General features: G+C 45.9%; 1 protein-coding gene across 1 annotated transcript; it reads left to right on the top strand.

The window, feature by feature from the left end:
- The first annotated feature begins 26,950 nt into the window (after positions 1 to 26,950).
- Positions 26,951 to 137,261, top strand: ACVR1B (activin A receptor type 1B). Its single transcript, XM_030196858.1, has 9 exons — positions 26,951 to 27,117; positions 86,115 to 86,354; positions 88,287 to 88,535; positions 94,807 to 95,037; positions 95,766 to 95,933; positions 96,388 to 96,544; positions 96,889 to 97,013; positions 115,870 to 116,000; positions 134,682 to 137,261. The coding sequence occupies exons 1-9, from the start codon at positions 27,033 to 27,035 to the stop codon at positions 134,805 to 134,807; spliced, it is 1,512 nt and encodes a 503-aa protein (XP_030052718.1). The 5' UTR covers positions 26,951 to 27,032; the 3' UTR covers positions 134,808 to 137,261.
- Positions 137,262 to 144,179: the final 6,918 nt, after the last annotated feature.

Below are 144,179 nucleotides of genomic sequence, written 5' to 3'. Positions count from 1 at the left end.
AAGGGGTCAAGGGCCAGTCTTACTTAATGGCATACAGCTATAGTTTGTTATTACTTTCAGGACCATTCCTACATTTACCTATAATTAATCAAGACTTTTTCTTGACCCTTTTCACCTATCAGCTCCATACATTAAACCAGCCAGGACTGCAGAAAACTCAAACCATATGCTGACCTTTTCACTGCAGCCCTACTCAGAACGTAAGGCAAAGAGTTGAACAAACATTAGATTTAAAAAGGTATTCTACATATTAACTACACAGAATAAACATATTCTAAAATACACAGAATCAGTATTCCTTATAACAAAATCTACATATCAAGAACTTCTAAAATTATTTAACCAGCTTTAAACTACAGTATGTCTGGCTCATGCCTTGTTCATTCATAATAGTATACAGATGTGCCAGCATTTAGCAATCCATCACTCACAAGGGGTGAAAGAAGTTTCTGTCTCTGACCTTTCTAACCTTTAGCCTGGCAAACGTAAAATTTCTAAATAATCTAAACCAGATGACATTCCTCCATCACTTGCAGAACTGAACCAAACTTTTAAACACCAGATTTTTAAACAGAATTAACAATTAATATGATTTCTTATATATGTATAATTATGCCCATGCTGTCTCATTCCCCCCTTTGAGACTAAAATCAGCTTATGCAAAGATAAGTCTCACAACTCAAACTCTGGAGATTATAGTGATCCTAACTAAGAATAGACTTGTGAATCACCATTACCCTACTTGTTAAGGTCCGACGGCATACTGCCGAAGCACATGAGGCCAGGAAACAAAACAACAACCCTGCTAAAACTAAGACTATTAGGGAAATAAACAAAGAACGTATCCAGGAGGTCAATGACCACCACCAGGAGGTAAGGTCTAATCCTCCTCGGTAATCCTCCACATTAAGGCTGGCCAACTGTAGGACTTTATCCATAGCATGCCTAACTACATGCGTCCTATTTATGACAATAGTACAGCATTCTGAAGAATTTAGCACTGTGCAGAGGCCACCCTGGGCTGCAAAAAGGTAGTCAAGACCCATACAGTTATACCGAGAAACTATACTTAATTCATTAATTTGATCCTGCAATGCATTGACTACCACGTTCAGCTCATGAACTAAAACATGGAGTAGAGACTGAAGTCTCCGGGTAGCCATGCCTAGTTCAGTAATACCCGCTACCGGGCCCCCAATTGGAATCCAGGCCGTGGCAGAAAGGGCTACAAGTCTCTTTTTAGTCAGAGGATAAGTAGAATTAATATACTGGAGGGCTAATTCAATCGCCTCATCCTCTGTGGCAACGGAGGAAGGTAAGGACAAGGCCTCTCGCTTAGAGCGGTGCAGGGATGGTGGCTTGAGGAGAGGAATAACTTTAGGAAAATAATTCAAGGTTACCAATACACAAAAATCATATGTGGGGGGAAGAATCATGTGGAGGACATTATCACAGAGCCAGTAATGACCAAGGAGAGGGCGAGGAAAGTTCCCAATAAATGTTGGCACAGGATGGACATTAGGATGCCCATAATGCGAGCCCCTATCCCAGGGGGAACTAAGAAGAAATGGAGACTTTGTACACCATAGGTGCCAATCCCCAATTGTGACAGACTGCTCATATGTTGCAACCCTTTCATACCCCGGGGACTTATGAAAGTAGAAAATAGGCCGGGACACTATAGTCTTCTCAGTAGTAAGGTTAGGAGCCAGATAATCACCCTGGTCATAATCGGCAGGTATGGTAGTAGGGCACATAGGAGTACCTGGAGAGACTACCCACACAGATTCCCCTTTTTCTGGGAGAACATTAGTATAGTTACAGGGAATGGGAAGAACAGTTGAGATGCTTCTTGTTAAACAAAACACTCCAGAAGCTGGATAGGGAGACGTAAAGACTGGCCTTAGAGAAGATTCAGAGGGGGAAGTAGCATTATAAAAGGACCACCAAGTATAATCCTGGCTCCAAGGGCCTGAACTCGAAAAGTAGGGAGGTATAAGAGCTGGGAGCTGCACAGGGACAGGAACAGCTGGGACATCTGTAGTATAAGGAGAAAATCGGGAACACACAATACAAGGGGAAGTAATCTTTGCCTGGCTAATTAGTTCCTGGACAGAGTGTAACCAAAGATTGGAGCGAGTTGGGGTACTAGGAAAAAGGAGGCAAGGAGTAGAAAACAACAAAAGCATCCAAACTACTAACATTTTCTTTCTTCCTGATCTAAAACAAATACAGCAAACTAATTAAGCAATAATATTTCAACAGTCTGTGCTAATCACAGATTACTCTAATATAATGTTCTCAGTCTTTGAGTTCTTATACCAGTTGAGATAGACCCTCAACTGACAAGGATCAAGCTCTCAAATTCCAAGAAAGCCAGAATCTGGACAGAAAGAGTCTCAGTGTGAAGCCGAAGTTCAGCAGCTCCTGCAGTATGCAGTTGACCCTTCTTTTCAGCTAGTAGATTCTTTGGTTCGGGTCAAGCGCAACTTCAATGGCTCCGCTGGATCACTTTCTGCTCTCCACTGTCTAGGCTTCGTCTGATCCGTGCTGGGCTCAGTCTGGTCAGCAGACTTGATTCGAGACCAATGGACCCATGGAGTTATCCCTGCGACCTTCACAGCTGTAGGGGTAGAAAGCAAAACAGTAAAAGGTCCTTTCCACCGGGGCCCCAAAGGCTGGAGCCTCCAGTCTTTCACCCAAACTCTATCCCCTGGCAGGAAGGAATGTACCTGAGCCTGGAAGGGGACAGGGTTTATTTCTCTCACATAAGACTGAAGCTCAGAAATTATCCTGCCCAAGAGGGCTACCTGCTCCTGCACCTGAGCAGACCCTAAAATCCCTATGTCTCCCTTAATTCCCTGCAAAATGGCTGGGGGCTTCTCATACACAATTTCAAAGGGAGAGAGGGCTGTTCCTTTAGTTGGGGTGCATCGGAGGCGGAAGAGGGCTAATGGCAGTGCCTGTGGCCATTTCAGTTGGGTTTCCTGACAAATCTTTGCTAGGCTATTTTTCAAGGTTCTGTTTGCCCGCTCAACCTGCCCTGAACTCTGGGGACGATAGGCACAATGCAATTTCCAGGTAATGTGCAATGCGTGGGACAGGGCCTGAAGTGTGGCTTCAACAAAGGCGGGACCATTATCTGAACCTATGGCAAGGGGCAGTCCATACCTGGGGATGACATCCCTAAGGAGGGCTCGAGCTACTTCTGTGGCTTTCTCAGTGACTGTAGGATATGCTTCCACCCACCCAGAAAAGGTGCAAACCATGACCAAGAGGTATCGGAGCCTACCGCTCCTGGGCATTTCTGTGAAATCTATAACTAGGGACTCAAAGGGTGTTAGTCCCCTGGACTGAACTCCTGGTGGAATACGGGGTCCCTGACGAGCATTATTCTGGGCACAGAGAGTACATCGGGCAGAGGCAGTGGCAACCAGACTATCCAATCCTTCCAGCACCACTACTCGACTGAGTAGGCGGGCTAGTGCTGTTTTCCCTAAGTGTGACAGATCATGAGCTTGAGACACTACAGGCCAAGCTAGGTGGCGTGGCACCAGAACTCTGGTATCAGGGAGATGTAACCAGCCATCAGGTCTCCTTACTGCACCTTCCTCTTGAGCCCATTTCTCTTCCATTTGGGTGTACATAGGCGTCCATTCTTGCAGTCGAATTTGGAACAGGGGAGTCACAGTACTTGCTGGGGGTCCTCGAGCAGCTTCCTTGGCCACCCGATCAGCATGGCGATTCCCTCGGGCCACTGGAGTATCTATCCTTTGGTGTCCCCTACAGTGAATGACAGCTACCTTCTTAGGGGCCCAAACAGCCTCTAGCAGCTGAAGTATTTCGGGTCCATACTTAACAGGTTGGCCTGCGGCATTTATGAGTCCCTTTTCCTTATACAAAGCTCCATGAGCATGTAGAGTTGTGAAGGCATACTTGGAATCAGTATAAATGTTGGTCACCAGTCCTGCTGCTAGCTCCAGAGCTCGTATGAGGGCCACAAGTTCTGCTTTCTGGGCTGAAGTTCCTTGGGGCAGGGCTCTTGCTTCTATCACCTTGTCCTCTGTCACCACAGCATAGCCTGCCAATCGCTTGGAGTTCTCCACGTAACTGCTTCCATCTGTGAAATAAATTACATCTGGGTCCCTCCAAGGAACATCTTTAAGATCTGGTCGACTGGAGTACACTTCATCCATGGTTTGGATACAGTCATGATCCGGTGGTCCCTCAGATGCTGGCAAAAGAGTGGCAGGATTGAATGTAGCTACTGTTTCCAGGTGTATCCGTGGATTCTCACACAAACTAGCTTGGTACTTAACCATGCGGTTATTTGTAAACCAATGATTGCCCTTATACTCCATGAGGGTGAGAACTGCGTGGGGGACTTTGACAACCAGTTCTTGCCCCAAGGTCAGCTTATCAGCTTCCTGGACCAGTAAGGCTGTTGCTGCAATGGCCCTCATGCAGGCTGGCCATCCTTTAGCCACTCCATCCAGCTGTTTAGACAGGTATGCAACAGGCCTCTGCCAGGATCCCATCATCTGGGTTAGCACACCCAGAGCAACCCCCTGTCGCTCGTGGGCATACAATGAGAAAGGTTTCTCCACATCAGGAAGGCCTAACGCAGGGGCTTGGAGTAGGGCTTTCTTTATGGCAATAAAGGATTGTTGAGCTATAGGTCCCCATCCAAATGGTTCCTTTTCACCCCCCTTTGTGGCCTGGTAAAGGGGTTTCGCCATCAATGCAAAATTTGGAATCCAAATTCTGCAGAATCCGGCTGCTCCCAGAAATTCCCTAACTTCCCTTCTGGACTTGGGTTGGGGAATTGCAGCAACCGCTTGCTTCCTACTGACATCCAGTCTCCGACTTCCCTGGGAAATGCAGAAGCCCAGATACTTCACTTCTGACTGACAAAGTTGGGCCTTTGAGCGTGAGACCTTATAGCCTGCATCCAAGAGTAGCTCCAGCAATTCTCTGGTAGCCTCAAAACACTCTTCCTGAGTCACTGCTGCAATCAGGAGGTCATCTACATACTGGAGTAAAACTCGCCTGGAAGGCTCAGATTTAAAAGTCTTAAGGTCTTGCCCTAGGGCTGTCCAAAAATGGTGGGGGAGTTCTTGAACCCCTGTGGCAGGCGGGTCCATGTATACTGAAGCTTCCTTCCTGTTACTGGGTTTTCCCATTGAAAGGCGAAAAGCAGTTGACTGGCGGGGGCCACCCGAATACAAAAGAAGGCATCTTTTAGGTCTAGTGTCGTGAAATGGGTAGCTCCAGAAGGTATCAATCCTAGCAGGACATATGGATTAGGCACTACAGGGTGTAATGAGATAGTGGATTTGTTGACCACTCGTAAGTCTTGGACTGGCCGGTAGTCCTCAGTCCCTGGCTTCTGAACTGGCAACAGTGGCGTATTCCATGGAGACTGACAAGGTCGAATAGTTCCATGGGATAACAAACGATTCAGATGTGCTTGAATCCCTTCCAGAGCCTTTCGGGGAATTGGGTATTGGCGAAGATGGATTGGCCGGGCACTTGGAAGTAAATCTACATGGACAGGAGGAATATTTCGGGCCAACCCTGGGGGATTATCTTCTGCCCATACCCCACTGACCTGAAAGCTGTCTGCCAGGGGTAGGTCAATTTGGCCATGCGACTGATGCAGCCACCATTCTTCTTCAAGGGGGCAGCAGAAACTCAATATACCCTTAGGGCTAGATATCGGGGGCCGAAAGAAGACTGAAGTCTGGCCATCAGAGTCAAAGGAAATTTGGGCCCTAAGCTTGGACAGCAGGTCTCGACCTAACAAAGGGATTGGACAGTCTGGCATATACAAGAATTCATGAGTGACTGTGTGTGAGCCTAATTGGCATCTACGGGTCGTCAGGAAGGGCCTCCGGTTCTGCACCCCCGTGGCTCCCACCACTTGGACAGTTTTTCCAGACACAGGCGCTAATCGCTCCGTCACAACAGAATGTTCAGCTCCTGTATCAATCATGAATGGAATTGAGCGGCTCCCTATAGTTAACTTGACCATAGGTTCCTGGGAGCCCAGTTTGTAGGAACCCGGTCTGTCCTATTCGTCCCATTCTGCCATCTCGGCTATCCCAATGATGTCAGATTCAGGAGGCTCATACCTTCCCTATCGAACTCGGCCTTGGCTTCCTCGATCTCCTGGTCCCCTTCTCAGTCCCTGGCGCCTCTGGGGGCATTCATCTTTCCAGTGCCCTCTTTCCTTGCAATAGGCACACTGGTCCCTCTCCAATCTTGGTCTGGGATTCTCCCCCCTTGGCCGGGATTGATTGAAAGAATCTCGGGGCCTGGCTGGCGGTCCAGGGTCCCACTTTGGCTTCCCATTAGCTAGAGGTCGACCTCGGTTAAGGGTGGAATTAGTAATGGCTGCTGCTAAAAGGTCGGCCTTCTTCTGCATCTTCCGGTCGGCCTCTCGGCGCACCTCCTGATCCCTATTAATGAAAACCTTGGTTGCGATCTCAATTAGCTGGGTGGTATTCATCCCTGCGAATCCCTCCTGACGCTGCAACTTCTTCCGGATATCTGGCATACTCTGGGCCATCAATGCGCTATTCACCATTCTCTGGTTTTCTAGTGCCTCAGGGTCAAATGGGGTGTATGTTCTGTAGGCTTCAATTAGTCGCTCTAAAAAGGCCCCAAGGGATTCAGTTGCCCCTTGGAGAATTTCAGAGACCTTTGCCAGATTAATGGGCCTCTTTATGCCTTTCCTCATACCTTCCAGCAAGTCCCGGCAATAGCCAGACAACAGTTCATAGTGCTGCTCATTATTTGGATCCCAAGCTGGAGCTGCACGAGGGAACCGAGCTCTAACCCATTCCTCTAGGTCCGGTGTCCTCTCGGGGGCACGCGCTCGCGTGATGGCCTCAGCATTTTGTAAAATCTTCCGCCTCTCCTCAGTTGTGAAGAGGGTCAGGAGAAGTTGTTGACAATCAGTTCAGGTTGGGTTATGGGTGGCCATAATGCTAGCCACTAGGTCCACCACTGCCTGAGGCTTTTCAGTATAAGAGGGGTAATGCGTCTTCCAATTCAGGAGATCGGTGGTTGTGAAGGGTACATACTGGTAGGCCTGTGCCTGTATAACCTGACCCTCATTATTAGGATCCGGTCGAGTGATGATTACCTGACGCAGGGGCAGAACTCTCGAGGAGGTAGGAATGGAACCTGAGGTAGAGCTAGGAGCTACCCTCCTATCATGCTCAAAGGTGATTGCAACAGGTCTAACCCATTCAGTGGAGGTGTGTTGAACTCCTGAGGGATGGGGAGGGGTACTCATAGACTGAGAGGTGGTCACAGGTGATTCAGTCCATTGAAAGGGATGCCGGGCCCCTGATGAGTGGGTAGGGGTACTAGAGGAAAGGCTGGGCTGTCGGGAGTTGAGGAGTCAGGGGGTGCAGCCCAAAGCGGGTCTTGGGAGGTTAACAGGGGAGAATGTGGCAAAGAAGGGTAGAGGCTGGCTGAAAGGTCCACCCTAGGATGTGACGGGGTTTGCACAGAAGAGGAGCTATCCGGAGAAGCCTGTGCTGGAGAAGCTTGGGCTGGGCGGCGTGGATCTCTGGGGGTGGCACGGAACCCCAACAATGGGCCATAAGGTGGTGGCTCAAGATCTGAGGGGTCATCAGAGAGTATGGGTTTCTCGGGCAGGGTAGGGGCGGAAGCCACCGATTGGGTGGTAGGCTTCCTAGGGCTCTTTCCCTCTTCCAATTTAGATTTTCTAATCTTTCTTTGAACGCGGCCTAACATGAATTTTACTGGGGATCCCATATAAGTTTTCAACCAAGAGGGAGGGTCAGTCACAAGGCTGTCCCAGGAATCTATATAGGGGAGTTGTTCAGAATATTCTGGTTCTCCTACAATTATGCTGTAGACCTTCCGGATTACTTCAATATCTAAGCTGCCACTAGAGGGCCACCCCACTCCCATAGATGGCCACTCAACTTCACACAAGGTTCTTAGAGTACTTGAGCTTAAAGTCTGTCCATAATCATTAATTAAAAATCCTTTCTTGAAATTCTTAAGCATACAATCTAGGGGAGTATCAATTTGTCTAGACGATTTCCCTCCCATAATGCTTACAGTTACAACACACAAAAGGGAGGGAGTTTTTGAGAGTGCAGTAAGGGGTCCACACTCTCGAGACACTAGGTAGACAGACAACAATCGCTTCCTTCTGTCGCTGGCCAATTGAACTCGCGTTAATTGGAAACGCAGCTATAAGAAGTCCGCACTCATTAACATTCAAGCATCACACATTCCATACAGAAAATCCCACCCAACAATTTCAGATTTCTCAGATACAGATAAGCTCAAGCGGTTTCGCTTCTAATCTCCACTAGACTAAAAGCTACTAAGGCCTTCGCTGAGAGTTGATCAGACTCCCCTTCCCTCAATTTGTGAGGGGCTGGTTTACAGTTTCCTAGCTAGGATTACAATACAGAATACAGAATACATACCCGGCGAATGTTCCTCAGTCAGTTGGGTGCCGGTTCAGGATCCCACTTCTGACACCAAGAATTGTTGCAGGAATGGATGCATGAATTACCCCTATTGTTAGCAGAATCTGTGGTACTTCAGGAGTCAAGCAGCACACACCAGAATGAGGGAGAAATCTTCTTTATTTGCCAGCAAACATAGTAGGACATCAGCATTAAGTCTCTTCTTCTCTTTCTCAGCTCTCTGTGTCTTTGTGGCTTCTGTCTCAGCTCCTTCTCTTCTGCTGTCTCTCCCTCTTCTGTCTGTTCCTTCTGACGTAAGCTGCTTCTACTCCCACTTAAATACCGTCCTATCTCCCTCCTAGCCCCCCTTTCTCTCCAGATGGTAAAGAATAGATTAATTACCTTGTCTCAACCAATTATCTCCATACATATATTCAAATATCAGTTACATAGGTTCCAGACATATCCTAAACTGACCTATGACCTGGGGCCTCTCACGCTAGACAATTTGGCACTAGTCTCTTACATTTTCATTATGATTAATTTCTCATATTCCTAGTCAACTTCATACTAACTACTAACTGAACTCTGGCATTCATTAAGGGGTCAAGGGCCAGTCTTACTTAATGGCATACAGCTATAGTTTGTTATTACTTTCAGGACCATTCCTACATTTACCTATAATTAATCAAGACTTTTTCTTGACCCTTTTCACCTATCAGCTCCATACATTAAACCAGCCAGGACTGCAGAAAACTCAAACCATATGCTGACCTTTTCACTGCAGCCCTACTCAGAACGTAAGGCAAAGAGTTGAACAAACATTAGATTTAAAAAGGTATTCTACATATTAACTACACAGAATAAACATATTCTAAAATAAGACATATTCTAAAATACACAGAATCAGTATTCCTTATAACAAAATCTACATATCAAGAACTTCTAAAATTATTTAACCAGTTTTAAACTACAGTATGTCTGGCTCATGCCTTGTTCATTCATAATAGTATACAGATGTGCCAGCATTTAGCAATCCATCACTCACAAGGGGTGAAAGAAGTTTCTGTCTCTGACCTTTCTCACCTTTAGCCTGGCAAACGTAAAATTTCTAAATAATCTAAACCAGATGACATTCCTCCATCACTTGCAGAACTGAACCAAACTTTTAAACACCAGATTTTTAAACAGAATTAACAATTAATATGATTTCTTATATATGTATAATTATGCCCATGCTGTCTCAATACAACATCTTTTTTTTATGTTGCCTTTCCTGTCAGTGCCTGAGCCAAAGCTGTTGAGAAGGTGAAAAATTTCTCATGGTGACTATGTATTAGAATCCCATTTTTTTCTGTGCATTGCAATGGAATGCTTAATGGCCTCATTAGCATCCATCTGAATACACTGTGTGTGTCTTCTGCTCGAGATAACACCTGTGCTCAACCCCTCTGCATTTCTTAGTCAGTAAAGTCCTGCTTTAACATACAGATTAATCAGAAGCCCCATGCTGTTCCAAACAATGCTGTAAAAATAGCGCTGGAACAGCGCAGGGCTATATCGCCCCTATGATCAGAGCTAATAGCATGCAAATATAGGCACACTATTAGCTCTGATCATAGGGGAAAAGTGCAAGAGGAGCATGCGCTCAGCACTATCCTCCCACACTAGTTTGACAGGTCCAGGCTGTCAAAATCCCAGACCTGACAAACGAGGAGATGGAGGTCTGTGGGACCCCCAGACCTCCGCTATCTGCTACCCCAAGCCCCCCCCAGACAGCAATATGGGGGCAGGAGGTCCAGCAGACCTCCAGCCCAGTGGCGTAGCCACAGGTGGGCTTGGGTTGGCCGGGGCCCACCCACTTAGGGCTCAGGCCCATCCAACAGTAGCACATGGTAATGAAAATGCTGCTCTCCACAATACTGGCACCTTCGCATGCTCAGTTTTCAGCGCATGCCTGCTGCAGACTACCAAGGTGGAGACTGGAGAGAAGCATTTTCCCACCATCTGAGATATTGTTTTGGTGTGGGGGTGGGGGAGAGAACATTTGGTGCCCACCCACTTCTTGCCTAGGTCCACCCAAAATCTGCTGTCTGGCTACGCCTCTGCTCCAGCCCCTCCAACACCACCCCTGACATGAGTGCTCACTCCCCTAATCCCCCCAACACCCAAAAAAGAAGCCCTGGTGGCCCAACTGGGCTGCTATTCCAACTCCCATCTTCCCTGGAGTGGCGTGGAGAAGTAGCCTAGTGGTTAGTGCAGTGGACTTTGATCCTGGGGAACTGGGTTCAATTCCCACTGCAGCTCCTTGTCACTCTGGGCAAGTCACTTAACCCTCCATTGCCCCAGGTACAAATAAGTACCTGTATATAATTGTAAGCCGCATTGAACCTGCTATGAGTGGGAAAGCGCGAGGTACAAATGTAACAAAATAAAATAATAATAGCACTGTACTAGCACCCACATATGCTCTTGTCCAATGATCAGAGCTGGTGAGCACATGTAACAATACGCTCACCAGCTCTGAACACAATGAGCATGGAAATGCATTAACTATTCCTTCCCAATGCTCAGCAGGCAGCGAGCCAAATATTAGCGCTGCTCCAGAACCAAACCCTACGCCAGTTCAGAGCTGGTGTTAGGGTTTGCGGAGCATTGGGGAGGAATAGAGACCCCTTTCCAGCATCCATTTGCATGCTTGTAGGCCCCCCCAACCCTCTCCCCAAAAGCAATTAAGGCCCTTGTAGCTAGCACCTCTTCCAAGCCCCATCACCCCTCCGGGACAGTGACACGGGGAGAGGGGGCTGGAGATCCGTTGCACCTCTTTCCCCCTGACCTGTGGGCCTGGAGGGGGGGGGCTGGACATCCAGCAGATCTCCAGCCCCTCTAACTCCCTAAAACCCCAAAAAGAAGCCCTGGTGGCCCAAGTGGGCTGCCACCCTAACCTCCATCTTTCCTGGTGGTCTAGGGGATTCCTCCCCCCTCCTTCCTGTACATCTCTGAAGGAGGAGAGAGTAGCACACTCCCTCCTCATCAGCGCCGCCTTCAAAATGGCGGCGCCATGCCCTGGGCTTCTTTCTTATTTGTGAGGCAGTAAGGGCTTCGGCATTACTCCCATGCTAATCGGGTAGTGGCGTGATAATGTGCAGGCACTCCTACTGTCCACCCATAGGCATGCCTCCTGCGCCGAAAAATAAAAAATATTTTCCAGCGTGGGATTAGCGCACGCAGAGTGGGAAACTACTGTGGGACAACTCAGAGAAACCCTCGGTAGTGCCCTTTTACCAAGCGGTAGGCCTGCGTCAGGTCTAACATGCCTTAGTAAAAGGTCCCCTTTATGCGGTCACTTAGGGGCCCTTTTACTAAGAAGTAGAAGGGCTATCATGCAGGTAGTGCATGCCAAACCAGCACTACTGTTAGGCTAGCGTGTGCGCCTGGTGATAATTCTGAGCTTGGCGTGCACCAAATTCCGCAGTAGAAAATAATTTCCTATTTTCTACCATGGGAGACATTCCCAGTAGTAATCAACAGTTGGTGTGTGCTGCATGGTTACCGTGCGGGTAGTGCATTAGCTCTTATTGTGAGGTTAATGGGTGGCAGTAAGGTCTCAGGCCGTAAATAGGCAGGCACTAGTTTTAATTTCAGTGCACACCCATTAAAAAAAAGCCTTTTTTTCCCAGCCGCGGTAAAAAATGGCCCAGCATACACTCAAAGGCCACTTTTTACCGTGGCTTAAAGGACTTCTTAGATGAGTAGCAGACTGAAAAATTGCTGCTATTTATTTATTGAGATTTTGCTCACACCTTTTTCAGTAGTAGCTCAAGGTGAGTTACATTCAGGTACTCTGGATATTTCTCTGTCCCAGGAGGGCTCACAATCTTGGTTTGTACCTGAGGCAATGGAGGGTTAAGTGACTTGCCCAAGATCACAAGGAGCAGCAGTGGGATTTGAACTGGCCACCTCTGGATTGCACAACTGGTGCTCTTACCACTAGGCCACTCCTCCACTCAGCAACATTCCATGTAGAATCAGCAATAATAGCAACATTCCACGTAGAATCTCAAATAGTAGCAACATTCAATGATCCACTGCACTAACCACTAGGCTACTCCTCCACTAGCAACATTCCATGTAGAAGCCTGCCCTTGCAGATCAGCAATGCGGCCGCGTAGGCTTCTGTTTCTGTGAGTCTGACATCCTGCGTGTACATGGGATGCTGCTAGTGGAATAGCAACATTCCATGTAGAATCTCAAATAGTAGCAACACAATCTCAAATAATTTATTTGAATTTTGCTCACACCTTTTTCAGTAGTAGCTCAAGGTGAGTTACATTCAGGTACACTGGGTATTTCTCTGTCCCAGGAAGGCTCACAATCTAAGTTTGTACCTGAGGCAATAGAGGCAGGGCTGGTCTTAGCAAGTACGGGGCCCTGTGCAGACCAATTTGGTGAGGCCCCATCCTAGCCCCACCTACCCTGGCTCCACCCCCACCCTAGCTCCACCCCATTGATAAGATTATTCCATTTTAGAAAATTTTTTTATTTATGAAATTTCAAATAAAGACAAATGAAGCTAAACTTGTACAAAAAAACATTGAAATAATAAGCACAATGCTATTGTGAAACCTCCCTTCCCCAGAAATTAGTCAGTTCAAGTCCACTACAATTAGTAGTTCCAATTCTCATAACAAAGGAGAATAAAGGAAAAATATTAAGAAAAGATCCAGTACTTTCAAATTCCCCTATTACTCTGTAACCCATCAAACCATTAAGTGACTAACAATAGGGGAAACACTGGGGAGGCAGGATGAGTGAGAGCAGAAGGATGAATGAAGTTAGGGGAGCATTGCAGCAAGGATGACTAAGGCTGTATACAGGCTACTGGGGAGATGAGAGGCTTCGACATAAATATTGGGAAAGGATAACAGGATCTGGAGTGGGAGAGCACTAAGGGAGGAAGATGGATGGGGATGTGAGGCAGCACTAGTGAGAGAATTAATGATACTGGGAGGGTGTAGGGTGACTTGAGGTGCAGTGGCGTACAGGTGAGACTTGGGGTGAACCCTGGGGAAGGATGAGGCATATGGGACCACTTAGGGGAGGATGAGTAAGGCTCAGAAGGATGAATTAATAAAATGAAGGTGCATTGAAGAAGGGAGGTAAAAGATTAAAAGAATATCTATGGGTAAAGATGGGCAGGGACTGAAAGGGGAAGAAGGGGACTACTGTGGCTCATTGGAAGCAAGGGTCCCAAAACCTTTGACAAAAATGGACATACAGCTGAACATTTCAAACTACAGAGACAGTTAGGCAACATGACGAATCATCAGGTTCCATTTGCAAATCAAGACCACTTTAATTTAAAAAGGTTCCTATAAGAAAAAAAAAGCTATCATACCTTAATGGCACAAACTGTAGCCCTGTCTGTTGCTTTGCTCGCTCCACTGCACATACTCGCTCGCACCACAGCGATGGCTCACCTCAGACCAGGCTCCAGCTTTTCCCACTCAGTGACTCCCACCCTCGCGGAAACATGAAATACCTCATCAGAAGGTGGGAATTGAGCGGGAAGTGAAAAGCTGGAGGTGAGCCATCACTGCAACTGTCTGTCGGGGCTGTCGCTGGCTCGTTGCAAGTTACTGTTGGGGTCTGGGGACTCAGGAGGTGTGAGCTGACGGCAGGCTCAGCAGGCCCAAGGTGGGAGTGGGCGCCGGTGGCGGGAGCAGAGCAGCCGAGCGGGATCATGATGCGGTCGTCCGAGGTGAGCAGAGGTTGGAGGCAGAGTTGAGGCGCGCCACGCAGGGCTCCCTTAGGTGCGGGGCCCTATGCGGCCGCCTTGGTCACCTCTGCCTAAGACCAGCCCTGAATAGAGGGTTAAGTGACTTGCCCAAGATCACAAGGAACAGTGGGGGGATTTGAACCTGCCACCTCTGGTTTGCAAGACTGGTGCTCTAACCACTAGGCCACTCCTCCACGATGTTTCCGTTCTGCCCTAACTCCACTCCCGGGCTGCCCAGAAATTAGCCAGTTTCGGCATAGGCAGTTAGTAGGGATATTCAGCCGCACTATTCAGTTACGTGCTGCTGAATATCCCTGGATAGCCCTGCACAAGCGATTTTAAACGGCCAGGAGCCTCTCTTGGTCATTTAAATCACTTTGAATATTGACCCCCATTATGTTTTGTATGAAGTAAAAAAAAATAATCCAGATTTGGTCCTTGTACAGGAAAACCATTTGGACCGGGGCTTTTTTTGAGGGGGTACTTGGGGGTACTGAGTTCCGACACCTTTTCCATTGTCTGCTAAAATTAACCCATGGTCCCCAAGTTTTAATGAAAGAGCTCAGGCTCTACACTGCCTTGTCACTGACTGGTTGCAGGGGGCCTGGCTAATGTGGGCTGGGTCCCTCAGTGATCACCCCACCCCTGAAGGGTGGCCTGGCATTAGAGTACCGGCACCTTTTTTGCTAGAAAAAAATGCACTGATTTGGACTAACGGGAATCGTTGCAATTAGAGAGTGGTGATTAAAGAGGTTGATGATGTGGCAATTCCAATTTCTAAAAGTAAAATGAATGGTGTGGCTACTTTGAGAAGCAAGTCACAAAACTGAAATAAAATCTAAGAAGGATCTGAGTTAAAGGAGACCCCTTGAGAGTAACAAACTTATACAGTCTAATGTAGATTTCTCTGAAAATGTTTTCTGTATTTAGCAAATGATTGTAATCAACCATATAATCCTATTCTAGACAGGGACTCAAAACTCAAGGGAAAAGTCATTCACCAACGGAATCATTGACTAATGGTAATGGGCACTGGCCTGTGCATAGGCATAATTTGCCTTCTTTGATTTTTTTTGGGGGGGAGGCAGTGTAGACAATTTGGTGTTCCTAGGTTGGCTGCCACTTAGGGCAGATAGCTGCTGCTGCACCCCCCCGGCGAATAATCCCCTTGCGAATCATGACCCTCCCCTGGCGCATCACCTCCACCCCCCCCCCCCCCCCCCAAGCTCATTGCTCATACCTCCTCGGAGTGCAGGAAGCAGTTGTGCGGCTGTCGGCTCCACCAGTTCCCTTCCCTGGAAGAGGAAGTAACGTCAGAGAGAGCAAGGAACCGGTGGAGCCAACAGCCGTGTGGCTGCTCCCTGCACCCCTTTGCAGCATGCACTTGGAGTGGACCTCCCCCACTGCCCCGCCCTTGGTACGCCAATTGGTAGACAGCTCTGATTGGTGGTTGTAAGGGGGACTTTCTCTTGTCCCCTTAAATGGACTTGGGGGAAATCCACTATTTCTGGGATAAGCAGTATAAAATGTTTTGTACATTTTTGGGATCTTGCCGGGTATTTGTGACCTGGATTGGCCACTATTGGAAACAGGATGCTGGGCTCGATGGACCTTTGGTCTTTCCCAGTATGGCATGTACTTATGCTATTAATTTGCTTCCCCCATTCCCTGGTCACACTCACATTCACGCACACCCATATTACTGCTACTAATCATTTCTATAGTGCTACTAGATGTATACAATGATGTACACACTCTCTCCCCAATTCTATAAAAGTCGCCAAAAATTATGCACATAATTTAATTGAATAACGAGCCAATTGTTACCAGTCATCAATGTTTTAACAAGCAAATATTGGCGCTAATTAGATTTAATTAGAACTTATGCACATAAATTTAGTCTTGAAACGTGATAAACTGGATGAGAAACATTTTGCAAATTCTGTGTATGAATTGAAATCAGTGGCAAATCAAGCACCAACTTCAACCAGCATCTCAAGGTGAGTTTTGTAGGCTACTGATGCACCAATTATCCGCTTTGTTTGTGTCTCATTTTCATATAATTTTCATTTATATGACACTGGTTTGGCAGGTTAAATTGTGGTCGCAGCACATATTTCACCGACTGCTGCAATTTGTTAAAATGCTGTCGTGATTTATAAGATCTGACCTCTGCGAGCCCTTATGTGGGTCTTTCCTGCACATTGAGGCCATTTTTACCGCAGTGGTAAAATAGCCAAAAATCTCTATTAATGGCCAAATGCTAATTTTCCCATTAGCGCATGGCCATTAGTGCGTCAGCCCTTAACTACACCTATTTTGGTGGCGGTAAGGGCTTATTCACAACTGTGATAATCGGTATGCACATGGCTGTGTATCTGCACTAACCGATTAATGTAGAACATGCCTCCACCCCCAGCACTAAAAAAAGTATTTTTTAGCATGTGGGTAGCATAAGCACAAGGCAAAATTACCAAGGAATGCCTCAGCGTGCCCCATAGTATGCCATTTTAAGTGGGGTTTAGTTTAATGTTTGTCTAAATATTTCTATTTTTTGGTTTCTGATTACTTATTGTTGCCCTGTGCTGCCTCACTTTAGCCTATTTCAATGTAGCTCCACCAACCTTAACCTCTTCAAAATGCTGTCACTTGACCACCTGTAGCTCAGAACAGCTGGTTGTAGAGGGGTAGGGGAAGGGTGAAACTGTAGGTGTGGTGAGGGATTTGGGGTGGGCCTGGCATGGAGTGGGCCAGGTGTCAAGTTTTTGTTAAAAAGTTGGCAACCCTAATCCTCTTTTGGAAAGAATTTATTACCTTCTGTCGTTTAAGGAGATGGTGGTAGATGATGGAACAGGTTAGTTTGAACAGTTTGAAGTGTCTCGGGATGGTGTGGAGTTGATGGCTCTTTTGCATAGCTAACATAGCTAAACTTACAAATTCAATCATTGCTTTTGTTCCAGACTCTGATTGCCACAGAGTGTTGCTTCCCTTTTTTAGACACAGGGATGTATTGTGTTTAAATATGTAAATATACTGTATGTATTTTCTTGATATCTCTAACACAAGGGCCTAGGCAGTAAAGTTTTATAGGGGGTGCATCACCGCCTTCACCCCGTCCCCTGCCCCTCCCCCATACCTTAAAATCCTGTCTGCAGTGCTGCAGTCTTCACCTATGCAGCAGCACTCATAGGCTGCCCAGATGAAGACTGCAGCATTGCAGATAGGATTTTAAGGTTGAGACAGGGACCAGGTCTGACAGGTGTTATATTCTAGTCTTTTTACCACCAGTCCAAAATTATTATGTACCAGACACTAACAATTTGGAGTGATAAAAGACTAAGGTCACGTATGAGAAAAGCAAATTTTTATTACTTACCAAAGTACAGATACAATCAATAGTTTCTCATGGGAGGACAGCACTGCTACACATAGGTGTTATCTGTAACCATCTCTCCCAAGATATGCTCTAGTTCAGCTGCTTATATACCTTTATTTTAAACAGTGCTTCACATAGGTTTAACAAGTTATCTTCCTCAGAGATCATTCTGTTTTCTTTCAACACCATCTGTTTCCCCTCAGTTGCTAAACCACATTTTTTTGTCTATTGATAATTGCTCCTTTCTCATGCCTGCTTGCACGCAGGAATGTCTTATCAGATCATGAGTTTCGCCCTGTTCCATGGTGCATGACCTGTGCTCATTATTTACACAGGGGGCACTGACACACCGTGTTTAAATACGCCACTATTCTATGAAAACACAGATGACAGTGGTACAATTTAATATTTTTTTTTCTACACTTTTTTTTGGGGAGAGGATAGTTGTGTTAAGGGCTAATATGCAAAGCCAATCTCCAGTGGTAAAAGCGCCTGATTTGCTCACACATTATTGTGTACAGAATGCCCAAAGGGCTTGAGTGCTGGTGTTAAGATGTGCGCTAAACATTGCCGCACATTGTATTGAAATGCATTTAAATGGATCCAAATTAGGTCAGTTAGTATTCCTTCCCAAGGCTCAGACATTAGCGCTGCAATGCACAGAAGCAAATGATGGCCTTTAATGCTGAAACCTTACCGCCAGCTCAAGGGTAGTGTCGAAGATTTTCAGAAGACTTCTTGGCAAGTTGTCACATTAAACTGTGGATTTTGGCTTCTTTAGTGAGTGGAAGGAAGCCCATGCAGGTTTTAAGTGAGAACATAAGAACAGCTATACTGAGCCTAAGTGGCAGCGGGTCGCCAAGGACATGGGCCACTTAAAGCGACAACATTCAGCAAAAGCTCTGCCTGAGGCATCAACTACGTGACAGCACCAGCAGCTTGACCCTTGGGGCTCTGGATTCTATTTTATCCCCTCATAGAGCAGATTTTGCTCTGGAGGCCTGTCTTGCTTTGGTACCTATACTCTGATGCTTTGTTATGGGTTCTGTGGTTGGTGTTGATATGGATAAGTTGTTCATGTTTATGTAAGAGGACTCATCATCAGAAGAGACAAACCTTACTTACATAATTTAAAACTAAAAGGGCCCTGTTTACTAAGCCACACTATAGGCACTCTAGCGTTTTTAGCACACGCTAACGCTAGAGATGCCCATAGGAATATATGGGTGTCTTTAACATTTAGCGTGCGTTAAAAACGCTAGCGCACCTTAGTAAACAGGGCAGAAAGTGCCACGGTGTCCTATTACCTCAGGTTTCACTTTCTGAAATGGGTCTTTACAATATTAAAAAGAAAACCTCTTCCTTCTTCCTCAAAGAAAGGAGGAATTGGATTATTAATAGTTAAAATAGAATTAAAAGATGTACGCAGAGAAAAGATGTTACATTCTGTATTTATTAATAATTAATTCTTTATTAAATACCATATGCTATTAGGTAAGTATGTTGAATTTTAGTTACATTTTAACTTTCCTTGTAATTTGTATAAATTCAGCTGAATTTTGACATAAACTGTTTTCAAATTATTTCATAAAACTTTTCATTTAAAGATAAATTTCTCAACACAACTTTAAATCTTCATTAGTTAAAAAGATTTCCACAAACAAGGATTTCATCCAAAAATCAGAGGTGTTACAATTTGTTACTGAGAGCTTTACTTCTCACTATAAATAAATACTGATTTGAAGGAGTTCTGTTCTTGTTCTCTTTAATGTTTCAAATGAATAAAGAATTAAGCTTTAATTCTGTAACTAAGGGCCCCTTTTACAAGGCAGCAGTAAGCCCATCGCGGGCTTACCGCTTGCTAAAAAGGAAGTACCATCAGGCTACCGCAGCAGCCCGGTGGTAGTTCCCACCCCCAGTGTTCCGTCATATCCAGCTCTACAAAAATATATTTATTTTTGTAATGCTGGTGTGTACCTGGCGGTAATCAGGCAGTGCTGTGCGCTGCCCGGGTACTGCAGGGCTCCCCCTCGAAATGGCCACACGGCAAGTACTTCATTTGCCACACGAAAGACCTACCTTTTACCTGCTACGGTAAAAGGAGGCCTCGGCACATATCAAAAATACGTACCAACTCCAGTGCAGGTCTTCTTTTGCTGCAGCTTGGTAAAAGGGGCCCTAATACAGGTAAGCATCTGAAATATTTCTTTTCCTCAGGTAAGTATTTATTTTGTTTGGACTCCGAGTCTTTTTCACAAATAAATCACCCCTTTAAAAGTATTTTGCTCAGTCTTGTAATGTGCTGTGTATGTGTGCACTGCTGAATCAAACTTATTTGTCTTCCAACTTCTTATTTTCTCTTTTGGGGCCCACCCTTTTTCTTCTTCCTTCTTTTTCAGGTGATAATCTTCTTTACCTGGGACTATCTTTACAGAAAATAAAAGGAAGAAAACTATCTTCTTATCTATGTGTGTGCACACTAACGCTGTATTCCTGTCAGAAAAACTGGAATCCTACACTGTGGAAAATCTAACTTCCCAAAATAAAATAATTGTATGAATCCCTTAACTATGTTAGTTGTTCTATTCTTTACTTATAGTCCCTATTCTAATCTATTCATCTTCTGTTGAAACTGGGTTCTTCAGAGAATTGTTCTCCACAGTCAGCTTTCACCCTCACCACAATCGGTCCTTATTAATGTTTAACCAGTAAGTTCCAAAAAATTCAAAACTGGTTAATATTTTCCTTTAATTATTGTAAATGAAAAATAATTAACAGTATATCCAGAAAAGAATATTTTATTTACTCAAATCTTTAACCTAGGTTCAGTCAGAAACTGTAACTCTCTGACTCATTAAAATGCTCATTTTCAAAGCACTTAGCCTCCCAAAGTTCCATAGAAACCTATGGAACTTAGCCTCCCAAAGTGCTTTGAAAATATGCCTCTAAGTGTTCTCATATCAGATTATGATTCTCCTTTTGAATAAATGACTTCAAAGGATTTTCCAAGAACTATATTCACTTTCTATGCAATGAATTCCTGTTTTAAAAATCAGAATCCTGAAATGCTTTCAATGTTTAAGGGCCCTGTTTATTAAGGTGCACTAGCGTTTTTAGCGCTTGCTAAAAATTAGCATGCGCTAATGCTAGAGACATCCATAAGAATATATGGGTGTCTCTAAGGTTAGAGCATGCTAATTTTTAGCACATGATAAAAATGCTAGCGTGCCTATAGCATGGCTTAGCAAATAGGGCCCTAAGGGGGTCTTTTACTAAGGCTCACTCACATTTTTGGTGCGTGCTAAACTTTAGAGACGCCAATGTGTTCCTATTTTTAGAGTGTGCTAAAAACATGCGTGAGCCTTAGAAAAAGACCCCCTAAGTGAGGTAATGTCTGTTCAGTTTTTACTCACTATGAGTAGAGGAGTATGGTAGCCGTGTTAGTCCACTCTGAAGGTTATCAATAGAAATCAAACAAAATAAAACATGGAAAAGAAAATAAGATGATACCTTTTTTTATTGGAATTAACTTAATACATTTCTTAATTAGCTTTCGAAGGTTGCCCTTCTTCATCAGATCGGAAATAAGCAAATGTGCTAGCTGACAGTGTATATAAGTGAAAACATTCAAGCATTACTATGACAGTCTGACAGGGTGGGAGGATGGGGGTGGGTAGGAGGTATGCATGGGGACATCAAAGCATATCATTGATATTCTAACAGGATAGGTGTGGATAGGTGAGGGGAGGGTGATCAACAGAGAAATACAGCTTTATGGTTTATAATGGGCTAGGAACCCCAGATCCTTGTTAAGTCCTTTCTGTTGGGTGTTAAAATATTCAATCATTCTGACTTCAAAGGTCTTACGTTCTTGTATGGTTTTAAAGTTACCTTTCAGGATTCTCACTGTGAAATCACTGGTACAGTGTCCTGGTCCTGTAAAATGCTGACCAACAGGGGTGGAAGCCCTACTGGCACCAGTATTGTTCATGTGATGTCTATGTAAATTGAATCTTGTCTTAAGCATCTGGCCTATTTCTCCAATATAGCATCCTTCGTTACATTTTTTACACTGAATGATATATATCACATTGGAAGATGCTCTCTCTCATAGACACACTCACACCCAGACTCACTCTCTCTCTGTCACACACACACACTCGCACATTCACTCTCTCTCTCTCACACAGTCACTCTCACACACACACACACTCTCTCAAACATACACACTCCGAGGAAAACCTTGCTAGCGCCCGTTTGTGTCAGAAACGGGCCTTATTTACTAGTCTTTTTATAAAGCTCAAAAGAAAGGTGTTTACTTGATTTAGGGCTCTGGTATTGTATCATCCTAAAAAAAATAGGGAGAAATGGCTGTGCCTGATTTTTGCCTCTATTACCAGGCAGCTCACTTCCGTATTTTGACAGTGGCTTTCCCGTTCTTCTAAAGTGTGGGTTCGAATGGAGTAGGTTCCACTCTGCTGTAGGTAATTCCTTGGCTTTCATTTCCAGACATATTGACCTGTATGAAAAGGGTGCCAGTTAGTGTGGCAGGCCCTCTCAGGAGCTGGTATAACATTAGGATGAAATTCTTTCTAGACCATGTTCAGTATTTTGTTTTATTTTTGCAATAAAGTTTTCAAACTGAAAAAAAAAAATAACAGCTATACTGTGACAGATCAGTTCCATGTAGCCCAGGATCCTGCTTCCAACAGTGGCCAATCCAGGTCACAAGTACCTGGCAGAAACCTAATTAGTAACAACATTCCATGCTACCAATCCCAGGGCAAGTATTGGTTTCCCCATGTCTATCCCAATAACAGACTATGGACTTTTTCTCTAGGAACTTGTCCAAAGATTTTTTTAAATCCAGATATGCTAACTGCTGTAATCACATCTTCTGTCAATGACTTCCAGAGCCTAACTATTCGCTGAGTGAAAAAAATATTTCCCTCTATTCATTTTAAAGGTATGCGAGTCCGAGCAAAACCAGAAGTGAACGCACACATTGGTGCCTGTTGTTCTGCGTTTAAATACGAGTCTTTCAAAATGTTAAATGCAAACAGGTTTTGAAAGGCTCATATTTAAAGGCGCAGAAGAACAGTGCTGAAATGTGCTTGACTTCTGGTTTTGTCTGGTCATGGGCACAAGGGCTGAGCTTACTGCAAATCTTTTGTGCATATGGGCCAGGTATGTTCCTCCCCTTGCTTTTGATTTAATAGCACAAATTAAGCATGCATATCATTTGCATACTGATTCCTTTGAGCATTTGTATCCCACATTTTCCCACCGTATGGCAGGTTCAATGTGGCTTACATATTGCTAAAAAGGCGGTTACAAAATTTAGATTTGTAGAAGTCTAGTACATAATACAGAAGTACAATAAATGCTTAGGTTGATATATTAGCATATTGTGAGAGAGGTTAATATTATTGTTTTCCATTTCTGAACTTTTTGTGATGTATGTTTGGTGGTGTGGGATTAGGCAGATCCAGGTGGGAAAGACTTCTTGAAAAGATGTGTTTTCAGTTTTTTTCTGAATTGTAGGTAGTTTTCTGTGAGTTTCAGGTCTTTGGGTAGTGAGTTCCAAAGTTGTGTGCCTATAAAGGAGAGGCTGGTGGCATGTGAAGATTTGTATTTTATATCTTTGCAAGTGGGGTAGTGAAGGGTTAGGTAGGTTCTTGCTGTTCTCGTCACATTTCTTACTGGTAGATCGATAAGTTCCGTCATGTAATCTGGTGCGAGTCCGTAGATGATTCTGTGGACTACTGTGCATATTTTGAATGTTATGCGAGCGTGAATAGGAAGCCAATGTAAGCTTCTTATGAGGGGTTTCGCGCTTTCGAAGCGTGTTTTTCCGAAGATGAGTCTGGCAGCCGTGTTTTGTGCTGTCTGTAGTTTTCTTATGATTTGATCTTTGCAGCCTACGTAATACTATTGCAGTAGCCTACACGGGTTAGCACCATGGTTTGGATCATGTAGCGGAATGAATCCTATATAGAAATCAAGGGTAAATGTCATCTGCCATTTTGATGCCCAGTCTCGTAAAGTTCTCTTGCACTTTTTCTAAACCCTATTGTGATTTTAACAACATTGAATAACTTTGTGTTGTCAGCAAATTATTTCTGTTCTCAGGGCATTATAAATATGTTAAAAAGCAGCAGTCCCAGCACAGATTGGGGAAGCTTCACTATTTACCCTTCTTCATTGAAAATATTAACTATTTAACCCTATTCTCTGTTTTCTATCTTTTAACCACTTCTTAATTCACAAACAGTCTGAAACTCTGCCCTACACATCCTGGCACATACAGTCTTATAATAATTGTTTTAGACAACAAAGGGGATCCTTTACTAAAAATTAGCACATATCTGCAGCAGGACCACAGGTCCTCTGGCAAATAACATGAGCTAAACAATGAGGCTGCAATGGTTTCCAGTGCAGGTGAGGCTTACAACGTGTCTTTTCAAGAGGCAGGCAGTTTGCCAGCAGCCATTTTGCTGCATGGTCTGGGACTGCGCTGCTTGCGTTGTCTGAACCTGACCCTTCTGCGGACGTTCTGTCTTTATGGTTGACGACTTTGAGGGTTTCTGTTGGGGGGGGGGGGGGGGGGGGGAGATGGCTGAGCCTTTCTCCCTGGAGTTCAACTTCTGTTACGGAAAAGAAAGTTGGGCACAGTGCCAGCAGTTAATCCTGGCATATGCAGGGTAGTGAGTGCTGCTGTGTGGTGGTATGCTTGCTTGATGATTATTGCAGAGGTTGATGGGACATGGGCGTGCTTTACAAAAGGACCTGTTGCTTTGGCAGAGGCATACTGGAGATTTCCACTGAGCACCAGCAGGATATACCAGTGGGTTGACTGGGAAGATCCAGGTTTTTTTTCTCTACCTCCATCTGCTGGTAGGAGGGGATAACACCCACTTGTTCAGAGGGTGCAGCTGACTAAAGCACAATAAATTATTTGGACTTTTGCCTAAGGAGAATGAGAATAGTTAGGCTTCAAAATTTGTAATAGCTGTAAAGCTTTAGAATTTTCTTTGGATAATCTAGGGAAAGAAGTGCTATTCTAAAAAGATCTTAAATCTCCTGATTTGAAACCTCATGCTTCTCAAATAACATAATAAAGTACTTTTTGAAATTTAGCAACCAGGAAATGTTTGTTTCCCTTCCACTGATGATTAAAGGCAGCTTTTTAGGCGTACGAGCCAAAAGGTGTGAAAGTGTCATCTAATAAAACAGCAGTGAGCTGAGAACATGGGAAGCTGGGGTTCAAATCCACTAACACTCCTTGGGATCTTTGGTAAGTCATTTAACCCTCCACTGCCTCAAGTACAGACTTAGCTTTCTGCATTGGTCCCAATCACAGGCCTAACTGTGTGGTTACTGCAGGTAACAGAATTCAAACACGCGTGGGATAAACATAAAGGAATCCTGTTCAGAAGGAATGAATCCTAAGGAGCTTAGCCGAGATTGGGTGGCAGAGCCGGTGGCGGGAGGCGGGGATAGTGCTGGGCAGACTTATATGGTCTGTGCCAGAGCCGGTGGTGGGAGGCGGGGCTGGTGGTTGGAAGGCGGGGATAGTGCTGGGCAGACTTATACGGTCTGTGCCCTGAAGAGGACAGGTACAAATCAAAGTAGGGTATACACAAAAAGTAGCACATACGAGTTTATCTTGTTGGGCAGACTGGATGGACCATGCAGGTCTTTTTCTGCCGTCATTTACTATGTTGCTATGTTACTATTATATATGTTAATCTTAGATATGGCAAGTCACACACATTCAGCATGACACACGCAATTGGTCCCCTTCTCCAGTTCACTTGCTTAAGGGGCCCAATCTCACGCATTGGTTTCCTTCCTAGTCCCTGGTGGTCTAAACGAGTCTGGAATTGCCTCACCTCTCTAACCCCTCCCCCATTACCTCCAGCAGGTCCAATATTTCCCCCCTCCCCCCCACGACATGTGGGCTCTACAAACTTGCTTGTTTGCCACCATTCTTACATTAGGCCTTCTTTGGCCAGCCCCGGGGTCCTTCCCTCTGTTGCAACTTCCCGTTGCTGCATATGCAGGACACGGCAGAGGAAAAGAAGCCGCAGAGCATCCAGAGAAAGCGTGACACAGTGCCAACAAACTTGCAAGTTTGTAGGACCCGGGGGGGGGGGGGGGGGGGGGGCAGGTAGCGGGAAGGAAAAATGCCAGACCTGCAGGAAGAAAGGGGTAGGAATGCTGCACTTGAATGTTAGGGGTAGGAGTGGGGGGGGGGGGGGGGGGGGGTGAATGCTGCACTCAAACAGAAGGGTGGGAAAGAGAGGGAATCCTGCACTTGAATGGAAGAAGTGGGAAAGCTGCATTTGGATAGAAGGGGGGAAATGCTGCGCATGGTGGATAGGATGGGAAAATGCTGCACGTGGATGAAAGAAAAGAGAGAGGAAAGAGAGCAGCGCACTTGCTGGACACTTGGGTGGGAGGGGATATAGAAGGAAGATAAAGAGAGAGATGGCTTGGAAGGGGGAAGACAAGAGGGAAGGAAGAAAGAGGGAGAGAGCTAGCACATGTGGGGGGAGGGCATGGGGCACAGAAGAGTCATGTTGGATAGGGCAAGAATAGGGTCACACACAGATACTCAATATGGCGGAAAAATAGGGGCAAGGACACAGGGATGATGCCAGGTAGGATAGACAAATACGCAACGAATAGAACTGCCAAACGGATACGGTGGAGGCTCTAGCAAGATAGTTAAGAAAAGACAGAGGAAAGCAGAAACCTGGCCTGGGAATAATACCATTTGAAAATTAATGACCACGACAATTTCCAACATAGCGATTGTAAATCTCCAGATTTGAGATAGGGTCACCTTTGGCGTCTCTGTAATCTTAGACCCCCAAAATTAGCACTACAAATTCATACATGCAGAACAAAACCCAGACCACAGCCCCTCCGCCTATACGCTGAACCACACCGCACCCACGAGAACGCCCTACTACTACGTCTGCCAAAAATGCCGAAAAGCAATAGCGTTCCAAGCCTCGCTCCAAACAAACCCCGCCTTCTCAGACTAGTAAACATGGAAACTCATTGGTTGCGCCGAGAAGACGGACAGCGCTCTCCCCCCTAACATAGTCTTTTCCATTGGCTAATCAGTACAACGTGATCGTCCAGACCAACCTCCTTGGTCCAGACCGTCTGGATCCCCTTATGGGCGGGCCGGAGACGGATGCGCGCTCTTGTGTTCGGCATGGATGGTTACTGCCCTGCTTGCGCTCTTCCACGCTCCGGCTCCGCCAGTGGGCAGGGAGAGGCCTGAGGGACGTGCTCCCTCTCGCGTCGGTAGCGGAACGGGAGGGGTGAGGGACGTGCTCGCTCCCGCGGTGCGTGTGTCTGGCACTGGCAGGCTTAGGCTGGCTGGCTGGCTGTTGCTATGGCGGAGATTTGGGCCTCCGTCTCCGGTCTCCTCTTTCTGTTTCTGCTGATGTTCCCGAGTACCGGGCAGCAGCCTAGCCGAGGTAAGTAAGCGGGGATGAAGAGTGGGGTGGAGGGGAGTCAGGAGAGGCTGGGGCGGTAAACCCAGCGCGGTCCCATCTGGTTGCCTCCAATATGGCGAGTGCCGAAGTTGGGGAGAAGGGGAGAGGGTAACCGAACGCAAAAGTGGCGGCCGGTTGGAGCTCCGGGGGGCGCCTTAGTGCGACTAGTTGTCTGGCAGGTGTTTCACAGTTCTGATCTCTCTTACGGACACGGGGTGAACTGTGCTGGGGGCTGCCCTGCTTACACGCCCCTGCCCTCTTGTTTACATCATTCAACAACTAGACGCGGAATTTTCACATTAGCAATTTACATTCCTGCAACTTGGATGAGGCAGTGCTTTAATTTTGTATTCTACTGCTGTTATTATTACGTTGTGGGGTTGGGATTTACAAATTGAAAGATTTTTGTATATGGATATGTGACTGTGCACGTGTGTGTGTCTTTCGGTCTCTGTGGCCCTGAGTCCACTTTTTGGATGTTGAGAAAGGGCTATAGTCTATGTTTTTCGTTTGATGTTTTAAAGAGGATCGGAGTAGAAGTAGTACCCAGTGGGTAAAGAGAGGTTTCACAGACCACAGAAACTCGGAATAAAACAGGGATACAGGATGGAGATCTTGATGACTGACTTTTGACTGCCGATTATAAAGCATCCTTTGCTAAAGGTGTGCAAAATTAGTTAAGTATTGTAGAGGTATTTTCCCCATGGCATCCAATTAAAGCTGTAAAAGGGTAAGATTTCTGAAGTGGCATGATGAAGCAGGTGGGTAGCCTGGGCTGTGCCTTAATTGCGAAAACGTATATTATGTTGTTAAATGTAAAGTGCTGGGGTGAACACTCTAGGCTTATGGAGAGTACTGGAAGCAGTCTTGGTTCTGGAGAAAACATGCTTGTTTTTAGATTGTGATCTATTTTGTTAGTCCATTGTGAGACTCATGTAATCTGTGGTGCATGACCTTTATTGCATGGATCTAACTTAATTCAGATGCTGAAATCATTTTGCCCTTCAAGTGATTTGAGTTGCATTTCATATCATATACCAGACACCAAAAATTATAGCTCATATGAATATTATTAGTGCTGTGTGGCTTTTTACACATAGTTGAGTGGCATGTATTTTATGCACTAGTGTCAAATTTATCTGCTTATTATTTATTTTTTGTTTGTTAGTTTCCTTCTGCTGCTTTTAAGCTTCCAACTCATTTGAAATCAGCCTTCTTTGAGAGTGGTATCATGGACTTTAATTTGTAGCTTTTCCATATCATTGTGCCCCCCCACCCCAAGAAAAAAAAATTGCAGCAATGGTTCTTGGGCAGGGGCCACAGAACAAAATACAAGAACATGGACCTTTTGTTTGGCCACTAGATTCTGCTGTGGACTGGCTGGGGCTTCTCTTCCAGTGCATACTGTGAATGACACCTCTACAGCATCAATCAACTAGGGAGCAGAGGCCTAGTCCAGAATTTGATCTTAGGTCCTGCTGCATAACAGGACCTAACACTGGGTCGTATTGCTGGCCACCAAAGGATGTTTTTGTATGTTTTAGTTGTTGGCCAAAACAAATGAAATCAGTAGGAACTGTGATGTCTTAAAATTTGAGAAAATAGCATGTAAATATTTTCAGAGTTGGTTCATCTTAGTTGCTGGCCTAGACATTAAGGGAGAATTCATCAAGCAGCGTTAGGGCCTTAATGCCCGCTAAAGGCTTTAAGAGGTCTATAGGTATAAAATGTACTTCTTAGCATTTAGTGCATATTAATTCCCTAGTGCTGCTAAGCAGTGGAGCCCAGAAATGGCAGGTCTGTTGTAGAGTCCAGTTATTATTTCTAGCCTGTGCCAGCCATGTTGGGAAGTAGGTATTAGAAGAACCACTGTATCAGAATTGCCAATAAGTCAATTAGTAAAGGTCCCTATGTGGTACACAAGCAGCCATCTCCAGTTGATAACCATTATGTAATAAAGTCTGCAAGCATGCATCACACAGTCAAATATCCATTCAGATGTAATGACTACTTTATGATTCTGTTATGTTGATACGATGCTCAAATGCAGAAGGGTAAGCATATAATTCCATGCCTCTTTAACAGCCTGCCTAGGAATTTCTTCCCTTGTAGTTTGGAATAATAGGCAGGGGGTTGGTGTGCGTTTTTTCCCACTAAGTGACGTAGAGGCGTATTTTCAAAGCACTTCTTAGACTTACAAAGTTCCATAGTAACCTATGGAACTTTGTAAGCCTTAGTGCTTTGAAAATGAGCCCCTTAATCACATTCCAATAAAAGGAAGAGGTGGTGGAATGAGAGTGTTGCCTTTGTGCTAGCTTTAGATCCTTCCCCTTAATAGAGAAGTCATCTAAGAACATAACCCTAGCCAGCTCTTGCTGAAAAGTTGGAAGTTATTTCATTTTGTTTTCTGCAAGCCCAGGTTGTTGATGTTCGTTAAAGGCCACAGTGGCCTGCTGTGTAGAAGAAAGACTGCAGACTGAAGAGATGTCAAGCACAGGAGTTCAGCTGCAATGATGATTCTCATCAGCATAAATACAAACCCAATTTACAGAACAAAGCTTTCCTTCTCTGCTTGGAGCCCTGGCATCTGCCAGGGAACATGTTGAAGCAGCTCCCCTACAGTCTGGTTTCTGTTAGAGCATCCTTGTAGGCAGCCCTCACCTCCTCTTTTCAGCCTTGTTTTTGTTCACTGGTTTTTGTTCAGTTTGCTCATTTTGGGTGCGCAACAGATTTATGGAAAAAATGTTATTCTGTTCCTTACTGCATACGGGACAATGTTTTTACCAAATCTTAATAATGTGTAACATGTTAAGGTTTCATTGTTTTAAGAGTTTGTTTATATCAGCTATGTTACAGAATCATGACAGTCCAAAAGCATTCAAAACTCTGAGTCTTCCTTTATTTTTTCAGTGGAAAATTCAGTTCTGCAGAATGTGGCTTTCTTCATATTAAATATATACAAAAAATCTAAACGTGGCACTCATGTTTATTGGTTTATATTATAGGAGTCTGGGCAAACCTTGTTGTGACAACAGGGTGTCCTTCACCTTGAAACTGTGGTAGGGTGTGGATCTGTTTGTGTCCCAGAGGTCTGAAAGGTCCGAACTCAGCCTGTGTTCAAATATTACTGTCCCTGCTGACAAAACACATATATGGAGCCATTTACTAATGGTTAGCATGCATTAATAGTGCTAGCATGTGCTATCTGCTACTGGGCCCATGGGAATAGAATGGGCCCTGCAGCATGTAATGCAAACTAAGTGACCTCATAGTACAGTGGATTTATTGTTCTATATATTGACATTGCAAGCCTTCGTCAGCAAGCAAGAATCCAGCATCTAACATTCATGTTGTTCCTTGTCCCTTTGGTAAGCTAGGGGAATTGAAACTCCAGAACAAAAGCCATTAGAAGATAGACCACTACATGCATAGGAATGCATCTTCAAAAATGAATTTGTATGGGTATCATTATGTCCGTAAAGATATGTTGGTGGTTATGGTGCCTCAAAATCACACCCTTGCAAGGAGACTAGGCATAGTGGTAAAGGAGAAAAATTTTAGAGCAGCATTGGTAAAAGAGGTACATAAGTACCGCCATACTGGGAAAAGACCAAGGGTCTATCAAGCCCAGCATCCTGTCTGTGACAGCGGCCAATCCAGGCTTCAAGAACCCAGGAAACCCCACCTCCCCCCCCCAAAAAAAATAATAATGTTCAATAGACTTTTCCCTCAGGAATCTGTCCAAACCCCCTTTAAATTCCATAAGGCCAGCTGCTGTCACTACATTCTCCGGCAACGAGTTCCAGGTGCTTTGCCAAATGATTACTCTGTACATTTAGGCAAGAAAAGATTCTTAAGCAGTAAGGCATGCAGTCAGAGACCAACTCAGTGGGGCAGAAAGATTTACTTATTTTATTTTACATTTGCATCCCACATTTTCCCACCTATTTGCAGGCTCATTGTGGCTAACATAGTACCAGAGAGGCGTTTGTAGACTCCAGTGTGAACAAAGTGAAGTTCATGTAGCACAGCCACATTAGGGAATCGTGCAACGGAAGAGTTGAGTTATGTCCATTACGTACTTTAGTTTAGTTGTGTTGCAGAGATCAGTTACTTAGTTGGATCGGTAGGGTATGCCTTTTTAAACAGATTAGTTTTTAGTGATTTCCGGAAGTTTAGGTGGTCGTACGTCATTTTCAAGGCTTTTGGTAGTGCATTCCATAGTTGCGTGCTTATGTAGGAGAAACTGGATGCGTAAGTTGATTTGTATTTAAGTCCTTTGCTGCTTGGGTAGTGCAGATTTAGAAATGTACGTGTTGATTTGGATGTGTTTCTAGTTGGTAATTTGATCAAGTCTGTCATGTATCCCGGGGCTTCCCTGTAGATGATTTTGAGGCATATTTTCAAAGCATTTAGCCTCCCAAAGTTCCATAGAAACCTGTGGAACTTTGGAAGGCTAAGTGCTTTGAAAATATACCTCTTTGTGAACCAGGATGCAGATTTTGAAAGCAATGCGTTCTTTGATTGGGAGCCAGGGTAGCTTTTCGCGGAGGGGTTTTGTGCTTTTAAATCGCGTTTTTCCAAATGTAAGCCTAGCTGCCGTGTTTTGTGCGGTCTGAAGTTTCTTTAAGGTCTGTTCTTTGCATCCCGCATAAATTCCATTGCAGTAGTCTACGTGGCTTAGTACCATTGATTGTATCAGGTTGCAAAGTGTTCCCCTCGGGAACAATTGTTTCACGCGTTTGAGTTTCCACATTGAGTGGAACATTTTCTTTGTTGTGGATGCCACTTGGCTCTCTAGCGTTAGATTACGGTCCATCGTAATGCCGAGGATTTTCAGGCTGTCTGAGATAGGAAGGGTGTAGTCTGGGGTGTTGATACTTGTGGGGTTATCCGCGCTGTGTTGGGATGAGAGGATGAGACAATGTGTTTTTTCTTTATTGAAATGCATTTGCCCATGATTCCATGATGTTAAAGCTGAGATTGATATCGTTCATGATTTCTGTCAGTTTGGTTTTGTAAGGAATGTATATTATGACATCGTTTGCTTATATGAAAGGGTTAAGGTCTTGGTTGGATAAGGTCTTGGTTAATGGGGTCATCATTAGGTTGAAGAGGGTCGGTGATGGCGGTGATCCTTGTGGTACTTCACAGTATGCTTTCCATGGTGATGATATGCTGGAGTTTGATTTTTACTTGGTATGTTTTTGTGGTTAGGAAGTCCTTGATCCAGCTAAGTATGTTTCCACCAATCCCAAACTTATCTAGTAGTCTTATTAGTATATTATGGTTTACCATCTCGAATTCACTAGACATGTCGAATTGGAGGAGGAGGATGTTTTTGCCTATTGCTATTTCCCATTTGAATTTGGCTAGGAGGGTGAGTAGTACTGTTTCGGTGCTGTGGAGGGGGGGCGGAAACCTGACTGTGATTTGTGTAATATTGAGAATTTGTTTATATAATATGTAAGTTGTTTGGTTACCATGCTTTCCATCAGTTTGACTGATGCAGAATTCCACTTGTATTGGGTGCCACATGCCTGATTAAAAGCAATTTTAAGCACATTCTTGATAAGTTGCCTGTTTTTATTACATACTATGAACTCCAGAAAGAGACTTTTTGCACAATGCAAGTATAGTATTACAGTCAATGTTAGCAGTAATTTGAGAAATTGAAATCATACGTTTTCGCTTGTTCCCCCAGTGGGTGAACCACAATGGTTCCCATTTTAATTACACTATCACCTTGTAATTGTTAACACCGCAGTTCTTAATCATCTTTCTGTAACCATGTAAACCACATTGAGCCTACAAATATTTGGGAAAATGTGGGGATACAAATGTAACAAATAAATAAATACTTCACATACCCTAGCTTAGGAGTGGGACTCATTCTGTCATGATATATGCAAAACCTATTTGGACATATTGTCCCCTAAGAGAACAAGTAATTAAGAATTAGGAACCAAAAGGTTGATTGCAGAAGTCTTCACAGCCCTTGACTCAGTATTTGGTGGAAGCTGTTTTTGTTGCAAAACAGAGCCAGAATTTAAGTAACATAGTAAATGACGGCAGATAAAACGGTCCATCCAGTCTGCCCAACAAGATAAACTCATTTTACATGGTATGTGATACTTTATATATATATACCCGAGTTTGATTTGTCCTTGTCTTTCTCAGGGCACAGACCATAGAAGTCTGCCCAGTACTGTTCTTGTACTAAGTTCTGAAGCTAACATCGAAGCCCCTTAAAATTTACACTCCAGCCCATCCCTATCTATTCAGTCAAGGTCAGGGCATAGACCGTAGAAGTCTGCCCAGTTCCCATTTTGTTTCCAGTTACCGGCGTCGCCATCCAATCTCAGCTAAGATTCCACGGAACCATTCCTTCTAAACAGGATTCTTTTGTATTTGTCCTACGCGTGTTTGAATTTCATTACCATTTTCATCTCCACCACCCTCTCCGTGAAAAAATACTACCTGAAATTAATCCTGAGTCTGCCCCCCTTCAAACTCAATTCATGTCCTCTAGTTCTACCGCCTTTCCTTCTCTGGAAAAGGTTCGTTTTAAGATTAATACCTTTCAAATATTTGAACGTCTGTATCATATCACCCCTGTTTCTCCTTTCCTCCAAGGTATACATGTTCAGGGCAGCAAGTCTCGCCTCGTACGGTTTGCAACGCAAATCCCATACCATTTTCGTAACTTTTCTTTGCACCGCTTCTAGTCTTTTTACATCTTTAGCAAGATACGGCCTCCAAAACAGAACATAATACTCCAAGTGGGGGCCTCACCAACGACTTGTAGAGGGGCATCAACACCTCCTTTCTTCTGCTGGTTATGCCCCTCCCTACGCAGCCTAGCATCCTTCTGGCCACGACCGTTGCCTTGTCGCATTGTTTCTTCACCTTCAGATCCTCCGACACCAACACCCCAAGGTCTCTCTCCTGAGTCGAGCTTACTAATCTCTCCCCTCCTATCCGGTATCTCTCTTTTGGGTTTCCGCACCCCAAGTGCATCACTGTACACTTCTTGGCATTAAATTTTAACTATTAAATCACTCAAAGTACTCCAGGACAACTCTGATTGTAATCTATTACCCCTATTAGGTGAGTGTGTATTAAATTTTAACTGCCAGACCCTCGACCATTCTTCTAACATTCAGAGATCCCTTCTCATTGTTTCTACTCCCTCCAGGGTATCCACTCTATTGGCTATTTCCTTGTCATCAAGCAGATGAAGCCATTACGTATGGGTTGTGTCCATCAACCAGCAGGGGGAGATAGAGAGCACGCAACTTTTCACAGTGCCTCTTGGCCAGCCAGCTCCACTGCCTCTTCAGTATTCTCTGTCTCCCCAAGCAGGGGGGCTGCAGCTTCTTCGAGCTCCATCAAAAATCTGCCTGGGGGTGGCTCCTGGCTTGCCAGTTGTTAGCCGGGGTGTTAGAGGCTATAGCAGCTTCACTTTGAAGGCACATAGGTTAGCCCTTTCCCTGCCTTACCCATGCCCCCGTGGATGTGGACATATTAGCTTGCTTTTCCCTTTCCTTTCCTACTCAGTGGATGCAGGCACATTGGTTCGCCTTTCCCTGCCTTTCCCACTCATCTGAGCCTCCGGAGTTCTTATTACCTCTGCTTTCCTCATAGTGTTAAAAAATTGTTAAAGGCCTGGGAGAGCCTAAACCCCAGTGCTTGCCTGAAGATAGGCCGAGGCCTTCCTCCAAGGTCCAGGCGGTCCACTCCTCTTATAGACCTTGCTTCCGTGAGGCTAGAAGGTACCGCCTGGGGCGTTCTGCTGGGTTCACTTCTCATGCCCGTTTTTCAGCAGAGAAACTCCTTTCGCTCGGACAAGCGTTCCGCAGCCACCGGCTCTAGGCCTGGAGTTCAGGGGCGACCCTCTCAATGATGGTTCGCCGGCCCCCTCTTCGCTTCCTGTCATCGGAGGATGTCTTTCCCTCTTTGCTGAGGAGTGGGCCAATATTTCCTCAGATCAGTGGGTTCTGGACCTGATCAGAGATGGCTACAGAATAGAATTCAACGCCCCAGTAAGAGACGTGTTTGTGGAGTCCTGATGCGGTTCTGCCGCCAAACGGGCTGTGGTAGAGGAGACTTTGCAAGGTCTGATTCAGTTAGGGGCCGTGTCCCCGGTACTTCCCGCCGAACACGGCTACGGCTGATACTCCATCTACTTTGTGGTGCCGCGAAAAGGTGGGTCTTTTCGCCCTATTCTGGACTTAAAAGAATTAAACAAGTCCCTGAGAGTGCGGCATTTCCACATGGAAACCCTGCGCTCCGTCATTGCTGCGGTACAGCCAGGAGAGTTTCTCACGTCTCTAGACCGGAAAGAAGCTTACTTGCACATACCAATTTGGCCCCCACACCAGAAGTTTCTGAGGTTGTGGTGTTGGGAAAACATTTCCAGTTCCGGGCCTTGCCTTTTGGCCTCGCCACAGCTCCCCTAACCTTTTCGAAGGTAATGGTGGTAGTAACTGCTTTGCTCAGGCGAGAAGGTATCAGGGTTCACCCGTACCTAGACGACTGGCTCATCAGAGCAGACTCTGTAACAGAGAGCTATTAAGCTACAGCCAGAGTGGTCTCAGTACTTCAATCTCTAGGCTGGGTCGTCAATATGGCCAAAAGTCACCTGACCCCCTCACAATCTCTAGAATATTTGGGGGCCAGGTTCGACACGGACTCGGGCTATGTATACCTACCCGAGCTAAGGCGGTGCAAGCTTCAGAATCAGGTCCGTCTGCTCCTGAGGATGCCCCGCCCGCGAGCTTGGGACATTGTCCAGCTGCTAGGATCGATGACAGCCACATTGGAAGTGGTGCCCTGGGCGAGAGCGCACCTGAGACCTCTACAGTATTCCCTACTTCAAAGATGGTCTCCAGTTTCTCAGGATTATCAATGCAGACTTTCTTGGCTCCCTGCGGCCCGACTCAGCATGGAGTGGTGGCTCTCAGACAGCATGCTGCGGCGAGGAATGCCGCTGGCGCTCCCCGATTGGTAGTAGTGACAGATGCCAGCCTGAAGGGCTGCGGCGCACATTGCAAGGGGAAGCATGCCCAGGGTCTATGGACACCCGAGGAGTCGGAGTGGTCCATCAACCACCTGGAGTTGAAAGTGGTGTTTCAGGCGCTTCTGGCCTTTCAAGTGACCCTGGAAGGATTGGCTGTCAGAGTGATGTCGGACAACACGACAGCAGTGGCCTACATAAATCGACAAGGCGGCACTCAGTGCACAGCACTGGCCGCGCAGGCCGAACAGATTTGCTACTGGGCCGAGCTGCATCTTCAGTTTCTGTCGGCAGCTCACATTGCAGGTCAGAGCAACGTGCAAGCCGATTATCTAAGCAGGCATCAGATCGATCCAGCAGAATGGGAACTAGCAGACGAAGTATTCCTGCAGATATGGGGCAAGCCCGTGATGGATCTTAGGCGACAAGTTCAAATGCCAAAGTCCCGTGCTTCTTCAGCAGACGGAGAGATCCTCGCTCGGCAGGGTTGGATGCCTTGACTCAGCCCTGGCCTCAGGGCCTACTATATGTGTTCCCTCCGTGTGGCCCTTGATAGGGCGCGTGCTTCTGCGGATTCGGCTGCACCCAGGAGAAGTGGTCCTCATCGCCCCGGATTGGCCCAGGAGGCCTTGGTATGCGGACCTCCGACAGATGCTAGTGGAGGCTACCCTTCCTTTACCTCTGGTACCGAACCTGTTGTCACAGGGCCAGATAGCAATGGAGGACGCCTGCCGCTTTGGTCTTATGGCATGGCGATTGAGAGGGCGCAATTGAGGGACAAAGGCTATTCAAACGCAGTCATTTCCACTCTCCTGCAGGCCCGCAAGCGTTCCACTTCTGTGGCTTATGCCAGGATTTGGCGTCAGTTTGAGTCTTGGTGTGCTTCAAAAGCAGTCACACCCATGCGGGCTCCTGTCTCGCCGATTCTGGACTTTTTGCAGGATGGTGTACAAATAGGCTTGGCCTATAATTCCCTGCGGGTGCAAGTGGCAGCGTTGGCCTCCCTACGTGGTAAGGTTGAAGGAGTGTCTTTAGCTGCTCATCCAGATGTGGCACGGTTTCTTAGTGGGGTGCTTCGGCTCCAGCCTTCCGTGCGAGCACCCTGTCCAGCTTGGAACCTGGGGCTAGTTTTGAAGGCCCTGCAGGCTTCTCCTTTTGAGCCGCTTTGGCGAGCATCGGAGAAAGATTTGACACTAATGGCCATTTTTCTTGTGGCCATTCCTTCGGCGAGATGGGTGTCAGAGCTCCAGGCGCTGTCCTGTAGAGACCCATTTCTGCAATTCTCAGAGTCCGGGGTCACGGTTCGGACCATGCCTTCCTTCATGCCTAAGGTGGTTTCAGCATTTCACCTAAACCAGCCTATTTTCTTGCCCTCCTTTGATAAGGAGGAGTTTTCAGAATCTTTTGGGCAGTTGCACCTGTTGGATGTGCGCAGGACTCTGCTGCAGTATCTGCGAGCTACTATCTCTTTCAGGATCTATGATCATCTGTTTGTTTTGCTATCAGGTCCTCGCAGAGGGTCTCCAGCGTCTAAAGCCACTATTGCCCGCTGGCTCAAAGAAACTATCTTTTCAGCTTATCTGCTTGCCGGCCGGTCTCCGCCTGTAGCCTTTAAGGCGCATTCTACCAGAGCGATTTCTTCCTCTTGGGCTGAAACTGGAGCACTCTGTCATCAAGAGATATGCAGTGCAGCAACATGGGCTTCTAAGCTCTCTTTTGCCCGACATTACAGGCTGGATGTGGCTGCTAGGAGGGATGCGCATTTTGGAGCACAAGTGCTAGCGCGTGGTGTGACCTGTTCCCACCCTATATAGGGATTGCTTTGTTACATCCCATACGTAATGGCTTCATCTGCTTGATGACAAGGAAGGGAAAATTAGGTTCTTACCTTGGTAATTTTCTTTCCTTTAGTCATAGCAGATGAAGCCATGAGCCCTCCCTGTATGATTGTCTGTATGCTGTGAATCTGTTTTAGGTTCTGTTCTTGTTTCCTGAAGTTCCTTCCTTGGGAGAAAGTTGGAAAACAGTCTTCAGGATTCATGTTCACTTATAGGAGGATGAGTTCATTCCCTACAGTTTATGTTTTGGAGGATGAGTTTATTCCCTCCAGGAGGTTGCGTGTATCTCCTCCAGTTATACAATAAGGAGGATGAGTTTATTCCCTCCAGGAGGATGTGTTCATTCCCTCCTTTTGAGTTCATGCCCTTGTTAAGGGGCCATCGTTCGCTGTGAGGAAAGTTCATGTTATTCCCATTGCGGTTTGCCATACTGCTTTGGAAGCTTCAAATACTGAAGAGGCAGTGGAGCTGGCTGGCCATGAGGCACTGTGAAAGGTTGAGTGCTATCTCCCCCTGTTGGTTGATGGACACAACCCATACGTAATGGCTTCATCTGCTATGACTAAAGGAAAGAAAATTACCAAGGTAAGAACCTAATTTTCCCTTTCGTGTCATCCGCAAAAAGGCACACCTTTCCTTCCAACCCTTCAGCAATATCTCCCACAAATATATTAAACAGAATAGGCCCCAGCACCGACCCCTGAGGAACTCCACTGCTCACCTTCCTTTCCTCCGAGCGGATTCCATTTACCACCACCCTCTGCCACCTGTCGGTCAACCAGTTTCTTATCCAGTTCACCACTTTCGGTCCTAAGTTCAGCCCTTTCAGCTTATTCACGAGTCTTCTGTGGGGGACCGTATCAAAGGCTTTGCTGAAATCCAAGTAGATTACATCTAGCGCACGTCCCTCATCCAGTTCTTTGGTCACCCAGTCAAAAAAGTCAATAAGATTCGTTTGGCAGGATTTTCCTTTGGTAAAGCCATGTTGCCTCGGGTCCTGTAACCCGTCGGTTTCTAGAAAGTTAACTATCCTTTCTTTCAGCAGCGACTCCATTATTTTTCCTACCACTGACGTGAGACTTACCGGTCTGTAGTTTCCCACTTCTTAACTTTTGTGAAGAGGGACCACATCCGCTTGTCTCCAATCTCGCGGAACCTCTCCCATCTCTAAAGATCTAATATATCTTTAGGAGGTCCCGCCAGGACCTCTCTGAGCTCCTTCAGTATCCTGAAGCTGCGATGGGCATTTTCTTACTTGGTTTGATTGGTAACTGAGGTTACCTGTGTCCTGCTCTTAATATCTTCCTGATAAACTACTCCTTTATTCTGTTTCACCCCATTTTTATTCTATCCTATTAACACACACAAAAAAACTGTCCTTTCACTTGCAGAGGGTCTGACCTCTATAAGTTCCTTATCTGTCTCTACTATTGCCTATATTGCACTGTGATTTCATCTTTTTATGCTGGTATTGTCTTAAAGGGATTCTAGAGAATTTTGTTTTGAATATCTGTGCTAGTGATTTCATCTTTTTATGCTGGAATTGTCGTAAAGGTGTTTTCATTGGAACTGTGTTTTAAATCTGTGATATAATCTGGTGATATTGAATCTGGTGTCTGTTTTCATTAGAATTGTGAGCTGAATCTACACTGCCAGAGACTTAATTCTATCAATTTTGGTTACATAGCATCTGGTGACTCATAGCTCTGGAGGAGGGGCAATTTTGTTTTGAGCTGGGTAGTAGAACCTAAGTTTACCTTGTGAGCTGGGAGCTGCGCTGGGCATTTTCAGGCTTGGTTTGATTGGTAATACCCAAAGTATTTCTTTGCATATGCTACGCGGCATATGTGGCTTTTCTTAAAACAGTGGCATCCTTCTTGCAGCTCCTTCCCCATACAGGCCGTATTTGTAGCATAATCTGGAAAATGTTCAATAGTCAATATTTCACCCAGTCTTGGCCAGAGAGCAGTAGTTGTTCTGCCCTTTCACTGAGGTGAGTGGCATTCAGTTTAAACCAGAGTATAGAATGTCACTATGAGAAGACTCGGAACTCTTGAACCAAAATATTCTTTAATATAGTAATCAAATGAGGAAAAATAACTTACAATTCAGATATACTGGACAACAGTTTTTGCCTTACAAACTTGGAATCTGTTCTCCACCAGCTTTCTCCATGCAAGAGAGAAACTGGGAAGAATTCGACAGTGTGCTGAAAGTAATGCTGTATATATTTTTATACTAGTAAAATCTTGATAGCGTCATAGTAGCTTGAAGGGCGTCATACAGCAAAATACATCATAGGCAGTTTCAGTTTACAGAAGAGATATGCTGCAGACTAACTCTTGCAGACCCAATGGAGAGAGAAAGGGAGGGGCAACTAGCCCAGCATGCACAGAGAACAAGGCAAACCAGAAGAGTCTCATAAGACAGGAATCTGGGACATATGTTCTGGAAGAGCCTGTCAGAGAGACTGTCAGGATTACAGGGATTTGTAGTTCAAGGGCACAATCTTATTTAAAGATAGAAGTATTGTAATCTGTTACAGACCATGCTTAACATCTAATATAATAAAACGCACCCTCAACGTTCTGAGGACAACGTTCTATGAAGCCTTGAAGCCGTGAAGCCTTGAAGTCATCTGACGTCACTCCCAGGCTGAGGCTGAAGGGTTCGTGGATTCGTGGTGTGAAGCCTTCAAGCCAGCCAGCCGTCTCTGCCCCGCCCTCGCGACAAAACAAACAAATCCGGAAGCGAAACGTCAGGGAAGGAGGCGGCGCTCCCGACGTCTAGCCTTCCCTTCGCTGTGTTCCGCCTTCAAAACAAGGCGGAACACAGCGAAGGGAAAGCTAGACGTCGGGAGCGCCGCCTCCTTCCCTGACGCTTCGCTGCACGAACCGCCACGGAGGTAAAGTTAAAAAGAATAAAAAAAAAAAAAAGGGATGCATGGATGCGAAGGGGTGGGGGGGCATGGATGCGAAGGGGGGGCATGGATGCGAGGCATGGATGCGAAGGGGGGGGGCATGGATGCGAAGGGGGGGGAGAAGAGGGCGGGCCAGGCTGGGACATGGGAGTGAGCGTAGCATGGATGCGAGGGGGGGGGTCATGGAAGGGCGAGAGGGGACTTGCTGGAAAAGGATGAATGGAGGCGGCAGGGGACAGAGGAGCATGGATGGGTATGGATTAGGAGGGCAGGGCACAGGGAGAGAAGGGAATTACTGGAAATGGATGAATGGAGGGGGCAGGGGACAGAAGAGCATGGATGGGCATGGATTGGGAGGGCAGGACTCAGGGAGAGAGGGAAATTGCTGGATAGGGAAAAATGGAGGGGCCAGGTGACAGATGAGCATGGATGGGCATGGATTGGAAGGGCAGGACTCAGGGAGAGGGGAATTGCTGGATAGGGATGAATGGAGGGGACAGATGGGCATGGATGGATATGGATTGCAGAGCAGGCCTCAGGCAGAGAGGGGAAATGCTGGATAGGGAAAAATGGAGGGGCCAGGTGACAGAGGAGCATGGATGGGCATGGATTGGAAGGGCAGGACTCAGGGAGAGGGGAATTGCTGGATAGGGATGAATGGAGGGGACAGATGGGCATGGATGGATATGGATTGCAGAGCAGGCCTCAGGCAGAGAGGGGAAATGCTGGATAGGGAAAAATGGAGGGGCCAGGTGACAGATGAGCATGGATGGGCATGGATTGGAAGGGCAGGACTCAGGGAGAGGGGAATTGCTGGATAGGGATGAATGGAGGGGACAGATGGGCATGGATGGATATGGATTGCAGAGCAGGCCTCAGGCAGAGAGGGGAAATGCTGGATAGGGAAAAATGGAGGGGCCAGGTGACAGAGGAGCATGGATGGGCATGGATTGGAAGGGCAGGACTCAGGGAGAGGGGAATTGCTGGATAAGGAAGAATGGAGGGGACAGATGGGCATGGATGGATATGGATTGCAGAGCAGGCCTCAGGCAGAGAGGGGAAATGCTGGATAGGGAAAAATGGAGGGGCCAGGTGACAGAGGAGCATGGATGGGCATGGATTGGAAGGGCAGGACTCAGGGAGAGGGGAATTGCTGCATAGGGATGAATGGAGGGGACAGATGGGCATGGATGGATATGGATTGCAGGGCAGGCCTCAGGCAGAGAGGGGAAATGCTGGATAGGGATGAATGGAGGGGGCAGGTGACAGACAAACATGGATGGCCATGGATTGGGAGGGCAGGGCTCAGGGACAGAGGGGAATTGCTGGAAAAGGATGAATGGAGGGGGCAGGGGACAGATGGCCATGGATTGGGAGGGCACGGCTCACACTCTCTCTCTCATATACAATGTCTTTCTGACTCTCACTCTCACACACTCTGTCTCACACTGTATCACATTCACTATGTGCCACACAGTCACTCACACACTCGCTTGGTCTCATACACTCACTCAAACAGAGAATCTGTGTCTCACACACACTCTCTCTCTCGCCCACACACACACACTCTCACTCACACTGTGTCTCACATACACACTTGCACACACTCTCATTCTCAGACACACACTCTCTCACAAACACACTCACACCCAGACTCACGCTCTCTCTCACACAATCACACTTTCACTCTGACTCTCAAACAGTCACTCTCACATACACTCTCCCAAACATACACACTCCGAGGAAAACCTTGCTAGCGCCCGTTTCATTTGTGTCAGAAACGGGCCTTTTTTACTAGTATATACATAACACCCAGCCTGCCTCCATGCAAATGGGGGCAGAACAGTAGTTCTCTTAAAGTATTCTTAGGTCTTTCAATGACCTCCCTGAGCAGTTTTCGTAAGGCATAGCTATGACTTTGGACAGATGGCTTGATCAAAGCAGTGGTTGAGTGGTGCCAAACTGTTTCCGCTTTACACGGATGGACTGACAGTGCCCCGGGAGACATTCAGACCCACTTTAGTAGTCTTATAGTTGCTGGATTCATTCTGTATCTTTGAATAATTCTATCCTGGAGTTCTTTCAACAGCTCTGTGTCCAACATATTTAGACCATTGCTTCAGATCCACTTCATGCGACAGAAGAAACTTAATCTTTATCCAAGAATGTTTACATCAGCTCAGCTATTGTGACTGGACATTGCCACCTCTAATATTTTGGATTTAGTTTTTAGATGTAATTACTTTCCTTTTCCAGATCTGAGCTCAAGGCTACTTAAAAGCAGGTATACAAGTGAATTTCCCCATCCAAGTGGACTTAGTTTGAGTTTACTCCTGAGGAATTTTATGCAGCTGTGCAGTAGAGAACTTGTATAGAATTTCCCACCCCCCTCCACTGTAAAATTTAAAGATTTTAAACATATGGCAGTGGGAAGTTGGAGGAAGCAGATAGTGGCAGCTGTACTAAAGGGCCTGGAAAATGCAGAAAAGCAATTAGGCTTCAGGGCCAAAATACAGGCAGCCTCAGTGAGCTTGCACAGCTAGAAACAGGTAAGCCAAAATGGTGGAAAGAGCAAGCTTTCTGCAATTGAGGGACTTTGCTAATAAAATTAATCTCTGCCATCCTTGCCAGTCTGGTTTCTGTGACTTTCACAGTATTGAAACTAGTCTGGTTGCACTCATGAGGCTCAAAGTTATTTGCATAAAGATAAGATTGCACTTGTATCTTTAGACTTCACTCTTTGCTGCTATCTCATTTTGAGTGACTTGGGTCTACAAAATTATTGTTTTGCAGTGGTTTAGAGCTTTATGTGGTCACACATACACAGTTTCGTTTACTCTTCAATGGTCAGTGTCTTTGACGTGGTGACCTCAAGGTTCAGTGTTCTCCCTAATTCTTTGCGATCTGAGTTCATTGGCACTTGTTCAGTCACAGGGGATTGGGTCTTTTTTTTTTGCCGATGATATCCTGTTGACTACATTTACTGATCCAGCTCTCCCTGATCTTATGCCCCTTAATAACTTCATGTCGGCAATAGCATTATACTTAAATGAAAACTGTCTAAAACTGAATCCTCACCTCACTCCTTGGCCATGCCCTTCCCTTAGTGCCATCTTTAAAAATTCTTGGCTGTGACTTTGACTCGCAGCTCTCTTTCGAGGGTTAGTTTTCAGCAGTAGTTTTCTGCTGCTGAGAAATGTCAGAACCATCAGTCTGTTTCTTAACCAGTCTGCTCTTTCATGTTAATCTTTACTGATTAGTTGTCTTATTGTAATTCCTTATTTGCCAGTATCTCTGTACCTCCAATAGATGGTAATGTCTGGCTGGTGCAGTAGGGCCCCCTCTTTGGCCTGACTCCAAGACCTGAATTCTTTAGAGTCGAGTCTGTGGGCATTCAGCTCCTGGGATTCAGACCATGGACTTTAGCTTGGTGAGGCTTTGGCAGTGGGTTCTGTGCAGGTCCCCATACCCTCCCTTCCCTAGCCTTTGAGTTCCCCTGCAGGAAAAAAAAAAAAGTTAACCTGTACTTTAATTTCCCTGTATATCAGGGATTAAAAAAAAAAAAGGAAATTCAAGTGTTCACACACACGGAGCTTTGCAGTTCCCTAGACAAGGGATAGCAGGAGAGTTCATGGGTGTGGGGGATCCTGATGAGCAGGGGAATGTGTCTGGGATGTCCTGCAGCACCTAATGCTGGACACCAAGCACTGTTCTACTTGTGGGAGTTGCTAACTCAGTACTACAACCAGCTCTGTAGGTCTGCAGTGTGCAGGGGAGCTCCTGATGATGACAGGAATAGTCAGCTGGGAGTGCCCCAAAGAGGATCAAGTCACTGTGGTTCCCTGTGCTGTCCTATTATCCACAAGGTCCTCAGGGATGATAATTTCAGTGGGAACAGTGGCCATTTTGGAGAAGTTTTCCATGGTTGCTGGACAGACTGAAAAAGATATCCTTGGGAGGTAAAGGGCTATGGGCCCCCTCCCAACTTGACCTGGTCTCAGGCAGCTGATGGGGCTCCCATGAGGCCAACTGGATGCAGGCCATAATAGATTGCTTCAGTGAGGGGCAACCTCTCTCAGGAGACCCTCTGTCCTTCCCTTGGCAGGAGAGAGAATTTCCAGGTGCCAGTGGAGAAACAGAAGTTCCATAAGGACCTGTCCACAAGTCCTTCCCCCCCCCCCCCCCCCCACCTCATATGATCTGTGGAGTTTGGCAAAGAAGGTAAAGGGTAAAGCATCATAGATTTGATATACTGCTTTTCTATGTGTACAACCAAAATGGTTAGGGGTCTGCCTCTCAGTTTTCGAGAGTCTTCTGGCTTAGGGGTGTTCTCTAATGGAAGAAGCTGATTTGCCTGTGGCCGATCTGAGAAAAACTTGATCAGTTGATGGTTTAGGGTCTGAGGCTTTGCAGATTTCAACTCTTAACTGTTACGGCCAACAGATAGGGTCCCATCTTGGTAGGGCTCTGCAGACCACCTAAGGCCTCCTTCTTTAGGAGGTCTCTATCTCTGATGGCGTTTTTGGGGTTGCAGGCTCTAGAGAGCCTCCTCAGGGGTTTCAGGCTCTTGGGAAGACTTCCTTATACTTGAAGAAGACTTGGAAAGAGTGTTTCAGTCTGTGCCAAAGAAGACCACTATCTTTGGAAGGAGGCACTGCCGTGGAGGGTGTCCAGGTTAGAGGTAGAGCTGTTGCTGAAGCAGGTCGTTGTCTTTGCGCTGGTAGTCTAGGCAAAGTTATTTGGGGGGGGGGTATGTTGCAAGAGCCCCCCCTTGTACTCCAGTACTTCCAGACTGAACTGATGTGGCCCTCCTGACAACTGGGTTCCATGACCTGGTAGAATTCTTTGTGATCAGCGGCCTCCGTGTTGGTGTCTTGCAGATGGCTATGGCTGTGCAGGTTCAAAATGCATCTAAGTAAATTCCTTTAGAAGACGATTAGCACCCTTTCTAGATCTCCCCCTTCCCTCCCAAAAGGCAAAGGATCTTTTGAGAAGGCCAGGCCTCAGGACCTCCTAGAGGATCACCCTCACCCAGTGTTGTGCCCATCAGGCGCAGATCTAGGGCCAGGTAGGGGCTGGATTCATCCGAGCAGGCGTTTTGGTAGTTTCCCTTCTTTTAGAACCCCGCACTACAGCTCCAACTTATTCATGGCTCCTAAATTAAAGGTTTTATCAATGTTTGCCCTATCCCCTGAAACAGTCTGACAAAACTTGTCAAATTGGGCTCTAGAGACTAGTGATTTAAGTTGGAGCTGTAGTGCATTGTTATAAAAGAAGACATATTAAGTATAATTATGATTTTTGATGTTGTGAAAAATTGACACTTTGTTTACTGATCTTGGAGCTTATTAGGTGATTGAGGCATATTTTCAAAGCACTTAGCCTATGGAACTTTGGAAGGCTAAGTGCTTTGAAAATATGCCTCTATGTGTAATTGGGAGAGCCTAAGTAATGGCTATCTGTTGTGAGCTGTATTTATGGCTCAATGATATATATGAGTGTCTCCTTTTATTTATATTTGTATTGTGGCTCAGTGTGAAATATTTTATTGAGGGATTATATTTTGTTGGTTTTCTGTAGCCTTATGAAGTCTACACAATGCCCTTGACTTACCAGATATTCTGAGGTGGGGGGAGGGGAGTTCTGTGCAAAATTTTTGAATTATTCTGCACACAGTAATTTACATAGTCTGCTTCCTTTATTTCTAATCAATGTTCCTTGTCATCAAGCAGATGCAGCCATTACAGATGGGTTGTGTCCATCAACCAGCAGAGGGAGATAGAGAGCACACTTTTTTCAGTGCCTCATACCAGCTTGCTCCACTGCCTCTCTTCAGTATCTCCCCTAGCAGAGTGGCTGCAGCTTCTTCAAGCTCCATATAAAATCTGCCTGGAGGTTGCTCCTGTGCTTTTGCCAGTTGTTAGCAGGGGTGTTGGAGGCAATAGCAGCTTCACTTTAAAGGCACATAGGTTCGCCCTTTCCCTGCCTTACCCATACTTCCGTGGAAGTGGACACATTGCTTAGCTTTCCCTGTCCTTCCCCACCAACAGTGAATGCAGGCACATAGGTTCACCCTTTCCCTGCCTTTCCCACTCACCTGAGCCTCCGGAGTTCTATTTACCTCTGCTTTCCTCACAGCGTTAAAAAAAAAAAAAAAGCCACGTCACGCGTTGGTGCTTAGACGCTGGAACAGAGGTTTTTTCCTTGCCTTTTTCTGTGGGACCAGAGCTGTGATACTCAGTCCAATGAGGTAAGAGTGTTTTCTGACTCCTCCGGGGTGGGCCCGCGATCGGGGCGATTTGGCGCGAACCGCCATTTTGAATTTTACCGCCGTTTTCGGCGATGGCTGCGGAGACAGTAAAGCGCTGTTCCAAGTGTGGCAAGCGCAGATCAGCAGCAGGGCTCTGTAAATCGTGCTATACAGACGTTAGAGCTGGCCCGAGCATGGCGAGCGATGATTCTTCGTGCTCTGAACTGGCAGCGGACGCCATTTTGAATTTACCACATGGCGCGACCTCCGCTGAGACAGAGAGTCCTGAGCCCGGGGGGAGGCCTCGGAGTGAGGCTGATATGAGAGCTACTAGCCCCGGCAGAGATCCGGGTGCCCAGTGTGAGTTTTCTCCCCTGATTTTGTCTTATTAATGCATAAAGCATACATGCTTAAAAGAGCTCTCCCACAAAGCCCTGCAGGGGCCTCTTCTAATGCCCCCCCCCCCCCCCCCGGTGGATTCTAGCCTGGGTATGCCCTCTGAGGCGTTATTCCCTGATAATTGGCAGAATATAAAGCGCAGAAGGGCTCTTTCCCCTTCAGAGAGTGCTGCACCCGTACCTAGACGACTGGCTCATTCGAGCGAACTCTGCTGCAGAGAGTCAGCATGTAACAGCCAGAGTGGTCTCAGTACTTCAATCTCTAGGCTGGGTCGTCAATTTGGCCAAAAGTCACCTGACCCCCTCGCAGTCTCTAGAATATTTGGGGGCCAGGTTCGACACAGCCTCAGGGTATGTGTACCTACCCGAGCAAAGGCGGTGCAAGCTTCAGAATCAGGTCCATCTGCTCCTGAGGATGCCCCGCCCGCGAGCTTGGGACATTGTCCAGCTGCTTGGATCAATGACAGCCACCATGGAACTGGTGCCCTGGGCGAGAGCGCACCTGAGACCTCTACAGTATGCTCTACTCCAAAGATGGTCTCCAGTATCTAAGGATTATCAATGCAGACTCTCTTGGCTCCCTACGGCCCGACTCAGTATGGAGTGGTGGCTCTCAGACAGCATGCTGTGGCGAGGAATGCCGCTGGCGCTCCCCGATTGGTGCCTAGTGGTGACAGATGCCAGCCTGAAAGGCTGGGGACGCACATTGCAAGGGGAAGCATGCCCAGAGTCTATGGACACCCGAGGAGTCGGAGTGGTCCATCAACCGCCTAGAGTTGAAAGCGGTGTTTCAGGCGTTTCTGGCTTTTCAAGTGACCCTGGAAGGATTGGCTGTCAGAGTGATGTCGGACAACACGACAGCAGTGGCCTACATAAATCGACAAGGCGGCACTCAGTGCAGAGCTCTAGCCGCGCAGGCCGAACAAATTTGCCACTGGGCCGAGCTGCATCTACAGTTTCTGTCGGCAGCTCACATTGCAGGTCAGAGCAACGTGCAAGCCGATTATCTAAGCAGGCATCAGATCGATCCAGCGGAGTGGGAACTTGCAGACGAAGTATTCCTGCAGATATGTGCCAAGTGGGGCAAGCCCGTTATGGATCTAATGGGGACAAGCACCAATGCCAAAGTCCTGTGCTTTTTCAGCAGACGGAGAGATCCTCGCTTGGCGGGGTTGGATGCCTTGGCTCAACCCTGGCCTCCGGGCCTACTGTATGTGCTCCCTCCGTGGCCCTTGATAGGGCGAGTGCTCCTGCGGATTCGGCTGCATCCAGGAGAAGTGGTTCTCGTCGCCCCGGATTGGCCCAGGAGGCCTTGGTATGCGGACCTCCGACAGATGCTCGTAGAGGATCCCCTTCAGTTACCTCTGGTTCCCAACCTGTTGTCACATGGTCCGGTGACCTGGAGGACGCCGGCCGATGTGGTCTTATGGCCTGGCGATTGAGAGGGCACAATTGAGAGACAAAGGCTATTCCAATAAAGTAATTACCACTCTCCTGCAAGCCCGCAAGCGTTCCACTTCCGTGGCTTATGCCATGATTTGGCGCCAGTTTGAAGTCTGGTGTGCTTCCAAAGAGATCACACCCCTGTGGGCTCCTGTCTCGCCGATTCTGGACTTTTTGCAGGATGGTGTACAAAAAGGCTTGGCCTATAATTCCCTGTGGGTGCAAGTGGCAGCGTTGGCCTCCCTGCGTGGCAAGATTGAAGGCGTGTCTTTAGCTGCTCATCCAGATGTGGCACGGTTTCTTAGAGGGGTGCTTCGGCTCTGTCCTCCCGTGCGAGCACCCTGTCCAGCTTGGAACCTGGGGCTAGTGCTGAAAGCCCTTCAGGGTGCTCCCTTTGAACCGCTTCGGCATGCTTCAGAGACAGATTTGACATTGAAGGCCATCTTTTTAGTGGCCATTACTTCGGCGAGACGGGTGTCAGAGCTCCAGGCGCTGTTCTGTAGAGACCCTTTTCTGCAATTTTCAGAGTCTGGGGTCACGGTTCGGACCGTGCCTTCCTTCTTGCCTAAGGTGGTTTCAGCGTTTCACCTAAACCAACCTATTTTCTTGCCCTCCTTTGTCAAGGAGGAGTTTCCAGAATCTTTTGGGCAATTGCACCTGTTGGACGTGCGCAGGACTCTGCTGCAGTATCTGCGAGTTACTAACTCTTTCAGGACCTCTGATCATCTGTTTGTTTTGCTATCAGGTCCTTGCAGAGGGTCTCCAGCGTCTAAAGCCACTATTGCCCGCTGGCTCAAAGAATCTATCTTTTCAGCTTATTTGCTTGCCGGCCGGCCTCCGCCTGATGCCTTTAAGGCGCATTCCACTAGTGCAGCAACATGGGCTTCTAAGCTCTTTTGCCTGACATTACAGGCTGGATGTGGCTGCCAGGAGGGACGCACATTTTGGAGCGCAACTGCTGGCGCGTGGTGTGGCTTGTTCCCACCCTATCTAGGGATTGCTTTAATACATCCCATCTGTAATGGCTGCATCTGCTTGATGACAAGGAAGGGAAAATTAGGTTCTTACCGTGATAATTTTCTTTCCTTTAGTCATAGCAGATGCAGCCATGATCCCTCCCTGTCTGATTGCTATCGGCTGTAAATCTATTTCAGGTTCTGTTCATGTTTCCTGGAGATTCCGTCCTTGGGAGAAAGTCGGAAAACAGTCTTCAGGATTCTTGTTCAATTAAAGGAGGATGACTTAATTCCCTCCAGTTTCATGTTTTGGAGGATGAGTTTATGCCCTCCGGGAGGATGTTTCATTCCCTCCATTCTGAGTTAATGCCCTTTGTTGTAGGGCCATCGTTCGTTGTGAGGAAAGCTCATGTTCCCATTGCGGTTTGCCATACTGCTTTGGAAGCTTCAAATACTGAAGAGAGGCAGTGGAGCAAGCTGGTATGAGGCACTGAAAAAAGTGTGCTCTCTATCTCCCTCTGCTGGTTGATGGACACAACCCATCTGTAATGGCTGCATCTGCTATGACTAAAGGAAAGAAAATTATCACGGTAAGAACCTAATTTTCCCTTTTTTGCTTTTCTGTTTTTTTTTTTTTTTTTAGGGGGGGAGGAGGTTGGTGCTGAATTCACATTTCATAAAATGCGGATCTTCTCCAGGCTTGGCTTGTCACTCTAGGCTTGACCCTTGCAAGTTCCTCCCCCTCCCCCACCACCCATGCAGTTAGAACCCTGCTCTATGCTTAATCTCCTTCCTTCCCCTGCTCCCACCTGCTTTCTTTCCCTCTTTTGCTCTCCTCTGTCACTCTTCCTCCCCTCTCCAGGTTCTTTGTCTCTAACACGTACCCTCACCTTGCTCTCCATTTTCCTGTGCTGCACTGATCACCTGGCAAGAGGAAGAGGAGAGAAGCTGCATGTCAGGTGGCATCCTTCTCCTCTACTGCCCAGGAGGATGCTGCTGTGTATTTTATATTCAACTGTCGAGACTCTGGTTAGTGGAGGATGAGGACACTGCTCAACATATCAACTACTCTCTTTGTCTTGCTGGGTGATCAGTTGGGTATGGCACAGTGCAACAGAGGGGGAGAAAGGAACCTTTAGGAATTATTAGGAAAGGAATAGAAAATAAGACAAAGAATATGCTTCTTTCCATTACATAGCTTCCCACTATTCCAGAACCTGTGGGATAGTTGTGTCCATCAACCAGCAGGTGGAGATAGACAACTGAAAACTGAACTGAGACATATCTCTCTTGGCATCCAGTCCAACTCCTCAGTATTTTCTGTCTCCAGCAGGTGAATAGCCTATGGTTCTGAGTGATTTGCTACTGGGCCAGTTGGTCCCTGGTTGAGCTTTGCAGGAGCTTGAGTCTGCAGTCATAGCTGAAGGTCTTCAGATCCCTGTCTCTTGTACCCCACAAAATTTACTTCTTCTCATCTGTGGTAAAGAGTTGTAAAGACTGTGAGCTTGGGGGGAGCAGCTGACAGCGGTAAGTCCGACTAAAGTTTGACTCGGAACTGCTTGGAGGGCTGCAAGTTCTGTTTGGTGCAGGGGAGGGATCCTGACTCACTCTTTGGGACATGTGCTACACTTGTGGCAGTCTGGGTGAATGGTGATCCCTGCAGTTAAACGGTGTTCCCGCTCTGGGACCTGCCAGCGTCGGGGCTTTGCAATGCATGCAAGCTGGGAATCCTACAGAACATGGAGGAAATGGTCAGCCTCAGCACATCTTCAGATTTTGGAGCAGCATCCGAATATGCTGGGAAATTCGTACTATCCGGTAGGGTCAGTGCACAGATTTAGGAGAGTGTGAGAGCAGGTGCCATTTTGTCGGGGCGGACTGGCAGCAAGGAGCAGCCTCTGATCACGTGCTGAGCACAGTCACCATTATACAGCCTTAAGGTCCAACAGAGCATTCATCTGCATTGGGATCTTTTTCTACGGAGTTTATATTGATCTTACACCAGGCCTGTTTATTGAAGCAGAGACTGTAGAGTTGCTGCATGGTGCTTCAGTTTCTCACCTCTCTGTGCCTGCTCCTAAGAGATCTCGTTTAGACTTTCAGGAGTGGGCAGATGAGGCTCTCTCTACTTCCCTCCCCTTATCTGATGTGGCCTTGGTCTATTCAGAGAATCCATCATTGAAGGAGCCATTACAGGAGGGGGATGATCTGAAAATACCAAGGCTGTTTCATAAAGAGGAGCTCAATACTCTTATTTCAGAGGCACTGGCAGTGCTTTCCATTGAGGAGCCTTCTGCTTCGGCATCAGGTGTTCCATGTTTGTCGATCATGAGTGGGTTTAGAGGTCCCTCTAAGAACGTCCCACTGCTTCCAGACATTCAGGACCTGATTACAGCAGAATGGGTCTCACCGGATGCAGAGCTGAAAGTGGGAAGAGCCATGGCTCGCCTCTACCCATTATTTTTGGAGGAGAAGGATAAATTGCTGCTTCAGCGTGGACTCCCTTGTTACAGCGGTGACTAAGAAGACCACCATAACGGTGGAAGGGGGCATTGCCCTATATAACCTACAGGATAAGAAGCTAGCAGGCTTGCTGAAACAAACCTTTGCCATGGCCTCTTTGGGCCTTCAAGCGACAGTGTGCAGCTCGTTCATGGCAAGAGCATGCCCAACAACACAAGATGGGCGCCATTGGTGGATTATGGCCCATATTATGTCTTTGGCTGTACCAGCATGTCGGCAACTCTGGTTGCGGCATTGAGCAGCGGATGCAGTGTCAAAGTCACATCTAGTTAAACTGCCCTTTAGGGGTAAGTGGCCTTTTGGAGAAGATCTTAGTAATGTGATGAAAGAGCTGGGGAAAATAAGCCACAGGGGTTGCTGGAGGACAAACCGAAAGCCTTTGGCTGTCCATCTTCAGGGGGCTCTCTGTCTTGAATTTGAAACAGTAGATGGTACAGGCCTGGTCATCGATATGGTCAGAAGTCCTGCTTTCAGGCACACCAGTCTTCCTTTCATGCAGACAGGAAGTCCTGTCAGTCAGCTAGAACGCCCAGTGCCTCCAGAGCTTTGCAGTGATGCGAGGCTTGTCCACTTTTCTTTTCCTTCATTAAGAGGATGCCTTCAGACGTTTCAGGAGGAATGAGCCAAAAATCACATGAGACCAGTGGGTTCTGGATATTTTTACAGAAGGTTACAAGTTGGAGTTCTCTCGCTTGGTCGCTCCTCTCTTCTTGAAGCCTCCTTGTCAAAAGAGAACCAAGGCGGTCGAGGTTCAGGCCACCATAGATTCCTTGCTGTTGCTTCATGCCATTGTTCAGTTCCCTAGGCCAAACAGAGGCAAGGAAGGTTCTCTGTTTACTTCATTGTCACAAAGAAGGAAGGCTCCTTTTGTCCGGTCTTGGGTCTAAACCACTGCCTCCGAGTGTCCCACTTTTGTATGGAGACACTAAGATCAGTTATAGCCTCGATTCAAGCTGGAAATCGGAACTGCGAGTGAGGTGATTAAATTTGCAGATGACACAAAACAATTCAAGGTTGTTTAAACACATGCGGATTGTGAAAAACTGCAGGAAGACCTTAGGAAATTGGAAGACAGGGCACCCAAGTAGCAGATGAAATTTAATGTGGACAAATGCAAAGTGATGCACATTGGAAAGAATAATCTGAGGTTAAATTGTTAATGACAATTTTATTGATAGATTCGACACAGCACTGTTTCAGCCAAAGACCTGCCTTAAGAGTCTAGGTTAATATTTAAGCATAAAATATAATTCACTTTACAAAAAAAAAGATATACAAATAATTTAAATAAAGTTAATACTTAAAACAGTTGTTCCCAAACTTGGTCCTGGAGGCACCCCAGTCAGTCAAGTTTTCAGGTTATCCACAATGAATGTTCATGAGATTTACATGCATTGGAGGCAGTGCATGTAAATCTCTCTTATGAGCATTCATTGTGGATATCATGAAAATCTGACTGGTTGGGGTGCCTCCAGGACCAAGTTTGGGAACCACTTACTTAAAACATAAAAATATATTAGTGAAAAGGTAAAAAGATGAAATGTAAGGCACTCGCTGTAAACTAGATACTTGTCCCAACTACCTAATGAAATCCGCCCCTGACCGCTTCATAGCAGACCTCACATCCCATCTAAACTACATGTTTCAGCAAGGGCTTTTCCCTAAGGTAAATGGCAATATCCTACTCAGTCCGATACCAAAAGACACCAAGAAAAAAAACAAATGAAATCACTAACTACCGTCCAGTAGCATCCATTCTGTTGTCAGTCAAACTGGTAGAAAGCATGGTAGCCAAACAACTTACATATTATTTAAACAAATTCTCAATATTACACGAATCACAGTCAGGTTTTCGCCCCCTCCACAGCACAGAAACAGTACTACTCACTCTCCTAGCCAAATTCAAGCAGGAAATAGCAATAGGCAAAAACATCCTCCTCTTCCAATTCGACATGGTAAACCATAATATATTAATAAGATTACTAGATAAGTTTTGGATTGGTGGAAACATACTTAGCTGGATCAAGGGTTTCCTAACCACAAGAACATATCAAGTAAAATCAAACTCAAACATACAATCACCATGGAAAGCAGACTGTGGAGTACCACAATGATCACCACTATCACTGATCCTCTTCAACCTAATGATGACCCCACTAGCTAAGTCCTTATCCAACCAAGGCCTTAACCCTTTCATCTAGGCAGATGATGTCACAATATTCATTCCTTACAAATCTAAACTGACAAAAATCACCAACAAAATCAAGATCAGCTTGAACATCATGGACTCTTGGGCAAATGCATTTCAACTAAAGTAAACAAATTAAAAACACACAGTCTCATCCTCTCATCCCTACACAGCGCGGATAATCCCACAATTAACACCCCAGATTACACCCTCCCTATCTCAGACAGCCTGAAAATCCTCAGCGTTACAATGACCGCAACTTAACACTAGAGAGCGAAGTGACATCCACAACAGGGAAAATGTTCCACTCAATGTGGAAACTCAAACGCGTGAAACAATTCTTCCTGAGGGGAACATTTCTCAACCTGATACAATCAATGGTACTAAGCCATGTAGACTATTGCAATGGAATTTATGCGGGACGCAAAAAACAAACCTTAAAGAAACTTCAGACCGCTCAAAACACGGCAGCTAGGCTTATCTTTGGAAAAACGCGATTTGAAAGTGCAAAACCCCTTCACGAAAAACTACACTGGCTCCCAAAGAACGCATTGCTTTCAAAATCTGCACTGTGGTTCACAAAATTATCTACGGTGAAGCTCCGGGATACATGACAGACTTGATCGACCTACCAACACATCCGAATCAACACGAGCGTACCTAAATCTGCACTACCCAAGCTGCAAAGTACTTAAATACAAATCAACTTACGCGTCTAGTTTTTCCTACATAAGCACACAACTGTGGAACGCATTACCAAAAGCCTTGAAAACTACGAACGACCACCTAAACTTCTGGAAAACACTAAAAACTAACCTGTTTAAAAAGGCATACCCTACCGATCTAACATAAACGCCTGATCTCTGCAACACAACAAAACTAAAGAACGTAATGGACATAACACAATTCTTCCATTGTACGATTCCCTAGAGTGGCTGTGCCACATGAACTTTATCTTACCACAACATCACTTTGTATTTAGTACATAAGTAGTGCCATACTGGGAAAGACCAAAGGTCCATCTAGCCCAGCATCCTGTCACCGACAGTGGCCAATCCAGGTCAAGGGCACCTGGCACGCTCCCCAAACGTAAAAACATTCCAGACAAGTTATACCTAAAAATGCGGAATTTGTTAACACCGGAGTCTGTAACGCCTCTCCGGCACTATGTAAGCCACATTGAGCCTACAACTGTATATATACATATGTTAAAAAACAATATACTCCAACAAATAACCAAAAGAAACTAACCTTTCTGTGTTTTGTGGAGAGTGAAACGATCCAATGATAAATATGCCAATCTGCATTGAGACCAAACGGTCTGCAAAACATGCGGTGGGTTAAATCATAAACAACTGTGAACAGTGAAAACCAGAATATTAAAAAAAATCAATGTATGTCCATGTGTATCTATATAACGTGGTATTTATAAACCAGAAGAAAGAAATCAAGAAATGTAAAGAAGAGGAGTATGTGCATCTAAAGCATAAAAAGCTACAAAGAACAGGAGCGGCCCCATCTGGGATAAAATGTGAAACTCTTGATTGGAGAGATGATTGTGTATATAAAAGCAAGAAAATGGAGTGAACTAGAATATGTGGACGTGAAAAAATATATAATATGTAAAATAATATATGGTAATAGGAAAAAACAGGAGCACCATTTAACTTGGCATGCATACAGCTGAAATAACAGCAAAAAAAAAATGACTAACGTACCATGAGTGTCAAAATATAACAGACGTGTATGAGTGTAATAAACACCAAAATAACAGAATCTGTGGTATGTGTATGAGAACATTGATATTACCAATGCTACATGATATCTTTCAGGAGCTACAGGATACATGCATAAACATGATAGGGGTAGCCGAGAGAGAAGACAATGTGAATGTGAAAAATATATTAGAGATAACCAAAGAAGTCCATAGTTTGTAACCCGTACTAAGTAAGCCGCACTGAACCTGCTATTGAGCGGGAAAGAGCGGGGTATAAATGTAACAAATAAATAAATATAAATAAAGATACCATGTGCATAAAATAGCATTGAACTGCACCAAGATATAAACCTGTTAGAAGGTTAAATTGATATGAAAGAACATGCTGAAATTAAAAAAAAAATGAAAAATAAGAATAGTACCTTAAAGTGGAAAAGCAATCAGCTAGTAATGGTAATGGGAAATTGTCCTAATAAACATAGTGAACGCCAACAGATTAAGCTAACAATTGTTGTAGTGAATACCGGCGGATTTTGCCTAACAGTGACTAAAGGATCAAGTACGGTAAAGCCATGGACCCATCAAATAGATGTGGAGCCTAAATGTATAGAGGTTTAATCTGTAAAACATAAACATCAAGATGGGGAATAAGCACAAGCATGGGTTGCAACCACTAAGGATTTAATCTATGTAACACTGAAGTACAGGATGAGGGATTGATCATAAATATAAATTAATAACCACTGAATGTTCATGGGTCATTTTTGTAAAAAGTAGTACACACACAAAGAAAGTACTAATATATTACTGTCACAAAATGCCTAGCCACCTGCCTGGGGTTATCCCGCGACCACTTAGAGGGTCTATCCCCAGCACATCTCAGGTCTGCTTGCTCCTGCCATTTGTGCTCTACACTAGCACCCTCCTCCCATTGACTGGGTCACAACTGCCTCTGGGTGAGTATCCCGCTTTCAAATTATCCCCAGTGATTTTCTAGATTACTGGAGCCACACACCCAGTGGTCCCACAGTTCCCAGAAAGCACTCACAGACCCAACATGCAAATCACCAGGATTCTTTATCCGGCCAAACAAACAGAGTCAAAAAACAAAATTGTTTATTGTCTTAAAATTGAACAGGTAACTGAAATATGGATCAATTATAATAGTAACTAAACATGTGCTTACTTCCTAGAAAGTAGCTGGGGAGATCAGGGCATACAGCTGTTCACAGGTTCAGTAAAGAGATCTCTCTCTCTTCTCCCAGGCAGAAACTGTAGCAAAAGCCACAACTGCTGGGTAATTTCAAAACTCCAGGTCAATCAGAGCATAGACAACAAGTTTTAAAAGTTGTAAACCCCCAGGGGTGCTCGTGTGTGTTGAGCGCTTTCTTGTGGCTCCTGTCCCGTCCCACGTGCTCTCCGCCTGGCCTCACCCGCACTTTGCTTCGGGGAACAACCTGGAAACGACTCCTTTGTGACTCCTGTGAATCTGATCTCTATGTTTGGGGCTCCTCTTTCCCTCAGGGTGACCTCTTCATTAATATCTGGTCATGGACCTGCCTCCCCGCTGTACCCCCTGGTAACAGACCACCTTACCAGTTCTTCTGATGGGGCCCCCTGGTCACCCTTCTTTAGAATATAGCCAGGATTCCTCTGCTTTCAGAAATATGCAAATTAGCTAAGTAGATGCAAATACACTTTATTAGTACCTGGCTCCAGTCTTGTGGGAACGACTTCTTTACAGTTATTATTCCCTTACAAGTCTCTTCTTTACTGAACCCACTCCCTTGGGGAGACCTGGGTCTCAGTTTAAACAGCCTCCTCCCCTGGACAGGACTTTCTTCATTTACCACAACTTTCACAACTTTACAGTCCTGTCCTCCACCCCACGGCTGTTAGTCCATTTCAAATAATTCACAAGTCCATCAATAACATAGCCTGGTAAGTACCTTCACTTTCCCCTGCTGTCTTCAGGCTTCAGTCAGTCCGGGTCCCTCCATCTCCTCCTCCAGGCAATCTCCTCCAGCAGGCTTCAGGCTCTCCAGGTTCCCATCTCTTCTAACCTTCCTCTTCTGGGAGGAAGCTATTTATGAGGTGGCCAGTAAACCTCCCCACCTCTTTAGACCTCGCCCTGCTGGTTCCAGAATGATCTGGGTCTAGAATTCTGTCTCAATACCCAGCTATCTCCTGGGAGCTCCCTCTACTGGCACCTGCAGGTCAATACCCAGCTATCTCCTTGGAGCTCCCTCTAGTGACCAGAATGGGCATTTTCCCTGTTTTCAGTTGGATTGCGCCCTCTGGCGGCCTCCTCATAGTAGGGCAGTCACTGTGTTTATCACAAAGTATACTGCTCACAGTACTGTAGATTCACTTCTTCACTGAGTGAAACTAAAAGAGGGCCTTCACTTTTCTATAACAGCTTTAAGCATGAATATGCACCACCTGCTGGCCACATTACAGAAATAAATGTCAGAATTAATTTAGGCAATTTACAAGCTTAATGCACACGCACAATTACCCTGAAAAAGACCTTTTTAAGGAAACTGTGATCTCGCTCTTGGAGTGAGTGGCAAATTGAAGTGGAGCGCTGATAACGTGAAGTGTTTGTGAAGACTAAAAGTGCAATGGGTTAATTTATACAAAATACAAGTTCAGGACAGGCAAGTGAACTCAAGCATGGATTGTCAGCCACTATGAGTTTAATCCGGTGATTCCCAAACCTTGTCCTGGAGGCACCCAAGTCATTCAGGTTCTCAACGTATCCACAATGAATATCAGGTACATAAGTATATAAGTAATGCCACACTGGGAAAAGACCAAGGGTCCATCGAGCCCAGCATCCTGTCCACGACAGCGGCCAATCCAGGCCAAGGGCACCCGGCAAGCTTCCCAAATGTACAAACAATTCTATACATGTTATTCCTGGAATTGTGGATTTTTCCCAAGTCCATTTAGAAGTGGTTTATGGACTTGTCCTTTAGGAAACCGTGTAACCCCTTTTTAAACTCTGCTAAGCTAACCGCCTTCATCACGTTCTCCAGCAACGAATTCCAGAGTTTAATTATGCGTTGGGTGAAGAAAAATGTTCTCCGATTTGTTTTAAATTTACTACACTGTAGTTTCATCGCATGCCCCCTAGTCCTAGTATTTTGGAAAGCGTGAACAGTCGCTTCACATCCACCTGTCCATTCCACTCATTATTTTATATACCTCTGTCATGTCTCCCCTCAACCGTCTCTTCTCCGAGCTGAAAAAGCCCTAGCCCTCCTTAGTCTTTCTTCATAGGGAAGTCGTCCCATCCCCGCTATCGTTGAAAAGCCCTAGCCTCCTTAGTCTTTCTTCATAGGGAAGTCGTCCCATCCCCGCTATCGTTTTAGTTGCCCTTCGCTGCACCTTTTCCAATTCTGCTATATCTTTCTTGAGATGTGGCGTCCAGAATTGAACACAATGCTCAAGGGGCAGTCCGCACCATGGAGCGATACAACGGCATTATAAATCCTCACACCTGTTTTCCATACCTTTCCTAATAATACCCAACATTGTATTCACGTTCCTAGCTGCAGCAGCACACTGAGCAGAAGGTTCAGTGTATTATCGACGACGACACCCAGATCCCCTTTCTTGGTCCGTAACTCCTAACGTGGAACCTTGCATGACATAGCTTATAATTCGGGTTTCTTCTTTCCCACATGCATCACCTTGCACTGCTTACATTAAACGTCATCTGCCATTTAGCTGCCCAGCCTCCCAGTCTCGTAAGGTCCTTCTGTAATTTTTCACAATCCTGTCGCGCGTTAACGACTTGAATAACTTTGTGTCATCAGCACATTTAATTCTTTCCACAACAAGGTTCAAAGATAAACCTTGCTTTCTCTACCTCACCACCTCTCCCTCCACTCGTCCGTTCCCCTCTCTCTCCTTCTCCTCATTCCCTTTCCTCCTTTCCTGAAGTTAGTATTGAGGAAACTACCATTCTCCTTTCTTCCTCAAAATGTACCACCTGTTCCTCTGATCCCATTCCCACCCACTTTCTTAATGCCATCTCTCCTGCTCTTATTCCTTTTATCTGTCACATTCTCAACCTCTCACTTTCCACTGCGACTGTCCCTGCTGCCTTTAAACATGCTGTGGTCACACCTCTCCTTAAGAAGCCTTCACTCGACTCTACTTGTCCCTCTAATTACCGACCCATCTCCCTCCTTCCTTTTCTCTCCAAATTACTTGAGCGTGCTGTTCACCGCCGCTGCCTTGATTTTCTCTCCTCACATGCTATTCTTGACCCACTACAATCTGGTTTTCGCCCTCTCCACTCAACCGAAACTGCGCTTACTAAAGTCTGCAATGACCTATTACTGGCTAAATCCAGAGGTCAATATTCCATCCTAATTCTTCTTGATCTTTCCGCTGCTTTTGACACTGTCGATCACAGCATACTTTTCGATACCCTGTCCTCACTTGGATTCCAGGGCTCTGTCCTTTCCTGGTTCTCTTCCTACCTCTCCCTCCGCACCTTTAGTGTTCACTCTGGTGGATCCTCTTCTACTTCTATCCCTCTGCCTGTCGGCGTACCTCAGGATTCTGTTCTTGGTCCCCTCCTCTTTTCTATCTACACTTCTTCCCTTGGTTCATTAACCTCATCCCATGGCTTTTCCTACCATCTCTATGCTGATGACTCCCAAATCTACCTTTCTACCCCTGATATCTCACCTTGCATCCAAACCAAAGTTTCAGCGGTGCTTGTCTGACATTGCTGTCTGCGATGTCTCAACGCCACCTGAAATTAACTATGACCAAAACCGAGCTTCTCATTTCCCCCCCAAACCACCCTTCCCGCTCCTCCCGTTTTCTATTTCTGTTGATGGCTCTCTCATTCCTCCCTGTCTCCTCAGCTCGAAACCTTGGGGTCATCTTTGACTCTTCTCTCTCCTCCTCTGATCATATCCAGCAGATTGCCAAGACCTGTCGTTTCTTTCTTTACAACATCCGTAAAATCCGCCCCTTTCTTTCCGCGCACTCTACCAAAACCCCCCATCCACACCCTTGTCACCTCTCGTTTAGTCTACTGCAATCTGCTTCTTGCTGGCCTCCCACTTAGTCACCTCTCCCTCTCCAGTCGGTTCAAAACTCTGCTGCCCGTCTCGTCTTCCGCCAGGGTCACTTTACTCATACTACCCCTCTCCTCAAGACCCTTCACTGGCTCCCTATCCGTTTTCGCATCCTGTTCAAACTTCTTCTACTAACCTATAAATGTACTCACTCTGCTGCTCCCCAGTATCTCTCCACACTCGTCCTTCCTTACACCCCTTCCCATGCACTCCGCTCCATGGATAAATCCTTCTTATCTGTTCCCTTCTCCACTACTGCCAACTCCAGACTTCGCGCCTTCTGTCTCGCTGCACCCTACGCCTGGAATAAACTTCCTGAGCCCCTACGTCTTGCCCCATCCTTGGCCACCTTTAAATCTAGACTGAAAGCCCACCTCTTTAACATTGCTTTTGACTCGTAACACTTGTAGCCACTTGCCTCCACCTACCCGCCTCTCTTCCTTCCCGTTCACCATTAATTGATTTGATTTGCTTACTTTATTTTTTGTCTATTAGATTGTAAGCTCTTTGAGCAGGGACTGTCTTCTATGTTTGTGCAGCGCTGCGTACGCCTTGTAGCGCTATAGAAATGCTAAATAGTAGTAGTAGTAGTAGTAAATCATTTATAAATATATTAAAAAGCAGCGGTCCTAGCACAGACCCCTGAGGAACCCAACTAACTATCCTTCTCCATTGTGAATACTGCCCATTTAACCCCACTCTCTGTTTCCTATCCTTCAACCAGTTTTTAGTCCACAATAGGACATTTCCTCCTATCCCATGACCCTCCAATTTCCTCTGTAGCCTTTCATGAGGTACCTTGTCAAACGCCTTTTGAAAATCCAGATACACAATATCAGTCAGCTCCCCTTTGTCCACATGTTTGTTTACTCCTTCAAAGAATTGAAGTAAATTGGTCAGGCAAGATTTCCCACACAAAAGCCGTGCTGACTTGGTCTCTGTAATCCAATGTGCTTGGATGTGCTCTGTAATTTTGTTTTTGATAATGGCCTCTAACATTTTCCCTGGCACCGACTTCAGACTCACCGGTCTATAATTTCCCGGATCTCCCCTGGAACCTTTTTTTAAAAATCGGCATTATATTGGCCACCCTCCAATCTTCTGGTACCACGCTCAATTTTAAGGATAATTGCATATCACTAACAGTAGCTCCGCAAGCTCATTTTTCAGTTCTATCAGTACTCTAGGATGATACCATCCGGTCCAGGAGATTTGCTACACTTCAGTTTGCTGAACTGCCCCATTACATCTCCAGGTTTATCGTGAAGTCAGTACGTTTCTCTGACTCGTCCACTTGAAATTTTTTTTTGTTACATTTGTACCCCACGCTTTCCCACTCATGGCAGGCTCAATGCGGCTTACATGGGGCAATGGAGGGTTAAGTGACTTGCCCAGAGTCGCAAGGAATACCATTTCCGACACCGGTATCCCACCCAAATCTTCCTTGGTGAAGACCGAAGCAAAGAATTCATTCAATCTCTTTGCTACATCTTTATCTTCCTTGATCGCCCCTTTTACCCCTCGGTCATCCAGCGGCCCAATCGATTCTTTGCCGTCTCTCTGCTTTTAATATACCGAAAAAATTTTTTGCTATGTTTTTTTGCCTCTAATGCTATCTTTTTTTCATAATCCCTCTTGGCCTTCTTTATCTGCGCCTTGCATTTGCTTTGACACTCCTTATGCTGCTGCTTGTTATTTTCAGACGGTTCCTTCTTCCATTTTCTGAAGGCATGCATGTAAATCTCTCTCATGAAATAATCATTGTGGATATCCTGAAACCAGATTGGCTGGGTGCCTCCAGACAGTTTGGGAACCAATGGTTTAATCTATGCAACACAAAGTACAGGACAAGGTAGTGAACACAAAAATAGATTATTAACCAGCTGACGTTTGTGAGCCATTATTATTACAAAGTATCACAATGTACACACATAATGATGAAGAAGTGCTGATATATTACCTGAAAACACATAATGATGAAAGAAGTATGATATATTACCTTGAAAAAGACCCTTGTTGAGGAAACGGTGATCTTGCTCTCAGAATGAGTGGCAAATTGAAGCAGAGTGCTAGTAACGTGAAATTTTTAAAGGAAGCTGAAAATGGCGGCAAAAGGACACGTATGTGTATTGAGGTATGCACCAGCGCTTAGAGAGAATTTGCGGTGCTGCCATTACAGATTATACAGATCTACTAGTTATAGAATATATATGCAAAGTGAAATAATGTATGAATAAAAACTGGTTTGAATAATTGAAGCATGTATAATACATTTGATAATAAATACTTAAAAAAATATAGGGAGAGGAAAGGAGACATGTACGTATCTGCTGTGAGAGACTGTATTATGAAAATGACAGATATTTGCGAGTCACTGATATTATTGGCTGAGGACAATAAAGATTGCAAAGTAGTTTTGAAAATAAAGACAGTTAGAAAATATATCAAGCAAATATGTAGATTACAAAGTAGAATGTGAAAAGTAGAAACTGCAAAATAAAACTCAATGTGCACATGTAGGCCATGTAGGTTGATGGCATCCACACATTCGATTTATATAGAGTGATATTTATGTGTGCACCAACATGTAACTGTAAATAACTGAAAGGTGAAGTACAAGAAAAAGTGCAAACATCTATTTTTTCGCTACATGTGGTGCACTGATTGAGAGTTTTGATGATGAAATCTTCTGCCCAGTGTGCGGTAGCCAAAAAAGCAAACAGGATGGCTAGAATTATTAGTAAAGGGATGGTAATTAAGACTGAAAATACTATAATGCCTGTACCATTCCATGGTGCAAACCTCACCTTGAGTATTGTGGTTCGGTTCTGGTCACCTTATCTCAAAAAGATATAGCGGAATAGAAAAGATGCACAAGAAGAGTGACCAACATGTAAAGGGGATGGAACTCCTTTCATATGAAGGAAAGGCTAAGATGGTTGGGCTCGTCAGCTTGGGACAGAGATGGATGAGCGGAGATATGATTGAAGTCTACAAATCCTGAGTGGTGTAAATGAGTGGAGTAAATCAATTTATTGTACTTGTTCTAAAAGTACAAAGACTAGGGTAAATGTGAGGAAGTTCCATGGAAATACTTTTAATCAAATAGGAGGAAATATTTTTTTCACTCAACAAATAGTTAGCTCTGGAACTCTTTGCCAAGGATGTTAGTAACAGCGGTTAGCATAGTCTTGGGTTTAAAAATGTTTCCTGAAGGAAAGTCCTTAGTCTGCTATTGAGACAGATATAGGGAAGCTACTGCTTGCTGTGAGATTAGTAGCATGGAATGTTACCACTATTTGGATTTCTGCAAGGTACTTTTGTCTTGGTTTGGCCACTGTTGGAAACAGGATATTGGAGTAGATGGACCATTGCTCTGAACCAGTATGGCTATTCTTATGTGGTCCCAAAGAAAGGGAGTTCTTGATCTCAAAGCAGTGTACAGGTTCCTTCAAGTCAATCATTTCCACATGGAAACCTTACGATCGGTCGTTGCAGCTATTAATCCAGAGGAATTTCTTACTTTTCTAGACCTCAAGGAGGCATATTTCCATATTTTAAAAAATTTGGCTGCCTCATCAACATTTCTTGAGGTTCATAGTCCTGGGGAAACATTTTGGGGGAATGCCCTACGGTCTTTCCATGGCTCCCAGAATCTTCTCCAAGGTAATGGTGAGCTGGGTAATATTTCTACAGGAAGAAGTAATAAGAGTTCATCCTTATTTGGACGATTGGCTTATCAGAGCCGCCTCTTTCAGGAAAGTCTGAATGTCACTTCTCAGGTAGTCAGTCTTTTGCAATCACTAGGGTGGATCATCAGTTTTTCCAAGAGGCACTTACAGCCCTCTCAGAATCTGGAGTACTTAGGAGCTCGATTTGACTCTTTACAGGGCAAGGTCTTCTTTTCGGATCAATAGAGCCTCAAACTCCAATGCCAGATTCGCATTTTACTGAAGCTTCAGAATTCCCAGGTCTGGGATTATGTCCAGGTTCTGTGGTCCATGGCAGAGACCCTTGATGTAGTGCCCTGGGCCAGAACTTATATGAGACCCTTGCAACAGTCTCTCTCTCTTGTCTCGATGGTCTCCTATTTCTGAGGAATACAATTTCCATCATCCTTGGATACCACAGGCACGGCTCGGCATGGACTGGTGGCTTCAAGTCCACAATTTCAACAGAGGCACCTCATTGGTGAACCCTCATTGGATGGTGGTAACAACAATTGCCAGCTTGACTTGTTGGGGAGCTCATTGTCTCCATCACATTGCTCAAGGCCTGTGGTTCAAAGGGGAAGCCCTCTGGCCAATCAGTTGCCTAGAGCTCAGGCTGTTCATCTAATTCTGAAAACCTTTCACAGCATTCTCCAAGGGCACCCAGTAAGGATTTTATCAGACAATGTCACCATGGTAACATACATAAACAGGCAAGGGTTTACCTGCAGGCATGTTCCCGTGACGTCAGCAGCTCACATTGCTTGGAGTCTCAATGTTCAAGCGGACTACCTCTGTAGGAATACTATGAACCCCGGAGAGTAGGAGTTGTCACAGAAAGTGTTTTGCATGATTTCACAGAGGTGAGGGACCCCAGCCTTTGATCTCATGGCATCCAGGTGCAATGCGAATGTTCCCAAATTCTTCAGCGGAAGAGTTTGGATCAGAAGGCCTGGATGCGCTGCTTCAAAAATGATCAGCAGAGGAATTACTCTACATATTCCCGCCCTGTCCAATGACAGGAAGAGTTTTCTCTGAAAGGTTGTTCATCCGGACCTAGTGATCCTCATTGCTCCAGATTGGCCCAGATGACCGGTATGCGGATCTGATTCAACTCCTGATTGACAATCTATTCCTGCTTTCCCTTCTTCCTTTTAGTCCAGCTGTCTCATGGACCCCTTCGGATGGAGGATCCATCTCTTTATGGTCTTACAGCCTGCCTATTGACAGGTCAGAGTGAGGAAGAAGGGGTATATAGAGGATGTGATCACTACAGAGAGAGCGATCAACTTCCTTACCTCATATTCTAGCCTTCTTACAAGATGGGTTGAAAAAGGGTGTCGCTCTGAACTCCCTCAAAGTGCAGGTTGCACGCTTATCTTGTTATAGGGGCTGTATGCCCCACTCTTCTTTAGGGTCTTATGTAGTGCATTTCTTCAAGGGGATCAATCATTTTAAGCCTCCTGTTCATCTGCCTTGTCTGTCCTGGAATTTAAATCTGGTGCTCTGGGCAGTCCAAAAGACCTATTTTGAACCCATAAAGAATGTCACTCTTAAAGATCTTATTTAAAGGTAGTATTTTCTTGTGGCTATCACTTTGGCCAGGCGGATTTCAGAGCTGCAGGCCCTGTCCTGTGGAGACCATTTTCTTTACTTCACGGAAGCCTCTATTAGGACAATTCCTTTATTTTTGCCTAAGGTTATCTCTGCCTTTCATCTTAACCAACCTCTGTTTTCTTCCTTCCTTCAGGAAAGAGGACTGTGGTGAGTGCCAGATCTTACATTCTCTTGATATGTGGTGCATTTTACTTTATTTAACTTGTACTAGTGATTTCTGCCGCTTGTATCTTTTTTTTTGGGGGGGGAGGGGGGGTCATGCAGCTTTTAAAGCTACAATTGCTAGGTGGATTAAGGAATCCATTTCCTCTGCTGATATTCTTGCAGGTAAACAGGCTTTCTGCCTCCTGAGTGGAGTCGTGTGTATTTTTCACTTGAAGAAATTTGTAGGTCAGCTGCTTGGGCTTCTTTGCACACATTTTTGAAGCAATACTGTGTGGATGTCACAGCTCAATCGGATGCCTTGTTTGGGTTCTTGGTCCTCTCTGCCACTTTCTCTGCTTCCCACACTATATTTAAGAGACTGCTTTGCTACATCTCATCAGTTTCTAGATTCATATGCTGCTGATGACAAGGAAGGAAAAATTTTCTTTCCTTTAGTCGCAGCATTTGAATCCAGAATCCTATTCTGTTTATTCCTCATCTTGTTCCTCTGTTCAGATTTGTTGTTTCATGTTTTCAGTTTACTCCGTTAATGATGTTGTATTTATATTCCCTGTGGGGCACGAGAAGTTGCGAGGGATTATTTAATAATTACTTCTGCTTTGTTATGAAAAATACTAACTGACCAGAAGCCTCATCGTCCTATAAGATAGAGTTCAGTAGTGCTCTCTGTCTGTACCTGCTAGTACATGGTCATAACCCATCAGTTTCTGGATTCACATGCTGCAAGTAAAGGAAAGAAAAGTATCGTGTTAGAACATAATTTTTCCTTATCTCGGTGGTCAGTAGCATGGAATATTACTACTCTTTAGAATTCTGCCAGGTACTTGTGACCTGGATTAGCCACTGTTGGAAGCAGGATACTGGGCTAGATGGACCATCAGTCTGACCCAGTATGGCTATTCTTATGTTCTTAACCTTGTAAGTTTCTGTTGACTCATTAATCCTGTACAGAATTCAGCATAGATTCTGGATTGTGCCATTGTGTGGAATTTTCTCAGAAATAAACCTAACCCAGCTACAAATGACTTTCTCGGATCCATTGTCAAATCACAGTAATGATTTACAAGCTGTAGTACAGTTTTATGTTTAGTTGCACTGCTTCCTCCTAGTTTAAGCGTTGTAGTGTACCTACAGATAATAAAAACTACCTATTTCAACTGGCAGTACTTAAGGCAGCTTTATTCTGGTTTATGCATTCAAATTCCTTTTTTTTTTTTTTTCTTTCTGTGTGAAGTTTACACCAGATTTAATTTAGTGAACATCTTTTCTGCTGAAGCAGTATGGCTTTGTGTTTTCATTATTTGATTTCCATGTAGGGTGAGAGTTAAGTCTTGGCATAGTAATGGACAGTTTGTGGGGCAAAGAAAAGTGTTCAACATGATCATTTCTTTCATAACGGCATCCTGCCAAAATTCTTTGTTTTTTGGTTGGCAGGCAGAATAGCCACTTCTGTTCCACTAAGAAGGAAATTAGCTCCTTCTGTCTTGGGGTGGTAATGAGTAGTGACTCATTGTTCACCCCTTTAGAGACGAGCTCTGTGTTACTGTAGAGAATGCTCAGTTCTCTCTGTCTTGGTCCTCTGCCAGACATATCAGCAGGTGTCTAGACAGCACCACAACTGAAACCCATTTCTGCTAAATATGTATATTTGTATCTCTGTGTGTGTATAATATGTATATAAATGCACACGCTACATAGTTTATAGTATTGTAAAGTGTTGTGATATATAGTATTTGAACAGCAGTATATCAAGTAATAAACTGCTAGTACTACTACTACTACTATTTAACATTTCTAGAGCGCTACAAAGTGTACGCAGCGCTGTACAAACACAGAAGAAAGACAGTCCCTGCTCAAAGAGCTTACAATCTAATAGACAAAAAGTAAAGCATTTAAATTTAAAATATTTAAGCAGTCAAGCACAAGAGAACAGTCACAGAAGGACAGAAGATGTTGAAGGGTGGTCAGTGTGATTAGGTGTAACTCTGGTTGGAGTAGTGGGAGAAGGTGATAGAAGAATAGAAATGGGTGAGGTAAAGTAATGAGTGGGTTGATAGGGAAGTTATATAAGACATGTCACTCTAGGGGTGGGTGGGTAGAGGGGTAGGGTGGGTGGAAGCAGGAGAAGGTATTCTCTGCAGCCTATCTGTGAGATGGAAAATGCTCTCTGAAGCTGCTGCTATAAGTTGTTAGTTTTCTCTCCCTGAAAGAGATCCAAGCCACACCCACGAAGTTCAAACTGTCAGTGGGGAGGGTGAGGGGAGGAAATGGCAGTGCTTGATGAAAAAGAGAGCTCAGTTTGATAGGAGATATACTATAGGATGTCATTCTGAGGCCAGGCTAAGTCTAAAGCAGGAGAAGGTATTCTCTGCAGCCTATCTGTGAGATGGAAAATGCTCTCTGAAGCTGCTGCTATAAGTTGTTAGTTTTCTCTGTGCGAATGGATTTGGGCTAAAGAGCCCTTGGGGATAAGCCAACATGTTTGGGCAAGGATGCTCTGAATTGCATAGTGCTTCATTTTTTTGCATTGCAACAGATGCAATAAAGTGTTCTTTGTAAAACTACTTTCAGGAATTCCTCATAGCAACTGAGACTCGTTGATTCCCTATAAATTGTGCATGTGTGGGTTGTGTTTTGTTTTTGTGGGGATTTTTTTTTTGTGCTGTTTAAATCTTTCCTCTGCAGGCAAGAATGTACATGCTTATAGATGCCTCAAATATGGAAAACATTGGGAACTTCACATCCCTGACACTTTCCTATCTTCACCAATGAATCCTGTGTATTTTCATGGTGCTGTTTATCATGTGTTTGAAGATCAAACTTTCAGTATACTGACAGCGTTCATAGTGCATTTTTTATTGTGTTTTTTTTTTCTTTTTTCTTTTTTGTTTTGTTTAAATCAGCAAGCAAGATTGAGCCACACACAAGCAGGTAATAGACATCTCTCCTTAGAATTCAGAACTCAGTGTATAGTTCTAAGCATGTGTGGCCTTTTCTTCACACATCAGTCCCTTCAGCTTTTCTGTTTGTGTTTTTCAATATGCTAAAAGGATTGGGAAACAAATCTCTTGAAAAAAATTTTTTTTTAGAGATTTTTTTTTTTTACTGTTGTATTTTCTGATTTTTATTTATTTTTGCTTAACATTTCCTTTTTATCCTCCTAGACCAGTCCAGAGGTGTGGGTCTCTTGAGCTAGGGCTCATACAAAGCCTTTTCAGTAACCTCTATTTTTGTTTTGGTTAGGTCAGTCACAAGACTTGGAGACCCTTGACAGAGCCAGTCAGGAAGGAGGTCTCTTGCTACAGGAAATAGATATGGAGCCTCCCATCTGGGTGGTAGTGACCACAGATGCAAGACTGGTTTTAGTCACCTTAGCAGGCCTCTGGACCATCAACGGGTTGGAAATCTGAGTCATTCAACTGGCCTTGAAGTCTCCTCCTGATTGTTAGATTTGTGTCCAACAATGCAACCGAGGTGGCCTATTTCAAAACGCACTAGACCGTCCAGAGCATGGTGGTGTCTCAGGATGTCATTTTGCTGTGTCTATGAGCAGAGGCTAGTCTGAAGGTGATTTTTGTAGCCCATATAGCCAGAGTGGAAAATGTGGAAGCAGATTTCTTTAGACTTTCCTGAGCCGTAGACAGTGGGAGCTGAGTGCCTAAGTTTTCCAGTCAGTAGTGGGCCAGTGATCCCTCCCCCCCCCCCCCCCCCCCCCCACCAATTTTAAATCTTATGGGCAATCTGCTGTTTGCTAAGTTCTTCTTCCATCAAGGAAGATTGGCGCCATGAGCATAGGCATGTTGGTTGAACCATGACCTTGAAGTGTTCTCTGTGTTTTCTCCCTGGCTCTTGATAGGCTGGGTTCTGCACAGCATAGCGAACCATCTAGACCTAGTCATTCTGATTGACTTACCAAAAGTCTGTGAGACCAATCTGGTGCATTCTTAGCGGCAGCAGCAGATGAATCCAAATACTTCTGGGTTGTGACCATGTACCAGCAGGTGGAGATAGAGAGCACTGTCTTAATAGGACTGAATGCTCCTTGGCCAGTCAGTATTCTTTTTCTCCAGCAGGCGGATGGATGGTCTGTCCTGTGCTCCTGGCTTGATCTAGTGCTAGCTCCTGTGCTGGGCCACAGTTAAGTGTAGCTTTGGGGTGTGCAGCTGAGTGGTGCCGCCTTTAGGGGGACACCCTCTCCAGCCCCGTCTCCCTTCTCACTAGCACAGCTTAAAAAAAAAGGCATTTAGTGGTCAGTTTTATTCTGCTCCATGTATTCACTCTAGCTTGTCTGCCAGAGGCTTTGTGGGTTTCCAGTTGCAGGCTTTGGAGGGGCCAGTCCATGGAAGTGTTTGCAGCAGCACTAGGTACCTTCTGTGGGACACCGGCAGGCTGTACGGGTAAGTGTGCCTTTAAAGTCCTCCTGCACATCAGGGCAGTGAGTTCTTTTCAATTGTATTTTAATGGCCCCAGGACTGCTAAGCAATGCTCCAACTGTACTCAGCAGAGAGCAGCAGCCAGTCCGGTCTCGGGCCCGAAAGTTTATGCTGGCTTCCTGATGTCAGGGGGCCCGGAAACAATGAGACTGCAATGGTTTCCAGTGCAGGTGAGGCTTACAACGTGTCTTTTCAAGAGGCAGGCAGTTTGCCAGCAGCCATTTTGCTGCATGGTCTGGGACTGCGCTGCTTGCGTTGTCTGAACCTGACCCTTCTGCGGACGTTCTGTCTTCATGGTTGACGACTTTGAGGGTTTCTGTTGGGGGGGGAGATGGCTCAGCCTTTCTCCCTGGAGTTCAACTTCTGTTACAGAAAAGAAAGTTGGGCACAGTGCCAGCAGTTAATCCTGGCACATGCAGGGTAGTGAGTGCTGCTGTGTGGTGGTATGCTTGCTTGATGATTATTGCAGCTACAGTGGTTGATGGGACATGGGCGTGCTTTACAAAAGGACCTGTTGCTTTGGCAGAGGCATACTGGAGATTTCCACTGAGCACCAGCAGGATATACCAGTGGGTTGACTGGGAAGAACCAGGTTTTTTTTTTCTCTACCTCCATCTGCTGGTAGGAGGGGATAGTACCCACTTGTTCAGAGGGTGCAGCTGACTAAAGCACAATAAATTATTTGGACTTTTGCCTAAGGAGAGTGAGAATAGTTAGGCTTCAAAATTTGTAATAGCTGTAAAGCTTTAGAATTTTCTTTGGATAATCTAGGGAAAGAAGTGCTATTCTAAAAAGATCTTAAATCTCCTGATTTGAAACCTCATGCTTCTCAAATAACATAATAAAGTACTTTTTGAAATTTAGCAACCAGGAAATGTTTGTTTCCCTTCCACTGATGATTAAAGGCAGCTTTTTAGGCGTAGGAGCCAAAAGGTGTGAAAGTGTCATCTAATAAAACAGCAGTGAGCTGAGAACAAGGGAAGCTGGGGTTCAAATCCACTAACACTCCTTGGGATCTTTGGTAAGTCATTTAACCCTCCACTGCCTCAAGTACAGACTTAGCTTTCTGCATTGGTCCCAATCACAGGCCTAACCTGTGTGGTTACTGCAGGTAACAGAATTCAAACACGCGTGGGATAAACATAAAGGAATCCTGTTCAGAAGGAATGAATCCTAAGGAGCTTAGCCGAGATTGGGTGGCAGAGCCGGTGGCGGGAGGTGGGGATAGTGCTGGGCAGACTTATACGGTCTGTGCCAGAGCCGGTTGTGGGAGGCGGGGCTGGTGGTTGGAAGGCGGGGATAGTGCTGGGCAGACTTATACGGTCTGTGCCCTGAAGAGGACAGGTACAAATCAAAGTAGGGTATACACAAAAAGTAGCACATATGAGTTTATCTTGTTGGGCAGGCTGGATGGACCATGCAGGTCTTTTTCTGCCGTCATTTACTATGTTACTATGTATAATATGCCAAGCAATGCAGAGAGGGATTGAGTGCAGGTGTTAATGGCTGTGCATTCCATTAAAATGAATGCGAATGAGGAGGCCATTGAGTATTCCACAGCAATACAGAGAGGTAGACCAGGGCTTTTGATGTGTGGTTACCATGAGAATTTTTTCACCATGTCTGGGACTGCATACAAGGTTTTGCAGAGAGGATTTCATGCCAGTTTTTGAAATTTAACTGCCGGTTTTGTATCCTACTGCAACCTGAAGGCCGCCCCTGCAAGGTTTAAAGGCAGACAGAAGGTTACAGATATATGCGTCTGTCTGAACAAAAGTGAAAGTGCACATTGGCACCTGTTCTTCTGCACCTAAATATGAGTCTCACAAAAATAGCTTGCACATATTTTTTTGTGAGGCTCATATTTAGGTGCAGAAGATCATGCGCAATGTGCTGGTAATTCTGATTTCTTTTGGATATGTGCACAAGAACCCGCTATCTGTGCATATATCTAACATCCCCCCCCCCCCCAAATAGCTGCAAGTAAAATTAGAATACATTTAACTTTCAGCATGGCACTGTATCTCACTGAAGCCAGTTGCTCAGAAATCTGTGTGTTGCTCTACCTCAAGCCTTTTCTACATGAGCCCTTAGATTGTAAGCCTTTACAAGGACAGGGACTGACCTACTGTATTTGAGCGTAACTCATCTGAGTTACTACCAAAGAGATACGAGTTAAATCCATAACTGCTCCTGTTTTAGTCCCAAATTGAGGGATGTTTTTTGTCTTGTGTATTTTTATTCATTTTCAGTCTGAGAGATTTTGCATGCAGGGCAAGTCTAACCAGTGTTGCACAACAGGAACAATGTGTTTTGTGTTTAGCCTCTAGCTTTCTTATTTTGTCTGATAATGTTTCTTTTTTAATTTAACAGAGGTTCTTTATTGTTTTGTGAGGGAAAAACCATCAATTATGGGCAGTGATATAATAGGCTAATATAACAAAGCATTGCATAAAAGTTTGGTATAGAATTCATCTATCTAGCAAAGGAGGGGAATGTCATCACAGCATGTTTCTTGTTTAGATCTATGAAGCATTTTAGTTAGTGAAGGTAACCTCATCCCTATAGCGCGTTTTGAATTTTCTTATGGACCTTGTCAAAGTTCCCTGGTTTTGTAGAAGTCTTCTATTATTTTCACATTGCCATGATCACATTTTTTATATTCCTCAGTTTAGAAAGTCACAAATGAAAAAGTGATACAAATACTTCTTTCCTTATTTGTATTTCTTTTCAAATAAAAAGATAGTGTAAGGAACTACAAAACAAGTAAGGAAAGGATGTGGAGAATAGCTTATGGGATTATTTCCATCCCCTCTGTGCATGTGTTGCCAATATGTGTGTCTGACATGGAGGGAAAAGGGAGGGTGGTTTGAGTCAATGCCTACATTTTCTATTGGTTTGGAAAGAATACAAAAATGAAATTGTCCTATCCAGACATTAGATGTCATAAGCAACAGACATCAAGGAATGGATTCTATTGTATAACAGGATGTCACTGTCTCAATGCAGCAGGGGGTTGCCATGTGTTACTACAATCATCAGGTGTCACACTTCATAGCAACCATTAAGCAAGCTAGATGATTCAGGCATTAAGGGTCCTGTTTACTCAAGTGCAGTAATTTTTTATTGGGGGGTGGGCACTTACTGCATTGTAACAGCCAAAATTAACATGTAGTAAGTTCAAAAGCTCTGAAGTAGTTGTTGATATTGGAGGCATAGCCAGCATATCCCCTGCAGTTACCACATAGAAATTTTTTTTACCATGTGTTAGGTTCATTCGCAGTTAGCATGGATGCACCTAATGCCACGTCTTGAGAAGGTGTTAAATGCATATGCACTTAACCGCATATTGATAGTTAGTGCACAGTAATTAGCGCACACGGGCTGCAATGTGCTGGTCCTGCCCCAAATCCTGTTCCAAGCAGTGCAAAGAGTTGTCTGTTTTTAGAGCACGTGGAGGTGTATTTCTAAGCACTTAGACTTACAAAGTTACATAGCAACTTGTGGAACTTTGGAAGTCTAATTCTTCGATGATCAAAGGTAAATCCAGACGTTAGAGGCCACTAGTGCAGGACTAGTGCCTGCATTTACCAGTGCAACATGATTGGAGGAGTTTGGCGCGAACGTGCCAGGGAATATCATAAAGCTCATTTAAACTATAGTTAAATGTAGCTCTTCAGTATACCACCCGCTCTGATCATATGGGTGGAATAGGACCTTAACCATACGCCAGCTCGGAACTGGTGTTAGGCTTAAAGCTGTCTTCCTTCCCCCCCCCCCCCCAAAAGGCAAGACCCTGGTGGCCTAGTGCCCCCTAAGCCCCTGGATACACCCCCGGACACCGACACAGGGGGCTGGAGGTCCGGTTAGGCAGCAGGCTTCTGCGTCGGTGGGATTCTGTTTCTCCGGAGACACCTGCTGTTCAGTGAGTCCCTGCCTTTCTCATTTCGGTGCGGGGATACAATGCTTTAGTGTGGGCGACGCTGGTGTTTGAAAGCAGCGGGACTTTGTGTGGTGGCATGTTTGAACGCTGGGGAGGAAGCGCTGAAGTTCCTCTTCCCGAGCAGCCTTTTCCCACACTAAAATTGGTAGGCATGTGGCCCTCTTTTCTCCTGATATCGGCTCTGATCCTTTCCTGCTCTGCGGCCTTGATGTGGACGGGGGGGGGGGGGGTGCGGCTTTTCCTAAAGGACCTTGTGTTCCATTAGACACTGCTGGTATAGGGGATTCCCCTTTATTTTCTCCAGCCTTTGGTTTCCTTTACCAAAATCAGTCAGAAACTGTTTGAATGTAGCTGGGGCAATGGCACAAATTCTTCTCAAACTGCAAGGGGATACAAGGGAAGAACAGAACTAATTTAAGCTGTTTCTGTATCTTCTGAGCAGGATCTCCTCTGCTCTGGGACCTTAATTTGAACCTTTCTTCTTTAGAGAGCTTGGCCTCAGTAGCCCTTTTCGTGACTGGGGGAGTTTTTATGCCCATCTCGGGCAGATGGGTTCTAGATGGCTAACTTTTCCAGAAGGAATCTGATGGTCCTTTGATGCATTGTTTTTTTGGGGGAGGATGCACGTCAGCCATTCTGGGGGCTTCTCTGGGGCAGGGGGCTTCTGACCCCCCCCCCCCCCCCAGCTCATTGTGCTTCTCTGTATGCTTATATGTTGCAGAAGTCTGGTGGGGGAACTGACAGTTCCTTTTTAGACCGAGACAGGGAACAAGCCAGAAAACTCCAGCTCAGCAGTAGGGTACATTGCTCCCCTGTCTTCCTCTATGCTGATGGAGTATTTTTAGGGCAGTCCCTTTCTGCACAAAGGCAGAAAGAATCACCTAAGCTGGAAAGCCATGTTTGCCGAAGTGGGTACATTGATAGCAATGGGCATCACTGTGGTGAGTTTAGATTTTCTTATAGTTCCTGTGTTGGCTAAGGCTGTTCCTGGTGTGGAAAACAGTGAACAGCATCGGAGCAGGGCTCCTTGTATGTTGGGCCTCTGAAACAGCCTATTTAGTATTTTATTTACAGACTTTTCTGTCCCCTCAATTTTTCTCTGAGGGCAGTTGCTTGAACAGCTTGGAAGTTTCCCTTCTTCCTTTGTGAAACTCTTTTTATACTGGCAGTACAGGCATTGCCTATGAACACACCACCACCCTGAGTGTGCCTGATCTCTGATCTTGGAAGCTCAGTACAGGGTTGGGCCTGGCTGGTTTCTACTTGATGGGAGACTGCCTGGGAATACCAGGTGAAGTAGGTTTTCTTTTTTTTTCTGCACCTTCCTTTACAGGTGGGATTTTCTAGGTTTAATGCCTGTGGCTCCAGGTTTCAGTGGGAAATGTTACATATTGTTATTTTCTGGGGCTAGTGCTCTGGTGTCCATGGTAACCATGGAACCTCAGTGCTGTCATGGGGGCATTTTCTCCAGGTGCAGTAGTTTCAGCAACATAGTTTTATTTCTCTGGAAGATGGTTCATTTATTTATTAGGATTTATTTACCACCTTTTTGAAGGAATTCACTCAAGGTGGTGTACAGTAAGAATAGATCAAACATGAGCAATAGGCAATTACAGCAGTAAAAATATTCAAGGTAACAGTACAAATATTGGCATGGTATACTACTTGCAATGACAACACATACGTAATAGAACTTTATAATTGGTAGTGTAGTGAAGGGTAAGGCAAAGTTGTAACGTATAGATGAGTAAAAAAGTAGGAAGAATTTGAAAGTTGCACATGAGGTCAGAGAGATGGTTAAATATTATCTCAGTTAGGCTAGGAGGGATAAACATGTCCCACTGCAGTATGTGTAGCCTGAGTCAATCCTTGTGTGTGTGAGTGAGACTAACAAGTTAGTTACTTCTTCCATTAAAGGCTTGGTTGAAGAGCCAAGCTTTCACCTGCTTCCTGAAGCAGAGATAGTCTTGTGTTAAGCGGAGCCTTTCAGGCAATGCATTCCAGAGTGTGGGGGCTACTCCGGAGAAGGCTCGCTTGCGGGTATCACATCGTGTAATGTCTTTTGGAGAGGGTGTAGTCAGTGAACGTCCCTTGGGAAGGACCTTGGTGTCCTTGGCAGTGTGTGGAGGATCATCCTATTCTTCAGATACTCTGGGCCATTTCCTTTCAGGGCCTTGAAGATCAGACATAGAGTTTTAAATTTGACTTTCAGCCTGAAGATCACAGGTTAAGGCTGGTTTGTGCATCATATTAGAAGCTGTGGCCCTCGGCTCCTTTTCTTTGGGGCATGTTTTACTTCCCTCTCTCATATTGCTTGCCTTGACAAGCACTGTTTGCATAGCTGGACAGTTTACACTATGCTACAGTGCCAACGGTTAGCTGTAGTGGTTTCCCACAGCAGCTCTCTACTCTTCTAGTTTAACTCTCTGACACTGCATACCAGCAGTTATCTGATGTCATCTACTGTGTTACTATGAGGTTATGAAGTAGCCTCCTACTAATTGACAGTATCCTATAGTAATCCTATACCAGGCTAAATCCAGAGATTAATACCAAGTTTAGCTGAATTTGTGCATGTACAAAGTTGCATGTAAATATTTTTTAAAGGTTGGGTAATCAGATTCAACTCTGACATAGGCAGAGGTATTCTAAAACTAAGGACCTGCCACAGAGAAAACAGCCTTAATGGAAGGCACGCAGACAAACCAGCAGCACCACTTTCAAAATTATAGTTCCAATACCTTGTAGAACTTTGAAAATTAATGAGCAGATTTTAAAATTTCATTGGTTGCTCAACAGATCCTATGTAAATCCACTAATTTAGGTGTAATCTGATCATAGATAATGTAGCAGAGTTTTTTGTATTATTTGAAGCGGTTTGAACAAATAAGCAGGTAACCTACAATACACAGCATTACAATAATCAACTACATAGCACCAATTATCCAAAAATCATTTGGATCCAACAGATCTTTAAGTCTACAAAACAGAATAAGTTTGCGAAAAAGTAGTAATTAACTGAAAGAATTTGAAAATGAAAGTCAATTCCAAGCCAAGTTAATATCAAAGATTTCTGCCAGCAGACAAAGTGCCCTAACTTACAAAAGTGTTTGCAGGTTAGTACCTGTTTTCTGAGAAGTGTAGCTTTTGGCTCATTTACATCCTTAGCCAGACATGTGAAATTCTCACACATTACTAAAGTCAGGAAGTTTGTGCATTCTGGCTCTGGTAAAGCATGAGTTTTTAGTTAAAAGAAGAAAAGAAAACCCCATCCAAGGCCTGAACCTCCAACCTTAGTGGTCCAGTGGACGTTTCTTCCCCCAACCCTAACACAAAGCTAAAATGTTGAAAACACCTTTCCCCAAGGCCCCCCACCCCTTACATAAGAGGGCTGACCCAGTCTGTTATCAGCACCTTCCAGACCTTGATTTGCCCCTAGGGCTATGGGGGCAAAAGTGGTTCTCAATGGCTGTCTTGTTCAAAATGGTACTTCCAATTAAAGACATTTACCACCCGGGGGGGGGGGGGGGGGAGTGAGGGAGTTGGATGTAACCAACCAAATGCTGTAATCATTACATTCACTTCTGTTTAAGACTCACAGTTTTAAGATTTTTAAATTTTAGATTACTGAAGAATATAACTTCAAAATATGTTTAACAATATGTCTTAACTCTGGTATTATGCTCAAGTTAGGATCTTGCCATACACATTTGGTCATGCTTATAATTAGGTTGGTTTCCATTTGGAAGAATACGTCTGCTGGTCACAACCCCTTTCTTAGGAACTTGTTGCCTCAAAAGCTAAAACTTATTTAATTATGAGTATTTGAGCTTCAAGTGGCAGTTGAAAATGTAAGGTCTCGGTCAGTGTTCATCATCATGAAAGCACAAAACCCCTGGCTGTCACAGGGACAGTGATGTCCTATACAGTGCCCCACACAGGTCATGACCCGAAATGCAGTTTCACAACTGCATTTGATTTAGCTCTGCTCCAGGTCTTGACAGTGAGGGAGGCTCATGGTGTAATATTTCCTTATCTTTTGTGGTTAAATTAGCGATTTTAGAAGTTGAGTCTGTATTTGTCATTGTGTATTTCAGTTAGAAATTAATAAAATATACATCTCTATATATAAAACGCACCTCCAACATTCTATGAAGCCTCCACAACTCCCAACGTTCTAAATGCATGGTGGTGAAACCCACATCTCCTGAATTGACATCACGTACTTCCGGGTTCGTCACAAGTAGAAGTGACCAACCACACGAGGTTTCTCTGCTTCAGAATGTTGGAGGTGCATTCTATTACATAGGATTGGTCAGTTCATTGTAGCACAGCCAGAGCTCAGTGTCCTGCACAGTAACACTCAGACACCAGAGAGAGAGAAGGGGGGCCTGAAACAAGAGGGAGGGAGGGAGGGGAGGGAGGGGGGGCCTGACACCAGAGAGGGGGGGGGAGAGTTATCTCTGTCACACACACACACTCTCTCTCTCACAGTCAATGTCTTTCTCTCTCTCACTCTCACACACTCTATGTCTCACACTGTATCACATTCACTCTCTATGTGTCACACAGTCACTCACACACTCTCTTGGTCTCATACACTCAGTCTCACAGAGTCTGTGTCTCACACACACTCTCTTTCTCGCACACACTGTATCTGTGTGAAACACACTCTTTCTCACACTGTGTCTCACATACGCACTTGCACACACTCTCATTCTCACACACACACTCATTCTCACACACACACTGTCTCTCTCACAGACACACTCGCATATTCACTCTCTCTCACACACAGTCACTCTCACATACACTCTCTCAAACATACACAATCCGAGGAAAACCTTGCTAGCGCCCGTTTCATTTGTGTCAGAAACGGGCCTTTTTTACTAGTTTTATCATAAATGGCAAATGAAGACAGCAGCTTTGTCTTTTAAGTGATAAAAATAATGTATTGCTGCTTCATAGCGAGTATGAGCATAAAGAGCAAATGCCTAATTAGCAAATTGTACAACAAAATAGTATGCTAAAAACCCATTGTTTACAATTGAAATGACCGTTTCTGGTAAATTTGTATTTCTATTTTTTATTTTACAACAATTTTTATACCTTTGTATCAGGCTGATTTATAATTTCTTTATATATTTATAATACATTATTTATATAATTTAATTGGCCACATTCTTTAATTGTCTAACTCGTTTATAATATTTTCTGTAATGTTCTGACAGAGGCTAAAAAACAGTGCATGTCGGGTCAATAAATGGTTCCTTAATTCTTCAACACGCTTCTGTTTCTTCATGGCCATTCTCGATATGTTGTGGTCTATGTGATGATGATCTCTGGGAAAGGGTGCCTCAAGTAGTAGATCCAAACTGTTGAAAGTGGCTGATTTTTTTTTTTCATGCCATGTGCCCATAGGGAGTCTGCAAAAATTGAATGTTTGAACTTCTGTAATTTTTTCACATGAAAGGATGGTGTTATGACAGTTTACACTAACAGAATTCATTAAAACCTCAGTTTTTGTTTCTGGTGACTTTAATCACCTTTTCCCAGAGATGGTCATATATAGTGAATGGAACAGGAATTTGCTTTGTGTCCCTCTGCTGGAGGGGGAGAGTATATTTCCACTGATCTGGCAGGTCGTAAGGAACAGCATCTATTGAACACATAACTGTACTATCCACAGCATAAGGAGGGGGAGCAAAAGTACATCAGGCTACATCCTCCTCAATAGCCCTGGAGCCTGCTGCTGCTTTGAACTGCTCAATTTAAGGGGGTCTTTTACTAAAGATTAGCTCGAGTTATCTGCATCGTGGCCCACTTTATTCCTATGGGCCCTGCTGCAGATAACTCGAGCTAATCTTTAAGACCCCCTAAATTAGCAGTCGCCCTTCAGTGGTAAAGGAGGAGGATGCAGCTCAACATGCAACCATTCTTTTCCCGCAGACAGTTCAGGAAGTAGGGGTGCAGTCATAGAGCAGGGAAGGAGTTTAATAGCTTTTGGTTCCGTGGAAAGGGAGGATTTTGTGGCCTTTCCTGTGAAATTGAGAGTTCAGAGGTTCTGGTCCCAGGTCCTATGTTCCTATAAGCAGGGGCTAATTCTTACTGTCCTTTCTCACTGGCTCCAGTTTTTAAAATGGTGCCAGTTGACCTAACTTGGCTATCTGGAAAGCTAGATTTCCATAGCGTTGTCTCAGTATCATCTTGAATTATTGAGTTGTTATCCTCACTTATCAGCAGATGGAGATAGAGAAACTGATCTTTCCTAGTGACATCAGCGGTACAAAGGGGCTGTGCTCAGTGGAAAGCTCCAGTATTTCTCTACTTCTGGTAGATGGTAGGTTGTTCAGGCTTGTGCTCCTGGTACCTGGCCTAGCTCCCAACAGTGGATGGGGTGGATCCCATCCGGTCTCATGGCTTTGTCCACCGTTAGGTTTCCTAGTTGTTCATACACACACTCTTCCGTGAATGGTGCTATATCCACTCCACTCTCATATGTACTTTTGCCAGTCAATCGTGGTCCTTCTCCTAGATTTTCTTCTGTGAAAACAGAACAAAAGTATCTATTTAGCAAATTTTTTTATTTTATTTATCATTTTACTTAATTACATTCACATTTAGCACATAAATGTAAGGAAATACAGAAATTAATATAAAAAGGAAAACATTTTCTCTCAACAATATATATTTACGTAATTGTCCACAATTGGAAGATCCAAGATCAGGAAAACAATCTTAAAGAAAATAAGAAAAACTCAAAATGCTTAATCTTACACTTCACATTTTCTGAGGGAGGAAGGTTAATCGGTTATTGCAGCCGGTACAGTGGTAACTGAAGGAAGTTGCTGCAGAGGATTCTTCATCTGTTTCCACAAACTCTTATAATTTCTTAGGTTCAAACAAATAAGTAATAAGGAAATAAAACACTTACAAGGGAATCGTGCTAGGAAGGTCCCACCCAGGGCAATGATTCCTGGCTTAAAAGCCAAGACCTCACACCTCCCAGTCTGCGATTCCCTTGATGTGTCAGGAAATATATGCATCTTTGAACCCAAAAAACTATCAACCATGTATCGGAAATACAATTTCAAAACATTATTCCTATCTAAATCAACGACGAAAATCACTAATAATAACTCTATAACTTCTGAATTTTCCCAAATGTCAGTTAAACTTACATCTCTTTTCTCTGATGAAGAAGAAGATTTTAAAGGAAATATAATTTTAGTCACTAAAAGGTGGCTATCAGAAGGTATTAGCAAAGTATCAGAGAAATATTTCTTCAAGAATTCAGTAGATGATATATAGGATATTATAGGTAAATTTATCATTCTCAAGTTATTTTCCCTTAATTGGTTCTCCAGAAATTCCAATTTTTACAAGAAAGATAACAATTCTTCATTACCAAATTATCTGATTTTCATAGAGAAGCCATTTCCGTAATCAAAGTCTCTATTTTTATATCTTGGACTTCCACTTTGTTAGATAAGTATTAATATAAATTCTTTAACTCACATAGTGAAAAATTTTAAACATCTGAAGAAGAGAGTTATTCACATTCTGCTGCAGTTCCTATAGTACGTCCATTATGACATTATTGGCTTCACCAAGTCCAATTTCTCCAGAGAAACCGCTCCAGATATCTTCGGGGGAAAGAGCTCACTCTCCAATCCCCCAGTTGGTTTATTATCCGAGTCGATGGGTCACATGAAAATCCTAACCCACTTCGGGTGTTTCCATTATTGACCTCCATAGCGAAGCATTACTATTTCTGGGTCTTGGAGGGGTCGTGCCAACAGGGGGACTCAAAGTCACTCTCTCCACTGAGATTCGGCAATAAAGCCTTGCTGTTCCCCGAAGCAAGAACCGATATCCCCGACGTTATGACCCCGAATCTCTCCAAAATAGACTGAGAAGTGGTGGGAACCCCAGCCGTGTTCGAGGAGGACAGCACCAAGGCTTTGCCTTTTCTCTTCCCCATTCTCTGGAGAGCGCGCCGTCTTCTTCAGGCATTCTGGTGTAAAACGGGAACTCAACTAGCGTACGTCCTCCCTCAACGCCATCTTGAATCCTCCAGGTTGGGACACTCTTTGTCTGGTTTCTCCTCAGAGGCCTGTCTGATATGGGTAACCCTACAGCATAGCCCTCTGAGTCATTGAAACACGGAAGCCCCGCCACCACTTACAAGGTGGTGTCCCTTCGGAGGGGTTATTTAGCAAATTTTCCTTTTCTTCATCATTATCAACATAGTGGTTCGCATCATCTTTCAGTCTCACAATTCCCTTTTTAGTCATTTTCCTTTCACTAATATAACTGAAGAAATTTTTGTCACCCCTCCTTACCTTTCTAGCCATTTGTTCTTCCACTTGCGCTTTTGCCAGACGTATCTCTGTCTTGGCTTCCTTCAGTTTCATCCGGTATTCCTCTCCGTGTTCCTCTTCTTGAGTTTTTCTGTATTTCTGGAACGCCAATTCTTTAGCCTTTATTTTCTCAGCCACTTGCTTGGAGAACCATATCGGTTTCCTTTTTCTCTTGCTTTTATTTACTCTCCTTACATAAAGGTTTGTGGCCCTATTTATAGTTTCTTTTAGCCTGGACCACTGCCCTTCCACTTCTCGTACGTCCTCCCAGCCCATCAGCTCCTTCCTCAGGTATTCCCCCATTTTACTAAAGTCAGCATGCTTGAAAACCAATTTGGTTCATTTACTGTTGAAACCAAAATTGTGCTGTGCAACCCTACTCCTCCACCCCCCCCCCCCCCCCCCCCCCCCCGGGCCTACTGTGTTTCATTGGTGTAGTAGCTAGCCAAGACAGACATGATCCCCAGTCACTTTTGCCCACGCCAGCTCCTCAGTCAAAATGGCTGTCATGGCCTTTCAGCTCCTCAGGGGGCCAATGGGGATAATCCAGTTTTCTATCTCATGGATAGGCTGGGTGCTGCGCAAGATAATACAGCATCCCTTTCTGGTCCTTATGGTGGCCCCAGATTAGCCATGGTGATTATCTACTAACAGATGATTCAGATCTGCATACCACAATCTACTTTACATTTCCCAGAGGTCATGACTTGCTCAAGCAGGGTCCAGTAGAAATGGAGGATCAAGATCCATTCTGGCTTACTGTTTGGCCTTTGAGGGGCAGCAAACTGCAAGGAAAGATTTTCATTGCAGTGGTTTCCACCTTACTTGAGGCCCTCAAATCTTCCACTTCCCTAGTTTGGAAGGCCTTTGAGAATTGATACAGTCAAGTGTTCCCTTTCTGCTCAGAAACTGAAGATTCCCAAAGTCCTTGGGTTTCTGCAGTGAGAGTTCAATCGGGTTGGCACTGAATTTGCTTAAGGTTCAGCTGATAGCTCTTTTCTGTTTTCTGATATAAAATCCTGGAACTTTCCTAACTGCTAATGGGGGCATTGTTCGTTTTTTTTTTTAAAGGGGTCGCTCACTTGTGTCTTTCTGTTTGTCCATCTCTTCTCTTGTGGGATTTGAATTTAGTACTGAATGTTCTCTTATAAGCCCCCTTGAACCCCTGAGACAGATTTGAATAAGGACATTTGAAAACTGTGTTCCTGGTGGTGCTTTAGTCAGCCAGGAGAGTGTCGGAGCTTCAGTCTCTTCCTTATCAGGAACCCTGTCTCTCTTCTTCTCAAAAGACTCTGTCTGTGTCCATCTGCACTGTTCCTTCCTTTCTTCCCAAGGTGATCTCCCCTTTCATGTAAACCAGGAGGTAGACCCTCCTTTGTAGATGGGGGTCTGAACTGCCTGGAATCTTCACAAGCTGGACGTCCACGGAGTTCTCATATATTTACAGGAGACAAATGAGTTTTGCCTCATGGATCATCTTTTTGTTTCTTCCATGGCTCTAGGCAGGGTGAGGCTGTGTCCAAGGCCTCCACTGTGCTTTGGATCAAGCCGACCATGGAGGCGACCTACGTTTCTAGGAATAAGAGCGCCTCCCAGGTTGAGAGCTCAATCAACCCAGACACTGGTGTCTTCCTTGGCAGAGGCCTAGGTGGGTTATCTGCGGGGTGGTGACGTGGACTTTGCTGCATTCTTTTGTGAAGCATTACAGACTGGATGTGCATGCCAGAACCCATTCAGACTTTGGCAGATCCGTCATTCAGAGGGCCTTGTCTTCCCTCGTCCAGTGAGTTCTGCTTTGGTACATCCAAGTAGATCAGAATGGTACAGCCACGCTAAAGAAGATGAAATTTAGTCATGCCTGTTAATTTTCTTCACTTTAGTCTGGCTGTACCATTATGAGACCCTGTCTTAGAAGACTACTGTTGTTGGGACTCATGGAGATCCCCATCTTTCTCTCCAGTGGTGTTTTACAATAAGAAGAACAATAATAAAAGAAATGGAATTTATTATAGTTGCAGTGGTTGATGGGGTATGGGTGATATTTCTGGACCTTTCACTGCTTTGTCAGAGGCATACTGGAGCTTTCCACTGAGCACACCATGATGTCATTGGGAAAGATCAGTTTCTCTACCTTCATCTGCTGCTGATAGGCGAGAATAACAACCCAGTAGTTCAGGATGATAACAGGAAATGAATAGGTATGACTAAATTTCACCTCATTTTTGGCCCTCAAGAACCAGGGTGGTACACCCCTGATATAGAATATACTCATTCCTTTCTAGGAACTCCTGGTTAGAACATTATCACATCCTGCTTCATTTCTGTTTGCTTCTTGCTTTGGTTGTTCTTTTTCACAAGTGCATCACTGTAGTAATCATTGTGTTTTCACAGCTTTGACTTGCGTCTGCTCAAGTTGTAGCCATACAAACTTCACCTGTGAAACAGATGGTGCTTGCATGGTTTCCATCTCTAATCTCCAAGGGAAGGAGCACCACATCCGGACTTGCATCCCTTCAAATGAACTGGTTCCAGCTGGAAAACCCTTTTTCTGCCTCAGTACAGAGGCTTTACGCAATACACATTGCTGTTACACAAATATGTGCAACAGCATCAACATCATGGCACCCAGTGGTAAGTAGATGCTTTCAAATCCTTCTCATTCATCACTGTAGCTCTTTGTGACTCTTAGCAAATCACTTAACCCTCCATTGCCCCAGATACAAAAGCTCATATTGGGAGCCTAATTGGGACAGAAAAAGCACTGAACAAAAAAGTGAGGACAGGTTAAAGAGGAAATCAGGAAGTCTTTAATAATAGCTTCAAAACGACCCGACAGGGCAGTGTTTCGGCATCAAAACCTGCATCAGGGGTCAAATCTACATAAAACATGAAAATTAAAATTCAGTATGAAATAATAAATAACATAAATTATTAACAATAGTGACATATCTAAAATAAATTATGTAATTGAAAGAATCATATGATTAAAACATAACACATAAATGATAATATATTGTGCAACTACAAAATGGAAATCATATATGCAAAAAGTATAACGAACATTTATGTATATGAATTACAAGTTTTATATATCAGATATTATAGTATCGATTGAAATTTGAAATTGCTTAACAGTAAAAAAAAAAAAAAAAAAAAGTACTTGCATATATATTTGTAAACCGCTTTGATTGTACAGCAGAAAAGTGATATATCCAATTCAGAGAAGACAGTTTGATGCATGGAGTTAAATACAGCCCTTCGGTAGATGATGTTTTTAGTTGTAATCATTAATAAGTAGAGCTGGGGAAATCCTGATCACAAAACATGCTATGCTGAAGAGAGGAGGCTTATGCTGCCACTGTGATCTAGGGTTGGCCCCATTGCCAAAACACTTAGATGACCAGAGAAAGGAGTGGAAGAAGATGAGTTCATCGGGTAAGGGATCAGAATACCTGGAAGCAGGGAAGACACTTGGAGGTGCATGCTAGAAGCAGGGAAATATGGTGAGAGGAACGTGGTGCAGTTGTGGTAGAGAGAGTATGCAGCAACATAGAAAAGGATGAGAGAGTGTTCAAATGTGGGGGGGGGGGGGGGGAGCTGAAAGTGATGAGAAGGATCTGTAGAGGAAACAGAGAGAATGGAAGAACAAAGAAAAGTTTTTAAAAAACCAAGCATAAAGTAGAAAAAAGAAGAAAAAATGTTTAAGAACAGAGACTATTAAGACCAAAAAAATAAGGACAAAATGTTTTTGGCTGGCACCTAAATTTTCTAAACATTTTCTGTCCCTGAATCAATTACATATGTATGGTATAGGGCTAGTGGTAATGTGAGGGAGGGGGGGTATATTTTGTAAAGACTGCTGCAAGATACTGGGGTTTGCCAGGTAGCACAAATAAGATCTGTTCATGTCCATTTAAATGGCAAAATGTGGTTGTAATCACATTGCTACAAAGATTAAATATATCCTTTACAAAACTTATGAGTCCTGTTGCTTAACGAGCTAGAACAAATGTAACTCTCCACTTGTCCCAGAATAAAATGTATACATATTACAGGGAAGTTCAATTCAATTTAATGAGTTTCTGCCTCTTACCCCTTACCTCCTTGTATCATTGGTAACAAGAATGGAATTTATCCTGTTTGAAAGTGCAGTCAGGCAATGCAGTGGTTATTGCAGAAATCGGAGCACATTGTATATAGCTCTGTGGTTCTTGAGACTCTTATTGTTTAAAATAGAGGACACTTTGTGAAGAATTAGGTTTGCAATGTGATTTTTCTGTAGGATTATTAGATTGACACATACAGAAATCATTTCCTGATGTCTGTAGTAAGGTGTGATTAGATTCCTCTATTTTGAAGCCAAGTTTCAGAATAGAGCAGTAGTTTCAAGTTCTAGGAGGGAATAAAATCTGTGTGACCCATCTTGAATCATTTCATCTTCATCCATCTGAAAAGAATCTGAATTCATCCACAGTATAGTCACTCAGTTCCTTTAAATGTTTGCTTTTTCTTTTTCTCTGTTTGTCTTCTCCCCAAACCTTCCACAACATTAAACTGTTGAAGGCCCCATAAAGGACAAAGAGCTTCCTACTACCCTGGGCCCTGTGGAGATGGCAGCTGTAATTGCAGTACCTGTTTTCCTGGTTTGTGTTGTTTTGATTGCGGCACTTTTCCTGTTCCATCATCATCAGCGCATGTATCACAATCGACAGAGGCTGGATATGGAGGATCCCTCCTGTGAGATGTATATTTCCAAAGATAAAACACTCCCAGATCTGGTTTACGACCTCTCGACATCGGGATCTGGCTCAGGTAGAAACATCTGACTTTATCTATGCCAAGTGATGATTTAAAGTGCTTCCTTTCTTGGTTTCAAGCTGAAAGATATGCATGCAGTATTTTACAAAGGCAACAGCCAGAAAACTAATTATTGGCATTTTTCAGGTGGTTCTTGGTTTCTTCTGGTCATATTTTTGAACAAGAAAGACTCTGATAAGATTCTGGTGGCCAAGAGACAACTTGAAATTCAGAATCTTAGTTGGTTTTCTTGTTCTAAGATAAGAACAATATTTAATCTGTAGCAGTCTAGTTTGGGCTGGTTAATCTCTTTAGCTTTCTTTAAATTCCTTACATGCTATATGTCAAGGGGGAAAAGGTAAAATAGATAATCATGTGAATATTGGTCCCATTATGTTTTACATTCATTCAAATAGGAAGGAGAGGCTCCTGCTCAGCACGCTGAGCAGGCCAGCTGCTCATATTTAGCAGTACTTAAGCAGGCAGTGGCACTGAATATCGGCTCTGCCCACCTGAGCACTGTCCGATTAGTGCCAGGGCAAAGTGAGTGAGGAGCTGACTGTTATGTGGGCACTGGCCATATTTTCTGACAGTGCCTGCTTAGTTAAGCAAACAGGACCACATAAAAGGTAGTCCTATGTTTGCCCGCTTAGCTGTGTGGGTGCCTCAGCTGAATATTGGCCAGCACCCACATAACTTCCAGATCGTTGGATGACCCAGGTATTTAAGGCCAGTGTCCAGACAGACATGACCCTGGCATTGAATATTCACATTAGATTCAGTCCACAACAATCAGTGGTTTTAAAACTGCTGACCTCCAAGGGCTGATTTCTAGATTACTGATGTACCACTGAAGCCCCTCTCAGTTGAGTCACCAGAGCAGCTTTGACATTTTCTTTTGCATTCATAGCTTCTATGCATAATTTTGTTTTTGCTAGTGTTATTAAAGCCTGCTAGAATAGAGCCATTTGGCACTTCCATTTTTTTTCTCCCTTCTGGACAGAGTTAAAATGGGAAGGAGCCACACTTGTAAAGAGGGCTTAAAACCTACTCAGCAAACTTTGTCTTCCTTTCTTCCTACTTTTATATTAAAAAAGTTAACCATACTCCAGAATGACAAACTGTAAAATTTGATATTGCATAAGCATGCTTGCAGAAGCCTAATGGATCCAAAGCTCACTCATTTAGTGAACTGTGGATAACCATGAATCCTGCAATAATGGGCCTTGAAACAGTCCACGATCAATTGGCTAGGATTCCATGGCCCCTGGAGACTGTGAATGCTGCCTCCAAAGTGTCTCCAGCCCTGGCCACCCTTTGGGAGCAGAGGACCTGAGTTGGGAATTGAATCTAGGCCTTTCTATGTGGTAGTGCATACCACTGCTACTGCCCTAGCTGACCGCTTTCTAACCTGTGATTATGTTAAGGGCAGAGATGGAGTTAACTAGCAGAAAGAATTGTCCGTGGAAGTGTTTTTTGTGTTTACTTCAAGCTGTAGTATATATAGGTGAGAATGTATCAGTCCTTTTAGCCCCGAGTTAGCACTAACTCATATGGAAGTGTTGTCTAATGACCAAGATCTCGCCAGCACCTATAGGTGGCTGAAAACTTCCTCATCTTCTGGCTTTTGAGATTTAAGTGGATGAGTCCCAAGAAGATAATAAAGTTAGAGGTGTGATGGAGGAAGTGGCATCACCCAGCAGCATGGTCGCTTAGACCGAGAGCTCCTGCTTCCCCTCAGAAAAATTAAGTGTTATAACGAAGCCCAGCAACTCAGATAAGTGGCAAAAGCGAGCAGATGTTAGCGGGCTCGAGGGGCATCGCCACGAATAAAAGCGCGAGGACGACGGCGGTAGATTTGTCACGCTTCGCCTTCTCCAATGAAGCACAAGTGAAAGGAAGCAAAATGGCGGAGAGCCGTGGACCAGTAGACACAGCGGACACGTCGCGCTCCCAGACAGGGGAGCCTGCGCTAGCACAACAAGCGTCGGGAAGTCCCGGAGACGAGGCTCTCGTAAACCTGCAAACCTGGCTACAAGAAATCAGTGTGGACCTGAAGGCCCTCCGCTCCGAAGTGGCAACACTTGGCTCTGAACTGAGGGGAGAGATACGAGAGCTGGGAGGCCGCATAGAGGAAGTTGAAACCCATGTAAAGGTGCACAGTGAGGAGCTGGGGTCTCTGCATCAACAAATTGCTGAAATGCATGGCGAACAACTAGCCTTGCTTGATAAATTGAAGGACTTGGAAAACCGAGGTCGTCGCAACAATTTGCGATTTCTGGGTCTCCCGGAAACCCCAACCTACCAGGACAGTGAACAAGTTATCAAACAGCTGGTCAGTGAGCTGTTGTCGATGGATGGTGACGGGGTTCAGAGCAAGACTATTCAGTTGAAGAGGGCGCATAGGGCGCTGGGCCCCGCACGTAATAACAAACCTAAAGATATAATAGCCCGTTTCACCAGCTTTAAATTAAAGGAACAGGTCCTGAAAATGGCCTGAACAGAACTTCAGATCCGTCAGCAGAGGTACGCGACGGCTTCAAGGGAAGTATTTCGGAGGAAAGGGTGGTGTCCAGACTGCCGCGGTAGGGGGGTGCAGGTGTCATTAACGTGGAGGGGGGGTGTTTAAATCTGAGGGAGGGGGGAGTCTGCAACTGGGTGGGAGGGGCGTGATGGGCCTTGAACTGGGAGGGAGGCAGTGACGTGTGTGGGGGTGGGTGGGTGTGTGGATGTGCTTCGGGTGGTGGGGGGGGTGTTGATGCGCCGAGCAGGGTCATTTATGCGGAGGGGAGGTGTTTAAATCTGAGGGAGGGGGGAGTCTGCAACTCGGTGGGAGGTGCGTGATGGGCCCTGAACTGGGAGGGAGGGAGGGATGTGTGTGTGGGAGGGGGGGGGGGCGGGTGTGTGGATGTGGTGGGAGGGGGCTGTTTGATGTTGGAGGGTGGGTGGGTGATGTGATTCGTTGAGTGTCATTGCTCCGCACTCGACGTCATCACGCTTGACGTGTGGGCAGGGCAGACACTCATGGATGAAAACTTATCTCAGTCACTTCACTTTAGAACGTTGGGTAAACTTATCTCTGCCACTTCACTTTAGAACGTTGGGAAAGTGAGGCTTCATTAGAACGTTGGAAGTGCGTTTTATATAGAGAGATAATGGGTGATATTAAATGTTTGTTGCTGAATGTAAGAGGATTAAATATCCGTAGGAAACGGCAGCTGCTATTTCGGGAGCTGTTGAGGCTCCAGATAGATGTTGGTTTAGTACAAGAGACCCATCTCAAACCGCGACATGAACATCTATGCCACCATAGTCAATACCCCGTTATCCACTAAGGCCTCTAGTAGTGATAACACGAAAAGTAAGGGAGTTTTAATAGCGTTCAGTGGAGCCAAGCCCTGGGAGATACGGAAAGTGATAAAAGATAAAGGTGGGAGGTACCTACTAGTAGTATTTGCGTTTGCAGGAAGGGCATACATAGTGGTAAATATTTACGAGCCTAATGTAAACCAAGGAGAATTTTTTGAAGAGCTTGACCAGTTGCTCACTAGAAACATTGAGGGGTCCTTGTTAATAGGAGAGTATTTTAATCTCACATTAAATCCACAATTAGACAACTCCTCAGTCAACACAAACTATGCCAGACAAGATAGGCAGAAATTTCAAGACTTCATAACACGTTGGCAATTGATAGATTGTTGGCGCAGGGACAACCCCACTTTGCGTAATTATACATACTTTTCAACAGTACATCAATCATCCAGGATAGATATGTGGTTAGGAGAGGCCTCCCTCCTAAACTTAGCTGGAGCTCACCAAATATTACCCTGCACTTGGTCTGATCATTCCCCGGTGGTATTACAACTTTGTGCGCTGGGACCTGATAAGACGAAGCGCATTTGGCGTCTTGATGATGCATTACTGGCCGACCCAATTAATTTATCTCAAGTGGAACAATTCATTAAAGATTATGTCCAATTTAATGACAACGGGGAAGTTTCCCCAACTGTTCTATGGGAAGGCTTTAAGGCAGTGATACGGGGTCACCTGATTGCATTGAAATCACGGGTGTGGAAAGCACGCTGTGCAAAGGAAACAGAAATATGACAGCAATTGGTCAAGACTGAGGCGCTTCTACAGCAGGGGAAGGGCCAGAGACTAGCGAACCTCAAGTTACGGGCACACGAGCTTCACACTCAGTTGCATGATCTTGAATTAGCAGATATTGCAGAACAATTGCAGCGAGTGCGACAGTCACATTTTGAATTTGGTAATAAACCTAGTAGGCTACTGGCCCATAAATTAAAACAACACGTAAGCAGAAATATGATTGGGGGACTACGGGATGCAGGAGGAACAGTACATTCTGATCATTAATTTTTAGAATCCACCTTTAGGGGATATTACAAAAATCTTTATAAGCCAGAGGTGGATCAAAGCTATGAGAAGGTGATAAGCTATTTAGAGAACATTGCACTTCCTAAACTCCCAGAAGACACTGATCAGACCCTGGGGGGGGGGGGGGGGGGGGGGGGGGGGGGCATTACATTAGAGGAGGTAGAGCTGGCAATCAGGGGACTGTCCCCCAATAAAGCTCCGAGACCAGATGGGTTCACCAATAAATTCTATAAAATTTTTTGGGAAATTACTGACCCCTTAATGCTTAAGGTTTTCAATTCGCTAGATGAAACCACTGGCTTGCCGCCGACTTGGAACTTGGCGACTATCACAGTCCTGCTTAAACCAGACAAGGACCCCCAATTGTGTAGTTCATACAGACCCATCTCACTGCTGGGAGTGGACTATAAAATCTTTACCAAGATCTTGGCCACTGGACCGCAGAAATATCTGCCATTACTCACTCATGAAGATCAGGCCGGCTTTGTACAGAACCGCCAAACTTTCGATAACATAAGGAGAACCCTGCAGATGATTCAAGGGGCACAAATAACTAAAACTCCTTTATGCATACTATCATTAGACGCAGAAAAAGCCTTCCACCGGGTTAGCTGGCCATTTCTCTTTGCAGTTCTGGAGAAGGCTGGTATTGGGGGAAGGTTCGCAGAATGGTTGCATTTAATATACAAGACTCCGACAGCTGCAGTACGGATCAATGGGGTCCTGTCACGCCCCTTTTTACTATACAGAGGCACCAGGCAGGAATGCGCATTATCACCACTGCTTTATGCTCTGGTGATGGAGCCTTTGGCAGCAAACATCAGAGCAAATCCTGGAATCCGGGGCTTGGGGGGGGGGGGGGGGGGCTAGAGACCATGAGCAAATTGTAGATTTTGTGCATATGGTGACAGACACGGAATATCCGATGAAAATGGACAATTGTCTTCTACATTTTAGACCACCATGAGTTAAAAACTATATACACCAGTTCGCCACGCAGGTGTTCGTAGCAGGCAAGATGGTCCTGGCATCGTCGTGGAAAAAAACGCGGCTACCGGAAACATTAGCCGTACTGGAAAAATTTAAATCCATCCAGTTGATGTCCAAACTTACTGCAATGCGCAAAGGACAATTAGCCCAGCACCATAAGATTTGGGACTTATATAATACTTGGTCATCCTTCAATGAGAACACAGACTCACCAGACATCAACATAGGTAGAAGGGGAGGGCTGAAGGGGGAGGGAGGATGGGGTGACTCAGTTTGCAGTTGAAATTCTTGGTTGTAAGCGTTGTGGTTTAATGCATTTGTAAAAAGCTATGTCAACCAAATGATGGAAATGTATGTTTTGGTTTTGGCTGTGTATGGACTGAAAAATGCATAAATAAAAAATAAAAAGTTAGAGGTGTGCTGTGGTCCAATTATTTTCAAGTATTTGACTTCATATACAAGTTGCTATCCTCCCAGAACTTTTTTCTGAACATTTTTGCTAATGCTAACTCCCATCCAAATAACTGTCAAAGTTACTTTATTCACTAATTGGGCCTTATGTCAGAGTTCAGTTTTAAGATATATGTAAAAAAAGCCCTACAAACCAGTCCATAAACTACTGGGTATATGGACAGAGTAGATTTTGTTAGTGATTCCGTATTTGATTGCCTTGACATATCTAACTTTGATAATACAGGAAATAGTATAATCAGATTAAAGTAGCATGGATACACATTTTGCATGGATTTTCTTCTAATCATTAACATTATTTTCATGTAGTTATGTTGTTCTCATGAGATTCTCTGTCAGACATTTCAGATATAATCGGATTCCCATACAGACTTTGAAATCTTAAAGATATTTAGCTCTGCTCTTCAGGTCTAAATTCTTTTTTCAGGATTGCCCCTCTTTGTTCAGAGAACTGTAGCAAGAACCATTGTCCTGCAGGAGATTATCGGCAAAGGGCGCTTTGGAGAGGTGTGGCGTGGCCGATGGCGTGGAGGTGATGTGGCAGTGAAGATATTCTCTTCGCGTGAGGAGCGCTCTTGGTTTAGGGAAGCAGAAATTTATCAGACAGTCATGTTACGGCATGAAAATATCCTGGGATTCATTGCAGCAGATAATAAAGGTAAAAATTCTTCATTGTGTTGCTTTGCTTATGGTAAGGATTTTGTCGTCCTGCACAATCTCTTATTTTAGAATCAGTTTGTAATGTTTTACAAACATTGCCCTTTTCTTTGTGAAGTGTACCTAGGTGGGGCTTTATCTTTACAACTGACTTTATAAGTTGATTTTCACAACAGCTCTTCAGCTATAGCATTTGTTTGTGGTGCTTGGGCAGGGAACACCTTTTGTCTAGGATTTTTACAAAATCCATTTACTAGACAAGTAGATTCTAATGATGGGTGTCGTCTTTGGCCTCCAGTTGTGGCCCAGGTGTCCACAGCTTATTTGAACTTCAGACATTCTCTGGAAGGGAGTCAGCCGCATTTTGAGCATTGGTTGGCCCCTTGAGAAACAGCAGCTGGGCAGTGAAGATGGGAGAGATGCCTTTTGCATGGGTGGGAAGGAAGGAAGGAAAGGGGAGAGGTTTGCTAGGGGTGGGAATACATGGAGAGTGAGAGGGCTGCACCAGTTTGAAAATGGGTGGTATACGCTCAGCTGAAAAGAAACACAAACACCATGCACAGGTACTGAGGGGAGGAAGAGATGGATGGAGAGTACATGCTGAATACACTTAATCCGTGGCAGGTAAGTCCTGAGGAATTTTTGATTCTCTGCCTTTCCTGTGTGTGTTCAAAAGTATCTCCTTGATCATTGTCTGCTGCTGACCCTTGTGTGTTTCTTTTGCTTCAGATAATGGCACCTGGACTCAGCTGTGGCTTGTATCTGATTATCATGAGCATGGCTCACTCTTCGATTACCTGAATCGGTACACTGTAGCCATTGAGGGGATGATTAAACTTGCCTTGTCTGCTGCCAGTGGGCTTGCACACCTGCATATGGAGATTGTTGGTACACAGGGTAAGAGGGAACTTTTATTGTGTCCTTGAGATTTGTGGATTTTAAAAGCTACCCTCTTCCTCCTCCAATCTATTGTATATTCAAGTGAAAAGTAGCTAAGAAAATAGAGGTAAGGAGAAGAGACTGCCATATACAAGTCAACACTGACCAGAGAATTTTTAGAACTGCTTTCATAGGATTTGCAGTCTGGATAAAGCTGGATTTGCAGATTGTCACAGTACGGTCAGGTTTCTGGAAGCTATTAATGAGCCTTATGTTAATCTATTTATGGAAATTAAGGGATAAGATGAAATGACTAATATCACAGTGATTAAATATGTTGCCTAAATATTAGGATGCTTAATTTCATTCTAATACCTTTATCAATTTGTCATTATTCATGCACTGCGCTACTGGGGAAAAAATCTTTCACACAGCATGAAATCCCAAGCAATCAATGGGTGTTCTCTTACAGGAAAGCCTGGAATTGCACATAGAGATCTGAAATCTAAGAACATTCTAGTGAAGAAGAATGGCACGTGTGCTATTGCTGACCTTGGACTTGCTGTTCGTCATGATTCTGTCACAGATACCATTGATATTGCGCCAAATCAAAGGGTTGGAACCAAACGGTATGCGGGATACTGCACGTCTAGCGGTGAATCACAGTATGGAAATGAAAGTTCAGACATCAGCCTAGTTTGCATCAAAAGCCTATTCTGGCATTCCCCTGCCTCCTCCTTTTGTGACAGATTAAGTACCAAATGGCAGTGCAGCTCCAGCTTTGTGTGTGTGTGAGCTCAAAAGAGTGTAATAATTGTTTAGAACTTTTGTCACTGAACTTTCTTATATGTATTGCTATGGCACACTGATAATAAAGGGACCAAGACCTTTTCCCCACTGCCTGTAAGTGCAGTTCTTCACAGTTACTTTCTAGGAAAGAAACTCATATTTTTTTTTTCTTTCTTCAATTCAGGTACATGGCTCCTGAAGTCTTGGATGAGACAATTAATATGAAGCACTTTGATTCCTTCAAGTGTGCAGACATCTATGCCCTAGGACTGGTTTATTGGGAGATTGCTCGCCGCTGCAGTGCAGGAGGTGGGTTTATATTTGCTGCTGCATCATATTTAAAAAAAGGTATCCCTAGTGTCCAGCTGCACCATTCTGTACAATTGGGTATGTTTCCCCTACCTACAAGCAGATGGAGGTAGAGAAACTGTCTTTTCCTAGTGGCCTCACCCATATAAAGGCTGATGCTCTGTGGAACACTCCAGTATTTTCTCTACCTCCAGCAGATGGTAGGTAGTGTGGGCTGGTGCACCTGGTCCTTGGCCTAGCTTCCAGCTGTCAGGATAAGACTGCACTGCTTGGTAGACCCTAATGGCCTTGCTCCCTGGTTTCCGGTTCACAGATTGGACCTGGTAGAGTACAGAGCTTGGCTCTGCAGCCTCCAGTCATTGCCCATGGGCAATAAATTGATGAGGCACTTGTCTTGGTCCCCAGGGGGGCCCTTGCTGCAGGGTGAGTGGGTCCCCATCCCATCACACCTTGCCCCTATCCCCTGGGCTCCAAAAGCTCCAGACAGTCCATAGGAAGTCTTTTTTTTTTTTTTTTTTAATCAATATTTTTATTAATTTTAACATTTACATTTCAAACATAAATGCATAGGCAATATCCGTAAATGTTCACAAAAGGAAATAAAACAAATACAAACAACGGAAATGTTTCCCCATTAACTTTGTCCACAGTACAGTTGGATCCAGATATTAGGTAAAAAGAAACATAACCAAGAAAAGAAAAAGAAAATCTTATTATATCATTAGAGCAGATGGGGGCAAGACATTACTCGCAGCCAATTAAATAGTATTTTAACTATTAGGTGTAACCAGGGGAGCCCTACCATTTTCTTTACAATTAATAAATGTAGGAAGTCTTTAATTGAATCCAGCTGGGCTACCTGGTCTAACATTTATTGCCATGTTGGGGTAATAAAGATAGAGCTTAAGAAAAAAATCAAAGCAAATGACTTAAAAAGGGAACCCACACCTGAAAGCCAGGCAGGGATGTGACAGAAGCCCAGTGAGTCCCAGGCTGCAGTTGGCTCCAGGTGCACAGCACAGGTCTGTGCACACCAGCCACATAATGGTACATTCTAGCAGACTAGCGCTGCACTTGGGAAACAGGCTTGGTGGGATTTCTCCTGATGTCAGCTGAGGCTGCTCATTCTTTGGAATCTAGACCTGTGGTCCTGATGCTTTTGGCAGAAACAGCAACCATTTTAGGTCCTGCTGCAGTATTTCTGCCTCAGGACCAGTCTTGGCCCCCACTGGGGAGAGGGTGGGAGTCAGTGTCCCTTTTACCTACCCAGAGCCTGAGGCCCGGGGAGGAAGGGGGGACGTTCCAATTTAGCTGCAGCAAGTGGTCCTGCTTCTTAAGCAAATGCTAGTCTCTACTGCTGTCCTCCATAAGTGCAGGAAGTCCTATTCCTGGGGCTAAAAGGTGCAGAGGTGACCATGTGCTGTCAGGAGGTCCTTCAGTGGGCATGATAAGGCAGAGAACTTCTTGGAGTCTGCCACTCTGTGACTCTGACTTGAGGTAGAGCTCTTCCCCCCCCCCCCCCCCCCACTTCTCAGAGGAGAAGTACTCCCCAGTCATACAGCTGCCTTTTTGATTTGGTGTCTAAGGCCCTGCATCTGACTTTGGCCTCCTTGGCCAAACCCACGGAGGGGGACTGTATTCTGAAGGACCTATCGAGGACCCTTTAAGCACTACCCCCCTCCCCCGCCCCCCCCCCCCCCCCCCCCCCCCCCCCCCCCCGCTTTTTACAAGGCATTCTCCTACATAATGTTAATGTTGGCAGGTGAGAGGTCCTGGATGGAGTCCTCTGGGTGTCCAAAGTTCTGAACAGGCTGTATCCCTCCTGGGGAGGTGCAGAGGTATTGATGGTTTCCCAAGATGGATGCTTTGGTTATGGCTGTGACCAAGAAGATTGCCATCTCCATGAAAAAGGCTTGGCTCTCAAGGAAATGCATGAGAAAGGTAGATCAGCAGCTCAAGGTGGCCTTCTCCTCTACTATGGCAGGCGTGTAGGCTGTCATGTGTGGCAGCTGTGTAGCTTGAGCCATGTTGCACTGGTTGCAGCAGCTACCAGAGTCCCCAGATATTTCCTGGTGGATATCCTCTATGATTTAGTGTGAATAACTTCCCATTCTGTAACCTTGGTTGTGGTGGCTCAAAAGTGCCTTTGGCTGTGCCACTGGACGGTGGATGCAGCCTCCAAGAAGTGTCTGGGTTAGGTGCCTTTTGGGGAAGACCTGGTCAAGACCCTGGAGGAGGCCTGCTCTCTTTGGATCCCTGAGTTGTGCAAGAAAGCATTTCAGCATGCCTATTCAGCCAAGCCTTGTCCTAGGGAAAGAGACCTGTTTCAGTAGATGTCAGCTCAGGCCTGCTCCAAGTCCCAGTAAGCCCTTCAAGCCATATTCCTAAGAGGTTAAGAGATTCTGGGGCACCTGAGTTGCACAATGAGGCTATGCTGGGCCCCTCACTGGCTTGAATAGGGGGCACGCTGGGGTGGGTGGGGGCAGTGGGCCACGCTGTGCTCCACTGCCCCCACTCACCAGAATGGCCACTGTCTTGATCTTATCCCCTTCTCAAACTGCTCACTCTCCAGTTTCTGTGCCTCAACTCTTTCCCTCTCTGACCATCATCTGATAACTTTCACACTTAAACACCCTCCTCCCCAGCCCCGTCCAATCTTAACCAATATATTTAGGAATCTTCAGGCTACTGACCCTTCTACTGTGTCCTCCAGTGTTTCATATCTCTTCTCTACCACTATGTTATCCAAGTCTGTCAATGAGGCTGTCTCTTCCTATAATACTATTCTCTCCTCTGCTCTGGATACTCTCGCTCCTCCCATTCCCCGTTCTGTAAAACGTACCAAACCCCAGCCTTGACTGACCTCTAGAATCTGCTACCTACGTTCCTGTGCCCGCTCTGCCGAACGCCTTTGGCTGAAATCCCGTGCCCATGCTGACTTCATACATTTCAAATTTTTGCTGACCTCCTTCCAGTCTGCTCTTTTACTTGCCAAACAGGACTATTACATCCAGTTGACAAATTCTCTTGGCTCAAACCCTCGTCGTCTCTTTGCCACACTGACCTCTCTCCTCAAAGTGCCTTCACCTCCAACCCCCCACCTTCACTTTCCCCCCAGACTCTGGCTGAGTTCTTTCATGATAAGGTTCACAAGATTAAACTTGAATTCTCAACCAGGTCACCTCCACCTCTTCTTCCCTTAGTCCATTCTCTCAACCCTCCAACCCCTGCCTCCTTTTCTTCCTTTTCTGAAATCACTGAAGAGGAAACTACACATCTTATTTCCTCCTCAAAACTAACTACCTGTTCATCAGATCCTATTCCCACCCATTTACTTAACACTATTATCTGTCATATCCTCAATCTTTCACTGTCCACTACGACTGTTCCTGATGCCTTCAAACATGCCGTTGTCACACCACTCCTTAAAAAACCTTCATTGGACCCTACCTGTCCTTCCAACTATCGCCCCATCTCCCTCCTCCCTTTCCTATCCAAGACACTTGAATGTGCTGTTCACCGCCGTTGCCTTGACTTTCTTTCATCTCAAGCTATTCTTGATCCACTTCAATCTGGCTTTCGCCCCCTTCATTCAATTGAAACAGCGCTTGCTAAAGTCTCCAATGATCTGTTCCTGGCCAGATCCAAAGGTCTCTATTCTGTCCTCATCCTTCTTGATCTATCTGCTGCTTTTGACACTGTTGATTTATTTATTTATTTATTGCATTTGTATCCCACCTTTTCCCACCTATTTGTAGGCTCAAAGTGGCTTACAGAGTGTGGTTATTACATAATCATTTCGTGTTAACAGGTACATTTCTTATAGTTTGAATGTTGGTAATAGAAGATAAGCATAGTCGTTTCTTGATGACAAGTACAATTTTTGCTGTTTAAAGATTGGGAGGGGGAGGATAGGTGTTAGGTAAGTTAGAGGTGAGCTGTGGTAATTGTGTGATTTGTTGAAGTAGTTTGTAGGCTATGTATTTTCCTTGTAGGCCTTTTGGAAAAGATGAGTTTTAAGAGATTTGCGGAAGTTAGTTAATTCGTCAATAGCTTTCAGGTCTGTAGGTAGATCATTCCATAGCTGCGTGCTCAAGTAGGAGAAGGTGGTGGCATGTGTCAGTTTGTATTTCAGTCCTTTGCAGCTGGGGAAGTGCAGATTGTGATATTGCGGGATGATCTTGCAGCGTTTCTGGGAGGCAGGTCCACATAATTTAGCATGTATATTGGGGCGTCTGCATGTATAATTTTGTGTACTATCATGCAGATCTTGAACTCACACGTTCTTTGAGTGGGAGCCAATGGAGTTTTTCTTTTAAGGGTTTAGCACGTTCATATTTATTTTTTCCAAATATGAGTCTGGCGGCTGTATTCTGGGCTGTTTGGAGTTTTTTGATAGTTTGTTCTTTGCAGCCGGCGTATAGTGCATTCTCCGAGGACAAGCAGGCTGCTTGTTCTCACGACTGGGTGACGTCCGCAGCAGCCCCCACCAACCGGAAGAAGCTTTGCGGGCGGTCCGCACGCAGGGCACGCCCACCGCGCATGCGCGGCCGTCTTCCCGCCCGTGCGTGACCATTCCCGCCAGTCTTTTCTTTTCCGCGCCTGGAGAGAGTTGTGCGACTGCCGCTCTCTCTTAGTCAGCTCCGGAAAACCGTTGCGTTGTTCGCGAATTTGTTTATTTTTTGTTTCTGTTGCCGCGCGCTCCAGTTTTTTCCTTTCACATTTAAAAAAAAAAAAAAAAAGAGCACGCGCTTTATTTTCTCTCGTTTTCTAGCGGGGGCGTCGCCTTGTGGCCGCGCGGTCGATTATTTTTCGAGGTGTGATTTACCGCCACCATCGACGACTTTAACTTCGCCGACGCGATTTTTCCGTCGATGTCCTCGAAGGTCCCGAGTGGATTTAAGAAGTGTGGTCGGTGCGGCCGGCCTATCTCGCAGACCGACACCCACGCTTGGTGCCTCCAGTGCCTCGGGCCGGAGCACAATATCAAGTCGTGTTCTTTGTGTCTTGGTCTCCGGAAACGGACTCAGGTTGCGAGGCAAGTTCTTTGGGACCGTCTTTTTGGAACTTGCGCCGGCCCCTCGACGTCGACCTCGACGGCATTGGTATCGACGGCCGGTACTTCGGTACCGGTATCGATGCCCGCGAAATCGGCACCGATGGCAATGACCCCAGGAGCACAGGTCCCGTCGGCCCGCCTGTCCTCCGGTGAGGGTAGGGGTGAGAGGCCGTGTGGGCAATCGGCCCCGGTCACTCCCTCGGCCCATGGCCCTCGGGACCGAACCCTGTCTGACCCGGTTCCTCGAGACCGAGGGGGATCGACCTCCTCCTCCTCCATTCCACCTGGCACCGATGACGGGCACCTCAAGAAATCTAAGAAGCACCGTCATCGGTCGCCTTCGATGCATCCGGCTCTCGGTACCGGCGAGGGGTTGACGCCGAAGCGTCCGCGTCGAGAGGAGAGATCCCCTTCGGTAGTGGAGGTACCGACACGTCAGGGTCCCAGCACTTCGGTGCAGTCTCCTGGACCCGAGCAGCTTCCGGCACCGACACCTCTACTGGCCCCCCCGTCTTTCCCGGCAGCGGGCCTGGACGAGTGCCTCCGAGCCATCCTTCCGGGGATCCTGGAAGGGCTGATGCGCCAGGCTGTGCCGGCGCCGGGGGTGCTTGCGCCCTCGGCGCCGTTGACTGTGGCACCGGCGAGCTCTAGCCCGGTGCCGAGGCCGTCGACACCGCCGCCGCTTGCGGCGCCGGTCTCGACCGCCACGCAGGTGGAGTCCCCGTCGACGTTGATGGAGGGAGCTTCGTCCCCGCCGGCGCGGGAGTCCACCGCTTGACGACACCGAGGCCTCGGTGCCTCGACGTCGAGCCGGGCCCGGTTAAGGACTCAGCTACATGAGCTTATGTCTGATACTGAGGAAGAGGCCTCGTGGGGGAAGAGGAAGACCCCAGATATTTCTCCTCAGAGGAGTCTGCGGGTCTTCCCTCGGACCCCACGCCTTCACCAGAGAGGAAGCTCTCGCCTCCTGAGAGCCTCTCCTTTGCCTCCTTTGTAAGGGATATGTCTATTTGCATTCCCTTCCCCGTGGTCTCTGTGGATGAGCCGAGGGCTGAGATGATCGACTATCCATCACCACCTAGAGAGTCCTCCACGGTGCCGTTGCACAATGTCCTCAAAGAGACACTGCTTCGGAACTGGATGAGACCACTATCTAATCCCATCATTCCCAAGAAAGCAGAGTCCCAGTACAGAATCCACTCGGACCCAGAGTTAATGCGGCCCCAATTGCCCCATGACTCGGCGGTCGTGGATTCTGCTCTCAAGAGGGCACGGAGTTCGAGGGATACCGCCTCTGCGCCCCCGGGGCGGGAGTCTCGCACTCTGGACTCGTTTGGGAGGAAGGCCTACCAATCCTCCATGCTCGTGACCCGCATCCAATCGTACCAGCTCTATACGAGCATCCACATGCGGAACAATGTGAAGCAACTGGCGGACCTGGTCGGTAAGCTCCCGCCGGAGCAGTCCAGGCCTTATCAGGAGGTGGTCAGGCAGCTGAAGGCGTGTAGAAAGTTCCTGTCCAGGGGTATCTATGACACCTGTGACGTGGCTTCTCGTGCTGCGGCCCAAGGTATAGTGATGCGCAGGCTCTCATGGCTGCGTGCCTCTGACCTGGACAACCGCACCCAGCAGAGACTGGCCGACGTCCCTTGCCGGGGGGATAATATTTTTGGTGAGAAGGTCGAGCAGCTGGTGGACCAACTGCATAAGCGGGAAACCGCCCTTGACAAGCTCTCCCACCGGGCGCCTTCAGCATCCACCTCAGCAGGTGGACGTTTTTCCCGGGCCCGGCAGGCTGTGCCCTATTCTTTTGCAACGCGTAGGTACACCCAGCCAGCCCGAAGGCCTCGTCAGGCACAGGGACAGCCCCAGCGCGCTCGTTCTCGTCAACAGCGTGCGCCTAAGCAGCCCCCTGCGCCTCCACAGCAAAAGCCGGGGACGGGCTTTTGACTGGATCCACGGGAACATAGCCACCCTCAAAGTGTCTGTACCGGACGATCTGCCGGTCGGAGGGAGGTTAAAATTTTTTCACCAAAGGTGGCCTCTCATAACCTCCGACCAGTGGGTTCTCCAAATAGTGCGGTGCGGATACGCCCTGAATTTGGCCTCCCTACCACCAAATTGTCCTCCGGGAGCTCAATCCTTCAGCTCCCATCACAAGCAGGTACTTGCAGAGGAACTCTCCGCCCTTCTCAGCGCCAATGCGGTCGAGCCCGTACCACCCGGGCAAGAAGGGCAGGGATTCTATTCCAGGTACTTCCTTGTGGAAAAGAAAACAGGGGGGATGCGTCCCATCCTAGACCTGAGAGGCCCTGAACAAATTCCTGGTCAAAGAAAAGTTCAGGATGCTTTCCTTGGGCACCCTTCTGCCAATGATTCAGAAAAACGATTGGCTATGTTCCCTGGATTTAAAGGACGCATACACTCACATTCTTATACTGCCAGCTCACAGACAGTATCTCAGATTCCGCCTGGGCGCACGGCACTTTCAGTATTGTGTGCTGCCCTTTGGGCTCGCCTCTGCCCCACGAGTGTTTACAAAGTGTCTCGTGGTGGTAGCAGCGTACCTACGCAAGCTGGGAGTGCACGTGTTCCCATATCTCGACGATTGGCTGGTCAAGAGCACCTCGGAGGCAGGAGCCCTCCGGTCTATGCAGTGCACTATTCAACTTCTGGAGCTGCTGGGGTTTGTGATAAATTACCCAAAGTCCCATCTCCAGCCAACACAGTCTCTGGAATTCATAGGAGCTCTGCTGAATACCCAGACGGCTCAGGCCTTCCTTCCCGAAGCGAGGGCCAACAACCTCCTGTCCCTGGCTTCGCAGACCAGAGCGTCTCAGCAGGTCACAGCTCGGCAGATGTTGAGACTTTTGGGTCATATGGCCTCCACAGTTCATGTGACTCCCATGGCTCGTCTTCACATGAGATCTGCTCAATGGACCCTAGCTTCCCAGTGGTTTCAGGCCACCGGGAATCTAGAAGATGTCATCCGCCTCTCCACCAGCTGCCGCACTTCACTGCTCTGGTGGACCATCCGGACCAATTTGACCCTGGGATGTCCATTCCAAATTCCGCAGCCCATGAAAGTGCTGACGACGGATGCATCTCGCCTGGGGTGGGGAGCTCATGTCGATGGGCTTCACACCCAGGGTCTGTGGTCCCTCCAGGAAAAGGATCTGCAGATCAACCTCCTGGAGCTCCGAGCGATCTGGAACGCACTGAAGGCTTTCAGAGATCGGCTGTCCTACCAAATTATTCAAATTCGGACAGACAATCAGGTTGCAATGTATTACACCAACAAGCAGGGGGGCACTGGATCTTGCCCCTTGTGTCAGGAAGCCGTCGGCATGTGGCGTTGGGCTTGCCAGTTCGGCATGCTCCTCCAAGCCACATACCTGGCAGGTGTAAACAACAGTCTGGCCGACAGACTGAGCAGAGTCATGCAACCGCACGAGTGGTCGCTTCATTCCAGAGTGGTACACAAGATCTTCCGAGAGTGGGGCACCCCCTCGGTGGACCTTTTCGCCTCTCAGACCAACCACAAGCTGCCTCTGTTCTGTTCCAGACTACAGGCACACGACAGGCTAGCGTCGGATGCCTTTCTCCTCCATTGGGGGACCGGCCTCCTGTATGCTTATCCTCCCATACCTTTGGTGGGGAAGACCTTACTGAAGCTCAAGCAAGACCACGGCACCATGATTCTGATAGTGCCCTTTTGGCCCCGTCAGATCTGGTTCCCTCTTCTTCTGGAGTTGTCCTCCGAAGAACCGTGGAGATTGGAGTGTTTTCCGACTCTCATCTCGCAGAACGACGGAGCGTTGCTGCACCCCAACCTTCAGTCCCTGGCTCTCACGGCCTGGATGTTGAGGGCGTAGACTTCACTGCGTTGGGTCTGTCTGAGGGTGTCTCCAATCCTATCTAATTTATCTAGGAATCTTCACGATATTGACCCTTCATCTCTATCCTCCCATGTTTCAAACCTCCTCTCTACTGTGGCACCATCCACGTCTATCAACGAGGCTGTTTCTTCTTACAACAATACTCTATCCTCTGCCTTAGACACTCTTGCACCTTTGATGACCCGCCCTGTAAGGCGTACAAAACCCCAACCTTGGCTGACTTCTAATATCCGCTACCTACGTTCCTGTACCCGCTCCGCCGAACGCCTCTGGCGGAAATCTCGGGCCCTTGCTGATTTCTTACACTTTAAGTTCATGCTGACCTCCTTCCAATCTGCTCTTTTACGTGCCAAACAGGATTATTATATCCAACTGACCAACTCTCTTGGCTCTAATCCTCGACTTCTGTTCACCACATTGAACTCTCCTTTCTTCCTCAAAATGTACCACCTGTTCCTCTGATCCCATTTCCACCCACCTTCTTAATGCCATCTCTCCTACTCTTATTCCTTTTATCTGTCACATTCTCAACCTCTCACTTTCCACTGCGACTGTCCCTGCTGCCTTTAAACATGCTGTGGTCACACCGCTCCTTAAGAAGCCTTCACTTGACCCTACTTGTCCCTCTAATTACCGACCCATCTCCCTCCTTCCTTTTCTCTCCAAATTACTTGAGCGTGCTGTTCACCGCCGCTGCCTTGATTTTCTCTCCTCACATGCTATTCTTGACCCACTACAATCTGGTTTTCGCCCTCTCCACTCAACCGAAACTGCGCTTACTAAAGTCTCCAATGACCTATTACTGGCTAAATCCAGAGGTCAATATTCCATCCTCATTCTTCTTGATCTTTCCGCTGCTTTTGACACTGTCGATCACAGCATACTTCTCGATACCCTGTCCTCACTTGGATTCCAGGGCTCTGTCCTTTCCTGGTTCTCTTCCTACCTCTCCCTCCGCACCTTTAGTGTTCACTCTGGTGGATCCTCTTCTACTTCTATTCCTCTGCCTGTCGGCGTACCTGAGGGTTCTGTTCTTGGTCCCCTCCTCTTTTCTATCTACACTTCTTCCCTTGGTTCATTAATCTCATCCCATGGCTTTTCCTACCATCTCTATGCTGATGACTCCCAAATCTACCTTTCTACCCCTGATACCTCACCTTGCATCCAAACCAAAGTTTCAGCGTGCTTGTCTGACATTGCTGTCTGGATGTCTCACGCCACCTGAAATTAAATATGACCAAAACCGAGCTTCTCATTTTCCCCCCCAAACCCACCTCCCCGCTCCCCCCCGTTTTCTATTTCTGTTGATGGCGCTCTCATTCTCCCTGTCTCCTCAGCTCGAAACCTTGGGGTCATCTTTGACTCTTCTCTCTCCTTCTCTGCTCATATCCAGCAGACCGCCAAGACCTGTCGTTTCTTTCTTTACAACATCCGTAAAATCCGCCCCTTTCTTTCCGAGCACTCTACCAAAACCCTCATCCACACCCTTGTCACCTCTCGTTTAGACTACTGCAATCTGCTTCTTGCTGGCCTCCCACTTAGTCACCTCTCCCCTCTCCAGTCGGTTCAAAACTCTGCTGCCCGTCTCATCTTCCGCCAGGGTCACTTTACTCATACTACCCCTCTCCTCAAGACCCTTCACTGGCTCCCTATCCGTTTTCGCATCCTGTTCAAACTTCTTCTACTAACCTATAAATGTATTCACTCTGCTGCTCCCCAGTATCTCTCCACACTCGTCCTTCCCTACACCCCTTCCCGTGCACTCCGCTCCATGGATAAATCCTTCTTATCTGTTCCCTTCTCCACTACTGCCAACTCCAGACTTCGCGCCTTCTGTCTCGCTGCACCCTACGCCTGGAATAAACTTCCTGAGCCCCTACGTCTTGCCCCATCCTTGGCCACCTTTAAATCTAGACTGAAAGCCCACCTCTTTAACATTGCTTTTGACTCGTAACCACTTGTAACCACTCGCCTCCACCTATCCTCCTCTCTTCCTTCCCGTTCACATTAATTGATTTGATTTGCTTACTTTATTTATTTTTTGTCTATTAGATTGTAAGCTCTTTGAGCAGGGACTGTCTTCTATGTTTGTGCAGCGCTGCGTATGCCTTGTAGCGCTATAGAAATGCTAAATAGTAGTAGTAGTAGTAGTAGTAGTCTTGCTTGCCTCTAGGAAGGATTCCACTAAAAAGAGTTACTTTTTCAAGTGGAGGAGGTTTGTCGTTTGGTGTGAGAGCAAGGCCCTAGAACCTCGTTCTTGCCCTGCACAGAACCTGCTTGAATACCTTCTGCACTTATCAGAGTCTGGCCTCAAGACCAACTCAGTAAGGAATCACCTTAGTGCGATTAGTGCTTACCATTATCGTGTGGAAGGTAAAGCCATCTCTGGAGAGCCTTTAGTCGTTCGATTCATGAGAGGCTTGCTTTTGTCAAAGCCCCCTATCAAGCCTCCTACAGTGTCATGGGATCTCAACGTCGTCCTCACCCAGCTGATGAAACCTCCTTTTGAGCCACTGAATATCTGCCATCTGAAGTACTTGACCTGGAAGGTCATTTTCTTGGTGGCAGTTACTTCAGCTCGTAGGGTCAGTGAGCTTCAAGCCCTAGCAGCTCACGCTCCATATACCAAATTTCATCACAACAGAGTAGTGCTCCGCACCCACCCAAAGTTCCTGCCGAAGGTGGTGTCGGAGTTCCATCTTAACCAGTCAATTGTCTTGCCAACATTCTTCCCCAGGCCGCATACCCGCCCTGCTGAACGTCAGTTGCACACATTGGACTGCAAGAGAGCATTGGCCTTCTACTTGGAGCGGACACAGCCCAACAGACAGTCCGCCCAATTGTTTGTTTCTTTCGACCCTAACAGGCTAGGGGTCGCTGTCGGGAAACGCACCAATTGGCTAGCAGATTGCATTTCCTTCACTTACGCCCAGGCTGGGCTGGCTCTTGAGGGTCATGTCACGGCTCATAGTGTTAGAGCCATGGCAGCGTCAGTAGCCCACTTGAAGTCAGCCACTATTGAAGAGATCTGCAAGGCTGCGACGTGGTCATCTGTCCACACATTCACATCACATTACTGCCTCCAGCAGGATACCCGACGCGACAGTCGGTTCGGGCAGTCGGTGCTGCAGAATCTGTTTGGGGCTTAAATCCAACTCCACCCTCCAGGACCCGAATTTATTCTGGTCAGGCTGCACTCTCAGTTAGTTGTTCTTCGTAGGTCAATTTCTGTCCATTGACCTGGGTTCTTGTTTTGAGTGAGCCTGAGAGCCAGTCGTGAGAACAAGCAGCCTGCTTGTCCTCGGAGAAAGTGAATGATACATACCTGTAGCAGGTGTTCTCCGAGGACAGCAGGCTGATTGTTCTCACCTACCCTCCCTCCTCCCCTTTGGAGTTGCGTTTCATCTTTTTGCTTGTCATTCAACTGGCGGGAACGGTCACGCACGGGTGGGAAGACGGCCGCGCATGCGCAGTGGGCGTGCCCTGCGTGCGGACCGCCCGCGAAGCTTCTTCCGGTTGGTGGGGGCTGCCGCGGACGTCACCCAGTCGTGAGAACAATCAGCCTGCTGTCCTCGGAGAACACCTGCTACAGGTATGTATCATTCACTTTACAGTAGTCCAGGTGACTTATTACCATTGATCACAGCCTACTCCTTGATACGCTGTCCTCGCTTGGATTTAAGCGCTCTGTTCTTTCCTGGGTTTCTTCTTATCTCTCCCAGCGTACCTTTAGTGTATACTCTAGTGAATCCTGCTCTACTTCTATCCCACTGTCAGTTGGTGTACCTTAGGGATCTGTCCTGGGACCTCTTCTTTTCTCCATCTATACTTCTTCCCTTGGTACTCTAATCTCATCCCATGGTTTTCAGTATTATCTTTATGCTGATGACTCCCAGATCTACCTCTCCACACCAGAAATCTCAGCCGAAATCCAGGCCAAAGTATCAGCCTGCCTGTCTGACATTGCTGCCTGGATGTCTCAGTGCCATCTGAAACTAAACGTGACCGAGCTTCTTATCTTTCCCCCTAAACCAACCTCTCCTCCTCCCCCATTCTCTATTTCTGTGGATAACATCCTTCCTGTCTCATCAGCTCGTAACCTTGGGGTTATCTTCGACTCCTCCCTCTCCTTCTCTGCACATATTCAGCAGACTGCTAAAACCTGTCGTTTCTTTCTCTATAATATCAGCAAAATTCGGCTTTCCTTTCTGAGCACACTACCAGAACCCTCATCCACACTCTTATCACCTCTCGCTTAGACAATTGCAACTTGCTTCTCACAGGTCTCCCACTTAGCCATCTCTCTCCTCTTCAATCTGTTCAAAATTCTGCTGCACGTCTAATATTCCGCCAGTGTCGTTATGCTCATATTAGCCCTCTCCTCAAGTCACTTCACTGGCTTCCTATCCATTTCCGCATACAGTTCAAACTCCTCTTATTGACCTATAAGTGCATTCACTCTGCAGCTCCTCTACCTCTCCACTCTCATCTCTTCCTACATTCCTCCCCAGGAACTCCATTCACTGGGTAAATCTCTCTTATCTGCACCCTTCTCCTCCACTGTTAACTCCAGACTCCATTCCTTTTATCTTGCTGCACCATATGCCTGGAATAGACTTCCTGAGCTGGTATGTCAAGCTCCATCTCTGGCTGTCTTCAAATCTAAGCTAAAAGCCCACCTTTTTGATGCTGCTTTTAACTCCTAACCCTTATTCACTTGTTCAGAAGCCTTATTTTATCATCCTCACTTTAATATTCCCTTATCTCTTGTTTGTCCTATTTTGTCTGTCCTAATTTTTTTTTGTTTGTTTGTTACATTTGTACCCCGCGCTTTCTCACTCATGGCAGGCTCAATGTGGCTTACATGGGGCAATAGAGGGTTAAGTGACTTGCCCAGAGTCACAAGGAGCTGCCTGTGCCTGAAGTGGGAATCGAACTCAGTTCCCCAGGACCAAAGTCCACCACCCTAACCACTAGGCCACTCCTCCACTCAAGCTCTGTTGCTCTGTCGAGCAGGGACTGTCTCTTCATGTTCAAGTGTACAGCGCAGCGTACGTCTATTAGCGCTTTAGAAATGTTGATAGTAGTAGTAGTAGCACGCTAGCCCTCTTCAGTCATGAGTGAACCTATGTCACTTCTGACCAATGAGTCTTTGAGGTGATCAGTCAGGGCTATGCTCTGGAGTTTTCTCATCTAATCCATAATGGTTTCGCTCTGTGGCTTGGCTGCAAAATGCCAGGCCATCTTGGTCACTCTCCAGCATAGAGTGGGGGCAAGGTCTCTACTCCATTTATTTGTGGCCCCAAAGAAAGGTAGCTCCTTCCAGCTCATCCTCAACCTAAACCGGGATAAATGCCAGCCTCAAAGTCCCCACGCTTTCAAATATAGACATTATGATCCATTATTGCCTCCAGCCGAGTTTCTGACCTCTCTAGATCTTTCGGAGGCTTACCTTGCATATTTCCTCGAGGGCAGAGCACTTCATGCTTTTGTATCCTAGGCTGTCATTTTCAGTTTTGGGTCCTTCGTTCGGTTTGGCAACAGCCCTTCACACCTTCTCCAAGGTGGTGGTGGTGGCGGCGGCAGCGATGACATTTGAGTTCATCCCTACCTGGATTGGCTCATCTGACCTGACTCCAACGCAGACTTCAGAGCGATCATGTCTTAGGTCATCCAGCTCCTGGAGCACTTGGGGCTGGGTGGTGAATCGGGCAAAGAGCCACTTGTCTGACTCTCAGAATTTGGAATACCTAGTATCTGCTTCAATACAGCTTAGGGGATGATGGTTCTCACGGAGGAGCGCATGGGCAAGCTGCAAGCCCAGAAGCACAACCTGTGCTGCTTGAAGCCCCATGGGTCTGGAACTATCTCCAGCTTCTGTGATCATAGTGGCAATTCTGGAAGTGGTGACTTGGACTCAGGCCCACATATGTCCTCTCCAGGCAGCCCTCTGTTCATGATGGGTGCCCATCTCCCAGGACTTTGACTATCATTTGCCTGTCCCCCTCAAGGCTCGATGCAACCTGGCCTGGTAGGACTACCTTAGTCACCTCCTGCAGGGGATATCCGCCTAACTGGCTGGCTGGCAGTGACCACTGATGCAAATCTTGGTTGAGGGGGCTCATTGTTTTGGCAGAGTGGCACAGGGGTTGGTCTGGTCCAACAACCACCTAAAGACCCGTATGGTCCACGGCTCTAGCAGAGTTCCTTCCCCTGCTCCATGGGAGAGTGAGCCAGGTGATAGTAAACAATGCAACAGTAGTTGCCTATATCAACAAACGGAGACAAAATAAGCAGCCCTTTGTCATTGGGTGGAGTTGAACCTAGAACTGTGGGCAGTCCATGTAGCAGGCAAGGACAGTTTTCAGGCAGATTTCCTGAGCTGCTCGCTTGATCTGAGGGAGTGAGTTCTGGAGCAGGCATTCTTCCTGCTCCTCTGGGACCAGTGGGTGCAGCCCTCCATTGCTCTAGGTACAAAATAAGTACCTTCATATAATATGTAAACCACTTTTATTGTAATCACAGAAAGGCAGTATGTCAACTCCCATCACCTTTCCTGTACTTCTTTCTGCCTTGGTCCCTGATCAGCCAAGTCCTTCGGAGAATAGAATGTCATCCCTTTCTGGTTGTTCTGATAGCTCCAGATTGGCCCCAAAGGCCAGAGAATGCAGATCTCAGTTTCTGGCGGAGTCCCCGCTTCCTCTTCCCAGGGGTTGTAGATTGCTCAGACCAAATCCAGTGGAAATAAAGGATCCTGATCCCTTCTGGCTTATGGTTTGGCCCTTGAGACGAATAGCCTAGTGAAACAGGGATTCTCTACTGCTGTCATTGCCACCTTGCTCATAGCCCGCAAGTCGTCCATTTCCTTAGCTTGCTGCCAGGTCTGGAAAGTTTTGAAGGATGGTGTCAACAGTACTCCTTTTCCCCATGAAAAGCTCAAATCCTGGGTGAACTTCCTCAAAGTTTAGCTTGCAGCCCTCTCCTATTAACAGAGGGAAACCCCCAGTACCTTGCCTATCAGCTCAAGGGAACTTTGCACAGTTTCTGAAAGGGGTTGCCTCTCTGTGGCCTCATGTGGGATATGAATATGGTACTTTTTTTTTTTTTTTTTTTTTTTATAAATAATTTTCACAAATAAATCACAAGTCAAAACCACTTGTTCCAGATTGTTCCAGAAATACAGAAAGATTTTCTATAAAGAAAAAAAGGAAAATCAATAAGGAAATCCAAATTTTTTCCTTAGACCACAACATAAGTAACAATTGGGGGGGGGGGGGGGGGGTTTGAACAAAAAGTTAACAAGAACAACAGGTAACTCAAAGAAAAGGCTAGTCCCGTTATGCATTCCAATACAAAGCTAATCATACTGTTTTACCATTGGATAATTTCTTCAGGTCCAGAAAAGATTTTATATGCTCAGGAGCAAAAAATACGTATTTCAAACCCAAATATTTGACTACACACTTGCAAGGGTAAGCTAACAGAAAAGAGGCCCCTAAAACTGTCTCTCTTTGTTAAATTGTACAGCGCTGCGTAACCCTAGTAGCGCTCTAGAAATGTTAAGTAGTAGTAGTAAAACGTTTTCTTTCTTTCCTCATTGCTAGAAGCTGTTTCCTCCTCTCCTGCATTGATTTAGTCACATCAGGATATAACCAAATTTGTTGGCCACAAATCAGGGAACCAGAATTTCTGAAGTATAATGTTATTATAGAGTTCAGGTCCTGTTCAAAAACAGAATTATCAATCAGAGTGGCACGATCATTCACATCAGAAAAGGAAGCCTCTAAGATGGCAGAGATGTTGTTCAAATCGTTTTCTCCAACAAGTGGTTGAACCCGAGTCCAAACTATCAATTGATCTTCCAAGGGTTGATACGCTGTAGAATTCTTGGTCACAACAGGCAAATAATAAACCTTGTTCAGCAGGGTACTAGGTTCAGAGGGAATCTTCAAAATCTCAAAAAGAAACTTTTTAAACATGTCAGCAGGGATTACACCCAATACTTTTGGAAAATTGAATACTCTTAGGTTCAGTCTCCTATTGAAATTTCAAGCTGTTTAGTCTTTTATTGGATAAAATCATGATCCTTGATCACAGTAGAAATAGCAGTTTTAAGATTATTAACCTCGTTTTATTTGGTCAAAACTCTCCTGCCGCACTTTATCCAGAGCTTGAGATAATTTTATCCACTTTACTCACAAGTTTTGCAGTGTCTGAAGCAGTCTTTCTCGATGTAATAACCAACTTCTGGATAGCCATCCAAAGTGTTTCCAGCGTCACCACCTTGGGATCAGCAATTCCCTCAGCGGCCCCAAATTCTTCCGCTTAGGAGCCAAAGGAGAAACCATGCTGCCTCCGATGTCTGTGACAGCAACTTCCACTGCAGCCTTAGTCACATCCTTAACCCTCACCACCGCTGGACAAGGATGTGGGTTGGGGGGGGGGGGGAGCAATGAAATGTCTGGCCTCAAGGGGTCGGAGACTCCTACCTCCAGCTGCAGAGCAGGGCCCCTCTCCGGGCTTCCTAGCTGGGGTCTTGCAACGTAGCGATCCAAAGCCTGCTGGAGGATAGGTTGGAGTGGGGACAATGTGACTTCAGGCAGCAGAACAGTCTTTACCATCCCCATCCTCTTAGTATGGGGCATGACACTGAAGAAAAAAAAAACGAAGCAAAGCCTCCAGATCAGCAGGACAACTCAATCACTGCAAGTTCTTGACACGCCCTTGAATATGGTACTTAATGTACTTTAGGAGCTCCCTTTGAGCCCCTGAGAGCTGCCTCACTCAAGGATCTCACCTTGAAGACCGCCTTTCTGGTTGCAGTTGCTTCAACCAGGAGATTGTCAGAGTTTCAGACTCTGTCCTGTCAGGACCTGTATCCCTCCTTCTTGGAGGATTCAGTGTCTACCCTCACTCTTCCCTCATTCTTCCTCAAGGTGATTTCTGTCTTCCACCTGAATCAGGAGGTCTACTTGCCTTCCTTTTTGGTTCAGGGTGCAGACTCAAGGGCCAGGAGGGTCTACAACTGATGTCTACATAGTGCTTCTTCGGTGCTTGCACCTTTCGTCTCTCTCTGATCATTTGTTTGTCCTTTTACATGGCCCCCATTAGGGCCAGGTGGCATCAAAGGCTTCCATTACGCGATGGCCATCAGGGTGCTTACATTTGCAGGAACAAATAAGTACCTTCCAGCCTGCAAGCACATTCAACTTATGCTGAAGCGATGTCTTGGGTGGAGGATATTGACCTGGTCATCACTCTATTCTTTTGTGAAGCATTACAGATTGGATGTGCTGACCAAAGCCTGGTTGGACTTTGTTAGAGCTTTATTCAGGAGACCAGATAAAATTATCTGCTTGAGTACATCCCAGTTGAACAGGATGGTGCAGCTGGGCGCTAAGGAAGGTGAAATTTAGTCATACCTGTTAATTATTTTTCCTTTAGTCCTGCTGCACCATCCTGTGACTCTCCCCCTGAAAGTCTTCGATTCAAGGAACTCTAGTGGTGGTCTTAAATTCAGTGAATTTTTTTTTAAATTATGGCTGCAGTGGTTTGATGGGACATGGGTGAGGTATATGGAACCTTCTGCTGCTTTGGCAGACACATTGGAGTTTTCCACAGAACAGCATTCCTTATATTGGTGATGTCACTGGGAAAAGTCAGTTTTTCTACCTCTGCCTGCTGGTAGGAAGGGGATACAACCTGGTCATTTAGGATTGTGTAGCAGGACTAAAGAAAAAGAAATTAACAGAATTGATTAAATTTAATCATATCCACTCTATTCCCTGTCCCAAGCAACATGAAAAGAACATGTTAACACTAGTGAAATTTTGATATGTGGGCTTTTTGTTTTAGGCCCTCCTTGTCTATGACTGTCTTTTTCTCTTTCATTTCCAAGGAGTCCATGAGGAATACCAGCTTCCATATTATGATCTTGTGCCCTCTGACCCTTCCATTGAGGAGATGCGAAAAGTAGTTTGTGACCAGAAGCTGCGACCCAATATCCCCAACTGGTGGCAGAGCTATGAGGTATGGCACTGTATTGGTTTAGGCTTTGTCTCCTCCTGTAAAAAGCTAAGTAAATCCTGCTCGAAAAGCCATTTCTCAGCCTACTTTCCAAATTCAACCTCTGCTTTCTCTAACATGTATCAGTTGATATTCAGGAGTGATGGATGATCTTCTGCTTTGGGGAACAAATGCAGTCTTGCCAGCGCAAGTTTCTTTTGCATTAGCAGAGTCCTGAATGAGATGCTGTCATAAGATACTTATATTTATTTATAACATTTGTATCCCACATTTTCCCACCTATTTGCAGGCTCAATGTGGCTTACATAGTTCCGTAAGTAGTGATTACCAGTTCCGGATAGGAGAAATACATAGTTGAGGTAGAGGGACAGATTAAGTTAGGTTACAGGAGGAAAGTTCGTCCTAGGATAAGAACTAAAGGTAATAGGTTAAACTTCATTCATGACAAAAATAGCTTGAACAATTAGGATCATTAGTCTGGAAATCAAGATAATTAGCAAAAACCAATTGAGATATAGAAAATGCATGTTATATAATCATTTCTCTTGTATGTCTTTGTGGAACAAGGGAACAGGAATCTAAAGTGAGACTGATATCTTTTGATAGGAGCAACAAAATAGGTATTGTAGTACTGGAGCTTTTCAAACCGTATAAATGATTTCCAGTGTTGTCAAGATAAGAGAGCCTTTTGAATAACATCAGGAGCTCGATGGCAGGTCTGAATTTAGATATAAGCTAAACAAACTACAGCTTAGGGCCTCACTATTATGTATTACTTTAATAGTAATACAAATGATTGATTGTAATATAGCATTTTATGCATTCTCGTTCACAAGCAGGGAAACTATTAAACCTAAAATGTACATAGTAACATATAGTAACATAGTAGATGACGGCAGAAAAAGACCTGCACGGTCCATCCAGTCTGCCCAACAAGACAACTCATGTGTGCTACTTTTGTGTATACCCTACTTTGATTTGTACCTGTGCTCTTCAGGGCACAGACCGTATAAGTCTGCCCAGCACTAGCCCCGCCTCCCAACCACTGGCTCTGGCACAGACCGTATAAGTCTGCCCAGCACTATCCCCGCCTTCCACCACCGTACTATCAAGGGAGCCTTTTAAATGTTACAACTTAGGGGCCACAACACTCAAAAATCTGGCCCTGCTTTGAAGATCATCATAAATAAATAAATAAATGTTAGCTTGTAAAATGGAAACACTTTAGGCCAACATATTTAATTCTAGGTTTTGATTACCAGGTACCTATTGATGGGATAAGAGTATGGGGGAACTGAGAATTAATATGGAGAATGAGCTTCCTCTTCGAGTTCTTCTTTTGTGCAGTCACTTATTGAATCACTGGATACATGCACATGTAGATAGATGTAAAATTAAATCTTGGGTACCAGCCAAAATGCTGCCATTGATGCTCAAAATGTACTTGCTGGAGAGAATAGAGGGATATGATACAAACATTCAAGTGTTGGACTGACTTCAGTAGGGTAAGAGAAGTTGGCATTTCCATAGAAAGGCATTTCCATAGAAAGTCAAACGTGTTAAGGAGGAGATGTGATAAACTCCTTTCCAAGGTATCTACCACTCTTTTGGTATAGTTGACCACCAATAGAAATAAAAACTGTAGCACAACTTAAACGTAGAGCTTTTCATGGAAAGGGTGGTGGATGTATGGGCACTTCTTGGATCAGGTGGTAGAGGTGAAAATAATAACAAGATTCAAGAAGGCATGGAAAAATGTAGGTGATCCTTTGTTGCAAAATTTAAAAAAAAAAAGTGAACCATGGAAAACTTAATTACCAGCTGAATTTGACTACCAGGCTGCAAGGATAGTCATTCTCCAAGGACAAAAGGATGAGCATATTCTTAAATATGGATGACGTCATCCTGACGGAACCTGTGCGACAACACTTCCCAGCCTATTTTCTGAAAGCTTTGGGAAGCATTGCACTGAGTTTCCACCAGGGCTGTGGAGTCAAGTTGGAAGCAATTTGGGGTGAAATCAGTAAACGTACTGACTCCACCAGCTTGAAAATAAAAACTTAGAACATTATGGTAAATTTGTGGTAGATTCCAGATAATCTGGACACTGGTTAAGTGGGACAGCTGTTTATTTGGTCCAAACCTAGGAGAGCAAAAAGAAAGTACAGTTATAAGGGAGAAATGTTTTGCTTATTTGAGACACTGCGTCATTTAATTGACATTCTGTGGATGCTGCTGGCCCATTGATGTCACTTTCCCATTAAGTATAAATGGGCAGCAGTGTTTGTATGCATGTACTACTGCAGGATGTCATGTTCCACCTGTGGCGTGTGTATTTAAAATGCCTAGGAAAGATCTAACACTCGGAGACAAAATTGGCTTGCTTGAACAATTGAAAAAAACTGCCAAACACCAGTCAACGCCAACTGACAGAGATTACTAGTGTGCCAAAATCTCCAATAGCACGTGTTCTACAACAACAAGAGAAATTAATAAATATTACATGACAGACAACAGGGAGTTTCCCAACAACAGAAGCGTGACAGTAAGGATCCAGATGTTGAGGATTTCAGTCAGTAGTTCTCAGTTGTAACTGGGCAAGGTGTTTGTGTGAGTGGAACAATGTTAAAAAGCAGATCAGTGGAGTTAGCAAGAAAACTTGATCGCAATGATTTTAAAGCAACAGGTGGCTGATTTGTGCAGGTTCGGGATAAAGTTCAAGAAAGCACACAGCGAGAAACACAGTGCTGATGCTATAAGTGCTGAACAATGGAAACACACAAATTATTAATTCTTTTCTTTAATAATTGATGATTTTGTTCAGCTGCAGTCAATGAAGATCTTGTCAATCAAGGTATGCTTGATTGATACCTCCCAACATTAATACTGTTTTCAGTGAGTATCAGTGCTTGGAAACTTTGTTTTTTAATCATCTGGGTTGTGTTCCAGAATAAATGAAAAAATTTACTTTTATCTTTTGCTTGTACTGTTCTCATTTTTCATGATACCCTGACAACTTTGTCCCAATTAACCAGCTGCACCATATAAACTAAGTATAGGAGTCCGATGTATCCTAGATATATGGATATATATCTTTGTCCTGGATCTAAAGTACTGGTAAATATATTTACCAGTACACTAAATTCAGGACAAAAGATACATAAATCCAGGATAAAAGGTATATCCAGAACAAAAAAATTTAAAGCCTAATATCAGTAGGAGATGGAGTCAGTCAAAAAAAAAAAATAGAAGCGTCAAGAGTCGAAGGTTTGGTGTACAGACTCCACAGCCCTGATTTCTGTGGAACAATGTGAAAGTGCCTTCAGCTCATGTCACGAGAGTAGTGTGAAGTTGTTTTATCTGCATTTTTCACTAGTGTAAGTTCTGCCTTAATACCCAATTGATAAATTAAGGAGTAGTAAATCACCGTAACAGGACGGTATGCAGCCACGGGTATTAAAAGAACTCAAACATGAAATTGCTGATATTAGTGATCTGTGCCTTTAATATTGTATGTAGTGCCTGATTACCATTTGTATTATTCTGCACCTGTATTTTGTGATTTTCAACTATCAGACCCCTGAAGCAGACGGTGGTTCCATCGAAACATGGCCCTGTATCGGGTCAAACACTTGTGTGGTGCTGAATAAAGTTTCTTTTATTGACCACTGGCTGTGAAGATTTCTTGGTCCACTCCTACTTCTTAGGTTTCTGCTTGGACTACATGTAGGGGTTTTTACCTTTACCTTTGGGTTTGTCTCGGCCTCTTACAGGGCTGACATACTGGTTTTTGTTTTCCAGGTAGGTCATTCTGTTCCTCTGCATGTTTGAATCAACTCCTTACTGAGTCTAAGGAGTAGCCTAGTGATCAGTGCAGTGTATCATCATCATCCATGAGACCCAGGTTCAGTTCCTGCTCCAGCTCTGCATGTCCTTCCTCCTATCAGGGCTGACATCCGGTCTTTGACAGCACTGACATCTGGTTTATTCCATGGCTGGCATCCGGTTTCTTCCAGGGATGTCATTTGCTACGTTTATGTACCTACCACCATCTGGTAAGCCCTTTAAAATCCCATTCCATTTGACATGGCTGCCCTTCAGGTCGGGTATTTGGATCTCAGGTGGGTAGTCCTTATGTTCCCTTGAGGAGTTACCAGGGCTGACATCTTGCCTTTTGTTTTACGGGGCTTGTGCTTTCCTTCTTTATAGACCTGATGTTCTTCTCCAGAAGATCATATTTCTCTTACTCAGACTGGGGTCTGATCTCAGTCTGGGATGAATATCTGGCCTTTGTAAGCAGGACGGCGTCCTTTGTGGTTGCAGTATACTCAGCTATCAGGCTATGTGCCTTAGCGGCATAGGATGTCTTCTTATGGTCTGACAATCTTTCCCTTTCCAATCTTTTCTTATCTATAGGACCTTGCTGTGCCAGTGTCACAGAGTGGACATGTCATCGGCACATTCTTCATCTTTGGATTGCCCTTTGAACACGAATAAGGCTACCAGAGACCATATCTTGTACGAGGTTATCTATGGGCGTTCTTTTCCTTTTATTTGACTCCACTTTGGATGCCCTGTCTCTCTCTACCTGGAGATAACTGTCCTTTCCATATCATCAAGCTGATCAATCCATAGACTGGTGGGTTGTGTCCATCTACCAGCAGGTGGAGATAGAGAGCAAACTTTTGCCTCCCTATATGTGGTCATGTGCTGCCGGAAACTCCCCAGTATGTTCTCTATCTCAGCAGGTGGTGGTCACACACAGCAGCAGCTCTGGCTAGGCCTCCAAGCCTAATCCTTAGGTTTTGTTGAGGCCTGGGGTTGAGGGCTCTTTTGAGCAAGTGCAAACCTGGTGGTGCCAGGTCCCTCCTTTTCTCCCCCCTCCCGCTGGCTCCGTTTAAAAAAAAAAAAAAAAAATTTTAAACGTCTTTAAAGGCGTTTAATTCGACGTTTCTTTAAACGTTCATTGCAGCTACTCACTGGGACACCAGTTCGTTACAGCTCGGAGCGGCAAGCAGGTAATTTTACCTTTTTATAGCGGGCAGGGGGTTCCCCGATTCTTCTCCTCGTGGCATATGGCGTCGGAGGGCTGAGGGCGCAAAGGGTCGCTCCCCGGATCGCTGGAGCGCTTCTAGAGGGGATGCGGGGGTTTTACAACCTGATTCGCCCTTGATGGGTGACAGTTTAGTGACCGATGAATGTCCCGGTCGTTCCTCCGGCGTGGCGGTTTTTTCCCGCCATAAACGCCCATCCCCCGCTCCTCGCCTCCGCCATCTTGGCCGGCCACGCGGCTCGGACGGCTTCTTCGTGGGCCGCCCTTGAGGTTGGAGACATTAATGCCATGAACGCCCTTAATTTGGGCGACGGCACAAAGCGGCTAAAGTTAAGCGCCGTTCTTCCCGCGCGGCTCCTTCACGGAGTTTCGCGCCGGACGCCATTTTGGATGCGCAGCATGTCTCTCCCCCGCTATTGCGAGCGCCGGTTGAGAGTGCGTCTAGGGCTGTTGCCCAGGCTGCGGAAGTGCACAGTCTGGGGGGTTTCTCCCCCGAGTTTGTTTTGCTGCTGCATCAGGCTTTCCTCATGCAAAACGCTGCCCCTGCTCCCTCTTCTGATAAAGAGGTTGAGGTTCCCAGAGGTAAACGCCCTCGGGTTGATTTCCAGGCCTTGGAGGACTTTGTCTCCTCCGATGTAGATGAGGGCAGCGTGTCTGAGGTCTCCCAACGGTCCTTTGCGGATTCCTTGGAGGAGATAGATCCCCGCTCGGATGGAGCGGATGACCCCTCTGCAGCGCGGCTTTTTAGCCCAGAGGATTTGCCCAACCTGTTGTTACAGGCCATGGACACTTTGAAGATTTCCTCTCCGGAGGACGTCTCTCCCTCAGCCCCTGTTGGCTCTGCCATTATGCTGGGGACGAAGCGCCCGCCTAGATCCTTCCACGTGCATGAGCCATGCGGCTCAATGGGATGTCCCGGAAACGAGCCTTAAAGTGGCTAGGGCTATGTCCCGCCTCTATCCTTTGGCTGTGAGTGAACGTGAGGCCTATCTGTGGCCTACCGTGGATTCTTTAATCACTGCGGTGACTAAGAAAACGGCGTTGCCGGTGGAAGGTGGCATGGCCCTAAAGGACGCCCAAGACAGAAGATTGGAGGCGGCCTTAAGGTCGTCCTTTGAGGCAGCTGCTTTAAGTTTGCAGGCCTCAGTTTGCGGCTCCTATGTGGCCAGGGCGTGCCTGACTATGGTGCAGCGGGCTTCCCCCTCGGATCTTTCCTTGAGGGCTGATTGGCCGGCCCTGGAATCGGGCTTAGCCTATTTGGCAGACTTGCTGTATGATGTCTTGAGAGCCTCAGCTAAAGGCATGGCTCAGACAGTCTCTGCGCGGCGGTGGCTTTGGCTGAAACATTGGTCTGCTGACCACGCCTCTAAATCCCGCCTGGCTAGATTGCCTTTTAAAGGCAAGCTGCTCTTTGGGGTCGAGCTGGACAAAATCGTGACCGATCTCGGCACGTCTAAGGGCAAGAAATTACCAGAGGTCAGAGCTCGGGCTAGTACTCGTCCCGGTACCTCCAGAGGACGGTTGCTGGCAGCCCGTCGGTACCGCCCGGGCAAGTCGGGTTCCTCTGCCCCCTCTTCCTTCAAGAGGAATTTCTCCCCCAAGCAGCATTCCTTTCGCAGAGACCGCCGTCCCGGAGGTGCTCCCTCCGGTCCTCCCCCAGGGTCTCGTACCCAATGACGGGGCCTTGGTCCACACCCCAGTGCAGATTGGAGGACGGCTGTCCTCGTTTCTGGGCGAGTGGACCACTATAACTTCAGACGCGTGGGTGCTGGAAGTCATCAGAGACGGCTACAAGCTAGAGTTCTGCCAACCCTTAAGAGACGGGTTTGTACTCTCTCCCTGCAAGTCTCCGGTCAAGCTGTGGCAGTGCAGCAGACCTTGGACAACCTGATCCGCCTGGGTGCGGTCGTTCCGGTGCCAAAAAATCAGATTGGCAAGGGACGTTACTCCATTTACTTTGTGGTTCCAAAGAAAGGAGGTTCTGTCCGGCCTATCCTCGACCTCAAAGGGGTCAATCGGGCCTGGAAAGTGAGGCACTTTCGCATGGAGCCTCTCCGCTCTGTTATAGCGGCAGTGAAGGCAGGAGAGTTCTTGGCTTCCTTGGACATCAAGGAAGCGTACCTGCATATTCCCATCTGGCCTCCTCTCCAACGCTTTCTGCGTTTTACAGTCCTGAGACGACACTTCCAGTTCAGAGCCCTCCCTTTCGGGTTGGCTACTGCTCCGCGGACCTTTTCCAAAGTAATGGGGGTCATAGCGGCCTTCCTGCTAAAGGAAGGAGTACAAGTCCATCCTTATCTGGACGACTGGTTGATCCGAGCCCCCTCTTATGCAGAGTGCGGCAAAGCTATGGACCGGGTAGTTGCTCTTGTGAGCTCCCTGGGATGGATCATCAACTGGAAGAAGAGCCAGCTGCGCCCGACTCAGTCCCTGGAGTATCTGGGAGTTCGATTCGACACCCAAGTGGGCAGAGTGTTCCTGCCAGACAATCGGATTGTCAAGCTTCAGGCTCAGGTGGACTAGTTCCTAGTAGCCTCTCCTATTCGGGCTTGGGACTACGTGCAGCTGTTGGGCTCTATGACGGCCACGATGGAAGTAGTGCCCTGGGCCAGGGCTCATATGAGACCACTACAGCTATCTCTGCTGCTGCGCTGGACTCCGATGTCGGAGGATTATGCTGTGCGCCTTCCCGTGGACCCAGCAGTGCGCAAGGCGCTGAGCTGGTGGACGCAGACAGACAAGTTGTCTGCAGGATTGCCTCTGGTGACCCCGGAGTGGATTGTCGTCACGACAGACGCCTCTTTGATGGGCTGGGGAGCCCACTGCTTGGGAAGGACAGCGCAGGGGCTCTAGTCTCCTGCAGAGGCAAGTGGTCTATCAACCTCCTGGAACTCAGAGCCATTCGGTTGGTGTTATTGGAGTTCATCCCGGTACTGGTGTTGTAGCCTGTACGGGTCCTGTCGGACAATGCCACGGCTGTGGCCTATATCAACCGCCAGGGAGGTACCAAGAGCGCCCCTCTAGCCAAGGAGGCTATGAGTCTTTGCCAGTGGGCGGAAGCGAACCTGGAGCAGCTTTCAGCGGCCCACATTGCCGGAGTCATGAATGTCAAGGCGGACTTTCTCAGTCGCCATACCTTGGAGTCCGGAGAGTGGCAACTATCTGCTCAGGCGTTCTTGGACATCACGAAGCGCTGGGGCCAGCCGAGCCTAGATCTGATGGCGTCATCGGCCAATTGCCAAGTGCCGCGCTTTTTCAGCAGAGGACGGGACCCTCGATCCCTGGGAGTAGATGCTCTTCTCCAACAGTGGCCGACACAAGAGCTCCTCTATGTGTTCCCGCCCTGGCCCATGTTGGGCAGGGTGCTAGACCGGGTGGCAAAGCATCCCGGCAGGGTAATCCTGGTGGGTCCGGATTGGCCCAGACGTCCCTGGTATGCGGACTTGATCAGGCTCTCAGTCGACGATCCTCTGCGGCTGTCAGTGGAGCAGGGCCTGTTACATCAGGGTCCCGTGGTGATGGAGGATCCCTCTCCCTTTGGTCTTACGGCCTGGCTATTGAGCGGCAGCGTCTGAGGAAGAAGGGCTTCTCAGACAAGGTCATCGCCACTATGCTGAGAGCGAGGAAGCGCTCTACTTCTACTGCTTACGCCAGGGTTTGGCGTATCTTTGCAGCATGGTGTGAAGCAGGCTCACTTTCTCCCTTCACTGCTCCAATTTCTTCAGTGTTGGCGTTCCTGCAAGAAGGTCTGGAGAAAGGCCTGTCGCTCAGTTCCCTTAAAGTCCAGGTAGCGGCTCTGGCTTGCTTCAGGGGCCGCCTGAAGGGTGCTTCCCTGGCTTCGCAGCCAGATGTGGTGCGCTTTCTCAAGGGAGTTAATCACCTGCGCCCTCCTCTGCACTCAGTGGTGCCTGCGTGGAATCTCAACCTGGTGCTAAGAGCATTGCAGAAGCCGCCTTTTGAACCCTTGTCGAGGGCATCTCTGAAAGACCTGACGTTGAAAGCAGTCTTTTTGGTGGCTATCACTTCAGCCAGAAGAGTTTCCGAGCTCCAGGCGCTCTCATGTCGAGAGCCTTTTCTGCAGTTCACTGAGGCAGGAGTGACTATTCGCACAGTGCCTTCCTTCCTGCCCAAGATTGTTTCTCGCTTCCAGGTGAATCAGCAGCTCTGTCTCCCTTCCTTCGTAGGGAGGACTACCCAGAGGAGTACTCCGCTCTTGAATATCTGGATGTGAGACGAGTCATCATCAGATACTTGGAAGTGACCAATGATTTCCGGAAATCGGATCATCTGTTTGTCCTGTTTGCAGGTCCTCGTAAGGGTCTGCAGGCTGCTAAGCCTACAGTGGCAAGATGGGTCCAGGAAGCCATTGCAGCGGCTTATGTGGCCGCGGGGAAGGTGCCGCCTATCCAGCTGAAGGCTCACTCCACGAGAGCTCAGGCGGCCTCGATGGCAGAGGCCGGATCCGTCTCCTTGGAAGAGATATGCAAGGCGGCAACGGGGGCTTCGGCTCATACATTCTCCAAGCATTACCGTTTGACTGTGGCTGCACGGGCGGAGGCCCGGTTTGGAGCTTCAGTGTTGAGGTCAGGGATTTCTATGTCCCGCCCTGGGTGAGTACTGCTTCGGTACATCCCACCAGTCTATGGATTGATCAGCTTGATGATATGGAAGGTAAAATTATGTATAATCATACCTGATAATTTTCTTTCCATTAATCATAGCTGATCAATCCATAGCCCCTCCCAGATATCTGTACTGTTTATATTCTGGTTGAATTTTAGGTTCAAGTTTAGCCTTCAGTTACTTCAGGAGGACTTCGTGTTCAAGTTCTTCTTTCACTTGGATTCTTCAAGAGTTGAGACGAGTTTGTGTTACAGTGAGCTGCTGCATTCCTCTCCCCTCCGTTTTACGGGGCTGGATTGAGACATAAATTCTGCCGGCACTCCCTCCCGCTTCGTGCGGCTGTAGGGCAGCTTTGTACCCCTCCCGCTTCGGCGGTGTTAGGGTCAGTCAGCTCCTCCCGCGGTTGCGGTTGCAGGATAAGCCAGATCCCCCCGCATCGGCGGGTGTGGTGTCCCTCCCCCGCTCCGCGGGGATGAGCTGGACGGATTCCCCTCCCCCACTTGTGTGGGGATGAGCTGGGTTAATTCCCCTCCCCCGTTTCGGCGGTGGTGAGCTGGGCAGAGTGTCCCTTCGTGGGTGTAATTCTCTAAGTGCTGAGTCCTGCGGATGGAGCTTTGATATCGACATACTGAGGAGTTTCCGGCAGCACATGACCACATATAGGGAGGCAAAAGTTTGCTCTCTATCTCCACCTGCTGGTAGATGGACACAACCCACCAGTCTATGGATTGATCAGCTATGATTAATGGAAAGAAAATTATCAGGTATGATTATACATAATTTTACCTTTCTGACCCACCTGCTGGTGGCATTCTCAGCTGCTCGGGGTGCTCCGCTTTCTTCTCTGTACTACCTGCTGGTAGTTGGTGGTATTCTTCACCAGTTTCTGGATACTGTGTCCTCATCCATGCTTGGGTCAATAGGTTCACTTGGGACTGCAGAGCTAGGGGTGGATGATGTCATATCTGTCTCTTTCAGGGGGTTGTGCCTCAGGATTTCCTACCCTGAGGTCTTGCACCCTATATTAAATACTTTAGCTCATTCAGGGTTTCTTGTTTCCGTTTGGCTGGGCAGGATGGGTGGTTTTGCAGACCCTGAGCTAAGAATATCCAGATGCTGACCCTTTGGCTGGTGTCCTGAAATGCACCTCTGTAACTCTTTTCCCTTGTGGCTGGCGTGGTTAAAAAGTGAGATGAAGGAAGCTGTTAGAACTAAAAGAAAATCCTTCAGAAAATGGAAGAAGGAACTGACTGAAAATAATAAGAAACAGCATAAGGAATGTCAAGTCAAATGCAAAGCGCTGATAAGGAAGATTAAGAGGGACTTCGAAAAAAAGATTGCGTTGGAGACAAAAACACATAGTAAAAAAATTGTTTAGGTATATTAAAAGCAGGAAGCCGGCAAAAGAATCAGTTGGACTGCTAGATGACCGAGGAGTAAAAAGGGTGATCAGGGAAGACAAAGCCGTAGCGGAGAGATTAAATGAATTCTTTGCTTCGGTCTTCACAGAGGAAGATTTGGGTGGGAAACCGGTGCCAGAAATAGTATTCGAAGCTCACGAGTTGGAGAAACTTAATGAATTCTCTGTAAAACTGGAGGATGTAATGGGGCAGTTCTACAAACTGACGAGTAGTAAATCTCCTGGACCAGATGGTATTCATCCTAGAGTACTGATAGAACTGAAAAATTAGCTTGCAGTGCTATTGTTAGTAATATGTAATTTATCCTTAAAATCGAGCGTGGTACTGGAAGATTGGAGGGTGGCCAATGTAAGGCCAATTTTTTAAAAAAGGTTCCAGAGGATCCGAGAAATTATAGACCGGTGAGTCTGACGTCGGTGCCGGGCAAAATGGTAGAGACTATTATAAAGAACAAAATTACTGAGCATATTCAAAAGCATGGATTAATGAGACAAAGTCAACATGGATTTAGTGACGGGAAATCTTGCCTCGCCAATCTACTACATTTCTTTCAAGGGGTAAACAAACGTGGATAAAGGTGAGCCAGTTGATATTGTGTATCTGGATTTACAGAAGGCATTTGACAAAGTACCTCATGAAAGACTCCAGAGGAAATTGGAAAGTCGTGGGATAGGAGGTAGTGTTCTATTGTGGATTAAAAACTGGTTAAAAGATAGAAAACAGAGAATAGGGTTAAATGGTCAGTATTCTCAATGGAGAAGGGTAGTTAGAGGGGTTCCCCGGGAGTCTGTGCTGGGACCGCTGCTTTTTAACATATTAATAAATGACCTAGAGATGGGAGTAACTAGTGAGGTAATTAAATTTGCTGATGACACAAAGTTATTCAAAGTCATTAAATCGCGGGAGGATTGTGAAAAATTACAAGAGGACCTTACAAGACTGGGAGACTGGATTCTAAATGGCAGATGATGTTTAATGTGAGCAAGTACAAAGTGATGCATATGGGAAAGAGGAACCCGAATTATAGCTACATTTAATTTTTGTTACATTTGTACCCCGCGCTTTCCCACTCATGGCAGGCTCAATGCGGCTTACATGGGGCAATGGAGGGTTAAGTGACTTGCCCAGAGTCACAAGGAGCTGCCTGTGCCTGAAGTGGGAATCGAACTCAGTTCCTCAGTTCCCCAGGACCAAAGTCCACCACCCTAACCACTAGGCCACTCCTCCACACATGTAAGGTTCCACGTTAGGAGTCATGGACCAAGAAAGGGATCTAGGTGTCGTCGTTGATGATATGTTGAAACCTTCTGCTCAGTGTGCTGCTGTGGCTAAGAAAGCAAATAGAATGTTAGGTATTATTAGGACAGGAATGGAAAACAAAAATGAGGATGTTATAATGCCTTTGTATCGCTCCATGGTGCCGACCGCACATCGAATATTGTGTTCAATTCTGGTCGCCACATCTCAAAAAATATATAGTGGAATTAGAAAAGGTGCAGAGAAGGGCGACGAAAATGATAAAGGGGATGGGATGATTTCCCTATGAGGAAAGGCTAAAGTGGCTAGGGCTCGTCAGCTTGGAGAAAAGGCGGCTGAGGGGAGATATGATAGAGGTCTATAAAATAATGAGTGGAGTTGAATGGGTAGATGTGAAGCGTCTGTTTACGCTTTCCAAAAATACTAGGACTAGGGGGCAAGCGATGAAGCTACAATGTAGTAAATTTAAAACGAATTGGAGAAAAATTTTCTTCACTCAACATGTAATTTAAACTCTGGAATTCGTTGCCAGAGAATGTGGTAAAGGCGGTTAGCTTAGCGGAGTTTTAAAAAAAGGTTTGGACGGCTTCCTAAAGGAAAAGGCCATAGACCGTTATTAAATGGACTTGGGAAAATCCACTATTTCTGGGATAAGCAGTATAAAATGTTTTGTACATTTTTGGAATCTTGCCAGGTATTTGTGACCTGGATTGGCCACTGTTGGAAACAGGATGCTGGGCTTGATGGACCTTTGGTCTTTTCCAGTATGGCAATACTTATGTACTTGAACCGTGGGTTTTTCTATGTTTTATCTTGACCCCTTTCTGGGTATCTATCCTACAGTTTGACATGTCTTGGTGATTCTCACCCTTATTGGTTTATCTTCTCATGCTCCATTCTCCCAGCATTTCTGCCTGGCCTAGCCTCCTTTGCAGGACAACAGCAACCATGTTTTCCTTGGGTTTTGTTTCTCACTTTCTTCCCCTAAGTTTGCATTTCCTTGCCCTTGGCCATGAGCAAAATAGCCTTCCTTTTGTCCTTTGCTATAGTCATTGGACATACACTGCTTCTGTCCTCAGGCTCTGCTCTGTTGTTGCCATGATCTATGTGAGATTTGAGCGTACTCCCCCTGTTTCCAAGTTTCCTTCTTACTTCACATGGCTTTTTCCTTGTCAATGGGTTTTGTTGCACCTTCCCTTCTGGGTCGGTATTGACTTCCGTTGGCTGGTGGATCTTCCTTTGCTGCAGCACCCATGTTTGCTTACGGTTGGCTAGGTGGCCGAGGCCTCTGGAGCAGCATTCCTGTTTTTCAAGGATTGCCATGTCCCTCCCTACTTATGTACTGCTTTGGTACGTCCCACTCGTCTCTGGATTGATTGTGGGACTTAATGGAAGGAAACATTATGTTTCTTACCTGATAATTTTTCTTTCCTTTAGTCCCAACAGATCAATCCAGAGGCCTGCCCTTGGATTTCTTTGAGACATAGGATTGGGTGTAGGTGTCATCCCTTTGAAGTCTTGAATTTGAGTTTGTTTGCAGGAGTTGCTTTTGAAAAATGGGTGATGCAGGGGAGAGGCCGCGGTTGCTTGTCAACAGTTGCCGCTGGTTCTCCCCCTTTTTTTGTATTAGAGGCAGGAGTTTCTTCATGGGCTCGTAATATCCTTACTGCTTTGGTATCAAACACTCTGGAAGTGAGGCTGCTGCACAGTATCCTTTATGGCAGCGCTCTGGCGTTCTGTCTATCTCCACCTGCTGGTAGGGGGACATAACCCACTCATCTCTGGATTGATCTGTTGGGACTAAAGGAAAAAAAATTATCAGGAAAGAAACATAATTTTTCCAGACTTTAAGTGCATCCAGTTCAACAGGACCATATTCATCGCAGATACCCATAACTGATGCCTGCAATGCCTGGGGCTTGATTATGATTTCTCTTCTGATAAACTCTGTCCAGATGTAGAGGAGAGGCATCAGAGGTCGTAAGAAGCAGTGCAAAAACATTTTTTCCACCAAGAAGACTGGGAAAAAGGGGGAACCAAAGCTTCCACAGTAATTCAAGGGAAACAAGAAGAATGGAAGTTGCATGTTTCAAGATAAATCAGACAAAAAATGAAGTCCAAGTTTCTAAAAAAAAACACTTTATTCTTCAGTGATGGTTTAAATAGATGTACAGTATTGACCTGCTTGTGGTGTCTCACCATGCATGTTCAGGTACCATCCTGTCTGACACGCGAGCTGAGGGGTTGTGTCTTCGTGGTCTCTTTTCAGCGCGTATTAACAGATATTTTTTCAGTGCCTTCCCATGCGAGTTTTTCATTCATTTCTCTTATTCTCTTCATAGTTTTTATTTTCAGTATCTTTCCCTTTGTTTTATTAGAGTTTCAGCTTTTCAAGTTTTTCGCCCAGCTCTTTAATCCCCATTTAGGCCTGAGCACCAACCTCAATTTGAGCCTTGCCCCTTTCTGATGTTCAAGATGAGGTTTAATTTAGCCATGATTCTTTTCTCGATATCTAAGAAGACCCCCCCCCCCAGTGGCTTCAAAAGGTGCACCCAATATAAGTGGGTGATTTCTGCCACGGACCCACACAATTGGTGCATCTAGTGCCTTGGGCCTGACCACCAGCCTGATTCTTGTTCTTTCTGTTTACCAGTACAGCTGAGGACACAGAGGGTAGGGTGCATCAGATCCAGCAGAAGAAACTTTTGGCTCCTTTTAGACCAGTACATCAGCACTGGAAGCATCGACCTTGATGACTGGCCAGATTTCATCTACCACTGGGAGTGCACTGGCATCAAGGAGGTCTCGGTATTGGGCATTGATAGTAGACCTTGGGACCGGTCAGCATCGGACCCGACACCAAGGCTGTGTATGGGTTTAACAATGCCCTCATTGGTGCCGAGGGACTGTGATTCTGAGCGTCAAGGGAAGCCAAAGAAGCACAGCATCAGTCCCCTTTGAAGCATGGTTCTGGGAGCGCCGGGGCATCAGCACTGCCAGTACCAAAGAAGTGCCAGCACTGAGAGGATAGCTCCCCTTCCTTAATGGAGGTGCCCGAGTGCTGCACCTAGCAGTCAGGTTCCTGCTTCTGGTTCGACACTGGCTGTTTCTCAGGCTATCTCTGAACCAGGTCCCCAGCCTTTGCCGATGCCTGCCCTCGATGAGCGGTACCGGCCATGCTCAGGGAGATGCTGGTGCAGATGTTTCAACTGCATGCTGCTCAGGCATTGAGGGCACTTGCACCAGCTGCGGCTCAGCCTCAATTCCTTCCTGAGGCCCCAATGTCTGCGGAGCGGTCTTTGACACTAATGTCTCTCTCTATCGAGGAAGGAAGCTTCCCCGGAGTCTGAGAGTAGGGGCTGTATCCTGGTGCACTTTGGGGCATGGACTTGGTTCCACTGAGCCGGGGCACACACACTCACTCTGGCCATCTGGAGTATGATGAGAAGTCGGACTTGGACTTCTCATGGGAGTCAGATGAAGATCCACATTACTTCTCAGTGGAGGAGTCCTATGGAGTCCCTTCTGTCCCCTCCCTTCCTTAAGGCATAATCTCCACCTGAAAGTGACTCATTCACATGTTTTGTGAGTGAGATGGCCATCCCATTTAAGTTGGAGACAGAGGAAGAGCTTAGGACAGAGATGTTATCTGTCCTGTACTATGAATCTCCCACTAAGGAAGGGGTCACAGTTCCGATACACTGTATCTTTAAAGATGCACTGACAAAAAATTGGGAATCTCCCTTCTCAGTGCATGTTGTACCAGAGAAGGTGGATACTCAGTATCGTATCCAGAAGTCTTCCGGATTCGAGAGGGTGCAATTGTCTCACTACTCTCTGGTGGTCAAATCTGCTCTCAAATGAGCCAGAAGTTCCAGGACTCATGCCTTGGCTCCCCCAGGTAGAGAGGCTTGGATTTTGGATTTGTTTGGGAGAAAGGTTTATCAGGCATCGATGCTCATTAACCACATCCAGTCCTAGCAGGTGTTCACAAGCATATACTTGAAGTCTTTGGTGCGCAGTAAGCTCCTTCTTGCTTCCTCAGGAGCAGGCCACAGAGCTTCACCAGTTGAACAAGCATCTGGAGTGCAGGAAATATCTGGCCAGGGGCACTTATGACACCTTTGCTATTGCATCCAGACATGTGCAGACTCTCATACTACGTGTCTCTGACCTGGAACCAGTGGTTCAGGAGAGGTTAGAGGATGTACCGTGCCAAGGAGATAATCTTTTTGGGGACAAGGTGGAGGAGGTTGCAGACCTCATTAAGAAACATACTAACATCATTCAGGCCCTCTCTCAGCAGCCTCCAGCTTCATCCTCTACTAGGAGGTTTTCTACTGGCCCTAGTTGACAAACCTGTTACTCTCAAAGACGTAGATTTCCACTACCTGCCTGCTCCCCAGTCAGAGCAACGGACAAGCTTTTGTCTCCAGGCGAGCATAGCTGCCATCCAAGTAGCCATCTTGGATGCCTACTGGTGGAAGAGAGGCTGAATTTTTACCAACAAATGTGGCCCCTTATAACCATTGACCAGTGGGTTCTTCAAGTAGTCTGTCTCTGTTATGCATGTCATTGGTGACAGAAACCACCAAATTGCCCACTGAGAGCATCTTACATCAGCTGTCATCACAAGCAGTTACTTATAGAGTAAATCTCCACCCTTCTACGAGCCATGCCACCTGGGGATGAAGGGATTCTATTCCAGGTACTTCCTTGTGGCCAAAAAGACAGGGAGATTTCATCTCATCCTAGATCTAAGGGCCCTGAACAAATTTCTGGTCAAAGAAAAGTTCAGGATGACTTCTCTGGGTATCCTTCTCCCCATGATTCAGAAACAAGATTGGTTATGCTCTCTGGACTTAAACGATGCCTATAACCCATATTTTGATACTTCCCAGGCGAAAGTGTACTGCATACCTTGGACTGCAAGTAAACCTTAACTTTCTATCTGGAGTGGACTAAAACCCATAGGCAGTCCACCCAGCTTTTTGTTTCTTTTGACCCAAACAGGATGAGATAGCCATCGGCAAACGCACTATTTCCAGTTGGCTAGTGGATTGCATCACCTTCACTTCCAGGCTGGGCTGACTCTAGACAGTCATTTCCAGGCTCATAATATCAGAGCTGTGGCTACGTCGGTAGCCCAGTTGAGGTCAGCCTCCATCGAGGAGATTTGCAAGGCTGCAACATAGTCTTCAGTCCACACATTCACATCTCACTACTGCCTTGAGCAGGATACCTGACATGACAGCCAGTTCGTTCAGACAGTTCTGCAGAATTTGTTTGGTGTCTGGAGTCCAACTCCACCTCCTAGGCCCAGTTTTGTTCTGTTCCAGGCTGCATCTTCACAACTAGATTGTATATAGTTTAAGGGTGATTGATTTCAAAGCGTTGACGTTTTGAATCCCTATTGTCCTAGGATGTGAGAATACTAAGGCCTGCTTGTCCTCAGAGAATGCAAAGTTACTGTAGCAGGTGTTCTCCAAAGACAACAGGCCAAGTATTCTCTACCCTCCCACCTCCCCTAGGAGTTGTATTTCTTCAGCTATATTCTGCTGAGGAACCTGCATTCGCACGTTGGGCGGGAAGGCACCCGTGCATACGCAGTGAGATACTGCTAGAATTTTGTACTTGCTGTATACACTAGACAGCATCCACACAGGGTTCCATTGGATGACATCACCCGGATGTGAAACTACACGGCCCAATGTCCTTGAAGAACATCTGCTACAGGTGAGTAACTTTGCTGTCTGCACAGAGCAACTGAATTTCATTACTGTCTGTATAACATTTTTTTTCTGTTGGCTCCAGCCCACCCAAAACCCCTTTTCCTTCTCTATGTATAAATTTTATGAATAGAATCTGTAATGGCATAACCTATGCATAATATGCGTAGAACCAGGGCAATTTATTTTTTTAAGATCATATGTTGTCAACATAATGCTGAATTTGTAAGTCTCTAAGTACCAGGCCCTATATCACTAGAGATTTTTTTTTCATGCTTTTGCTTTTTTTAATCCTGTCTGTTTTGGATGGGGTGAGGTGGTTTGATTTCTTTTCAGTCCCTCTTCTCCATCCCAATACATCTTCTTTCTCTCTTCTTTGATGCGGTCGTGTAGCTGGAAAGCAGCCCCAGAGCATAATAGTTCTCATCACACTGAAGCCTGCCACAGCAGCTGCAGCTTCCTTCTAGTTCAGGCTGGCTGAGCCTGCCTGACCTGAATTACATGGTGTTCAGGAGCTTTCCAACAGTCTGTATATATTTGCTGATATTTTTTTTTTCCTTTCCACAAGCATTAGACATGTTTTTTCTTGTTTCCTGCATAGGCATTAAGAGTGATGGGCAAGATGATGCATGAGTGCTGGTATGCCAACGGTGCAGCAAGGTTAACATCTCTTCGCATTAAGAAAACACTATCGCAGCTAAGCATACAGGAGGATGTGAAAATATGAATGCAATAATCATGGTATAATGAGGAAAAGTCGATAAAAGCTGCCATGGTAAGAATAGATCTGTACAATGAGGTCTACCTCATGTTTCTACCCAAACAACTGCCATCTGGACAGTGAGGCCTGAGCCTGAGCCAACCAGGAATGGATCAGCACACTACATATTCTTTCGGGTTTGGGTATGAAGCAGACTGAAACCATTTTTAGTGTTCTCCTAACAGCATGAATACTTGGGATTGATTTGCCTTGGGCTCTCTCAGCAATGGCTTTGTTTTTATTTCCTGATTGAAAGACTTTGCTTATGAAACTCATCAGACATGGCTTCGGGTGTAAGTCCATACACTCTGTGCTACTGGTTCGGATAAGCCTTGGTTATGTGGCATGTTCGTTCAGGATAAAGTCCAGAACCAGTTCAGGGTAAAGGCGGAACTGACTCAGGGCCTGAGGTGTTGGATCTGGGTGACGTTTTATTGCCATGCCAGCTAATTTGAGGTTTCCCAAGGACTGCTACTCTACACTTTGAAACAGAAGAAGCAAAGAACTTCCCTACAACAGGAATTGGTATCCTTGCTCCATCTTGGTGAAAGCATTCACGTTTGACTTGGAATCTAAAAAACAAGATTAGTATGCCATTTGTATGAACACACACCCATGCGCACATGGAAGTGTGTATGCCATGCACATGCATTTGTGTATGCTTGCAAGTGTCCACATTTCATGTGAACTTGTGATAATGTAGAATCTCCACTTTAGAAGTGTAAATGTTGGTGCGCTCATTGTCCTGTTTAGAGCGATATCTAGCTAACCAGCTGCTAAGAAGGTGCTTTGCTGTGCAGCAGGGGGGTTGTTCCTTTCCAATGGTTTTCCCTTTTAGGCTCATCCATTTTATCTCCCCTTTTCAGTTAAAGTGCATTTCTGTTTTCCATTTTTAAGCATGTACATCCATAATACAGAGTCTTTACCTTCCAAGAACAGTTTGCCTAGTGAAGAGAGAATGTAAGACACTATGCTTGCATTGCCCAAGTGGAGGCTAAGGTGTGGCAGATACTTACCTGTTAGCTAATGGAGACAAACCTCAGGTAGCAGGTATGGAGGGGGGGCAGGAGCACAAGAAGCTTTTACTTACGTGAAATGAGATTGATGGGGATGTCCCTCTTTTCTGGCTTGTAGTCTGGAAGCAGCGTTGTCTGTTTTTTAGGGGAAGGGAATGATGCATGAAATTACTTTTTCTAAATACAAGTTTGAGAAGAGAAGCCACTCTGTAAGACTTCCAGCCTAATCTTAGACTACAGGCTGATGTATATAAACCGAAGCAGAGAGAGGAGTTTTAAACTAAACGGTGAGCTCTGTTATGGTAACAGACGTTTTAGTTTACTGTGCATAGTACAATAACTCTAAAGCCATAACTTTCAATTGGAATGGTTTGATTATTTTTTTATGTTTTGGGATGGTCTGAATTTTAACTTTTTTTAAGAAATATTTTGTCTTTGTAAGACAAAAACTATATATATATATATATATGTATAATTATTACCTCTCAGCCTATTGTTTGTAAAGAAATCACTACAAAACCAAATGCGCAATCTTTATTTACATGGGAACTCTTTGTATCTGGATTATGCTCAAGAAGCAAGATTGGAGCTGTACTCATGGTTACATGTTTCAGGTTTTATAAAATTACATTTTCACTGTTTGTGTTCAGAACTTCTCCACGGTGCAGCTTGCATCTATTCAGGGTTTTCATAATGTGTACAAAATGAGGCGTTTTTCTGCATCGTGCATAGAGCTGGATTTAGTTCTGCAATCATCTGGCCAGAGGTTGAAGTCTGAACAACCCACTGTACCTCGGTGTATGTTGGAGAGGTTGGATTGTTTTTTTTTTCTTCCATTAATTGAATATATATCGGGTTGTATTTTTGGGGAATCAGTATGGAGCTGGGGCTTTGTGAATGTAGAATTTTTTTTCCCCCTCTCCTGATTCTTTGAGATTATTTTCCCAGTCAATTACTGCACACATGTATTGCAACATATCAGATACTTGGTGAGAATGTCAAGTCCCCTGTGGTGGTTTTTAAAGATAGGTATGCTCTAGATTGAATATTGTTGTCTTTCTGGTTCATCAGTGGAACCTAAAGCTAAACAGAGTATAAATAAGTGCACAGTCCGTAGCAAGTATTTAAATTATGCGTGCATAATAATCTTCAGTATCATAACACAGAACATAGTTGTTGATTGGTGTCATGAGGAACAATTTCAGTGCTTAATAGAGCTGTACCGAATAGCATATTTTACTATTCATCTAAATACGAATAATGAAAAATATTATTCGGCTGAATACTGATTATGAATAATGAGCATTGAGCTTTATCGTAACAAATAGTAAAAGAAGCAATGTGAAATCAGAGATCGTGTTTATTTCAGTAGGTTTTAGCACAGTAGAGCCCCAAATTATTTGTATTTGAATTTAAATCACTATTCAGCCAAATACAAGTGATGTACTTGGGGCCGAATCAAATACAAATATTCGGTATAGCCCTAGTGCTTAACTCTTGTAAGGATTTCCCCCATCATGAGTATGCAGGTAATTTATGCTGTTGCAAACAGCCTCTTCTGGCCCATATTTGTAGATAAGACTAGTAATCCTTGTGGCAGAAGTCCTGCTGGCCAGAGAGCTTCAGCAATGCAGAAGATGTCCAGTGGTATCCTCAAAGACTGCTTTGTCTACTACTTTTCATGAGTAAATGTTCATCAAGTTTGAGGGTTTCTACTGAGCTGGGCGCTGAAGGGAAGCCAAACTTGACATTGAGAAGACGTCTGGAAATGAAATGTCCAGATCAGCATATAAAATGTGAGTCTCAGGCACTAAGAAAAAAAACCCCCTTCAGGCTGTTTTAATCTCTGGTTCCATAACAACTCATTCTTGGTACTTTTTGGTTAAGTTTACTTTTGCACATTTTGTTAGAAAGGACTGTAAAATAGCCACTTAGACACTTTACCTCTTCAGTATGCAAATGTAAATACGTTGTAATGTAGAAAATCTTTTGTTAATATAAGAACAAGGTTGTCCAATTTCTGCTGTATATTAAAAGTTGTTTTATTCACATAGTTTGAATCATTTGCTCATATTCTATGAAGTGTCGGTTTATTGTGGGAGAAAGTGCACACACTCACACTTTGGGCTGTGTCCTGCTGCTTCTTAGACTTCCAGTTCAATGACAGCCAGCCTCTTGCTGGCTATGGTGGCCTTAGCCTTCAGTCTCATGACTTCTTGGGGATGTTTTCCCTATTTTCACTACATCCTTCCCCATCCTCAACCCCTCTCTGCCATTCGTGATTCTTGGCTAGAGGCCACAGACTGTCTCTTCAGAAAATGTATGTGCACTTTCCAGCCACTAGATGTCACTGTTGTACAATAACTGAGACTCCCTTACCACAGAGAGCAGAATCAAACATGGTAAAAACCAAGCAATACACGGAGCTGCCACTGAGTTAATTAACTTGCCAGCATACACTCTTTGAAGTCTCTGAATGCACAAGTTCATACTTTAGAAGTATATAGATGCATAATTATCTACCATTCTTGTCATATTCTGATCGTCCTTTAACATTTGGGCCTGATTATTAAGGAAAGTGGTTTACTGGTCAGCTCTTTGTAAAATTGTGGCACCTAAGTTTCTAGCATTAGCCTTAATGCTTTTTGCAATGCCTTAAAAACTGATTTGTAACCAGCGACATGTCTCAATGCAGGGGCCAGTACTTTACAATAACTTCATTTCTGATGGTGTGAGAATATTTGAGGGAAAAATATCTGCATATGTATTATTTTAGTCTTGATTAATAGGTTTTCACTAATCACCACAAAATGTAATAATGTACTATATATCATCAATCAGCAGTAAAATTTAAAACCTTAATACAACATAAAAATCAGTCCAAGAACATAAAAGCATTAGTTTTCAGCACTGCTAGCCAAGTGCTTGTTCAGCCAGCCATGTCTGGAGTGTCACTACTAAATGAACATCAAGAGATGCTGCGTTCCAGATAACAGGTGTGTAATAGCTAAAGGCTCAATTCCTAGTTAGGTTCACAACAAAAAAAGGAATTTTCAGCATTGCTTGTTAATTACCTAAACAACCTTGATGGGTTCTGCCAAATTAAGACCAGCCCAATATCTGGCAGTCGCCCAATTTAAATGCTTGAAGATATGAGGTACAATTTTAAATTCCTCAGCGACCCTCCAGACCGGTCAAGACGCGTGGGTTATGTACTCCTACCAGCAGAGGGAGACTGAGAAAACACTGAGCGTTGAACACTGACTATATAACCTGTGCAGTACATACAGTAGCCAGTATTTTCTCAGTCTCAGCAGAGGTAGAAGGACAGCCTGTGCAGTCTTCAATAGTCTGGTGAGGTAGCTTTGATTTTAGGGATTAAGGATTTTGAGTTTCTTTCAAGAGATTTCTATCCTTTAAGTACCCTGTACGTGGTTTGCCAAAAAAAAAAAAAAAGTGCTTCGGGGCCCTGGGTCCGGTGGGGCCCAGTAGTTCCCCCTGGGGTGTCACACCTGCTTTGTCGGGTCCCTCCCCCTGTGCTGCTCTCCAGTACTGTGTTGCTGGCAGCTTTGTGTCTCGGCTGCTTTCTGTGTACTGCAGCCTTGAGAGCCTTACAATTTTCAGCTGCCAGAATTGTCTTCTGTCTCTTTAAGGGAGATATATTTATTTGGTGCGGAACGAACGGGAGTTCTTTTCCGTCCTAGGAGCGAGAGAGCAGTGCTTTTGGGGCTTGCCTGACCTTGGGGCCGGTACGGGGTAGCGCTGCCTTTACCTTTGAAGTTATGGCGGGCAAACTCCTCCGTTGTCGCGCGTGCTCGCGCCGGGGCATCGAATCGCCGGGCGGTCAGTGTCGGCTGTGCGGAGAACCCAAACGTTTGGAGGCAGTTCCCCCGGAGTTAACCGCGGAAGTCCCGGCGGTATCGGCGGCCCTTTATCAGCGGCAACTCAGTCAGGCCCGCCGGCGGCGCTTTCAGTTTCGGCGGGAACGGCCGCCATTTTGAATTCAGCACGTTCTGCAGATGCTGCTGTGGTTGAGCCAGTTGCCTCCGTTGTGGCACAGAAAGTGCCTAATGAGGGTCCAGGAGGGGTTGGCTTTCCTCCAGAGTTTGTGTGGACTCTTTTTCAGGCTTGGAAATCGGGCCCCCCCCCCCCCCAGGGAGTGGAGGGGGTTAGTCCCATGCTGCCTAAAAGACCCCGGATAGAGTGGACAGAGGACGAGGAATGTCTGTCTCAGGTGGGCACGGAAGGCCCATTTAGTGATGGGGGAGAGTCTGAGGGTTTTGAGGGTCCGGTAGATCCAGTGGACTCCCTTCCTGGGGAAGATCCCTCAGTAGTCAGGATTTTTCATAGGGATGAGCTTTCGGAGCTCATTGATCAGGTCACATCTACCCTTAAATTTAATCCCGAGGTGGCTTCAGGTGAATCTGGGCAGGATCCTTTGGTGAAAGGAATTTAGCGTAGAGCACGGACCTTTCCTATGAACAAGGATCTCCGGGAGATGATTACCCAGGAATGGGATTCGCCATATTCGCCGTGTAAGGTTTCTAAGGCAATGGCGAGACTTTATCCCCTGCCGCAGGAGGATAGAGATTCCTTTAAGGCTCCTACGGTAGATGCAGTGGTTATAGCGGTTACTAAAGCGACGGCTATTCCAGTAGATGGTGGGGCCGCACTCCGTGAACCCCAGGATAGGAGGTTGGAAGCATTTCTTAAGTGAAGCTTCGACTTGTCGGCGCTAGCTCTCCAGGCCTCGGTGTGTGGGGGCCTGGTGGCGCGGGCGTGTTTTCGCTGGGCCGAGAAGCTCCTGGATGATCCCGGGGAGGTTGGGACCTCGGGGTTACAGGATTTAGCCAAGTTGGAGATGGGTTCGTCTTTTTTGTCTGATGCACTGTATGATTTGTTGCGTGCGTCGGCTAAAAATATGGCTATGATAGTGGGAGCGCGTAGGGCTCTCTGGTTAAGAGGTTGGGTCGCGGATGCGGCCTCTAAGGCTAAGTTGTGTTCTCTCCCCTTCAAGGGTTCTAGACTTTTTGGCGAAGAGTTGGATAAGTTTAGTGAAAGGCCTTAGTGAGGCCAAGGTGCCTCGACTCCCGGATTTTCGTCCCAAGCTGGGAGTTAGGGGTAATTCCTCTCGAGGCCGACTTAGTGAGGCTCGACGGTATAGGCCTGGTAGGTTTAGTGGGGCTTCTAGAGGTCGGTTCTTCCAGCGCACCCAGTCCTTTCGCGGGAGTCGTCGCGGAGGCTCGTTCGGGGGAGGTCAGACCTCGGGGCGGCTTGCCCAATGAAGGTGTGCAGACCCAGGCTCTGGTGCCTGTAGGGGCTCAGCTGAGTCAGTTTTACCAGAACTGGGTCCACATCACATCAGATCAGTGGGTTCTCGAAGTGGTTCGAGATGGTTATGCCTTGGAGTTCGAGATCTCTCCGCCCGAACGGTTTCTGGAGTCCTCTTGTCACTCGAGGCTCAAGAGAGCAGCAGTACGAGAAACATTGCGTCATCTTCTCAGTCTGGGAGCAGTGGTTTCTGTTCCGCCCGCTCAGCAACGCTCAGGGTGTTACTCGATTTACTTTGTGGTGCCAAAGAAGGAGGATGCCTTTCGGCCTATTTTAGATCTAAAGGGAGTCAATGCGGCGCTCAAAATTCCCTCTTTTCACATGGAGACGTTGCGGTCGGTCATTGTCGCAGTCCGGCAGGGAGAGTTTCTAACTTCTCTGGACTTGACAGAGGCTTATCTTCACATTCCCATTCGAGCGGCGCACCAGCGTTTTCTTCACTTTGCAGTTTTGGGGAAGCACTTTCAGTTTTGTGCCCTGCCCTTCGGTCTGGCAACAGCTCCCCGCACCTTTTCCAAAGGCATGGTGGTGGTGGCGGCAGCTTTGCGCTGGCAGGGCATTTTGGTGCACCCGTATCTGGACGATTGGTTGATTCGGGCCAAGTCCCGGGCGGAGAGCGAGGGGGCGACGTCGCGTGTGGTACAGTTTCTCCAGTCGCTGGGCTGGGTGGTGAATTTCAGCAAGAGTCAGTTGGTACCGTCGCAGTCTCTGGAGTATCTGGGCGTTCTCTTCGATACGAGGTCGGGTCGAGTGTTTTTGCCGCCCCCGAGAATCAGCAAGTTGCAGGACCTGATTCGGCGGTTTCTTGCACTGTCGTCACTGACGGCCCGGTCTTACCTGCAAGTTCTGGGGATGATGGCGGCGACCATAGAAGTAGTTCCTTGGGCCAGGGCGCACATGCGTCAGCTTCAGTCCTCTCTACTCAGTCGGTGTGCTCCCCTGTCGCAGGAGTTGGAGGTACGTCTGCCGATGTCGGCGGTTGTCCGCCGCAGCCTCCGTTGGTGGCTCAGAACTTGCAGTCTGGAGAAGGGAATGCCGTTGGAGTCCCCTCAGTGGGTGGTTCTTGTCACAGATGCCAGCCTGCTAGGATGGGGAGCGCATTGTCTCGGTCAGGTAGCACAGGGGCGGTGGTCCCAAACGGAAGCAAGGTGGTCCATCAACCGGTTGGAGACTCAGGCCATTCGGTTGGCACTTCAGTGTTTTCAGTCAATGCTTCTCCACAAGGCAGTCAGAGTGCTCTGCGACAACGCCACAGCCGGGGCCTATGTCAATCGTCAAGGGGGCACAAAGAGGCGGTCGCGGAGGAGACGGCACTGTTATGCCAATGGGCGGAAGGTCATCTTCAGGCGCTCTTGGCGGCTCATGTGGCCGGGGTGGACAACGTGGATGCAGATTTTTTTGAGACGGCATACTCTGGATCCCGGAGAGTGGTCTCTACATCGGTCGGTGTTCGGCCGAATTGTGTCGGTCTGGGGTCTGCCAGTTATGGATCTGATGGCCACAGCGCGCAATGCCCAAGTCCCAAGGTTTTTCAGTCGTCGGAGAGATCCGCGTGCGGAGGGTCTCGACGCTCTGCTGTTACCCTGGCTGCAGGGATTGTTGTATGTGTTTCCTCCGTGGCCGTTGGTAGGTCGAGTAATCCAGCGCATCGAGCGGCACTCAGGACGGGTGATTTTGATTAGCTCCGAACTGGCCGCGTCGACCGTGGTACGGAGATCTGGTGCAGTTGGCGGTCGCGAAGCCCCTTCAGTTGTCGGAAACAGTACTCTTGTGTCAAGGCCCGATAGTTATGCCAGACCCGGCTCGGTTCTCGCTTATGGCTTGGCTCTTGAGAGGCACAGGTTGAGGAAGAAAGGGTTTTCTGCCAGAGTCATTGATACAATGTTGAAGTCTCGCAGAACCTCCACTTCATTGGCGTATGTTCGGGTTTGGAGATTGTTTGAGCACTGGTGTGCAGAGCGGACGGTGATGCCTTTTCGTTCCTCGGTGGCGGAGGTCTTGGAATTTTTGCAGGATGGTTTGGACAGGGGTCTGGCCTTGGCTACCTTGAAGGTTCAGGTGGCAGCGTTGTCGTGTTTTCGGGGGAAGGTTCAGGGGAAGTCCATAGCTTCTATTCCTGAGGTTGTTCGTTTTTTGAAGGGTGTGAAGTTGTTGCAGCCGCCTCGTCGGCGGTTAGTTCCCCTGTGGGATTTGAATCTCGTTTTAGATACCTTAGTCAGACCTCCATTTGAACCTTTGGTTGCGGCTTCGTGCAAAGATCTTTCCTTGAAGGCGGTCTTTTTGGTAGCTATTACCTCAGCTCGGAGAGTCTTGGAATTGCAGGCTTTGTCGTGTAGAGAGCCCTTTCTGTCCCTTTCCAAGGAAAAGGTGTCTTTGAGGCCGGTGCCTTCCTTTTTGCCCAAGGTGGTTTCAGAGTTTCATGTTAATCAGGTCATTTTGTTGCCTGTTTTAGGTAACTTGGCAGGAGATTCGGAACAGCGTCGACTGGCGAAGTTAGATGTTCGGCGCATCTTGCGGTGTTATCTGTCTAGAACACAGGACCGGTCAAGGACCCGCCCAGGTATACTGTAGGCCAGGAGGTAGGTTTCTGTTGGCATCTCTTGGCAGCTGATGATTGTCATAATATCAGACTCTTGTTACCAGTTTTTGGTTAGTGTGGGTCTGGTGCAGGTGTGGCGTTTCAGGAAGTCCGCCTGTGGAGCATGAAATGACAGTCTCTACAATGCAATGAAAGGAACAGTGAATGTTCTTGCAGTTGGCGGAAGCCATGTACAGGGTTGCTGGTTAAAGTTAAAGTTGTATTTTTTGTTGCTCTGCTTTGTGAGTGTTATACTGGCTACTGTATGTACTGCACAGGTTATATAGTCAGTGTCCAAAGCTCAGTGTTTTCTCAGTCTCCCTCTGCTGGTAGGAGTACATAACCCACGCGTCTTGACCGGTCTGGAGGGTCTAGAGGAAAGAAAATTAGCAGGTAAGATCTAATTTCACCTTT

Source organism: Microcaecilia unicolor, chromosome 3 (genome assembly GCF_901765095.1).
Source record: "Microcaecilia unicolor chromosome 3, aMicUni1.1, whole genome shotgun sequence".
NCBI classification, from domain to species: domain Eukaryota; kingdom Metazoa; phylum Chordata; class Amphibia; order Gymnophiona; family Siphonopidae; genus Microcaecilia; species Microcaecilia unicolor.
The sequence above is the reverse complement of the archived record's forward strand: the minus strand, read 5'-3'. Positions and strand labels throughout refer to the sequence as shown.

What these genes read in the sequence shown, in the direction of transcription:
- ACVR1B (XM_030196858.1), top strand. Translation starts at nt 27,033, where the DNA reads ATGGCGGAGATTTGGGCCTCCGTCTCCGGTCTCCTCTTTCTGTTTCTG. An exon ending in CGGGCAGCAGCCTAGCCGAG is followed by an intron (nt 27,118 to 86,114) that starts GTAAGTAAGCGG and finishes GTGTTTTCACAG; the next exon opens with CTTTGACTTGCGTCTGCTCA. An exon ending in CAACATCATGGCACCCAGTG is followed by an intron (nt 86,355 to 88,286) that starts GTAAGTAGATGC and finishes AAACTGTTGAAG; the next exon opens with GCCCCATAAAGGACAAAGAG.